At 33.8% G+C, this 142,547-nt stretch overlaps 15 protein-coding genes, 1 long non-coding RNA gene and 3 pseudogenes across 22 annotated transcripts in view; 10 read left to right on the top strand and 9 right to left on the bottom strand.

The window, feature by feature from the left end:
* Positions 1–2,292, top strand: part of LOC120181629 (deoxynucleoside triphosphate triphosphohydrolase SAMHD1 homolog) — a 5,329-nt gene extending 3,037 nt beyond the window's left edge. Inside the window, exons 11-19 of the mRNA XM_039186720.1 lie at positions 83–138; positions 237–310; positions 440–532; positions 626–727; positions 871–951; positions 1,058–1,146; positions 1,273–1,288; positions 1,744–1,854; positions 1,946–2,292. Coding sequence (XP_039042651.1) covers positions 83–138; positions 237–310; positions 440–532; positions 626–727; positions 871–951; positions 1,058–1,146; positions 1,273–1,288; positions 1,744–1,854; positions 1,946–2,074 — 751 coding nt within the window. The 3' untranslated portion in view covers positions 2,075–2,292. The remainder of the gene's footprint in view (positions 1–82; positions 139–236; positions 311–439; positions 533–625; positions 728–870; positions 952–1,057; positions 1,147–1,272; positions 1,289–1,743; positions 1,855–1,945) is intronic.
* A 2,422-nt stretch (positions 2,293–4,714) lies between these two features.
* Positions 4,715–5,814, top strand: LOC120181645 (serine/threonine-protein kinase STY13-like). The gene is made up of 3 exons (XM_039186733.1): positions 4,715–4,970; positions 5,131–5,265; positions 5,555–5,814. The coding sequence occupies exons 1-3, from the start codon at positions 4,731–4,733 to the stop codon at positions 5,759–5,761; spliced, it is 582 nt and encodes a 193-aa protein (XP_039042664.1). The 5' UTR covers positions 4,715–4,730; the 3' UTR covers positions 5,762–5,814.
* Positions 5,815–6,176: 362 nt separating this feature from the next.
* On the bottom strand, positions 6,177–14,243 carry LOC120181586 (imidazole glycerol phosphate synthase hisHF, chloroplastic-like). The gene is made up of 19 exons (XM_039186678.1): positions 13,742–14,243; positions 13,562–13,650; positions 12,912–13,006; positions 12,297–12,400; positions 11,722–11,891; positions 11,482–11,596; positions 10,993–11,048; positions 10,863–10,901; positions 10,603–10,701; positions 10,293–10,355; positions 10,113–10,175; positions 9,936–10,018; positions 9,655–9,763; positions 9,499–9,552; positions 8,913–9,000; positions 8,743–8,780; positions 7,403–7,508; positions 6,494–6,660; positions 6,177–6,390 (listed from the first exon to the last, which is right to left on the bottom strand). Exons 1-19 carry the CDS (start codon positions 13,911–13,913, stop codon positions 6,331–6,333), a joined length of 1,770 nt encoding a protein of 589 aa, XP_039042609.1. The 5' UTR covers positions 13,914–14,243; the 3' UTR covers positions 6,177–6,330.
* Positions 14,244–17,966: 3,723 nt separating this feature from the next.
* LOC120181742 lies at positions 17,967–18,461 on the top strand. Its single transcript, XM_039186820.1, has one exon. It carries the CDS (start codon positions 17,967–17,969, stop codon positions 18,459–18,461), a length of 495 nt encoding a protein of 164 aa, XP_039042751.1.
* A 909-nt stretch (positions 18,462–19,370) lies between these two features.
* Positions 19,371–21,093, bottom strand: LOC120181667 (annotated as a pseudogene).
* Positions 21,094–31,271: 10,178 nt separating this feature from the next.
* LOC120181594 (uncharacterized protein Mb2253c-like) lies at positions 31,272–53,787 on the top strand. Of its 5 annotated transcripts, XR_005521771.1 has the most exons (11): positions 31,272–31,477; positions 31,734–31,892; positions 32,147–32,224; positions 32,515–32,610; positions 32,777–32,869; positions 32,944–33,087; positions 33,174–33,281; positions 33,496–33,547; positions 33,649–33,738; positions 53,547–53,552; positions 53,778–53,787. XR_005521771.1 is itself a non-coding variant. In XM_039186685.1 (9 exons), the coding sequence occupies exons 1-9, from the start codon at positions 31,379–31,381 to the stop codon at positions 33,681–33,683; spliced, it is 864 nt and encodes a 287-aa protein (XP_039042616.1). In that variant the 5' UTR covers positions 31,272–31,378; the 3' UTR covers positions 33,684–33,789. The 5 variants fall into 5 exon arrangements, 3 of the variants coding, with proteins under 3 accessions (XP_039042616.1, XP_039042617.1, XP_039042618.1); XR_005521770.1 differs by lacking the exons at positions 53,547–53,552; positions 53,778–53,787 and adding an exon at positions 33,880–33,925; XM_039186685.1 differs by lacking the exons at positions 53,547–53,552; positions 53,778–53,787 and having other exon boundaries at positions 33,649–33,789.
* LOC120181592 (inactive LRR receptor-like serine/threonine-protein kinase BIR2) lies at positions 46,879–49,052 on the top strand. The gene has a single exon (XM_039186683.1). The coding sequence runs from the start codon at positions 47,120–47,122 to the stop codon at positions 48,911–48,913; it is 1,794 nt and encodes a 597-aa protein (XP_039042614.1). The 5' UTR covers positions 46,879–47,119; the 3' UTR covers positions 48,914–49,052.
* LOC120181593 (probable prolyl 4-hydroxylase 7) lies at positions 49,200–51,785 on the bottom strand. The gene is made up of 7 exons (XM_039186684.1): positions 51,552–51,785; positions 51,399–51,456; positions 51,211–51,315; positions 50,402–50,459; positions 50,128–50,303; positions 49,961–50,021; positions 49,200–49,592 (listed from the first exon to the last, which is right to left on the bottom strand). The coding sequence occupies exons 1-7, from the start codon at positions 51,707–51,709 to the stop codon at positions 49,285–49,287; spliced, it is 924 nt and encodes a 307-aa protein (XP_039042615.1). The 5' UTR covers positions 51,710–51,785; the 3' UTR covers positions 49,200–49,284.
* An 886-nt stretch (positions 53,788–54,673) lies between the features above and the next one.
* Positions 54,674–59,598, bottom strand: LOC120181741 (beta-glucuronosyltransferase GlcAT14A-like). Its single transcript, XM_039186819.1, has 4 exons — positions 59,480–59,598; positions 56,178–56,240; positions 55,947–56,062; positions 54,674–55,327 (listed from the first exon to the last, which is right to left on the bottom strand). Exons 1-4 carry the CDS (start codon positions 59,596–59,598, stop codon positions 54,813–54,815), a joined length of 813 nt encoding a protein of 270 aa, XP_039042750.1. The 3' UTR covers positions 54,674–54,812.
* Positions 59,572–64,376, top strand: LOC120181614 (FACT complex subunit SSRP1-like). The gene is made up of 16 exons (XM_039186705.1): positions 59,572–59,734; positions 60,456–60,641; positions 60,822–60,927; positions 61,543–61,679; positions 61,874–61,957; positions 62,049–62,143; positions 62,222–62,330; positions 62,441–62,527; positions 62,611–62,703; positions 62,806–63,003; positions 63,115–63,260; positions 63,343–63,490; positions 63,602–63,700; positions 63,790–63,981; positions 64,084–64,162; positions 64,230–64,376. The coding sequence occupies exons 1-16, from the start codon at positions 59,681–59,683 to the stop codon at positions 64,346–64,348; spliced, it is 1,932 nt and encodes a 643-aa protein (XP_039042636.1). The 5' UTR covers positions 59,572–59,680; the 3' UTR covers positions 64,349–64,376.
* Positions 64,377–65,729: 1,353 nt separating this feature from the next.
* On the bottom strand, positions 65,730–67,572 carry LOC120181691 (probable pectate lyase 19). The gene is made up of 4 exons (XM_039186774.1): positions 67,205–67,572; positions 66,410–67,106; positions 66,094–66,336; positions 65,730–66,000 (listed from the first exon to the last, which is right to left on the bottom strand). The coding sequence occupies exons 1-4, from the start codon at positions 67,396–67,398 to the stop codon at positions 65,773–65,775; spliced, it is 1,362 nt and encodes a 453-aa protein (XP_039042705.1). The 5' UTR covers positions 67,399–67,572; the 3' UTR covers positions 65,730–65,772.
* A 1,325-nt stretch (positions 67,573–68,897) lies between these two features.
* LOC120181740 lies at positions 68,898–70,201 on the bottom strand (annotated as a pseudogene).
* Positions 70,202–73,582: 3,381 nt separating this feature from the next.
* Positions 73,583–74,669, bottom strand: LOC120181785 (uncharacterized protein At5g19025-like). The gene has a single exon (XM_039186844.1). It carries the CDS (start codon positions 74,520–74,522, stop codon positions 73,806–73,808), a length of 717 nt encoding a protein of 238 aa, XP_039042775.1. The 5' UTR covers positions 74,523–74,669; the 3' UTR covers positions 73,583–73,805.
* A 3,615-nt stretch (positions 74,670–78,284) lies between these two features.
* LOC120181619 lies at positions 78,285–81,253 on the top strand (annotated as a pseudogene).
* Positions 81,254–82,611: 1,358 nt separating this feature from the next.
* Positions 82,612–93,585, bottom strand: LOC120181626. The gene is made up of 3 exons (XR_005521772.1): positions 93,576–93,585; positions 86,938–86,952; positions 82,612–82,740 (listed from the first exon to the last, which is right to left on the bottom strand). It is a non-coding gene; the product is annotated as an uncharacterized LOC120181626 (long non-coding RNA).
* Positions 86,867–87,546, top strand: LOC120181624 (probable calcium-binding protein CML46). The gene has a single exon (XM_039186715.1). It carries the CDS (start codon positions 86,970–86,972, stop codon positions 87,543–87,545), a length of 576 nt encoding a protein of 191 aa, XP_039042646.1. The 5' UTR covers positions 86,867–86,969; the 3' UTR covers position 87,546.
* A 1,009-nt stretch (positions 93,586–94,594) lies between the features above and the next one.
* On the top strand, positions 94,595–106,935 carry LOC120181623 (NAC domain-containing protein 92-like). Of its 3 annotated transcripts, XM_039186713.1 has the most exons (5): positions 94,595–94,966; positions 95,057–95,334; positions 95,428–95,913; positions 98,797–98,800; positions 106,924–106,935. In XM_039186713.1, the coding sequence occupies exons 1-3, from the start codon at positions 94,780–94,782 to the stop codon at positions 95,896–95,898; spliced, it is 936 nt and encodes a 311-aa protein (XP_039042644.1). In that variant the 5' UTR covers positions 94,595–94,779; the 3' UTR covers positions 95,899–95,913; positions 98,797–98,800; positions 106,924–106,935. The 3 variants fall into 3 exon arrangements, with proteins under 3 accessions (XP_039042644.1, XP_039042645.1, XP_039042643.1); XM_039186714.1 differs by lacking the exons at positions 98,797–98,800; positions 106,924–106,935 and adding an exon at positions 99,058–99,127 and having other exon boundaries at positions 95,428–95,906; XM_039186712.1 differs by lacking the exons at positions 98,797–98,800; positions 106,924–106,935 and having other exon boundaries at positions 95,428–95,991.
* Positions 103,767–105,699, top strand: LOC120181622 (pectinesterase 31-like). Its single transcript, XM_039186711.1, has 6 exons — positions 103,767–104,047; positions 104,127–104,231; positions 104,534–104,611; positions 104,804–104,991; positions 105,073–105,246; positions 105,338–105,699. The coding sequence occupies exons 1-6, from the start codon at positions 103,802–103,804 to the stop codon at positions 105,498–105,500; spliced, it is 954 nt and encodes a 317-aa protein (XP_039042642.1). The 5' UTR covers positions 103,767–103,801; the 3' UTR covers positions 105,501–105,699.
* Positions 106,936–107,173: 238 nt separating the features above from the next.
* LOC120181739 lies at positions 107,174–108,265 on the bottom strand. Its single transcript, XM_039186818.1, has one exon. It carries the CDS (start codon positions 108,263–108,265, stop codon positions 107,174–107,176), a length of 1,092 nt encoding a protein of 363 aa, XP_039042749.1.
* Positions 108,266–142,547: the final 34,282 nt, after the last annotated feature.

Raw genomic sequence — 142,547 nt, 5'->3', positions numbered from 1 at the left:
AGATGCATTAAAAAGCAAAAGGATAAATGAAAGTTATAAGATTTCTTCTGCTAGCATTATATGCATACTGCACCACCTGCAGGTTGATGGAGACAATGCGAGTTTTGGGTGATGAGATCTGCTATCGGGCTAAAGACTGTTAGTATCACCTGTGTCATTTATTTGCCAAGTAAAAGTTTACTTTTACTTTTAGTCCTTTTTACTAACTCCTGCTTAATATTGGTAATGAGTGCTAGATCTTAGCATCTACAAGTTATATGCTACTCGTGCTGAACTTCATCGAACTGTGTACACCCACTCTAAAGTGAAGGTATTCACAAAATTAAATTTTTACCATATCATCTTCTCGATGTTTTCTCTCCTCTTTTCTGTTGTGTCATTAGTAATGTAGGCTTACTTATTATCTGATGTAGCAATGTCTCATTTCATTTTACTGCAAGCGGTTGAGCTTATGGTAGTAGATGCTCTTTTGAAAGCAAATAGTTATCTAGAAATCTCATCTTCCATTCAGGATCCTTCTGAGTACTGGAAGGTTGGAGAACATGCTTAGCATACTTCTGTAATCCTAATAATTTATAGTCCAAATGAATAACATGCTTTGCATTCTTTTCTTCTTTGATTTCAGCTGGATGACTCAATAATCAAAACTATTGAGACAGATCCACATGAAGAACTTCGAGAAGCTAGGGATTTGATTCTGCGCATTCGTCGGAGAAATTTGTATCAGGTGGAAAAGCTTTGCTTAATTTACACTGTCTTTGTGTATAATGGCAGCATTGCAAATCACCATGCACTTCTGATTTCTGGGTTCTTTTTCCCCATTGTGTGGAAGACGGAACTTATTATATAATGGTTTATTTTCTGTGGCAGTTCTGTAATGAGTATTCAGTTCCAAAAGACAAATTAGAGCATTTCAAAAATATCACTGCACAGGACATTGTTTGTTCCCAGGTCCTTATCATGATTTTTTTTCCCATTGACATGTGCATGATCTTATGCATCTGTTCTTAAGCCAAGTAGTCTCCAATATTGACACGATGCAATTTAATTTTAACAGAAAAATGGAGTACTGCTAAAAGAAGATGACATTGCTGTTAGCAATGTCAGAATTGATTTGACTCGTGGAAGGCAAAATCCTCTTGAAAGGTATTATGAGGCCTTTATATGCTCAATTTGAAGAGGCAAATATTTTCATTGTTTTTCTGGGTTTCATCTTTGGCTAGTCTTTGATACTTTCTTTTCCTCTTCATTTATTTGCACGTCTACTTGCAGCATCAACTTTTTCAAGGTACTTAAAATCATTTACACTGTTATATATATATAACATATATTTTCCTTTTGTTTGGCTTATATTTCTTAACATTTTGATTGTTGATAGTAGTGAATACCCAGGAGTTATTATGGGTGTTACAGGTGTATACGATGAAACCGTGTTGCCTTTTAACGGCGACGCAAATATAAAAACTGGACCTATATAAGCTACTTAACAGAGGAAATTCCAAACTATATTGCTCCGGTTCTTTATTTTTCTTGAAGTACTCGTATGCAACGCTCGTATGATATGGGTACAAGGATATAATCTTATAACCACTCTCTTAATTTATAGAAATGTTATAAAAGAGTTAAACATACATGGTGTCTGACACTCTCACTCGAGTCGAGTAATATAAATTCCTAAATTATGAAGTCTGGAATTGGATCCTGATATTGTTTAGGCATTTGAGTTGTTTCATGCACACACAGGATTACGACAGTGAGGAGAAGTTCCCCATACCAGACGATCGCATTAGTCACTTGCTGCCTTCATCTTATCAGGATATGATAGTGAGGGTGTATTCGAAGAAACCTGAACTGGTCCGTGAATTCAAATGAAATTATTGTTATACTTCTCTTTTCCATTGGTTTAGTCACAATAGATTGTTCTTTTTTATGTACTCGCAAACAGGTAGCAGCTGTCTCAGAGGCATTTGAAAATTATCAACTAAAAGTCTACGGAGTTAAAGCTCAAGTGCACGATACACCGGAGAAGAAGAAACGGCACATTGGTACCGACACATCGAACAAAACGGCGTAAATGCTACATAGAAAACGTATTAATTCAGGTATCAAAATGTGGAATATTTGTCAAATCCGGTAGCTAAATGATAAAATTTTATACCTATGTTTGAGTGTGTAACATAAGCGTGGTTTACGAGTACTTGAAAAAAAACTAGGGTGTGGACAAGGTGAAGATAGGATAGTACAATTATATATCAGGTTAAATTACATCAGGGATCACTTAATTATGGTTAATTCTTTTATCACTCAATTAGAAATAAGGCATAGTATAATTAATATATTCAACCTTTAATTTTTTTTCACATTTTATCAATTTAGTTTATTTTTTAAAAAATATCCCTCGATCCTAATTACTGCGTCATGGCTGGCCTCTCTCCCACAAGAAAGTAGGGATGGGCATGGGTCGATTTTTTTGTCCACCCGACCCGACCTGAGAACAAGGGAGCCTCCACCCGAGACTCGACCCGACCTGACCAAAAAAAGAGTTCACTCGAACTCGGACCCGATCCGATATATAACTTAGAAACCCGATCTGATTCAACCCGAAATAATAAAAAAATATTATTGCTAAATATATAGAGGGGTATTATTATAATTATTTCTAAATATATAAGATAAAAATATATTTTTATCGGGTAGGATATTTTTCACCCTAAATCCGAATCCGACAGACCCGAAACTTCAATTTTTTTAAAGAAAATCTGATCGGGTCGGGTTCGGGTCTCATGTCCATCCCTACTTGAGAGCGGAAACAAATTATTGTTCTTCGTTCCCTCTTTTAATAGCTCTGATTATATTTTCCGAGAAATTTTTCATAAATCAAAATATCGTCGAACTTCTCTAATTCTGACCTAAAATTCTAACCATCGGATCATCGTGCAACTTTGAGCACGACTCCTCCTTGGTATTGCGAACCTATCACTGCTTCAATCTCTTAAATAGTTGGGTAGATCTGCGTAAAAAATATTTAACGGTCCAATTATATCAATATTTTCACTTAAATTAGTTTTTTTATAGTTGTATCGTTTATACCATTGAAATTTGATTTCCGTTTTAATTATATCACTGGGCCGTTAAATCGTTAATAGTCGGATTAAAACGACTTCGTTATGGTGAGGTATCTATGTCGACAACCGTCAGTCACGTCGATAGGCGTCAATCACGTTATTGTGTCGTTAACGATTCAATGGAATAATTGAAACGACGAAGTTCAATGCTATAATTGACAAAATTAAAAGTTTAGTGATATAAACGATACAACGTCTAAAATTTGGTGACGTAGTTTACCCTTAAATTTATATAATCTAAAATTAAATCAAATTAAAATTATTTTTTGAGACGAACCCTCACCTATTCCAGGATAATTGGTGAAACAATTGGGGGCATCTTGTCTGGTTCTGTGACTACCCTTCCAGGCTCCTCTTTAAAATGTCAAAAACAACCCATTTCTTTTGATGTTCGCATCACTGCTTTGCATTAAGTCAAGAAAGATGGAAAACTTCACGTGCTTCATTCAGTTTGAGATCGCCAGTGTTAAATTCATGGGAAAGATAATGGTTTTGAGGGTCGCTTTCCCCTCTTCCTCTCACGGCACGCAAACCCTAATTGAATTCTAAAGATGATTTTTTTTTAAAAAAACACATAGGTAAGTAAGCTCGAAATTTTTGTCCTTCAGATTGTAATAATAATAATATCAATTAAACTAAAAATTTTGTGTTAATACCAACGAGATTGGTTCAAGTGATAAGCAGTTTGATATTGCTTAAGCAAGTCTCAAGTTCGAGTCCTTCTGTATGCAGAAAATTTCATTTGAGAGACACCCATCAAAGTCAGGTGTGTGATCAAGTTGGTTTGGATTAGTCAAGGCAAAACCTTAAGAATTAGAACGGGCATAAAAAAAAGATAATCGATATAGAGCAAGCACATTTGATTGATTGGTCAAGTTACTCATCTTTATTCATTCGTATTAATATCAAGATATTGCTCTTACTATATTTTAAATTTGCTCTTAACACTACTCTAAAATCTAGCATGCATACATATTGATCTTAATTCATTGTGAAAGGTGGGAAATTATTATTATTATTTTTTTGTAAAAAGGTAAGAGATGAATTTTGATTGGATAAAATTTATATAAATTTTATTGATTGCGATTAAATTATATATTTAAAAAATAAATTCAATTATTTTATATTGTCAAAATATAACTATTTGTACTTACAGTTGATAAAAGTAAAATGATATTGCGTTGACAAATATATCAACACTACTTAAAATAAAAATAAAAATAAAAGTATACCATTTTTGAAAGGGGCAGTTTAGTTTTACTTACAAATACAACCAAACAAAACAATTTAAAGAAAAGGTAAATTTGTCTCATAAGTTTATAGTAATTGAAAAACCAACTACAATTAGAAAGATAGAATCAGCAGCAGAAAGGAGCAGACTCTATATGCCCCTCCCAACAAGGCTTTTTGTTAGCTTTAACAGAAACAAAATAAAGACCCAACCTTTCATTTTCCATATATATATATATATATATATATATAAGATTATCATTGACTTATTGTTTGTAGACTGTTTTGAACAGAGACCCGTAATAAGTAATAGCTCAAACAAGAGAATTTTAGTGAAGAAAAGCTAAGATCATTGAATCATATTCGAACTGTGAAATGCAGATAAGATTGAATTCTCAGATCATTGTTTTTAACATTTTCAGTTTTCTGTACTGTGTTAGGTTGAGTTATCTTCACTCTAAGAAGATTGTCCATAGAGATGTCAAAACCAAAAACATGCTCCTGGACAAGACGCGTACTGTGAAAATTGCTGATTTTGGTGTTGCTCGACTTGAGGCATCGAACCCTAATGACATGACTGGAGAAACTGGAACACTGGGTTACATGGCGCCAGAGGTATATCTACAGCTTATATGCTTTCCTAGAATTTTCAAATGCAGGGTCTTCAATATAAAGTGTGGGGCAAGATGGTTGATCCTTGATCATAAACCCTAAATTTTTCTAAGCATTGTCTATATCTTATGATCTAACCTTGATAAATATGAAACTGAGACAGGTCCTAAATGGCAATCCCTACAATCGGAAGTGCGATGTGTACAGTTTTGGTATATGTTTGTGGGAGATATACTGCTGTGACATGCCATATCCTGATCTTAGCTTCTCAGAAGTCACATCTGCTGTTGTTCGCCAGGTAAATTTATCTATCCCTAGTCATTTTCTGGGCTGCAAAAAACCTATATCAGGTGTTAATATCGGATATGTCAGACACGGAAACTTCAAGAAAATGAATCGGAACAACATAGGCAACAACTATAAACCGATATGATTTTATGCCGATCGTATATTATATTTTACCTAGACTTCTTATTTTCTAGAGTAATCGGATATGGTTATGAAAAAACATAATCATCTAGATATATTAAAGAACTTAGAAAATATTAAACATACTTGAATCTAATATTCAACTTTTTAAACTACAGAATCTGAGGCCAGAGATACCTCGTTGCTGTCCAAGCTCGCTTGCAAACGTAATGAAGAGATGCTGGGATGTTAACCCCGACAGACGGCCGGAGATGGACGAGGTGGTGTCAATGTTAGAGAGTATAGACACATCCAAGGGTGGGGGGATGATCCCACATGATCAACCTCAGGGTTGTTTGTGTTTTCAGAGATATAGGGGACCTTGATATTTTTCCCCTTAACCCCCCATTGAACTTGAATTAAAAGAAAGCTTTCAGGGCATAGTTCCAATTTATTAATATATATGTATAGGAGGAAATTGTGGTGTTTATTATTCAGTAAGAAAACTTTGGTGTAGTTCATCCCGACTTCCAGTAATCCCGACTTCACGGTCTGGTTCAACTAATCATATGAGATAATCAAGTGCCATGTGTTGACACCAGCAGCAAGCAATAAAATCGATATGAAGAATATATACATACATACACATCCTAGATGGATTCAGAGAAAAATCAAATGGTAATACTCTTGAATATCAAATATTCAAATATATTTAAAATTTGATTCGGATAGCAGTATTAGATATCCAAATCTATTATTTGAATTATTTTAATGATTCAGTCAAAAACATTCTAACTCGTATCTGAAAGAAAAAATATTTTGAAATCAATCCCAGAACTGCAATATGCATTAATACATTAAAAACAAATAAGATGTGAAGTTTGCATATCGATACTTACTACTGATTTTAGGAACAAAAATTTCGAGGACCTAATCAACTTTATAACATATTTGATCACATCCTTACTTCAATGCCTTCCTTCAATAAGTGTGCTTTTACAGACTGAACGGGAACCTAAAACACAATGAATCAAAGAATTGTTATCAAAGTTTAAATTTATCTAGTTATCCATCAAGCTGGGTAAAACTGAGATTGTAAAAAATTATTAAATAATTACCTCCTTCCTATGGAAAATACCAGCAGCAAGAGCAGCTGATGCATTTGTTTTCATGAATACCTCCGAGAAGTGTTCAACAGCACCAGCGCCACTACTTGCAATTACAGGGATGCAGACAGCATCGGATATCAGCTTTATTAAATCAATATCAAATCCTTTTCCTTGACCTGTAAAGTCAGCAAATAGGCATTTAAACAAACAAAAGAAGAATAGACAGAAATCACAAGTATATAATATTAAGTCTTCTGTAATTTTGATGACCATGGACACGTTTAATAATAAACCAAAAATGACTATTTATTTATCAGAGAAAAAATGGCATAATCTGGTTATTGTCAATAGCACTTGACCATCTGTTGTAAATGTAAAAAAAATGACTCTTGATGAAATTTTAAAAACAAAAAGAGCAATTATTTCACTGTTGTCAAGGCATGCTCCTAGCGTCTGTGACTGCGCACTACAAAACAAAAGTGCCTCAGACCTTTTGGGCGAGAACCATTTTATTAGGCGCAACCTTATTGCACCTAGAGTCCTAGGCATGTTTTTTTGTAAGGTGGTAGGCATAAAAAAGTCCACCTAATTGAAGTTCTCTCTAATTTCTTTAATTTTTTACTTATTTCCTTAGATATACCTTTAATATCAAGAAGAGAATAGTATCAAACTCAATCAAGCATGCATGATTGAAAAACACTTCAGAGTTTACTATCCATACTATTGACGCACATAAAAACACACAAATATATACATATATATATGAATATTGCGCTTTACTCACTTAGGCTAGCGCCTAAAGCAATGAAAGAGTTCTAGCACCTAGACACACTTAACAACACTGGATTATCTGAAATGTTAATGTCGTGCTATTTACTTGTGAAGGGGAATTATGAGCGATGAGGAAATTGTTTATACCGTCACAATCGATACAGTTCAATAGTATTTCTCCAGCTCCCAGTTCTTCAACAACTTTTGCAAGCTCATAAGCTCCAATTGGTCGACCTTCTCGTCCACCATTAACCTTAGGAACATAAAGCCATCAAGCATATGCATAAACTAAAGACTTCTGACATATAAACGGAAAACCGATGGATATTTAACCATTATGTATTATTCATGGATACATTAAGCAGCTAAACAATCTGTTCAAATGTGACACGACTGAAGTTGCTACAGTTAAAATGCAGAATGATATAGTTTTACCAGTGTATGGTTGAGGCAGGCAGCGACTACTTTGATTCAAGGATACATATCATTTCTTGTTTGGTTTTCTTATTTAGATACCACTAAAGGCAACATTTCAAGCGCAGTGTGAAATGGCATGGAAGATCTGCATGTTGGGCTTTGGAAGATATCATTCTATAATTTGATTTCTATATTAGAGTACTTGAATTGAACTATAGAATAGAAATAGTCTGAGTGCACCATTGATGCTATTGTTCCTTGAAGCATCGCATTATTTAGTTTGCACCTTCAAGCTAATTGCCTTTTCCTGCTGTTGTTTTTCTTAGACATGTTAGAGCAGTTAGATTTTATCTAATTTTCAGGATTTATATGATCGTCACAAACTTTTAATACATATGCTCCCATTGTTTATTATTATTCCTTTCTCTCAACTCTCTTCGTTCTTCATCATGTTACTCCAACGCTACATTTTTCCTGGAGGTGTCTAATATATACTTGAACATGGATATAATGCTGAGAACTTCCAAACGTATGGGAAAACATAGAATAAATAAAGCATACACGTGTTAAGAAACATCCATACTAGACTTGAATCCTTGTGTCTGAGTAACATACTCATGGTTGAGATCCGATGCCCATCGTCATGCATTTTCTTTATTCCTTAGCCGTCCCCATCTAAATCCTACGTTCGGCTTCTTCTCTCATCTCATCTCCCCTTTAAAATTCCATACGCTATTTTTAGATATTCTGGAAGATCAGAAAACTACTTAAGCCAATGATTGCCCATTGATCTGTGAAATTGGGCTGACATGAATGGATGGTGGATGCATTTGGGTCATAGGCATTAAGTCTGCTTTTTGATTGGTTGTTAGTCTTATGACTGATTCATATTTGTTGGTGGGAATTCGTTGTTCGATGAGTTCTTTTTTGGTTTTATAGGTGTTTGCTTGCTTTGAATAAGATCTAATTGTATGATTGGTTTAACGCACACCATTAGTTTAAAAAAAGCTTCGTAGATAAGCGCTTTATCAGAGATAATGCAAAAAGGCAGAGAGCAAAGAGAACCCTACCGTACACTGATACCAAGCATATTCTTCTCCGTTTGGACCTGACACCAAAAAGGACCATCCTAATCAGTCTTGAGGGGGGGGATCTCTTGTTCACACGCAGCAGAATTTTCAATGGACAATGTAAATTTCGGATGAATGGTAAATAAAAAAAAAGTAAAATCTTTATTTACCTGGTTTTGTGACCCGTATAGTCTTGAACTGCACATCATTAGGACCTTTAACATACACTCTACGAGGATCAATGCTTACAACCACTGCCTGTCAAATAAACATTAAATCAACTCATAAAAAGTTCATTCTTCTTACTGCAAATATGATCAAGTGGCCAAAATGATATGTCAAAATTTCGCTTACAAGATGTAATAGCAAAAATTAGCAACAAGACTAACACCAGTTGAATGGGTAAAAAACAATGATCATAATTTTTATTACAACACGTGCTCAAAGTATATCTACACACGGGTATGAGGATTTGACCTCCTAAATGCATGGAAAAAATTGAACATACAGTGTTTGACAAGAGTATGTGTCCAGCATACACACCCGAGTCCAACACAACTATCATCCATCAACAATTTGTCAGTTCCTTTTGTTCTTTAACATTTTTTCCTCTAAAAAAATACTTTATCATTTTATAGTAAATATAAATAAACAAGAGGGAAAAACTTCAAAATCAGCCCATAGAAGATTAATAAAATATACATGGATACATATTTGAGCGGGCATCTACACATCAAAAACAAGAACAGCAATCACCTGATTTCCATAAACGTTAGAAATTTGCTCTAAGCTGCTCTTTCCTGTCTTTACCTGAAAGAAGCGTTTACAGAACTATTAGTAATTATACATATGCACGTGCATAAACATCTTAACTCCAAATATTTCAAATTTTAAAGAGGTCATATTGCACACTTTGGTTTTTATATATTCTTCTGCCGCATAAACTGCATCACTTCCAATGGATATTTTATCAGCCCCAGACCTAAAATACTCTGAAGCAACTTCCAAACTAGAATAGTACCTGAAAAAGAAATATTGAATATACATCTATGATACACTTATTACAAAATTGTGCCAAATACAGAAAGATCACTGAGAACTGCAGAATCAGGGAATGCCTAATAAATCATTTGAATTAAGTCTTAGTAGTAATACATATGAAAACCAGATCATAGCATAAAACAGAGGTACACCTCCCATTTGCATCAGTAAAATCTCGTATACCACCTCCAACTGTTAGTGGGACAAACACATTTTCTGATGTGTGCCTTAACACCTGCAATGCATATAACATAATAAATATACATACAAACGCTAAATAAAATTAAAAATTCCAAGCTGAAATATGTTTATAATCAAATGCCAAAAACCTGCAACATCGGTAAATCGCCTAATGGGAAGTCTCGGAATCCAGTAATGTTCAAAAAGCTGACCTGAAATTTGAAGTACAAAAGAAATCAATAATTCAAGGCATAAAAGAAGCTCTGCAGAGGTTAAATGATTGCTGATATTGCAATATAAACAAAACATTCTCAAAGCTATAAGCATACCTCATCAGCCCTATCTTTGTAATACTGTCCAGCAAGCTCTACGGGCTTACCAAGGTTTCTCACCTATAAAAGTTTTTGAAAAGTTAAAACGGCATCTAAATCCAAGTATTAGAATATAGGAGATCAAGAAGAAAACAAGCCAGCATAATTCTACTCCAATATCCTCTCATCGAAGGTAACATCCACTTTTATCATGTACGGCATCTTGAATTCGTTATTCATTTATAGGCAAACTTTAAATTTGATTTAGGCGTTCACCAATCCAAAACTAAGATCACGGAATTAGAGCAATGAATGACCTCTGACTCACCTCATTCTCTTTTGTATGCTCTCTTACATCATACTGGTCTCCTTTGGTTACAACAAGATCCCCTTTATCATTCGTCCTAACATCAAGACAAGCAATTACCTGAATAAAATAATTTATCACTCAGCTACGAATCATATGAACCACAAAGTCATTAATGTACTCATTTAGGGCTATGTAATTACCATCTAAAACACAAGTAGTGCATAGAAAATAAAATCAAGAATAACATCCAAAATAATTCAAGTTTCATAAACTATTACCCTCTTAGCAAGTTTTGAAGCCTTCCCCTGAGTAGGCTTCTGAGTCAAGCAAATCATTCAGATAATTAATTGGATGAATAAAAACTGATAAAAGTTACCAGATGAACTAAACCAAGGATACAAAGACTACCTTTGCACCCCGTGAGTTTGGATTTAGGAACCTTCTCAATACAGAAAGACCAACATCTGAAACAATTTTATCAATGTAGTCGATGGTCAAAAAAAAGGTAAGCTCTTATGTCTGACATTTGTTCAGAAAAGAAATAATCTTTTGCTAATCTACAAAGATACTTATTTATAAATCAGACAGAACAAATAATGCGTTGAAAAAGAAAATGGATGGACCAACTCTCTAAACTAGGAGAATCAACTTAGCAATTCTGCTTTTGATGATCTTCATGTACTCATGCTGATATCGGAAATCTTATTTTTATCATTATTAATTTTTTTTCTTTCACGATCACAGAAAACTGAGAAGACAAAATTAGAGGGAAACATTTTTAAATTACAGGTATGCATGTGAACAAGCCATTCCCATGCCAATGAGAAGGAACTTGCACAATTTGAAACTGGAAACATGTGAAGACAAAAATAAGTATTAAGAGCTCAAATTTCTTGCCTCCACTCTTCTCTGGATGGAATTGAACTGCATGCACATTTCCTCTTTGGATAGATGCTATAAAATCATCACCGTAATTGCATGTAGATGAAACCCATTCTTTGTTATCATCTGACTACCAAAAATATGACAAAATAGGATACCAAAGAGCACAAATTATGCTTTTTGGAAGCTTTTGCAATAGCGCATTGATGAGCAAATGTTACAAAATAATTACAAGGTAGACAAGGAAGAGCATACTGGCATGGCACGATAAGAGTGAACAAAGTAGACATGGTGGTCTCCGACGTCATCCAAAATTTCAGAGTCTTTAGCAACTTGCAAAGCGTTCCAGCCAATATGTGGTACTCTAAAATCATTCGAAGAGTTGAACCGCCCAACCACACCAGGTATCAAGCCGAGACCATTCACTGAAACAAATCACCATGGAGTAAAGTTGAAAAGTTTAAAACTATAAAAGAAACAAAACCATACTACAAAGAAAATATCCAAAATTTTATTTGTTTGCGAAAAGAAGATTGAAGACTAATTGTATTTCCCTTTTCTGCTGCCAATTCCTTCTTCCTCCTATAATAAACCTATTCTTTAAGTTATCTATGAATATCTATTTATAAAATAAAAATAATAATGATAGTTAAACCACCAAAAGAAAGATGCTCATTAAACCGCATAACCTAACATAACATGCATTCAGGAGAACAGTTAATGCATATTTTCTACGAGTGAAGAAATACTATTAAGCCCTAAGCATTAATATCATATGTTTAGATCTTTCAAAGATTTACAATAAAATAGGAGTTTTTTTTAAAATTAACCTGGTCCATTCTCTTCACTAGACTCAAAAAGTAGTTGAAGTCCCAGACAAATGCCTAGAAATGGGCGACCATTTTTTATGTAGGTACATAGTGCTTCAGCCATCCTGCAGTAAATTAAAAATAAAAACTCAAAACTGATCATTTTAACTAAGAAGTTAAATTTTGATCTAAACGAAAGAGATAATTAGCTATCATTAAAAAGATTGTAGAAGGAAAATTTTCAGACAGTTACAAAGTGGCATATCATTAGAATATTTCTTCAACTTTTATTCGAGGTGATAAATAGATTAAGTGCAGTTTCGCAAGTCATTTGGCGAATCAATATAAAGTCAGATGGTTCGCCAAATAAGTTTCAAAAGCTCAAGGATCATCCAAGCAGATTTGATCTCTGATTCACTATACTTCTCTAATTAAAATAATTTACAAAAAAAATTATCAAGTTACTACAGAACCTTCTGATTTATCATAAAGAAGTAAGGTCCTATATTAGTTCTTCCACCATTTCATATCCAAAATCCATGTATACAAAATAGTTCTAAAAGTATGTTCAAATGACCAAAACGAAACAGCTCGAAATAATTATTTTTATTAAAAAAAGGTCATAAAAACTAATACCCAGTCTTGGTCAATACATCCATGGCTGAAGCAAATGCTCCAACACCAGGAAAGATAAGGCGATCTGCATTCAAAATGTCTTTTGGAGTTCGCACCTACATTTGAATTCCAAAGAAATAACACATTTATTACTTATTAAGCATACTTCATTGAAATGCAATTAAACATAAAATGATACAGATCATAACATTCTTAAAACTATGCCACCAATCCACATACTTCAAGCAAAGGAAAAATGAACACGATAACAGAAACTCCCTATGAATTTTCTTTTAGCGGAAACAATTAAAAATATTTTGCAATTTATAAAAGTATACACGTATTTTACTTGGACATAAGATAAGTGCCCATATGGGCAATCATATCCTATATCCATGTCTGAAAATGTGTGATTACCGGACATGAGTACTTAAAGAAAACTGAGGAAGCGAACAACTATTGAAAAGAAACATGCTTGCGAGTTGAGATAGTTCAACACTATGTCTCTATCTACTATAAAGTTTACATCAGATTCTTATCCTAAACTGAAGTTACACTCTTACAAAATTGGATGTAAACATTTAATCAATCTGAATAAAGTGTTAAAACTTTTCAATGAATAAAATTACCAATCAATTAAAGAAAGTGATAAGTAAGCTAAAATGACTTACATCCTCTATCTCAAAGCCAAGATACCGAATCGCATTCCTTACACTCCGAACATTTCCAGCTCCATAATCTAGCAAAGTTACAACTGAACCTACAAGAAATCCAAAAAATAAAGAACTAAAGAAACTAAATAATTCCAGTTGGAGAATTAGAAATAGGACCAAATTCATTCAAGAGAGTACCAGAACTGGAACCAGATGAAGCGCAGGTTACAAGTTTTCTAGGAGATCTTGATTTTAGAGTACTTTTGTGACAGTTTTGGGGGAGGTTTATGATAGAAGATTGTGATAGAAAAGAGAACGGCAATGATGTTGTTGCGAAGCTCGTAACGGAAGCACATGCCACTGTCTCCATTGCAGAACAGTGCGTTTCACCGTAACAAATTCCTATGAATCGTTAAAGGCCTTAGAGGTGGCGAATTGAAAGAAACTAATTGATCATGTCCAGAACTGTTTCGAGGAAGCCAACGTCAGAGAAGACTCCAATGGAGGCGGCAGCAGAGGTGGCCGAGAGCTTATATACTTCTCTTTTGGAAGCACGATGGTTTACAGTGAGAGTGTTCTTTGAAGACCTCTTATGAAGAAAGAGGGAAGATCGGCCGTCAGCGATGATTCCGCCGCCAAAAAAAGGAGTGGGAAACAGCTTCGAGGGAAAAAAGCAGCAAATGATGAGTTGATGCTACAAGTAGGGTTAAACTTGGGTTTGTATTTTATGAGTAATTTTTTCGGGTAAACTATACTAATGACCACTCAACTATAACCCTTTTTCATTTTAACCATTATTTTTATTTTTTGTCAATCAGACCACTCAACTATTTAAATGCATTCAATCATGCTACTTCCCGTTAATAGTTAATGAAAGTGCTGACGTGACAGTTAGTAAAATTAGTATAATTACATATTTGGTCACTCTTACTTATATATTCCATCTAGTTGGTCCTAATTTTAATAAATTGAAATAAAAATAATCTTCCAATGGGATGATACCATATGTCACCATTCAATTTGATGATTAAATTTATTTATTTATTATAATTTAATATATTTAATTTCTATTAATTAGAGGGTGACACGTGTCATCCTCAAGTGAAAAGAAAATTAAAGAACAAATGAGGGGTAGAAGAAATAAACCTAGACCTCTTGGATGAGAATAAAAAAAATAAACCCGAATGAAAAGGGGTTATAGTTGGGTGGTCGTATAATTTACCCTTTTTTATTATTAAGTTAAGGTTACAAAGTAGAATTTGATTTAAATACTTTTAATTATTTCATCTCTGTTGTAGTTGTGGGTGCTCGAACTCGTGACCTCTAAGAAGTATAAACAATAATAATTTCTTTAACCACTAAATTATGTTGGTTCGTGCTTTTTTAAATTGGATGTTATGATTTGAGATTGTAATTTAACTCAAAACTAGTGAATTTTGATTTGATTTAATTAGATAGAGTCATATCCTTTTTAAAAATAGAAAATTCTATAGGGCTCTACGAGCACCATTAACCATGAGCACCATTGATTTATTTTATAAAATTTAAAATTTTAAATGACTCAACTAATAATTATAAATTAGTTAAAAACTTAAAGGTAAATTATATTAGTGACACCTAACCATTGTCCTTTTTCATTTTGATCACCATTTCTTAAATTTTGTCAATCAAGTCACTCAACTATTTAAATGCATTCAATTAAGTCACTTGCTGTTAGTATTTAATGGACAAGCTAACGTGACAGTTAAAATATTTGATATAATTGCACATTTGATCATCATTACTTATATATCCTATCAATATGATCCTAATTTTAATAAATTAAAATGAACTCATCCTAAATTCAATTGGCTATAAAATTGTTTGTTTGCAATTGTCTTAAAATAAAAAAAAAATACCTCCAACGTTTAATCAATTCTCTGGTAAATTTGTTTGCAATTACTCGTAAATTATCGTTAATGCCCTTATGGTATTTAACTCATTCACAAACATCTACATCAAATTCATCATCTTATCAATGCGGGCCATATAAATGAAATACAACAACATTTTAAGTTAGGAATTTGGATACGAGAATTTAAAATTTAAGAATTATATTTTGAAGATTTAGATATTTAGAAGATTTCGACTTGAAAATAGAGGTTTGGATTCTTTTCTAAAGATTTTGAAATTTTGAGATTTTTTAAAAAATATATATATTTTTAATTTAAATATTAACAACAAATGACTTAATTGAATACATTGAAGTAACTTGATTTAAAAAATTTAAAAAACGGTGGAAAAAAAGAGACAATAGTTAGTAGATCAATGGTATAATTTTCCCATTAATTTTAAATAATTTACCATTAAATTTTTAACTAATTTTTAATTATATGTTGAGTCTTTTAGAATTTTAAATTTTATAAATTAAATTAATGGTGTTCATAGAGGTGCTCATCTCCACTCGTCGAGCGTACAAGAATCATCTTTTAAAAATAATAAATTTAAGTCAAGTCAAGGCAGATTTTATATAGGAGTGAGGTTGGATCGAGTTTCAAATGATGGTGAAAAACCTATGACTCGAATCGACCCAGAGATAATAGTGTAATCTTTCATATAAATTTATGGATAATTAAAATAATATCCATCTCTATTATTTTTTTAATTAGGTCCTTATTTTATATCAAATCGAGTCATATCAGATTTATACTCTAAAAAATTTGAATCAAATTATATTCGGATAGAAAAATATACTTTTCGAGTCAGGTTGAATCGAGTGAATAATATGTCTTTTTCAAATTATTTCTGATAAAGGATACATATTTTCAGATCGTATCGAGCTGACCAAAATCTCTATCCAACCCCGAACCATTACCATCTATGAAAGTTCTAGCAGGCCTAAACCCACCCAGTAACTTTGGAAACGTGGTTTGAGTTGTTTATTTTGTTATAGTTTTAGGGTTTAATTTACATTTTAATCTTTTAATTATATCATTTACTCACTTTGATATTTAAATATTTTTCTAAATAATATTTACAAATTTATTTCATTAATGGATTTACTATTAAGACAATTTGAATGATACATAACTAAAAATGGATATAAGTTAGATTTTTAATTAATCCGATCTAATAAAAAAACTTCTGCTCGAAGCTCAATTCAATCTATATTTAATATTGTTTTATTAAATTTAAATCAGATTTAAGTTTTAAAACACAAATTTAAATTGAATTGATTTTTCAAAAAATATTAAATTATACAATAGTTTGAATAAAAAAATTAATCTCTAATCCAAATGCAACAATATGATTGCTCATTTAGATATTTATGATCTATAATATCAAACAAAATCATAATGGTTTTCGAATGATCCATCTAAGGTTGTAAATGAGATAAGACAAATAACGAGTTACTCAAGTTCAATTCGGTCAAAGCTCGATAAAAACTCGATTCAAATGAACTCGATTCGAGCTCACCTCAAATTTGTAACGAACTGAAACAATCTACTTAATACTTGACTTAAAAAGTTTGTGAGCAACTTGAAAATATAATATATTATGTTTTATTTCTTAAAAAATAAATTATTAATAATATTAACATTTATGTGTTAATTTTAAAAAACTGCAATATAAAATTTTGATGTATTTAAGTTTCAATTTCAAGTTTGAGTTTAAGGCTTCGATCGAGTTAAGTTTAAGATTTTTTTCATTTCGAACATTTTCGAATTTTTACGAACTTCAGTTCATGATTTCGAGTTCAAATCAAGCTTAAAAAATTTAAACTTACGAGTTTCGAGTCGAACTCAACAATACTCAAATTCAATTTACTCTTTAAAGCACTAGATCCATGCAATAACGTCAAGGAAATGATAAGAGACTCAGGGCAGTAGCACCAACTACTTTTGAATAGTATAATCTAAAAATTAAAGAAATAGAAAATGAATTGAAAATCCATATTTTAAAAATTAATAATAATATTGACGTTATATTTTTTTAAATTATTTTTAGTATTAATATAATATTATTTTAAAATAATACATTATTATTATTATTATTTATTCATTGATGAATGATTTTAAACATAATATTATATATATTTTAAAAAATAATAATTAAATTACTAAAACATAAATTAAAGAATAAGTGTTAGACTAAATAATTAATTTATCCAAATTAATTTAAGGCGCGAGTTACAATATTTAATAGCTGTATCTATCGTTTCGCGCGCTGTTTACTGTTCGTTGATAAAGCAGTTGAATATCCTCCTAAATTTTCGTACAAAATGAACATTTTGGTAATGGAGACGTAATTGCAAAATTCCCTCTCATGGAAGGAAGTTCTTAATCGATAAGCTTCTTTGAGAAAGCATAGAAGGTGAGAGAAATTTTCTCTTCTTTCTCCTTAACAAAAACTTCTTAACCGTTTCTTCGTCTCTCCCATGAGAATGGCGCCTCAGAACAAGACGGAGAGGGCTGCGCTCGGCGGCGCAGACGACGACAGAGATATCCACGATGTTAAGTTCGCGAACGGAGACTGCTGTTTTTGTATGCCTTGTCACGGATCTATCTGGCTGCAGCGGTTGGCGATGAACGACAACAACTCCACCTTATCCACGCAGTCGATCGACGAAGAGACGTGTTGGACGCGACGTTGGAGGAGGTTCCGAGAATGGTTGGATACGGTGGCCGTAACGAAATGTAAGACCCTCTTGCGGCGGTTCAAAAAGAACATAGCCCGTAACGGAGGAAAGGAATTCTGTTACGATCCGCTGAGTTACTCCCTCAACTTCGACGAAGGGACGGGACAAAACGGCGCCCTCGACACTGATTATTTTAACCACAACATTTCGTACAGGTATGCTTCGTCCTCGTTACCATCCTCCACCAAAACCTCCTTGGATTTCGATAGAGAGAGCAGCCGTTACTCTATTGATTGTTAACGTGTTCCTCGGATTCATAAATTTAAAAATAAGATTCAAAATTTTAATATTATTTTTTTACCAATAAAAGGTGTACAATTTTTTTAAACAGATTAAATTAAATTTAATGATTTTTCAAAATAACTAGGATATGCTTGACCCCTGAAATTTATTGCATTCGTCCCTGTTGGTTGATAGTAGTTTCCTTACAGGCCTTGCATTACAGTTAAGCTTAGGTTAAATTAAGTATTTAATACATAAATTATCAGTTTTACTATGTTTTAATATTTAAACTTTTAATTTTTTAAAATCATTCAGAAAATTTAGTTTTTGTTTCATTTTAATACTCACCGTTAAAAATTTAACGCGTTTAATACCCAAACGATCAGTTTTAGAATGTTTTAATACTAAATTTTTAATTTTTTTTAAAAAAAAATTAAATTTAAAACAATATACTAAAATGAAACAAAAACTATAATTTTTAACGGTAGGTACACTTTAAGTATGAATTTAATCTTTTTTAAAAGTTTAAGTATTAAAAATGAATAAAAACTGATAATTTAATTACTATAATTTATTCTTAATTTTTTTTTTTTATCCTTAAACTTAAAATGTTCTTTTAGGTGCTTTTTGTTGAGAGTATATCATTACTCATCAACAACCTGATAAAAAAAATTCAAAATCACCACTAACAACCACTAATATTGTAACGCTTTAAAATTTTTAATGTTATTTTTTTTTCAATTGTTCTTCAGGTGTTGATTATTTATTTGATTTAACGAATGATATTTGATTTTATTAATAAAATGAAAAACAAGAAAGAATAGATCAGGAGACTGATTTCCCACACAATATAGGACAATAATGCCAGATCGCTTGCTGAAGTAAACACTAACAGACACTTTGAGTCAAACATGTGAGAGTCCGGTTTTGTAGTAAAAAAATGGCTTGGCCAAGCATCACAGAACAGCAATCAATCAACCACAGCCACAGAGTATAAAAAGCAACTAAATCCCCAACTGGAAAATCTTTCATCTTCAGAGCAGGCTGCACAACTCGGGATAAAATAGGGCAATGAAAATCGTATCTCTATATCTATATGTCGAGCACGAGTGTGAACACTAAAAAGAAAGAATTAGATTGATAGATTATGCAACTTCTCTTTTCAGGATTGCCAACAAGAAATCATTCCAGACGTCGATCGGACCGGGCAAACACCAATGAACACAGTCATTATACCCCTTCATCCATTTGTTTCCCCAGAACTCACCGGGGTGACCATCAGGTCTCATCAGCATTGCCCTCGTCACATCCAATGCTACAAATTTTTCCTTTCTTCTTCCCTTCCACATTTGCTTTCTCAACCTCTTCCATTTGCAAGCTCCTCAGTCCCCAATCATTACTGCTCAAGTTAATCTCTTTTTCCCTTAAAGGCCTTGTCCTATTGCATCTTCCTCCCGAGTCCCATGTCCCGTTCTCGAAATGAGCCGGCGAAAATGTCCGTACTAGTATGACCCTAGCTTTGCAATTCTCACAGCGGTTGATATGGTTTAACGCCGATCGAAAAGCCACCCCAAGGGCGAATCCGACGCCGTAATCGGTCATATTTGGAGTGTCGCAATACACACATCCAATGACTCCGGTGTCGTTGTGTAGGTAAATTGTGCGGAAGAACCAATGTACGTCCGAGATGATGATATAGTCTATAGCAGGAATATCATTGGTCCATTTTTCATCGACTTTATGAGGGTGCAAATCAAATATACCAGATGATGAACCATTGATCACTCGTTCTTCACCGTTTACTAGGAATTTCGTCCATAGAATCATGAGAGTGAACTCATGGCCGGGAAAGTACCATATCCGTTTCCGGTCTTCGGAATCTTCGTAATGATCTATCGGAGTTTCTACCTGAAAAAAAAAGATTTGCAGATCAAACAACTCAAATTTCAAAAGAGCCAGAGCAATTACACTGAAAACTAACCTTTGACAGAAAACAAAGGAGGGATTCCATGTGGTTCCTGGCAAGCGAGTCACCGATGAACGCAAGTTTCTTCCCACGAACAAACTCCAGGAAAATCTGGGGATCAAACCTCAGAAGAACACACTCATGAGGTTTCCATCTCCAATTCATAAATTATGTGTCTTTTCTTCCCTGTTGAAAACAATTCTTCGAAGTAGGGATTGTTGAACAACTCGAGTTCGCATACAAAGAACCTTGCGGGTCGGGCACCCACTCACCCTTAAACAAGTCACAGCTCAAAATCTCACCGTCTTCGTCACCTAAAATATCCCCAGAAAAAAAGTGAAAAATCAAACGAAACTCCCATATGGTTAAACTGAAAAGAAGAAGAGGAAGATGGATTAAATTACCATGAAAAGTAGAATTAGGATGTTTGAGCAAAGAAAGCGTTCGATGAAGGTCGTGTCTGGGGACGAGGTTTAAAGGGTTTGGGTAATAGAGGATGAAGACCGTGAATATGATGGTTATAAGAAGATAGGACAAGAAAAAAGGAGGGAGCTTCCCACGTTTAGGCATGGTTTTCTCTCTGTTTCTGCTGCTGTTGTTTTAGTATACTGTACTTTTGTCTTGGGAAAAAAATAAACAATAACAAGAAGAACAAGAGGAAGAAAAAGAATCCTTGGGGAAAAAAATAAGTACGAAGCTAAGTGCAGTGAAAACACTGGTGATAATTGCAGTTCATTTCACCATCAAAACAGGTGGAGGCTATTCTATATGGGTACAGCCTCTGAACCTGCTGCTCTCATCTCCCATGGCATGTGTTCTTTTTTGTACGAAATGAGGATATTTATCGGCGATAATATTAAAATATACCATAAAAAATTTAAGATATTTATCGGAAGTTTTGGATAACAGTATTTTGAAAATTAAATTGGATCGGCCGGTTCAACCAGAAATTATTATTTAGTTCGGTTTAATCTACATCGTTTGAATCGTTACTAGTGAATCGATCGGAAATGCTAAATCGTTTGAACCGGATCGACTGAAAATCGAAAAAAATCAGAAAAAACCGTCAATTTTTTTTAAAAAAATTAAACCAAACAACATTGTTTGTTAAACGAGCCAAGTCGAACTCGAGTATTACTGAGCTCGACTCGAACTTGAAAACTTTAAAAGTAAGCTCAACTCGACTCAAACTCACGAGCTAAAAATTATCAAGTTCAACTCGAACTCGAAATATAATATTGAAACTTTAACTCGAAAAGGCTTGAACTCAAAAAAAATTTATAAGCTCAATTGAAGCCGAAAATTCGAGCTTGATTGAAACGAAAAAATAGTTTACTCAATACTCACCAGAAGGCTCCATGATTTTGAATGCCAAATTACCTCTATTATTTATAGAAGTTAGTTGAGATGTTCTTTTATGTTTATTAGTAATATGAGATTATTTTGTTCTCATATTTTTACTCTTTAGACTTTTGGGATGCTCTTCTATGTTTCTTAACCATTTGTGATTGTTTTTTTTAAATTAAACCAAATAATATCATTTTGTTATGATTTTTTAACCCTAAATTTATTTTTTAATTAAAGTTATATAATTATATTTATTATTTAATATGTTTTACCTTAAATATTATGTTGTAGTTAATTTGAATCATTTTGTTTTACTTGATTTTAGGATTTTTAACTTATATATCATATGACTTGCTTTGAATATGACTTGTGATATAAAAAATTATTTTTTTATTAAATATTTTTGGTATTTTTATTTAATTTTTAAAATAATTATAATGTTGTCCGATTCTTCTAATCGATCAGACCGATTCAATCGATTAAACCAATAAATTGATAGCATAATCGATTTGTTAACCGATCCGATTTTGAAAACCATGTTGGAGAATGTGATGAGTTTGTGATTCATGTACCGACAAAACAATGGCGAAATGGGAATCAAAGGTGTGTGGTCTACTTCATCTCATATGCTGTCTGATTTGTTGTACGATTACACTGAGCACATAACTGGCTTATGAAACAATTTCATAATAGGTTTCGAGCTGACAGTAATTTTCTTTAATATTTTTTTTTTTTGATATCTTTTGATTAATATATCCCGAAGTAGCATCTTTTTTATTGAGTTGGTAAAGGCGCGTTTTCGGAGACGCGTTTTATCCGTGTTTTCGTTGAGTTGTATGTCACGTGTGGAAGACGCATCCTCGAGGACGCGTCTTTCGCCAGCTCGACTGTCACGTATTTTGTTTAATAATAAATATTTTATTTTTATTATTATTATAAATTAATAATATATTATGTAAAATGTTTCAATTATAATGTAAGAATTATCAAATATATTTTGTTAATGTGTGTTAGAGGTGGAGTGAATTATCTACATTAATATGATATAACAATATATGAAAACCAGTTTTGACTTTATTGTAGTTATAGGAAAAATGTATGAAATTATAATATTACACATATGGTTATATTATTATTTTTGATTTCGATTATCGATCTATTAATTTTATCAGTTAATTATTTAAATGTTATCAATCAAGTCATCTCATATCAATATTTAACGAAAATATTGATGCATAAGTTAATAAATTAGTATAATTACATATTTAATCTTCAAGACTTACATATTTTATAAAATTAGTCTTATTGAAAATTTAATTTAATAAATTTAATCCTCCAATCATAACATGAAATGTGTCATCGTATACATAAATTTTTTAATAACTTTTAATTTGTTTAATTTAATATTTTTCTCTACTTAGAAGGTGGAATTATTATTATATTTTTAAAAAAAATTATAACTAATAATATTAATTATTATATTAGATAAATATATTAAATATATTTATGTATTTAAAAGTTAAAAAAAATTATTTAGGTGTACATACATTGACAAATTATATAAATACAATAACATTAAATTATTAGAAACAAAAACATTCATTTAAATACAATATTAATTACATAAGAGTTAACGGTTATATGATGATAACAGAGCTGGACATTTTTTCTATTGTGCCCGATGTTTCTACAATTCCCACATCGTTTTTGTTCTGTTGACTTCTCCCGAATATCCATATCACAATGTATTCTAGTAGATTTTGGACGACCTGAGTCCCTCAATAGCAATGGATCTGGTACAATTGTAAGCCAAGTTTGAATTTCATTTGGGTCTCTTTCGTTTCCTATGGGCGGAAACTCAAATTCATATACCTTGAATACTTGTGAAAGTTGGTATACGGGATCAACATAATTTTTGTAGTCCAAATGCGAATGTGAGCAAGCAGCAATGACATGAGAGCATGGATATTTGAGTGCTTGAAAGAAACCACAATCGCACCACCTCTCTTGCAGATTAACTCTGAAAGAGTTAGCTTCGATCCCTTGCAGCGGACGTGGCATTTCGGTTACACGAAACAATTCACGGGTGTGAGAAAAATTTGTAACTAACATCCCATTTGATGCAACCATTTTTTTCTGTAAATCAACTACTAGTCTTGGGTGGTAAATATGTCTGTTTTGCTTCCAAGTAAGAGCTTGTCCACCGAGCTTTGCAAAGAGTTGACCCAAACGAAAATAAGTTGTTTTAACCAACGCCGTGACTGGTAAATGACGCGCCCCCTTTAAGGTTGAATTTATTGCTTCAGCCAAGTTTGTTGTCATATGACCATAGCGATACCCCCCGTCATATGCATTTGTCCACATTTCTTTGCTGATGTCCATAATGTACTCGCACCCTTTCTTATTTTTGCCAAACAGCTCTTGTAGTATCGACTCAAACCTTTGAGGTAAGAGTTCGTAACCTAAGCCATTAGGAATATGTAATAGTTAATATGAAGTATAAATAAGTAATAAGAAATTGATAGAAAAATTGGGAAAAAGTAACATACCCATCCGCACGACTAACTGACGTTCATCGTTATTCTTGTATTTTCCGTAATAGTTTGCAGTAATATGACGGACACAATAACGATGTTGAACATGTGGAGGTCTATACATTGTACCCAAAGAGTCCATTGCTGCTTTTATCCCGGCTCCTCGGTCTGAAATAATGCATACTCGTTCCCTGGTGACAACATGTAAACGTAAATTTTTAAGGAAAAAAGCCCAAGACTCAGTGTCTTCTCCTTGAACGAGGGCAAACGCAACAGGAAGAATATTGTGGTTTCCATCTTGGACCACATCCAATAATAAAACTTGCTTGTATTTCCCATACAAGAAAGTACCATCAATTTGGACAACTGGTTTACAGTACTTGACTGCATTAATACACTGAGGGTAAGTCCAAAAGACACGGTAAAATTGGCAGCGATCGCGAACCATTCGATCATTCACGTAATGATGTTGAGTTTCGAACTCAACAATTGTCCCGGGATTAAGTCTTTGCACAACATGAAACCAACTGGGCAGCTCATTGTAAGAGGAATCTCATTCGCCATGAAGTTTGCAAATGGCATTCTGTTTTGCCAACCACACTTTTTTATATGAGACATTGTACCCATATTGTGACTGTATAGCATAAATCAACACTGCAACAGCTATATGAGAGCTTTGCTTCACAATTGGCATGATTGCTTGACAAATAATGTTGGAGTCCAAGTTGGGATGATCCTGGTTTATAACTGTTGCACAACATATATGAGGAACGTTGTATCTGGTTAGTTCCCATAAGTTGTTCTTCCTCTTCCTCTTTGATACACGGACCATCCATTGACATCCGTTGTCACGTTGGACGCAGTAGCAGACATATTTCTCCGTGTTAGATTGATCAACTCGGGACTTAACTGAGTTACGAATATTGTAACTCTTTATTGCCATCATTGCTTCCTCATTCGATGCGAACTCCATTCCAATATGTAAATTACCGTCATTGACTGATGATTGAAGTCCATAGTTACCAACATCAATAAGATCTGGAAATTCAGGCTCATACATTGCATCATAATCAGCCTCATACATACGTGCAGGAAGTTCGGCTGGTGTTGTATTTATCGGAACGTCATCCTCGTCATCATCAGAATGTACGTTAAACTGTGGTGAGTCAGGTTCAACGAATAATCCCGTTTAAACACCATCTGCACCTGGCTCCCGAAGAGGTTCTTCTGGCGGAGATAAGGGTTCCTCCGATAATCCAATGTTGAGGTCAAATAAGTTCCCACTTGCGTGTCCTCCCCTTGAACTTGAGGCCATTGTATCATGTGGGATGTGAATAGACTGTCGTCTCGTTGGCATTTCCATATGTAAGTCGAAAACATTGGCAGATGAATGTGTGCCCCTTGAAGTATAAGAGATGTTGCCATATGGATTATTGGTGAAGCCACGTGGGTTGAGATCATAAGCAGTTGCAGATGAATGCCTTCCTATTGAACTTGATGGCATGGTATCTGGCGTTGGATCCGCCATTAATGATGTGAAATCATTACAGATCAGTTGTGTCGGGCTATCAACTTGATCAGTTTGATATGCAATGCCAAAGTGAGAGGAATATGAGAGACCACGAGTTGCACGAACCTCAATAAAATTGTCATACATTTCAATAAGAGATTGTGAACTCCCCATATGAGCATCAACCATCATAGAAACATCATCATCGTTTGAAAACTGAAATGATGTATACGTGAGCGGAAAAAGTTCAGTAGGAAATCTGTACTGAAGTGAAGATAGTCTTTTCTGGCTTGCTACACGAATCTTTAACGAAATTTTTGTGATTAACTCCTCAATTGTGATGTTTCTCTTCAAGGTTAAGGGGATATAATGATATGACTAAAAAATAACCCCCTCTTCAGCTTCCTTAATTAGTCCATCATACAAAACAACAGCAGAAAGACGACTCATTTTCAGAGAATTTGAGAATTTAGAGTTTGGGAATTTGAGAATTTGAAAGTTTGTGAACTGAAGTTTGTTTTGAAAGTTTATAATATGTTGCATATAATAGTGTCTATAATCGGAGTACTATTCACATGAAGGCGCGTTCCCGGGGGCGCGCCTTCTATTATTTCAGAGAATATGTTATCATTGCCCTATTATGTCACTCATGTCCCTCGGGGACACTAGATATATCAGTACCTATTATTTTACTATTCACATGAAGGCGCGTTCACGGGGGGGCGCCTTCCATTATTTCAGAGAATATGTTATAATTGCCCTATTATGTCACTCATGTCCCTCAGGGACACTAGATATATCAGTACCTATTATTTCACTATTCACATGAAGGCGCGTTCCCGGGGGCGCGCCTTCCATTATTTCAGAGAATATGTTATTATTGCCCTATTATGTCACTCATGTCCCTCAGGGACAATAGATATATCAGTACCTATTATTTCACTATTCACATGAAGGCGCGTTCCCGGGTGGCGCCTTCCATTATTTTGTCAGAGAATATGTTATCATTGCCCTATTATGTCACTCATGTCCCTCGGGGACACTAGATATATCAGTACCAATTATTTCACTATTCACATGAAGGCGCGTTCCCGGGGGCGCGCCTTCCATTATTTTGTCAGAGAATATATTATCATTGCCCTATTATGTCACTCATGTCCCTCGGGGACACTAGATATATCAGTACCTATTTTTCACTATTCGCATGAAGGCGCGTTCCCGGGGGCGCGCCTTCCATTATTTTGTCAGAGAATATGTTATCATTGCCCTATTATGTCACTCATATCCCTCGGGGACACTAGATATATCAGTACATATTATTTCACTATTCACATTAAGGCGCGTTCCCGGGGGCACGCCTTCCATTATTTTGTCATAGAATATGTTATCATTGCCCTATTATGTCACTCATGTCCCTCGGGGACATTATTCATATCAGTACCTATTATTTCTCAGGGGACTTGAAGGCGCGTTCCCGGGGCGCGCCTTCCATTATTTTGTCATAGAATATGTTATCATTGCCCTATTATGTCACTCATGTCCCTCGGGGACATTATTCATATCAGTACCTATTATTTCTCAGGGGACTTGAAGGCGCGCTCCCGGGGCGCGCCTTCCATTATTTTGTCATAGAATATGTTATCATTGCCCTATTATGTCACTCATTTCCCTCGGGACATTATTCATATCAGTACCTATTATTCTCAGGGGACTTGAAGGCGCGTTCCCGGGGGCGCGCCTTCCATTATTTTGTCATAAAATATGTTATCATTGCCCTATTATGTCACTCATGTCCCTCGGGGACACTAGATATATCAGTAAATCAGGTAAATTATAACCAAAATTTAACATCTTTTGAAAGTTCAGCAAGTTAAGAATAACTTAAATTAAAACGTTATGTGAAGTTTGAATAAATTAGATAAAATGTTATGGGTAAATAGAATAAATGTGAAGTGATAAGTTGATTGTGACATTGAAATTGTATGGAATGAGCATTGAAATGTGACATTGAATAAATTGCCAATTCACCCCCTCTTGGCCGATTCCGTCGATCAATTAACTCAACATAAGTTGATTTTAATGTATACGTTTTAATATATATGTTAATGATAAAATCATATGTATGGATAAATTTAATTTCAATTTAAGTATTGTGAACTATAATTGGAATATAACTTTTAATTTCGAATACAATTGGAATATTAAGTTGAAATTTAATGTTAAATTTCAAATACTATAATTTATATTTTAAATTTAAATTTCGAATAATATTATTTTTATTTTTATTTTAAATTTCGAATAATATAATTTGTATTTTAAAAACATTTATCAAACATTTAATGTTAAATGTGAATAAAAATAACATTAAAAAATATGTATGTAACAACCATGAAACATTTAAATAACATAACCAAATTACATAAAATTCTGAAATATAATTATTTAAATAACATTAAATACAACTGGATCACCGATGTCGTCTTCTCGAATGAGTTCCACATGGCGGTGGTTGTCTATTTCGTGGAGGATTTCTTCGTGGAACTTGTTCTTCGGTCTCCTCATCTTCACTATCATCATCAGCAGCATTTTCTTCATTTGGTGTAGATGACGCTGAAGGGGCTGAAGGACCTGTATAAAATAACGATCCTGGAGGAGTGCTAGTAACAATCCCACCGCTCCCCGGGAACTGTGAAAACTGTGGAAACATTGGCATCGATGTCTGTGATCCAGATGGAGATTGAGGTGTCTGTGGAGAAGCACCACCAGCCAAATAAGATGCATATGAACCATATGCTGGATCATTAAACATAGTCGTATATGCACCTCCATATGGTATAAAACCCTGCGGGCTAGGCATGTAACCTGGCGGGCTAGGAATGTAACCCTGCGGGCTCGGAATGTAACCCTGCGGAGATGGCATATAAACTGGTGGGCTTGGCATATGAAGTGGAGGGCTGGGCATGTACCCCTGCGGCATCGACGAATAAGGATGTTGTGATGGGACTGATGCAGAACCGGTAGCGCATTCTCTCCGTCCACGCGTCGGGGGACGATGATATTGAGACGGTTGACGTCTTTCTCGGCGCCTAGGAATGTTAACCCCTCGTGCTTCCGCCGAAAGTAGAAACGACTTCCCATTTTCATTAAACCAGTCCATATAGTTATCTGTAACCATATGACCAGTTTCAGCGTAATATTGTCGAGGGGCCAACAGTGTATACCGGTTCTCCCAAAGCGCAATCCAATCTCTGTGTCTCACCACCCAGTTAACATCTTTCTTTCCTTGTCTATCTATGTTATGCACGTCGTCTAAATTCCTAGGAGCTCCAGGAATATATTGCGTACAACCATACTGACGGAGCACGCGATCAACTGGATGCCACTCAATAATAGCATAACATATAAGAGGTATAACCGATATCCATACCTCTAATGACCCACTAAGGTGGGGTGGGATGCAAGCTTTCACTTCATTGCTCGCATAAGGTATCCACTGAAACTGAAATATAAATATACAATTCAAATAAATAAAATATTCTAATTATATCTAACATTTTAAATAAAAATATTAATAATTAAACAAATTTAAAAACATACCTCAGACCCAGCTTTCGTATCAATAAGTAAACGAATTTCCTCTAACCCAGTAGGTATATTTTTATGGTCCTTTCTTTTCATCGACCACCTATGAAATATAATATAAACTAAATATCACCCTATTTAATTGAAAATATTTAAATCAAAATTTAGTTCGAAAATTACCTCAACAATAAGGGGAATACGTATGGTTCATTCACGATCGGGCATAAGAAAGGCATGCGGAACCACGCCCATGATTGTAGAAGCAGAAGACATCCACCGATAGCAGTTTTCTTATAATTCGTCGCCCGACACATTTCTCTAAAGAGAAATGCCAAAACTGCAGCGCCCCAACTATATCTTCCAGCTTCATCAAAATCGATCAGATGCCGCAACCACATACAATGCACCTGGTTGCGAGATTTGTCGGGCATCAATATTCCTCCAATTATTCGTAGAATATATGACCGAGCACATGCCTTTGCTTGATACTCTGAAGCATTTTCATTTAAAACCTCAAAATTAGCTTTCAACCAAGATAAAGCTATTCTACCTCCATTAAACTCTGGCGGAGCAGCTCCAAGATAATTAATGCACATTGATTGCCAATCACCATCCGCCATACCACACATCATATTTCCGTCGACGGGAAGCCCCAGATGCATAGAGACATCCTCCAATGTAATTGTCGCCTCTCCACATGAAAGGTGAAAAGTGTGTGTCTCGGGCCTCCACCTCTCAATCAGTGCAGAAATTAGGACAGGTTCGAGTTTGCAACCGCCTATAATTGTTGCAATATACCCGAACCCGGCAGAAGCCAAATATGGAAAAATACGTTCCGGTGTTGGTATATGTAGATTTTTAATAAAAGTCTCTAAAATACGATCAATATCCTAAATAATATATATTATAAAAAATAAAAATTAATATAAATTCATAATAACTTTAAAATAAAAATAAATTTAAATATTAACATTAATTATAAAAAATATTACCATATCGCTAAAATGTCTGGAGATATGATCAATATCCAATCGCAACAGCATTTCGTTTTCCATTATAACTGTAGACAAAACAATATAATTAGCAAAAAAAATTAATAATTCTAAATAAATAATAATTATATAAATATTATTTTAATAAAAAAATAATATTTACATAAATATATTAATATAAAAAATAATAGCTATTTAAAAAAATACTAACATAAAAATAAATTTCTTACCACTAATAACAAATTTAAAACTCAAATAGTTTGAGAACTTGAGTTATATAAGAGATGAGAATATGATTTTGGTGTGAATAATGAGGGAGGGTTGAGGGGGTTTATATAGGGGAGGAGGAGGGGTAGTTAGGAAAAACGGATGGGGGCATTTATGGCATTTAATGGAAGGCGCGTCACCGGGGATGCGCTTTCCACACGTGGCAGTCGAGTCAGTGAAAGCGCGTCCCCGGGGATGTGCCTTCCACACGTGGCATCCAACTCAGTGAAAACACGGGTAAAGCGCGTCCCCGGGGACGCGCCTTTGCCAACTCAGTAAAAAAGATGTTACTTCGAAAAATATTGATCAAACGGTATCAGAAAGAGAATATTAAAAAAAATTGGTATCAAATAGCCTGAAATGATCACAAGATAACCAGGGCAGGCTTTAATTAGCTATATCTACCCTACACAAAGGTATTAAACAAAGAGTACAAATTCCTTATTGTATCCTACATGTACCGGTAATCATTAACGCCTTGAAATTGAGTTTCAAGTCCATAACTAATGGGCCATTTGTGATTTGCTCATTTTCCCGCCAAAGCCCAAATCGAAGTTTGTGATTTGCTCATTTTTGCCCTTTACTTTGAAAAGACCCCTGCCAGTTTGCCTGCCACTTACCCTGATACTTTGCAGCAGATCGTCAAACTTGAAAGCTTCTCAAGCACTCTTTGAAAGCTTTTAAAAACTGTTTTTTTTCATCGCCAATATCTGTAAATTCAATATTTTGGGTCATCAATGGAGGAAGAAAACGATGCTTTTTACGTTGTCCAGAAGGGTGACGTTATCGGCATTTACAAAACTTTAAGGGATTTAGTACCAGAATCTGGAATTTCAGTAAATGCTACACTTCCTTTCACTACTTCATATTCAAATACTTCTTTTGAACTTTACTTTTATGTTGTTTTAAGGCGAATTTTCTACTGGGTATTATTATTTTTTATCAAATTGTACATTTTCAAATGTGGGCATTATTTATTTTTCTTTTATAGTTATTGGATGTTTTGCGGGTTTTGCTCGACTTTACCTGTTGAATAAGATACAAAAAATGTGATTTGAGCAGTTTAAAAGGTGTTTTAACTTTTCCTAACAGGCACATGATCCTTCCATGAGGGTTTATAAAGGATATGGTCTCTCAAAGCAGGCTGAGGTGTACCTTGGTTCATGTGGGCTGAAAAATGCTGCCTATTCCATAAGTGCCTCTGATGTTAATGATAATACCTTTGGCAAACTTGTTCCTTGCCCTCCTCAGGTTGATTCACCTACCTCCCCCATTGATTTACCGTATATTTGTGTTGTATTCGTGTTATTTTCGAGTGTTATATTTGTGCTTGAATTGTTATTTGGTTGCATGTCAATTCCCACATAATTCTTGAATGTGATTGAATGATAGTATCTCTACGCTATGGTACTTGTATAAATAATTAAGATTTTATGTTGTTCGTACATGGCACAACTTGTGCCATAATAGAGGAATCCTCATTAGAAAGTGCAAATTTCTTTCAGCAACCAACTTCTTCCAGGGGAAATACAACCAACAGGGATGCTTCACCAAATAGATTGCGGCAACAAGTACTTGGAAAGGTTCTTTTCCGAAACCTAAAAATGTAAAATTGTGACAGTAACTCAATTTGTGCAACATGTTAGGATGCAAAAGTTAGGTACAAATGTGGCTCTATTTTTTAGATTTTGATCTGAAGTTGAATAGTCTAAATTTCAACTGGTTTGCATGAGAGTAGTAATAATTACAGTTAGTATTATTATTAGTTTGAAAGTTGAGTAATTTCTTGTAGTTGCTTAACTGAAAGAAGAGAAAGAGGTTCCCTAACAGTAATTATTTTACCAAGTTGACAGGTTTTTGACTCTTATTGCAGGGTCAGGTTGGACCATCCTCTCTTTCCACTAATCCTGGAATAAATCACATGAACTTCACTAATCAAACTGAAACTCAAATGGCGGCCTCAAATTCTGTGAGTTGTCGTTTTTATTGTAGAACTAAAATGTTTTTATATCATTACATTAATACGGTTATCAGCACCAAGACAGCTGTGAAGTGTGAACACTGTAATTGTATGGATTCTATGGGATTCTGTGCTTTGGTTATTTAACCAAGGATGTGATTTTGTCAATGTTTAGCCATACTGTATTGTTGAGTTTGATGGTGCCTCTAAAGGAAATCCTGGACCAGCTGGTGCAGGAGCAGTTTTACGAGCTGAAGATGGAAGAGTGGTATGGTGTCACTTGAATTATGTGCTATGCTTTTAGGAAGTGGCCTATCAGTGATTAACTTTTTCCTTTAATAGGTGTGTCGATTGTGTGAAGGCGTTGGCATTGCTACAAACAATGTGGCTGAATATCGAGCTGCCATTTTGGGGATGAAATATGCTCTCAGAATGGGGTTCAAACACATTCGTGTAAAAGGAGATTCTAACCTCGTCTGTATGCAGGTAAATAGTTTATTGCTTTCTACTACATTCACTTATTCATTCTGTTTTTATGACTTTTGTTCCTTTGCAATTTCCTCATCCAACAGGTTCAAGGTTCGTGGAAAATTAAAAGTCAGAATTTGATCGAGTTAAATAAAATGGCAAAGGATCTTAAGGTTAAGTTTATGTCATTCCAGATCAATCATATTGGCAGGGTACGGGTTGATAATAAATTCTTAAATTTTCATGAGCTTCTCCATATACTTGTTTTCTACGCTGAGTCATAGTAATGACGTGCCATTTCTAGTTTTAGACTAGTTTTTATATATTGTAACGAAGCAATAAGAACATTATGTGTGATATCTTAATGTCAACTCAAACAATTGATTCTGTGACTATGAGATGCAAATGACATTGTTTGTTTTCAAGGAATTTAACTCCGAAGCTGATGCTCTCGCAAACCAAGCTGTTAATCTCATGAGTAAGCATCTTCAAGCTCATTAAATCTTTACAAAATTCTATTTGTGGCTCTGCGGAATTTGCTAGTGTTTGCATATTAGATTGATTCCGCTGCACTTGCAGATGGTCAAGTTCAAGAGGACTGGATCATGAAGTAAAACCTGAATTTAGGCCAACTCCGAGGAGGATGTGTAAGACTCTAGGCCTTAACTGGTTCACTGGCACATATGACACCATCCTGCCTTGCATGGACATGTTTTTGTCAATTAGCCATTAATGTTGGTTTTTATGCTCCGTAACAAGGTTACTAGATCACGTTCAACCTTTTAAGCTTTGTTGGTTGGCCAGCACTAGACAACTTCTGTCCATGTTTTATCGTGAAATGTGAACTATTCTCAGCTAAAACTTTTTGTTAAATGAGACTTTAACTTTTTGCATGCGAACTATGCATAATTCATATAAAAGATTAATCTCTAACAATAATAAAGATAACATTAATGATAGTTTTTGTTATTTAATTGAAAACAAGTCTATATCGCACTCAAAATATGACTGCTTTTTTTCTAAAATCGTGACAGAACAACTTTTAACTATTTCTAGGTATTGCTTCACCATACATGGAGCCCGAAGCTTCCACTTATAATGGCGTGCTATATATTTATATATATCACTCTTATTCTAGTATTTCAATTTTGCTATTTGTACAAGCACTATTGTTTAATATGTGTGCGATATATTGTGAAACCTGCTTAGGGTTTACTGATGCAAGTTCTTCAACAGGGATACAGAGCTTTTGTACCTTTTCTGTCATCATTGGTCAGGTCTCTTTTAATACTTCCAGGTTTATAATATGCATACATTACGGCAGTTTCCTAGCTGCTATGATCAAGGCCTAGACCATGTCCGAGTTCATGCACAGCAACTGATCCCACATCTACTTTACTTTAATCTTTAATAGGATCAGAGCTCCAATTCTGTTCATTATTAAAGTGAACCCTGCCATCTGATGGAAGAGCAGCATGACCGAATTCACCATCATTGAAAGGGGTACGAGCCCCATGATCTTTTGGGAAAAATCTGATATCAATCTCATGTGTAACGATTTCCTTCACTTGCGTGAAGCTGAACGGAGAAACATCTGCCCATGACTTCTATGCCTTGGCAAAGATGGGACGCAGTGTATCTTCTGTAAATCCATCGACAGAATTTCGGATACTCCAAGCAAGATTCCTCATCCTCCACTTGTACGAGCCCCCTAGGAAATTATAGTTAGAAACCAAACCATCAGGGGCACAACATCTAGGGGCCAGCATTGCTTGTATTGTATCAGAGTTGATCGTGCCAGTTACATCAATATGAAGGAATTCCTGGAATGCTTTAAGAGCAGATTTGAGAGAGTCTTCAAAACGATCGTAGAGCATATTATAGTAACCATGGGTCTTGAGGTATTTCTTGATTTTATTAATCCCATCAATAGTGTCTCCTTTGTCTTGCTCAAGATTCTGCACAGGTTCAAGTCCTTGATGACTTAATTACAGAATGTTGAAGCACAAAGAACAGGAAGAATGCTCCGAAAAGTTGAATAGAAAGTTTATAAATCATTGCGAGCTATTACAAAAGAAGGAAGTTGAATTATCTCTTCAGTGTTTGTTGTGCGTTTTGGTGTGCGTCTTCATGCCTGCTAATACCTAAACGGGACTTGAAATTTTCTTTTACCCGATGGGAATAAGAATTTATTTAGCTGAATCTACTTTGATCAGCTAACTATTTTTTTTCTAACTAACAAAATATATTCAATTAATTAAAATTTCGACTATCATACCATAAAGCAAATATTAATTGTTGTTTTTCATTATTTAAATTGTCTAAAATCATTAATGGTATAAAATGCACTCCATTCCTACTTCATTAATGGTATTACGGTACATTTCAATTAAAACAAGGGTAAAGTATATAAATAGTCTTTGATCTTTTAGGGTGTTTTTATTTTGGTCAATTAATTTTTGAAAATTGTAATACGGTCATTGAACTATTAGTTCGTATTAAGTAAGATCTTTATCGTTACTATCCGATAGTTATTACTGATGTGGTAGTTAATCTTCTATTAACCTTCTTTTTATTGATGTGACAGTTAACCCTTCTTTCTCCTTCAACCCCCAAATTATTCTTTTTCTCTCTTAATCTAAAACATTCTCTCTCTCTCTCTCTCTAAAACCAAGTTAAGCATTGCCCATGAAAATCAAGTTAATCTAATGGTGTGTTTGTTTGTCGTAAATCCAATTACGGAATTGAGTTTTTTCGAAATCACGTGTTTGTTTCATGTAATTCGTTTTTCGGAAAATATTTTTTCGTGTTTATTTCCGGAAAATATTTTCCCTTGTTTGTTTCATGTAATTCGTTTTCCAGAACGTAATTCATTTTCCTAGTAACAAAATTTTCTTTGTGTTTTCTGTAAAATGACTTACAGATTCATTTTCCGTAAGTCATTTTTCGAACTTTTCACTTCAAAGAATAAATACTTAAAATAATTTTATTTTATGAATTTAATATTAATAAAATATTTTAATATCATTTTCATCAAAATATTAATTATTAAAATATTTAAAATATATTTATTAATATTTATAATAATAATATAATATTTTTAATATTATATAAAATAATCAATTATATTATAGTAATATAAGATATATATTTTTATTTTAATAATATATAATAATTTTTTATATATTAATAATGAATAATATTATATATTTAAATAATATTTAATAAAGATATTTAAAATACTAATTAATATTTTGAAAATATAATATAACACTATTACTTTAATAAATAATTAATATAATTATATTTTATTTCACTAAAATATACCAATATTAATATTTTTATTAATAAAATTATAAAAATAATATTCAATAATAAATAAATTATTTTAATATTTTAAAATAATAATATTAAGTTTTATGATAAATAATATTATTTATTATATTTAATATTTGTAATAAATAATTTTTAAAAAACTCTTCAACCAGTGAAAAAAAGATTTAAATAACATCTTTCAAACATCATAAAACGTTTTCCAGATGTTTTTTTAGAAAAATGTAATTTATTTTTCGGGAAATGTTTTCTAAAAATGTAATTCATTTTCCAGAATTCAAATTCCAGTAATTCATTTTCTAGTAATTCAAATTTCAGTAATTTATTTTCCGAAAAACCAGTTACATCCAAATAAACAGACCCTAACTCATTCTTCTTCTTCAACCAGGAGGTCCCAAGGAGAGGTTCTTACGTTTTCCTTCTCATTTGAAACTTGGCAGTTACAAATGTTAATACTTTAGGTGTCCGGTCCGTCGATGGTGTTAGTTTTCCTCGTTAAGTAACACGTGTCCCAATCTGATAATTTTAAAATTTATTTTTAAAAAATAATAAAAATATTTTATATTTATAAAAAACTAACTTTTCTTATATTATATAATATTCCAAAATCCCAAATCCTAACCTTAATACGCTGTCGCCGCCCTCTCCGACCACGACCACCGCCGCCGATGTAGTCCCTACCATCATCCTAGTTATATGCCACCGTACTTATTGTCGATTCATTATCAGAATCGGGTGGGATCACAATTTTCATCCTAGGGTTTGTGAGATTTAAAATGTTGATTTTCCTTAATCAAAGCTGGATTCCATGGTTGAAAGTAAGGTAAGCAGTTTGTGGTATGTTGATGAATATGAACGTTTATTTTCAAAGGCAATGGGTAGGTCTGGAGGCTTAATCTTACTCTAGGATAAGCATAAATTTAAAATGAGAATTTCTAGGTTTGTTCAAGTTTCCTTTACGTGTATGGAATCTGGTTTTGCTGCGTTGGTTTTGTCTGTTTGTGCTGCTGGCTTAGGGAGGTGGGTTGTTTATGGGTCTGTTGGGTGATGTATGTAAGGTGATGATCGATGTTTTGTCGAGTTTATTGCTGTTGGGTCTGCTTGTTTGCTGTTTGATGGGCGATGTTCGTTTGGTTTTGTCGGGTGTTGTATTTTCCCCATCGTTGAGTGTACTCGTTTCCTTCGTTAGGTTAGGGAGGTTTTTAACAATATACAAACTCGGGTTTTTGCTTTATTAATAATATAGTCTTGCTGAGAAAAAAAAACTGCTTTTTTCTATGGTCACGACAGACCAACTTTTAAGTTTTAACTATGTCTTAGGTAATGCTTTACCAGATATGAAACCTGAAGCTTCCACATATATTAGCATATTATATTATATATATATATATATACCACTCTCTTATTCTAGTATTGCAATTGTGCTATTTTTACAAACACTCTTGTTTTGTATGAGTGTGATATATTGTGAAACCAACGTAGTTCTTCAATTAGGGTACAGAGCTTTATACCCTTTTTGTCATCATCGGTCAGGTTCCTTTGATAATTCCAGCGTCAAAATATGCATACATGACGGCAGTGTCATTGCTGCTATGGTTCAGGCCGAGAGTATGTCCGAGTTCATGCACCGCAATGATCCCAGATCTACTTTACTTTTATCTTAGTAGGATCAGAGGTCCAATTCCATCTTGTATTGAAGTGAAGCCTGCCATCTTGTGGATAGAAAGCATGAGCGAATACACCATCCTCAAAAGGTATACTATCCCCGTGATATTTTGGGAAAAATCCGAAATCGATTTCGTGTTTCACGTTTTTGTTCACTTGCTTGAAGCTGAATGGAGAAACATCTGCCCATGATTTCAATGCCTCGGCAAAGATGGGACTCAGCGTATTTTCTGTAAATCCATTGACAGAATTTCGGATACTCCAAGTAAGATTCCTCGGCGTCCACTTGTACGGGGCCCCTGGGAAACTATAGTTAGAAACCAAGCCATCAGGGACACCACATCTAGGAGTCAGCATTGCTTGTATTGTATCAGAGTCGATCTTGCCGGTTATATCTATACCAAGGTATTTCTGGAATGCTTTAAGGGCAGACTCGAAAGGGTCGTCGAACTGATCGTCGAGTGTATGCTCGACGTCATGGTGATAGTAGCCATAGGTCTTGAGGTATTTCTTGATTTGATTGAGCCCATAGATAGTTTCTCCTTTTCGTGCTCCCTCAAGATTCTGACCAGGTTCAAGTTCTAAAGCCTTGATTGCAAAAGGTTGAAGCGCAAAGATCAGAAAGAATGCTCCAAAAAGATGAGTAGAAAGGTTATCAGCCATCGTGAGCTATGATAGAAGCAGTAAGTTGAATTGTTACTTCAGTGTTTGTTGTGCGTTTTGGTGTTCGTCTCAATGCCTATTTATACCTAAACCGGACTTGAAAAAATTTCATGGACCATTTATCAAGGCATGCAAGGTTAAGGGAAGAGAATTAATAGGTCATTAAGGAATGACGTGCTATTTTATGTTAGGGAATAAAATTATAAAATTTAAAACTTTTAGGGACTGGTTGTATTATTAATCCACTCGATCTATTAAGACAATTTATTAAATCATGCAAGGATATTCAGAATAATTCTGTAAGCCATTTGTTAAACTAAGAAACGGTACATGATTTCCTTTAGAAGCCAAATAAAAGTTTAATATTTAATTAATAAATCAAGCATGCTATTTATTTAAAATATATTTAATTTGGAATTTAATTTAACTGTTAGCTTAACCGAATGCTTCTAGATTTTCTTTTACCCTATGAGAATGATTTTAATTAATTGAATTGATTAACTAAATTAATTGAATTTATTTAGCTGAATCTACTTTGATTAGCTAACAATATTTTAACTAACAAAATAAATTCAAGTGTGATCAATTAATTCAATTATCCACTACCTTGCCAGCAAGCAATTATTAATTGTTGTTTTTCATAATTAGTTGCATTTTAGACAAAATTTTGTAAATTCAAAATAGATTTAGATTTGATATTCAAATTAAAATCTCAAAATAAATAATTGAGATTGCATAAATAATTCAAACAAATTAGCTTAAACAATTTAATACACAGAAAATTAAATTCTTGAGTTGAATTGAATTTTATTTACCCTAAGTTATGATCTTTCTAACAATATTAGCTCATCATGGGACAACAAAGCTCTGAGCTTAGAGAGGAACAACAATTCTTCATCCAAACACACGGCTCAATTAGACAACCTTAAACTTCTAACAACACCTTTATAAATATTAACTTTATAGAAAAATAATTAAAAAAATACTCATAATATAATTATTTTTTATTTATTTAAGCCATTGCATAACAACTTTAACAACTTCATAGATATTGTTTTTCATATATGGTTTTTCATATATGGAAACTAAAGCTTCCATATACATTAGCTTACACACATATATTTCCTCCTAAAGACAATTTTATTATTAGTACGTAGTAATTACAAGGTAGTGTCTGTTTTTTTTAAAGATGGTACTTTGTATTGAGAACGATTACAAAGTGAACCACCTCAAGGACCTCATTAAAAAACCTCCCTAATCCTAAATGGAGGAAAAATAATGTGCCTTGAGGTGGTAAGAATCAGCACACACAAAGCTGAAGCATCACACAAACCATACTCCCACCCTATAACAATCCCAAAACCATTTCAAGAAATACAACACAACAAACTATTACAATAAACTTTGAACTAAAAGGGGTCGTTAACTGTAATACCCCAAAATTTGACCAGTGACTAAAATGTAAGTTTTGAAAGTTTAGTGGCTAAAGTATAAACTTTGAAAAGTGTAGGGACTGAAGGTTGTAATTTAAAAGTTATAAATTTTATGCCTGTAAATGAAAAATTTGGATTAAAACAGAGATTTTAGTGGGGATCATATTTTTTGTACGAGAATTTTGATAAAAGATATAAAGCAGTAAATTTCAGTATTGAAATCAGATAATCGGAACAAACCAGAATTTTACGAAAATTTGAAGGATGATATAAAATGGCTGGAAATATTATTTTCATATTTGAGATCAGAGAAATTTGGCTCAGAACAATGCAATTTTTCAGATTTGACCAAACAAATGGAATTTTAGTGACTAAAATGCAATTTTTAAAAATTGCATGGTCAATTTCGAAAGTCAAAGTCAAGTTGTATCATCTTTGACCAAGGAATATTTTAATAGAAGATAATACAATGGCATTTGATAATTTTCAAGATTTATTAAGGGCAATTTTGGTATTTGGTCCAAAAAGGAATAAAAAATTCATTTAATTAGTTTTAAAGGTTAATAATTAGAGATATTTTTGGAGAACCATCGTGAAACTCTTCTCTCTTCTCCAGCTAGCTGCTGAAACCCATAGACAAGGTGAGTCAATTTGTTTTCTTCTATTTTTGATCAAATTTGGTGAGTTTTGGGATTAAATTGTGAAATAGGAAATTGTTCTATCCTATTTTCTCTACAAGATGGTATAATTATTTCTTGGTTTCATGCTTAAATGTGAAAATGGGTATTTATGGTGGATGAAGAGGAAGTGTTATTTTTATGATTAAAGATCAATTCTTGATATTAGAAGTGTTGTAAGAATTGAAGAAGAACCAAGGATGCAAATTAATGAAAACAGTTTAGATTTTGGAATCTGGCAGTAAGTTTGAAAATTCACCAGAAATTTTATAAAAATTATTTGGAGATGATTTTTATATATTATGTTCTTATATCAATCTAGTTTTTTTTAAAACAAACGGAGATCAATTTCAATGTGTATACAGAAAGATATGAATTTTTAACTGAGGAAAGGTCAGAAAAACGGACAGTATATTCTGCACAAAACAGTTTCTGTTGATCAACTTTGAAAATTCACTATAAATTGTACAGAATGAATTAGAAAGAGTTCATTATATGGATAGATTCGTATTCGAGTATAGTTTTCAATGGAAGAAACGGAATTAAATTCCAGTGTGTATATCAACATAGAATACTGATTCTTTAAAGATAGTGCAAGTTGTCTGAATATGGAAATTTTAGAATTTAAGTTGAAATGGATTAGTAGATGAAGAGTAATTTTTAAATGTAAAAGTATCATTTGGGTGAGTTAGAATAATTCTGGAAATTCTGGAAAGTGTGCTGATTTTGGAGTTTAAGTATTAAGTTGGGATTGAATTTCAAGTTTATCAAGTTGTAAGGTTGAAATTGAAAAGCCTAAGAAAGTTTAGGATGAAATTGTAAGCATTTGAGTGTTGAATTATTGATTTGAACTTTTATTTTAGTTGCTGGAAATTTTATATTTGATGGGAAATAATCATAATAGTGAAGAGCTATTATGAAATTAAAGGAAAAGTTAAGTTGAATTCTAGAAAGAATTTAAAATATGTGGTTAGATTTTATAATTCGTAAAAGTTGAAGAATCATGCTGAAAATAATTATTTATGGAATTGAATAAGTGTTTCGATAAGTTTGAAGTTATAATGGAGTTATGAGTATGGTTGTTATCGATTTTACTATATAGATTTTCAAATGTTAAAACGAGCTTATATTAGTACGATACTAATATGTAGTTCGAACAATTTTTGTTTTATAATTTGGTATTGTCAGACTACGTTAAATCTAGCAATCCGAACGATTCGAAAGGAAAGGACAAAGCTCGTGACTAGGATTATTATATACAAGTTCTGTAGTGAGGCAAAGGTGAGTGCAGTTATTTATTTATTTTGATCGAGGACGACTTGCGATAAGTCAACCTCGTTCCAATTTATAGTATGATTTATAAAGATTATTTTCATAATATTTTATATCAGTTTTATGAATGATTTAGGGTATGAACTGCCCAAGCATGATATTTTGATTATGGATTTAATTATGACACATGAGCCCATTGTATGTATAATGAGAATTATGGGTACACTTGGCATGCCATTAGTTGAGTATTATCAGCTTTGGTACATTCGTGTATCAATGTTATCCTATCAGCTTTGGTACATTCGTGTATCAATGTCCAGCACCGTTGGTGCTTATTTAGGTTATGATGGCACTGAAGTGCATCATATCTCAATATCAGTTATGATTTGCACCGTGTTGTGCATAGTGCGCACCTTACTCACGTATCTTATGTTCTTATAAATATGCATTGGGCTATGAAAATGAATATGCAAGTTGTGAATGATTTTCAGTTAACAGAAAGCATGATGTGCTTATTTTATTAGATATGATTTATCAGAATTTTCATGAGTTCATGATTTAAAAAGAAATTTCAGGTCTCAGTGAAGAAATCGACTTGGATAAGTTGGTTTGCCAGTTTAATGTTTTAAGTTGAATTATTTTATTTACGTTTATGATAAATTTCAGATTTTACTCACCCTAGATTATTATTGCCTCACTAAGTTATACTTAGCGCGTGATGATTTTCATGCGTAGGTTCTAATAAGGATAAGTACGATCTGTAAGGAGCTATCGGAGCATCTTTCTGGAAAGACATACATATCATCAGTATCAGTAAGATGTCTATGACGTTTCTTTTGACTTATAGTGGCATGTATAATTATGTCAATAGTTTATAATTATCGTATTTATTTTAAATAATTTGTAATAATAAACTAGAATTATTTTAGTTTATTTTACTTAATTTAGTTTTATCGGTAACTATGTATGACAAGAATTTACTACATTATTATGTTTTTAAAAGATTTTACGAAAAGATATGGTTTAGTAAAATTACTGAATAAATAATGAATTTATTTTCCTGTAATAAAGAAATAAATTATAAGCTGAAATATACTTTAAAATATATTTTTAAAGTTAGAACCAGAGTGTTTTCAAAAGAAACAAATTTTTACGAAAATTTTAGTTCAGTAAATGTTTTCAAGTTGATGTGACATCTTTGACTAGTATATTGAGACATTTACGGGTTAAGGGTGTTACATTAACCGACAACATAACCAAAGTAACGAGCCCAACACATCAAACACAACAACACCCGCAACCAGAGCATGAACAAAGACTAGCTCTGAAACAAGGAGAACCACACTTGCTGAAACTGTTCCAATGCAGAAGGACAAGAAACACGAAATTCTAAAGATCAATGCAACCTTGAGGAAAATGCCCAACAGTATCTAGCAGATTTGTTATGGTACACAACTCCCTACTAACACAAGCTGCCAACAGTTTCGTCCAAGGACTGAGCATAAAACGAGAGTTCAAAAACTAACACGAAACACCCAGCTGACCCAACTTACACGAGCTGCCAATAGATACATCCAAGGACCGAAGTGTTTACAACCGCAAGAGCTATTGGAAAGCAGATACCAGACAAGAAACCAGAAGGTTCACGCTAGACTACCCGCATTGGAAACAAAATAGAAGACATCATTTGCTAACCATAAACAAATAAAAACCTTGAAGCTCGAATAGGAGCTTGCAATCACCCGACGACTTCCAAAAATCTACAAAAAGACCAGCACGTGCTAACCTACATGTCAGAGCACCATCTCCGACAACCTCTTCATTCCCCAAAACAATGCTTAACCCCATTCACCTGATCTTTGAATCACCCCTTTCGAGGCTGAGAGAACAACGCCCACTGCCTCACCCACACAAAACTTTGCCACCGCAATATTTTCTCGCTCCGACCGAACAACAGAGATCACCCTCGCAGAAATACTTTGATCAGCCACACCCCTTCTGACGACAAGACTCAACATTCGCCACCTCCTAGCAACAACACTCAAACAAACGCGACAGAACACCAAAGCACAAAACTGAACCCACCCACCAAAACACAGTCCACCAATAATGGAGATTGGTAGAGTAGCCACAAACACCGAAGCAGAATTCGCAGGAAGACCTTAATCACTCTCACTCAAACTATATTTTCCAAACGAGCAATGGACTGGATCACTATGGCATTATCACAAACAACTTGCATGTTGTTTAAGCCAACACAACCTAACTCCCGAAAACTTACTAGAAACCCACACAGTAAATTTGAAATATGAAACTAATTTTATATTCAACCCAGATCTCAAGCACGAAACATCAATCAATAGAAACAGGAGAAAACACAACTGGTGGTAGGGGTGTATTCGGTTCGGTTTTTTTACCAAAAATAGAACCGAACCGAAATAAACGGTTTTTCAAAATTTAAACCGAAACCGAATAGTTAAAAAACCGAAAAAAGCTGAAATCGGTTTTTTCGATTCGGTTCGATTTTTTTTACGGTTAGGATTTTTCGGTTCGGTTTATCAGTTTTTCAATGAAAAAATCACTTGAAACTTTAATTTTTTTTTTTAAAAAAGTGCCTATTCGGTTCAATATGGAACAAATGGGTTCTATATGGAAAACCCGAACCGAACCGAATCAAAAGAATGGAGACTTTAAACCGAACCGAAAACCGAACCGTATAATGCCAAACCGAACCGAACCAAATCGTTTTACTCTGTTCGTGTCGGTTTTTTCGGTTTCGTTGCTCAGCCCTAGCTGGTGGGGAATGAAACAATCTCACCAAGCTAGACGAAAGCCAACAGAACCAAATCCCCAAAAAAACCAGAGCAGGGCCGATCAATCCCTTATTCAAAGAACAAGAAATGATTCGACGTCACTGAGTTAGGCATTTAGGATCTAGAGAGAAGCGGTCTTAGTAGAGCGTGAAACAGCAAAAACGAAGGTGGTGGAGGCGACCACCTCCTCCGAACTCGAGGCTTACGTTTTTCTTAACCGTACTTATTTGTAACACCTTAAGTTTAAACATATTGCTGGAAAGATGTGATAGTATATGTCAAAGTAAAGTAATTACATTTGTTGAAAGGTAATTGGGTAAACTATGGTATAGAAAAGCACGTAAAGTGATGAGGTAGTATCTGTTTGGAATATTTTAAGTCTTAATCATTTGACCAGGGATAAAACTAAGAATTTCTTATAGCGGGGATAACCTATTTTTTATTTTTCATAAATACATTTTTTTAATTGAGGGAACTAGTAAATTTTTCTCTATTTACTTTTCAAATATATAAATTAATACTTAAAAGAATAATTGATGGGACCAGGTTTCCCTTGACCCCACGAAGTTCTGCCCATACATTTAACAATACAATAATAAATTATCAATTACCTCTATAGACGAGATGTTCGAACTCAAAACTTTTTAAGATATCAATCATCTCCTTAATTGTTAAGATCGTTTAGTTTATGCTAAATCATACTGCCAACATATAAGATCAAAACATTTACTACTACATTGTAATTAATGTTTTAATATTTTAAAATGAATAATACCATTAAAATAATAAATATTTATACCAATATTTATTACTTTTAACAAAATAAAATAAAATATCTTATGGATAGGATTTTGAATTTAAATTTTATACATATTTTATAAAATAAAATATCTTTCGTTAAGCATGTTAGAGTTTCTTGATCAACAAATTCTCAATTAATCCTTTGGTTAAAATATTTCTTTAAAACAATATTTTTTATTACCTTCTCTTTCTTATGTCAGCTTATGCTTTTGTTATAATTTTTATTTTTATATATATATATATATATATATATATATTAAGATTAATGTAAAAATGATTTAATTAATTAATTTAACACAATTAGCGAAGATAAAAACTTTTATATATATATAAACTAATAAGACATTGAACCAAAATTATTTTAAAATTAAGATGAAGTACAATAATAGTCTTTGGTTAAGGGTATTATTTTGTTGAATCACGAAAATTGAAAGTTGTAAAATATCTCTGGTTATAAGACGTTATTTTATTGAATCTCTCGTCTATTAAAAGTTATAAAATGGTCACATGTTATTCATATATTTCAAACTTGTTATTTTTCGTTAAAAAATTGGCGACCGTTTGAGTTGGATATTAACTTATTGAGTGTGATATGATAAAATTTGATCACAGAATCATTTAAGTTGTATTTTATGGTAACTCTCTGCTTATGTTATGTCGTTCAGCCAACAACTAAAACATTATGATGTCGAGCCAATGTTTGAAAACAACAATGACGCCGATAGACATCATTAAAATATAATTTTATTATATCTCACTCAATATGTTAACGTCTAACTAAAAGAATCACTAGTTTATTAACGAAAAATGAGTTTGAAACAATCAAATAAACGGATAATCATTTTATAAATTTTAATAATTGATGGATTCAGTAAAACAACATCCTATAATCGAAAAATAATTTTATAATTTTTAATAGTTAGAAGACTTAATAAAATAACAATCTATACTTAAAAAATTATTTAGTACTTTGCCCTTAAAATAATTTTATCATAAATCAATCTTAAAGTCGAACAAGACGTAACATCAAAGCACGATCATCTTCAAATTAACGGAAAAAAATGTCTTCAACAAAAAGCACTCCCCAATAGCAATACCACTACTGTTAATAAAAAAATATTGGTAGCTCTACAGAAAATAAATACAAATCAATAATGGTGTTCGGTAATTTCTCATATACATCTCCAAGTCAAAGACCCTTCACTGGCTCTTCCTCTTTTAGACCATTCGCCGCCTTCACGCCCGGATTTTGCTTCCTTCCAAGCGATCTCGTTTCTCAACAAATATCAAATTTTTATCACATGAAATTCAGTGTTGTTGTTATGATCTAAGTCACAAACAAAAGTTCTGGGATTTTTTTTGTTCTCTTTTGTTTCTTTGTTGTGAAAAAACCATGAAGGGATCTTTTTCTGGAAAACTAAAGTTCTTCGGCTTTGTTCTCCCATGTATTCTTTTGCCAGCACTTGTTTTCTCAGCCGTTGCGGAAGATGATCTGAAGTGCTTGGAAGGCGTCAAGAATTCTCTAAATGACCCAGATGGGAAGCTAAGTTCATGGAATTTCAACAACAATTCCGTCGGTTTTATATGCAAATTCGTCGGCGTTTCTTGCTGGAATGAACAAGAGAATCGCCTCTTAAGTCTCCAGCTCCGAGACATGAAGCTCTCAGGACAGCTGCCTCAATCTTTAGAGTACTGTCGGAGTTTACAGACCTTGGATCTGTCGGCAAACAGGCTTTCCGGTATGATCCCTCCCCAGATATGCTCTTGGTTACCTTATTTAGTAACCCTCGATTTGTCTAGCAACGATCTGTATGGTTCGATTCCCCCCGAGTTATCAAATTGCGCTTATCTGAATAATTTGATACTGTCGAATAATAGGCTTTCGGGTCAAATCCCGTACCAATTATCTAGTTTAAGCAGGCTGAAGAAGTTTTCTGTAGCGAATAATGATCTATCGGGTGCTATTCCTTCATCGTTTGAGAACAGTGATAAGGCAGATTTTGTTGGGAATAATGATCTTTGTGGGGTTCCTCTTGGAAAGTGTGGGGGTTTGAGTAAGAGGAATTTAGCCATCATAATCGCAGCTGGTGTTTTTGGTGCAGCGGCTTCAATGTTGTTGGCATTTGGGGTTTGGTGGTGGTTCCACTTGAAAAGGGTGAGTAGGAGGAAAAAAGGTTTCTTTGGAAGGGGAGATGATAACAGTTGGGTTGAGAGACTTAGGGCTTATAAATTGGCTCAAGTCTCATTGTTCCAGAAGCCACTTGTGAAGGTTAAATTGGCTGATTTATTGGCTGCAACCAACAATTTCAGTGCGGAGAACATCATAGGTTCGACCAGGACCGGAACTACCTATAAGGCGGTGCTCCCTGATGGATCAGCCCTCGCGATCAAGAGGCTGATGGCTTGCAAGCTCGGCGAGAAGCAGTTTCGATGGGAGATGAATAGATTAGGCCAACTTAGGCATCCGAATTTGACACCCCTTTTGGGGTTTTGTGTGGTTGAGGAAGAGAAGCTGCTGGTTTTTAAGCATATGTCGAATGGGACTCTGTATTCCTTGTTACATGAGAGCGTTGCTGTTGTGGACTGGCCGACTAGGTTTCAGATAGGTTTGGGTGCAGCCAGGGGTCTAGCTTGGCTGCACCATGGGTGTCAACCTCCGATTCTGCAGCAGAACATATGTTCCAATGTGATTCTTATCGATGAGGACTTTGATGCTAGGATAATGGACTTTGGATTGGCAAACCTTATGATTTCTTCCGATATTAATATAAGTGAATCCGGTTATATAGCACCGGAGAGTTCAAGCACCATGTTCGCTTCAATGAAATCTGATGTGTACGGCTTCGGTGTTGTGCTTCTTGAATTGGTAACTAGGCAAAAACCCCTAGAGGTCAATGCAGGTGAAGAAGGACTCAAAGGTGATTTGGTGAATTGGGTAAATCATCTCTCCAACTCCGGTAGAATCAAAGACGCCGTCGACAAAGATCTCTGCGGAAAAGGCCACGATGAAGAAATTCTGCGGTTCCTCAAAATCGCATGCAACTGCATGGCTCCTCAGCCAAAGAACAGATGGTCCATGTTCAAGGTTTATCAGTCATTGCAAACCATGGCCGAGGAAAAAGGTTTTACGGAACAGTTTGATGATTTCCCTCTGATTTTCAATGACCAAGATAATGAATCAACGTAGAGTTGGGTTTTTATATCTGTTATAAATAGTTTGTATGATACCAATAAACATGTTAAACTGTTTGTTCTTGTGCCTTGAAGAGATGTATTTGTTTTGCCCCTTTGCTTTCTTGATGAAACTAATACTGATTGCTTCAACATATGATTGATACTATATTCTTGTTTTCATTCTCTCTATTTGAGGGAACAAAAAATAAGGGATTTGCTTCAAACTCTGCAGCATTTACTCCTCTTTTGTGGAAGGGAAGAACAAAATAGAGATGATACAAAAATAACTGATAACCATCTTCAGTATAATGTATGACATTCCACAGCTAAAAAGATACAAATCCTCTGATATGCGTGTGCATTGGGCGTAACTCAAAGAAATTTCTACGAGGAGCATACCTTACAACTCTTCCGACAGTACCCGTAAGCATCTTCAGAACCCACCATATAAGCAGGGTTCTTTTTACACTCGCCGGTTGAAGCCCAGATAGGGCAGTTCTCGTTTTCGTCAACACAATCCCCATTTTCAGAATCTCTCTTTGATACATCAAAAGACCTGACGTGGATCCACTTTGTTGCAGACCATTTCTCACCCTTTATCACCGGGCAGCTTCCATGCAAACTGTCGGAATCAGGTGTTGCATCAAGATGAAGACTGAAGAACAGCAAAGCATCGCCTTTTCTGGGTTTCACTGCAAGGACGACCAGTACAATAGTGTCAGATAAATGGTTGATGATTATATCGTTGGATTTCTAACGCAACAATTTTATCCCAGAACAATTAAAAAAACCTAGAAGCATGATACAGAAGTTTCGTATGAATCTGGCGAATTCATTCGAATACAGATCGCAAGCCAATCATATGAGTGGGGTAATATTCGGAAATAAAAGGTAAACAACGGAAAACATAATTTCACTGCTATATCAAAGAAGATCAAGATCAAAATAGACTTTAAATCAAATAAAAGAATTTTCTTTTATATTCATATACTTGTTCACTCAAGTGAGATTTTATCAGTTGGAATCAAAACAATTTTTATTAACAGGTTCATAATAATACCTGCATATCCATTTTTGGCACAATCTGACCAGCTTTCATCCTTGAGCTGAGTAAGTTTTCCCTACATAAAAGCAAATTGATGAGTGATGAACAACACAAAATGAACAATGATAGAATAGGAAGACAGCAAAACACAAAAAAGAAATCACAGTCAAATCAATGTTTACCTCAGAATTCGGAAACACAGTTTCTCCACCACTCTCAACATCAGACAAATACATGAGTACGGTGGCAATACGGTGACCACCCAGCTCTTGGTTAGCCTTGTCTTGAAAATAATCGAAATGTGGCTCATACTTCTGACCATGCTCGTAGTGTAGTATTTGCATGGATTCCCCATTCTCTGTTTGGGGTTCCGTATTAAAGTAAGATGAGAAAATATCTTTTCCACAATAAGTAAGAAATTTTAGAGAGTAACAATGAGAAACCGACAAAACATACCTACTGGAAGGAAGGTCCATGCAGCAATCCTAGCTTCAATATCAGCAACTACTTCATCCTTCCGATGAGAAATAGAGGACACCACATAAGTATTTGAACTTCAAGAACAAGCACATACAACACTTTCCAAACGTAAACAATATCTAAACTGAATGAAAGATGTAGCTGATACCAATCATGATTGCATCCATGGAAGTAATCATAAGTAAAATTATTTTTTGACATTTCTTTCTTTTAAATCGAGTGATCAACTATTCCCAAGGCTTAAGCTGACAAGATAGAAGTATAGAACATAACTATTATACCTAAACTTCAAAACTGGACCTCACTGCAAGCAGGATGAATGATTAATGGATTTGCAAGTAAACCAAAGTGAAGATAAAAGGATTGAGGAAAGCATTTGTCGGGATTCAAAATCGGGAGTTCTAATACAATGCTAACGGAAATCAATAATCCCAAATGCATAAGCCAGTAAGAGGGAGTCCAACTCTTTAACATCCAATACATTCAATAAAGAAGGATTCTTTTGGTAAAGAAGTTGCCCTAATATTAAGTGTGAATGAATCACCAAGGGAAAAACACATCCAGTGCATCATCTGTGACAAACTACCATCCAAAAATTGGTTACTTATGAAGAACACAAAAAACATGAAAATTATATATAAAAGAAAAAAAGGGTAATCGATTGTACAACTCTATAGGAATCCGGGCTTAGTTTAGCATTTCTCAGTTATACTTTGTATCAAAACTTTGCTTTTGGAGCTAATGATATTCTTATCAAAAAAGGGGAAAAGGGTAATTTACAATACCTGAGATTTCTGAAGAAACATGCCAGAGCTGGTTCGAACTTCACTTTCAATGCTTTCGCCTGATTCATTATCAGCCACCATTGATTTCTCTAATTTATCCTTAGCCTGAAATTCACTCAAATTTTTTTTACAAGGGTTAAAATCACATATCGATATTCTCAACAAACAAGTAAAAAAATGTTAATTACCAGAGTAACAAGGTGATCACATTCCTCGCTTGATAAAAATCCTTTATAAATAAAAGCCCTGCAAAAAAAACCCCATAAATTCCACAGTTTTGACAAAATCACACTGGGAAAAAAATTATAAAATGCCAAAAAGAAGAGAGAAATTAGATCTACCTAGGGTGCCAAGAGAGTTGAGTAACACGACTGGGATCAAGGGGTACAGAAGAAGTTCCTCTTTTCATTTGAAGAACCGATCCATTGATCTCAGCTGAACCGGAACAGATATGAAGGGAAATAAGAAGAGAGAACCCCAGAAAATTCCAACAATCCATCACCGAAAAACAAAAAGAATCCTTTGTCTAAATAGAATTACGGTGATGAGATCATGGGAGACTTCCAAGACTCGACTTTGGACTTTTATGAACTTGTTGCTTAGTGGAAATGTCAAAATGCGGAAAAGAATCTGGCAGCATCTTTTCCTTTTCTTTTTCTGGCCGAAGAACCATACACGAAAACGATGCGTTTAGCACTTTCCAGCCAATGGCTGTGTTTGCCCCAATCATAACAAAAGGATGAGTTACTCTAGCTAGATGTGTTCCTCAACTATTTTACTATAGGGCGTTGAGGAGTTTATCGGCCTATATTTTACTATAGGAAATCATTTTATCGAACTCTTCGACTATTAGAAATTGTAAAAAAAATTCTTTTGATTGTAAGATGTTTTGATGAGATGAAGGATACATGTACAGTTGCGAGAAGTTCACTTATGACAATCCCATTCTCTCTTTTTTCTACTAAACAGTTGACTCTTCATCCCAACTAAAAGAAGTAAACCATTATCTCCCTTAAAAGTTGAACCAACCCGTTGGTAAAATAAAACATGGCGAAAGGGGAAAATGGTGGTCCAAAGGAGGCTGAGTGCATGGTTATTTCGCTGTTTGTTGACAATTTACCCATGGAATTATACTGGAAAGGTCTCTGGCAAATCTTTGGTAGGCAAGGTAATGTTATTTCAGGATCAGCTTGCTTTAAAGAATCTGGGTTGAGTATTCAGGATCAGCTTGCTTTAAAGAATTTGAAGAAAGAGTTATAGGAGGCGTTAAAGTTTCAGGAAGAGCTGTGGAGGCAAAAATCAAGGATTAAGTGTTATCACTGGGCGACTCGAACACTTCGTTTTTTCAAAAAGCATTACAGTTTCGATCGAGCAAAAACAGATTGATTGGCTTGCGTTGTCAAGATAAATGGATTAACGATCCAAAGAGATTAAAGGGGACTTTGTTCAATCATTTCCAAAACAGTTTGAGTGTAAAGTAAGAGATTGGGAAGCTATTTTTCAGTTGGAATTCAAGGTCTTAAGTCAGCCGGAAGTAGATAAGCTGGAAGCACCGTTTTCTGCAGAAGAAATTAAAGAAGCTGTCTGGTCATGCGATGGTTCAAAAGCTCCGGGGCAGGATGGTTTTAATCTGCTGCTTTTCAAAAAGTGTTGGGGGGGGGGTTGAAAGATGATCTATGGAAGTTGATGGACAGGTTTCATAGAACAGGAAGTTCGTTTTGTAATTGCATGTACTCTTTTTCCTAGGTTAAGAGGATTTTTAACGAAGCATGCATTCAACAAATGTTTTGGCTTTCTAGTAATAAAATTATTTTTACAATAAAAAAATTTAAAAGTTATAAAATACTATTCATATATTTTAATTTAGTCTGTTAAAAAAATTGACTGACTGACTAAGTTGGATATATAAACACTACACTTCAAAATTTCTTTCCTTATAATGGTCCTAACGAAATTAAGATAATGATATATCTCATATTAATTAATTAAAATTATTATTATTTATTTCTAATAGGAAAAGGTTTGCTTCACTATTTACCATCGACGCCAAAGATGATGAAGACATTAATTTAAATGAGGAAGGAGGCTTACTTTGACTCAGAGTGGCAGTCTAGTTGGACAAACTACTACCTGTAGGTTTTAAACTCAGAGGCACGATAAAACTGATATAGTGGTTAAATTTTCTGACGAAAGACTTGCAGATTTTTGTCATAACTTTGGCTAATTAGACCATAGCAAGAAGGATTGCACATTGATACTTATATTCAAACCATGATTGGGTGAAAACCTTGCTCAAAATCAACCATGTTGTCCGGTTTAAAGCACAACGAGAAAAGTTGAGAGTTTATGGGACAAAATATATCTCATGCTTGAGTACAAGATTAATTTTCTAGCACCCCATGATTTGTAATTTGCGTCACGATTCCATCGTTTCCGGCCAAAGCTCTATTCTTATCTTTCCCAGTAAAACTTGTGCATTCATACGATAAGCTTGCAGCAATCGTTCTTCGAATGTAATTCGCAACGTCATGGCTTGATTTCTTACCGCTGCAGGTTAAATCATGTAGCAACTTGTTTAAGAACTTTACTTCATATGCTGGGCTAGGGTTCATGAAGAAGTAAAAAGGGTCCATCCCTTTCCAACCTCTAGCTGTTGTTACGTGGAACATGCTCATCTTATTAGACATCGCTACCGGAACGAGTTCGTCGGTTAACTCCGTGAACAATGCAGAAAACCTTAGTAAAAAGAGTTCCCTACATATCGTTCATTCGGGGCAAATAACTAGATTGCCTTGTAAAAGTTCTTTTGTCATGGAAGCATCCTTGGTGCGATCGCGGCAGATTCGGATATGAAGTAGTAAAGGATCCCGGCTATAGGGGAAGCTAAAAGCAAGAAGAGAAGCCTGAATATGTCACCGACTTCAAAAGCAACTAATGCAAAGTAAGGGAAAGAGCTTCCTCCACTTAGCAGCGTTCCATCCATGTCGGCCACCACCGTGTCCTTTTCACGTCGGATGGATGCACACTGAGATATGCTTGGAAAGGGTAAATTAGTGTTTTCCTCTGGTTTCGCCATTGCTAGGCTTTTTTTTTGCTCAGCAACAAGAGTTTTATTCACATAAAAATAAAGTGAATGCCATAGAAAAACAGTTTTCCTTCTTATTGAAGCTTTTTAGTTTACTTCAATGTTTTCTTCGAGTTATATATAGAAAAATCATACAGTGTATTACAAAAGCTTTGGTGGATACACCGAGATTTCCAAAACATTTCTCTGGAGACGACGATAATATTTTGTAGTAAAGATTTTTTTTATTCCTTTTGCTCTTCCCTGATTTCTTCAAAAAGGCAGGCAGGCTGCTCAAATAAAACATACTATACTTGCCTTTGTACATTAGTTGAATATACTACAAATATGTTCAGTTTCTGATAGTTATATAACACTACAAATATATCCATCTAACTAATCCAAAGATATCTCGCCTACTTCCTTCCACTTACCACAAGGAATACTTTACACTTGATGCACCGTCTTCGTCTTCTGATTTATGTATAACCGAACCCTAATCGGTACGAATGCTCCGCTAACCAAGTTTCCGACAGTATCATTTGCATTGTCGCGGTTGAAAATTGTCGTTGGATAGAAGAGCACTGATCAAGGTTTCCAACCTCGTAGCTCCAGGGCCAGGCTTGATGGCTGTTGTATTACCGACAACTGAACAAGGATCACTCCCGTTTTGCACGCTTGCTACGCACCAACCGCCGGGAGTAAACATGTCTGGACCCCGAGACAATAGCTCGGAGTCAATCTTGTCTAGAACCGGATCATCCCGAGGGAACTTTCTTGCGAAAGGGGCGTTGCTGTTAATCATTCGTTCCATGTCGGCAAGCTTGAGGAGATGAGGATGCTGCTTAGGAGGGTTATCCCATGATGTAAAATGGAGGTCACTGTTTACAGTAGTGTTGCGGAATTCTTGAGCATTGCAAATCACGGTGTGGAAGTAACCTTCCGGAGAAGATAAGAAGTTTGCATAGTACATGAGGACGGTTCGAGGTAGGTTGTCCCATCCCCAAATGCAGTAATCGATAAAAGATCGAGAAAGTGCCATCCAAGCAGAGCCTATTACAGAAAAGAGATACATGTCAGAGATTCCACCTAATGCCGAATACAGCGAACATCTATGGTTATCTAACAGATTAAGTTCATGAGATAACGGGAAGATTGGCAATGATGAACATGCATAAAATCATCTGTCTATCACAGTCAAATTACGATAAAGACATCGGCAATATCAGTAAAATCAATTTTAAAATGACTATGCAAAAGCCCCAAGATGCAGATTTCTCCTAAAAGACCAAGGACTGATAAACCATGGACTTCACAACATAATCGACGTGTTCCATGGCAATTAGCAAACAAAGTAAAGATGCAATTAGAAATAATGTAGTTCCTATGCGTTTCTCACTAGCAATCCTTCATGCAGGAAACAAAGGGTTCTTTGCGTGCATTAGTATGATGCTACAAACTAGGCACTTTCATCGGGCAAAACAGTTGGAACATGTCTATTACAAGTCTACATACCATTGTACCAATCCACTTCCTTCGGAGCAGAAACTCCAAAACTCTAAAAGGATCATTCAAATCTATCAGAGATCACTAAATAACCATTAACTAATCATAGCTAAATATAGTAACTAACACAAAACTTTAAGAAAGTTGAAGGTTTGAGGATGTTTGCCTGTAAAGAGTTTGAATGCAGTAGGCACACTTCTCCTTTGAGTAACCCAAAACACATCAGATTTTTTCACACTATACAACCCTGGATCTATAATAAATGGCTTTGCTCTATGAAACCTGCCATTTACAACAACAAAAAAACCACAATGATCACTCGGTTTACATAAATAAATTATACCCAAAAGTGGAAACTCTGAGAAAATTGAAATCTAAATGCTTTAAAATCACTCACTCTTTCCACCCATTATTGCTTGTATGATCAATGAAATTCAGATCCCTCCGCAAACGGAGAAGGCTCCAGAAGTATAAAGTGTTTTCAGACCAACAACAAACCTTAGTTCATAAAATAATATGGTAGATGTCTTATAGGGGTGTGCAAATTTAGGTACCGGGTTTTCGAGTACCTGATTATTGGGTACCCGCAACATCCAGATCGGTGATTTCTCGGCCCGTTTCCCAACCCGGATGTTGCGGGTACCCATTGGGTACCCGATACTCCTTTTTTTCATTTTCAAATTATTAATTTTAAAAAATATATACACAAATTTAAATGTTCAAAACTTCAAATTATATACTCCAACATCCGAACATAAAATTTAAAAGTTCAAAATACAAAATCTAATAATCCATTATATATATAAACTAACCAGATATTTGAGTAACCGGATACCCAGAAAACTTCAATTTTATGATTCGGGCCCAACCCAAAAAATGTCGAGTCAGATACCCAACCCGACCGAATAAATTTTTTAAAAAATTACCATTTTTTAACTCCGAGTTGACGAATTGGATAGTTTTACATACCCTTAATGTCTTATATGAAAAAATAATTTTTCTTATAACCTTATATGGGGGAGGGAGCCCCATAATCATGTGAGTGGAAGATAGTAATATTTATATTATAATATGTATTTTTTAAAATTAATTTTTTTTGTTATTCTTTTAATTTTGTAGGATTTTATCCTAATCAATCTAAAATAATATACATCGAGAAGCTACATAACCTACCACCCAACTAAAAAAATATTCCTTAAGCTTATCACCTGCTATAAATATCAAAATTATATATAAATTTTATTTTTTTAACATGTAATATAGTAACAAATATATTTGAGTATAAATTGTTTCGATTAATTAAAACTTGAAGAAAAAATATAAATAAAAAGGAAGTATTATGATATTTTTTTTGAATTAATCATTAATATCAGGTTTATATTGAATTTTTTTTTTTTGCTTTCAAACAAGTTAACTTAACAAACCAAACTGGAGGGCTAGTTGTTATCAACGCATGGACCCATAAGTATGACAAGACAAATAATATCATTTGGATAAACTACGTGTTTAGTATTTAAACTATTAATTTTGATTTATTTTAATATTTAAACTTTTATTTTTTTTTAAAAGTATACCTAATGTTTCGTTTTTTTTATTTTAACACTCCTTTAAAAATAAGTTTTTTAAAAAATTAAATATTAAAATATATCAAAATTAATAATTTAAGTACTAAATGAGTTAAATTTTTAATGATGATTACTTATTTAGTGATTTTAGTGGTGAAAGATAAATAATTATCAAGTGATTTTTTCGATTTTGATCCACAATACCACAAATCGAAATGGTCCCTGACCACCAAAGGAATCTCCCCAAAGCTCCTTGCTCCCCCCTTAACCCTTAACCCTTAACCCTTAACCCTTAACCCTTAACCAGCTGTTCCTTTTCCTTTCATCAATTTGTACCTTTTTAGATATCACTTCTGAAGCAAAATATCAGTTTATAAAATAAATAAACTATAAAAATATCTAAGTTCACGTTGAAGTATTTTACGGTAAAATTGATACTCGATTTATTTTTAAGAGGTCAAAAAAAGAATGAAGTAAAAGTCGTTCTATTCAGTTGACATGACCGATGATGGCAAAAATAAATAGGGATGACAATGAGTCGGGTCGGATTTTTAGGTCACTCGGTCTGACTCGAGAAGAAAGGGTCATCCACCAGTGACCCAATTTGACCTGACGAAATTAAGGTTTCACCCGATCCGACCCGAATATATGACTTAGAAATTCAACCTGACTCGAAATAATAAAAAAATATATATTTTTATTCAATAAAAACAGTGACTTAATTGAAAAAAATTATATATAGAGGGATATTATTGTAATTATCTCTAAATATATAGAGTAAAATTATATATATTTTTCGGGTCGGGTCGGGTCAGATTTTTCCACCCTAAACCCGATCCGATCAAAACCCAAAATTCTTTTTAAAAAAATCCAACCCGATCGGGTCGGGTCGGGTTCGGATTAACTTGTCATCTCTAATAATAAATAGTAGCCGATGTATGAAGTCAATTTTATATTTTATTTCAAGTTTCGGATTAAATTGATATTTTATATAACATTTAAGCATTAAATTAGAAATTGATCATTTTAATGTACTACATCATTAAGATAATTGATCAAAATGTAATAAATTGATAACAATAATATTAAAATGTAATATTTTTTCCAAAACCAGATACCAAAATTAGGAAAAACTAAAACAAAAATGACCAAATTTATAATTCGCCATTAAAATTAGAATATCCAAGTTGGACAAAAAGAGTGTAAATTACATTGTTGATCATTAAACTTTTAGAGTACTTTCAAATTAACACCAAACTTTTAAAAATTGCATTAAAATTTTAAACTTTTAATTTGTTTACATTATGGTCATTGTCACTAACTACCATTAGTCAATCCCAACAGTAGAAAGGTCTTGTTTGGTTAGAAGATTAACATATAAGTTATGGTTGACAATGAAGAATTGAAAAGTTCTAACTTATTGTTTCGACTAGAATTTGAGTAGATCGAAATGTTTTTCGATAACTTTTTTATTGGAGTCTATTAACCATCAAATCATGTTAATTTTCTAGCCAGTGACGGAATCATGTATAGTTTAAGGGCCACTGCACCCCCTAAATTTTTTATTATTAAAAATATATAGGGACAAATACATAATTAGACCTTCAAGTTTTGATTTATTTTGATTTTGTCACACTCAATTTTATTGTTAATTATACTTAGCCCTCTTAAACTAGAATCTTGGCTCTGTCTCTGCTTCCAGACAAAGAGAATCTGCCAACTGTTGGGATTGATAATGATAGATGATCACTCCGTTCATCGATAACTCAACATTTACAATGACTGATAATTTAAAATAAACATTAATTTGAAGAAGAAAATCCACGTCAATATTTTTAAACTACAATTATTATAATAAAATTAAATTAAACTTTTTATAATTATAATACATTTTAAAAATTCCTTGATTTAAAAGGAAGTGTCTTACAAATATCTAATTTCATAGGTAATGAATTATATATAAAATTTAAAATGAAGATAAATAAAACTTAGATGGCCCAAAACAGGATAATGTATGGGGTAGAACTCTATAAAAAAGCAACCAGCCCAAGTCAATCACATAAGAAATCCAACGACTACGTGGCATAATATAATTGCTCCAATTATTCGAAAGACTCTTCTAAAATAAACGTACCAGATTCCCCTCCCAGCCTCGCTATTTTCGCGCCACAACGATATAGGTGCGCAGTACGCACCCGTGCCACCGTATAAAAGCAAAACCTCCGCAAGCGGAATCAATGCAGGGTTTTTCATTCCTTGTTAAATCTCTTCACTCCTCACTTTTATCTCGTCGTTTGGAAATATTTCCCTGTCTATCGGAATCGAATTGACTGCCATGACCGACGGACATCTCTTCAACAACATCTCCCTCGGCGGCCGAGGCGGCACGGTCACCCCCCTTCTTCTCTGGAATTTTCCGTTTTATTTCATCGATTATTTTGTAGCTTAATCTGTTGTTTTTACCCTTTTCGATTTTTCTTTATTTTTCGAAATCAAATCTAATCCCTAATTTCCTTATTAGTACTTTTCATCACTTGGCTGCTATGTGTTTATGTTAAAATTTGGAGGAAACTCGATTCGGTTATTGCAATTTTTATTAGATTGTTGCTGGGGTTTCCTTCATTTTTCTTTTTTAAAAAGTTAATTATTAGGTCCGTTTTCGAATATTTTATACTTTAGTTCTGTTTTTGATTTTCAGTAAGCTTTTTACATCCTTATGTTTGATAGAACGAGATGTACCTCGACTTTTTATATGTGTGAGTGATTCGTTTTAAACCCTAATTCATTGGAGTTTTGTAGAATGTTTATGGTGGAATTTTATGATTTTAAGTTAATGCTTAGCAAATGTTGGTATTATAGTTTCCGAATTCTATATTAGTATATTTTATACATGATTTGTCTGAAAACAGCTGAGGAAAGTGTAAATTTCTGAAATCCTGTGGTTCTGATCATTTTGTCTGCCTTACCAGTATGATCTTTAGATATACAGTGTGACAATTTCTGTTTTTCGTAAATATTTACTCCAGTTCTTTTTCCTCTTAACTTTTCATAAACGGGGGAAGAAAGAAAATGGAACCTTACATGCCTGTTATTTATGTGATGAAATGCAGAATCCTGGACAGCTTAAAATTTTTTCAGGAGGTATTTTATGGAAGAAACAAGGAGGTGGTAAAGCAGTAGAAGTTGATAAATCTGATATATTAGGGGTTACATGGATGAAAGTCCCTAGGACAAATCAACTTGGTGTTAGAATCAAAGACGGGTTGTACTACAAGTTCGCAGGATTTCGTGACCAGGTTAATTTTCAGCTCTCTCTCTATAATAAATTATTTTCTCATTCTGTGTGATTAATGGTTGCCGGTAATGTTTATGAACTGTGTTAAATAAGAAACAATATTAGAGTTGTGTTTGTTTTCCTGGATGGAAGTGCTATCAACTCATGATTCTTATTTCGTTATGTTTATTTTTCTGTGTAGGATGTTGTTAGTTTGACCAATTTTTTCCAGAATAATTGTGGAATAACACCAGAAGAAAAGCAGCTTTCTGTCAGTGGGCATAACTGGGGAGACGTTGATTTAAATGGTTGGTGAAACCTCACTTCATTTCCTTCTTAATAATTCTAACTTAAAGTGGTTTCTGTTTGTGGCCACAGAAGCAGATTACGCAAAGTTCTTTCAAACTGTTCTGCCTGTTTTGTTATACATTTGGTGAATCTTGTGCGGTTCCAATTATCTGCTTGTGGATGTTTGAGATTTAGAACATTTTTCTTATTTTGATAACAATTCCCCAACATTAAGGTTTGCTATGCTTCTATGCCTCATGTGTCCATTTCGTAGGATATAAATCAATAATCTAGTGAGGCATGCTTTTGATGTTAAATTTTTGTGATCTCGTTTGCCTTGTTTCACTTGTGTATAGCTTTCTGTCACTGTACTGCCTCGCCATTGGGGGATAGTAATGTGTATTTTTCCCGCATGCTGTAACTTCATATCTTGTGTGCTAGTGAGAGTATGGAATTTATGCTTCAGTTTGAGTTGCCTTTCAATTCAGATCCCGAGTTTAGCATCATTTGTCTTGCTTGGCCCTTGGATGCTTGATCTTTTTCCTTCATGGCTGGGTTTTGGCATTCAGCTGGTATTTGCTATTCCATAAATCTGCCTATTCTTGTATTTTTGAAAGCCTCTATTGTATTTGTAGGGAATATGCTTACCTTTGTGAGTGGTTCGAAACAAGCTTTTGAAGTGTCATTAGCAGATGTATCACAAACTCAGCTTCAAGGAAAAAACGATGTCATCTTGGAGTTCCATGTGGATGATACAACTGGAGCTAATGAGGTTTATTTCTCACTGCCCTTCTGATTGTCTATTAATATTGAAAGAAGTTTCTCTTTTTAAATGCTTGTGACCACCTTATTTGTATGAACTTCACTGATGAAGGAAAAGTTTTACCTGCATGAAATTTGTCCAGGAACAAGACCCATGTTTTATATTTTCCCCCTCTAAAGTTGTTTCTCTTTCTTGAATAACAGAAAGACTCCCTTATGGAGATAAGTTTCCACATACCTAATTCTAACATCCACTTTGTTGGTGATGAAAATCGTCCACCTGCTCAAGTAAGTCCGCTGTCACTTGTCTATCAATAATATGTGAATTTACAGCTAATGATTACATTACTGATGCCATGTACAAATAACTTTCTGCTAGGTTTTCCGTGAAAAGATCATGTCAGTGGCTGATGTTGGTACTGGAGTTGAGGAAGCTGTTGTCACTTTTGAGGGCATTGCAATCCTCACACCAAGGTAGGTCTCCCCCAAACACATTGAAATAGGGATGAAGAATGCCGCACCTAATCACACTCAATGTGTCTTTTTCTATAGGGGTCGGTATAGTGTTGATCTGCATCTGTCATTCTTGCGGCTCCAAGGACAGGCTAATGATTTCAAAATTCAGTATAGCAGTGTTGTGCGCTTGTTTTTGCTTCCAAAGGTTCAATTCTTTCTCTGATATGAATACTATTGTGCATTGATACAAGAGTCGCAACATTTTGTTTATAATCTCTTTTACATATTTTCCCCACTCATTTGTTTGTTTGGCAGTTCAACCAGCCTCATACTTTTGTTGTTGTTACACTGGATCCACCCATCCGTAAAGGGCAAACTTTGTACCCTCATATTGTCTTGCAGGTATTGCTTGTTGTCTATATTTGTGTTCACCGGATATGCAATGAATGTTTTGGACTTATCTCCTATTTGTTCCTTTTTTGCAGTTTGAAACTGATTATGTAGTTGAAAGCACCTTGTCCATAAATGAAGATCTTTTGAATTCAAAATACAAAGACAGGTTGGAACCATCTTACAAGGTAATACCTCCCCTCCCCATTGACAACACAAGCTCTCCCAAAGCACTGGTGCCCTTGATTTACGAGAAAAAATTACACTTAATGTTATGCTTGATAAATCAGGGACTTATTCATGAGGTGTTTACCACAATAATGCGTGGTTTATCTGGGGCCAAAGTTACCAAACCAGGAAAATTCCGTAGCTGTCAAGATGGTTACGCCGTCAAGTCGTCACTGAAAGCTGAAGATGGTGTCTTGTATCCACTTGAAAAGAGCTTTTTTTTTCTACCCAAGCCTCCTACACTTATTCTTCATGAAGAGGTATAAAGTCTAAATTGCCTCTTGATCGATCAGTTGGTGCAAATGCAAATAACAAATATCCATTTTAATTGACATGTTTGGTTGTTTCACCCTTTTTGCCCAAAATGTTAGATTGACTATGTTGAATTTGAGAGGCATGCTGCTGGTGGCTCTAATATGCATTACTTTGATCTTCTCATAAGATTAAAAACTGAGCAAGAACATTTATTCCGGAATATTCAGAGAAATGAATACCATAATTTGTTTGACTTTATCAGGTATGGATAATATGGTCTTCCATTTGGTTAATAATTTTGGTCCCCTTCTGGTATCTATTAACTGCTGATTTTTACCATGCAGTTCAAAGGGCTTGAAGATAATGAATCTTGGAGATGTACGGACTGCGGATGGTGTGGCCGAGATTCTTCAAAATGAGGATGATGATGCAGTTGACCCACATCTTGAACGCATTAAAAATGAAGCTGTTGGGGATGAAAGTGACGAGGAGGTAAGTTGTATATATTTTTCAAATTGTGTGAATTTATTAATTTGTAGTTTGAAGTTGATTTAGTTTCGGCCTATCTCAAACTGATGATGTAAACATGGTGAACGAGTGCAGGACGAGGACTTTGTTGCAGGAAAGTCTGATGAGGGTTCTCCAACTGATGATTCCGGGGAGGACGAATCTGATGCTAGTAAAAGTGGAGATGAGAAAGAGGCAAGTCATTTGGTACCTTAAAATGACAATTTTTTTATTGTAACAAATTATATATGAGTTTATCTTACACTGGAGTTTGGGAAACACAGAAACCTGCCAAGAAGGAACCACCACCCAAGAAGGAAGCTGGTGCAGCGTCTTCTTCTTCTTCGAAAGCAAGTAAGAAGAAAGGTAGAGAGGGACAAGATGATGGAAAGAAGAAGAAGAGGAAAAAGAAGGATCCGAATGCACCGAAGAGGGCGTTGTCGGGTTTCATGTTTTTCTCGCAGGTGGAGAGGGAGGTAGGGTCACATATTCTTCCTTATTTGAATTATGCAAATGAAATGAGGTTATTATTATTATGTTTTAGGAGGGTGAGTTGAATTGTGAATGTTGTTTTTCAGAATGTGAAGAAGAGTAATCCGGGAATGTCATTTACAGAGGTGTCTAAAATAATGGGAGAGAGGTGGAGAAAGCTGTCAAGTAAGTACTATTGCTTTGTCTTTTTTTTCTTTTTGAAGAATGGAAAGTGATGGGTTGTGGGTTGCAGCGGAGGAGAGAGAACCATATGAAGCAAAGGCTCGATTAGATAAGAAGCGATATGATGATGAAGAAGGGGATAATCATCCTCAGCCGATGAACGTTGATTCTGGAAACGAGTCCGACTGACCATCTCCACTTCAACAGTTAGTCGATTGTCACTACGGGCGGCAGGTGGCAGGAGTCTTTCGAATTTAATTCAACAGTTTTGATTTATTTTCATAAAGATTCAATTCGATTAGAAGGTGATCTCAATTTTAATATTTCAATTTGACCAGCATTTTACTAAACAATTCGTTATTATATTTAATTTGATTTCATTGCGTTTATGTTCTTTTGAGAGAGAGAGAAAGGTGGAATCAAATAAAACTTGATGAGAGAAATACCAAATGGAATGGAGCTTATGTCGGTAATGAAAGAATCCACAACCTTAACTATTTTGAAAATTTTGGATATTAATCAATTGTATTATTGATTCGTAATAGTTTAATAATATGGAACGTTAAAAAATTTCATCGCATTATTCTTCAAGACATTTGTGTCACCCCAAACATTTAGAGCGTTGTGTGTTGATCTGTGAAGCCATCATTTGTTAAGTTAAAGAAGCAAGAGGGCAGGGAAGCGGGTGAGCAGGAACAGACAATACGGTATCCTCAAGCGCACGAGAGGATAAGGGCGACCAACGTGACGTGACTTGATGACTCAATCGATGGACACATATAGCTTTTGGAAAATTAGAGATTCAAGTGTTGGATGTGTTTCTTTTTTACCAATATTGGATACTGCTGGTGGTGACTGTGTTTATTTGATTCACTTATATGCTACGAATTAAAGGAAATTGACGTATTACCGTTTCATGAGATGTATAATTAAGTAATGTGAATTCAAGACCGAATTTTGACCGAGTAGAACAAGATGTATAAGCTTCATGGACCTTTTTGGTGAAGACTGTTTCCCTTAGGCTTGACCACGAAGAAATCCATGCTGGTGTTCTATTGCTCACAATGAGCCGTGCGTTTCAGTTTTATTTATTGCAGGATCAATCAGTTGGGAAAACTGGAACTGCAAAATATGGTACAGTCAGCACATATTGAGCTCTTATTTATTAGTCTGTAAGACCAAAATGCATAGGTTGGTTGTAACTTTATTGAAATCGATCAAAGGAAGTAGAAAAGCAGCAAACAAGGCAATGGAAGGTATTAAGTAGAGACAAGAACAGAGCATAAGCAAACAGGACGATGAGCACCATGTCTTGCTTTTTTTTATATATATATTTGTCTGATGACATATATATATATATATTTTACGTTATCATCATCTGCACTTTAAACGGATGAACTGCTCGAAAAGAGATTCATATATACATGATTCTTTAACGCTTTAAAACTTTAATTTATAAAATAAGCTTTAAAAACTTCAAAATACACCCGCCACAAAACCCGGCGGGGCGGTAGTCATAATCTCCTAATCCTCATAATCATCTTCATCTTTGCATATTAAGAAGAAAAAATAAAGGAAAATAAAGAAAACAATGAAGATGAATAGACCCTTTGTTAACACTCGTGCCCCTTTCTGCAATCAAGAGCTCCGGCAAAACGGGTCAGCCTTCCCACAAATGTTGCTGGCTTCGCACTTATCATCTCCATCTTCGTGAAGTCGTAATGCGGCGATTTGAGCTGCCCCGACGTCCGAAAACGGGCTCCGTTCAGCAACAAATCCCCTTCCGATCGCCATATCCATTTGCTCCATTCCTCTTCCGATGCATAATTCCTATTCGTTACCTGCACGTACACAACATTTGAATAAATTAATTATTTAAACTCGAATTATAACATAATTATCGTAACATTGAATAGTGTTGTAATTCGATTCACCTCTTTTGCTTTAGAGTCGTCCGGAGCAACGAACCGATTGCCCTGACTAATAATGGTGGGATGCTTGCTACCGCCGATGGCATACATTTTCCAGTGTGTGTAATCATTATTAACAACATGGAAGAAACCCCATCTACATCTCGGCATTCTTTGAATCAATTCCTTGCCGAAATGGTTAAACGTTACGGTGACTTGCATCAATTTATCTCTTTCGTAACTATCACTTGCACCCAATAAAATCACCTGAACAAAGGATCGAATATAGTTGATTATACAATATATTTATAATGAAAACATGTAGAGGGCTTATGTTTACATCGTTATGGTGGGTGAAATGGCAGTTCGAGATCGTGATGGCGGTGGAGCCTTGAACTGCATCGATGAGTCCATCTTGACATTCCGACATCGAAAGATGATCGAGCCAAATGTTTGTCGATCCGAAAATGTTAATGCCATCTCCGTCGCCCATGGTCCGCAAACCGTAATGATCCACGGAGTCCCTTATCACGGTACTCTGGCTAGGAAGAATGTGATGAACATGGATGTTAGAGATGATGACATCTTGCACGAACTGAAGTGTCATCCCGGCTCCATATCCGATATGGACGTTGGCTCCGCGACCGTCGATCGTCTTCTTGCTCTGGATGATCAGCTCATGCGACAACTTGATGTGCATGTCGTGAGCAAAAATGATCCACAGCGGCTCTTTCTGGATTACTGCCCAACGTAAAGTTCCATGCTTAGGGTTCAACATGTCATCGTCGGAATTATCGGTCACCACGTAGAAATCGCCGTCTTTTCCTCCTTCGGTTTTGTGGCCAAAACCAACCACGCAATCCGCTAGCTTCTTACGGTTGTCGGCCCAGTTAGCCCTACACCGCCAGCATTTGTCAATGGGGTTGGTCACCATGCATGGCCCCGTGTACTTCTTGTGTTTGCCCCTCAAGCTCCTCCTGGTAGTCGTGGTGGCGTTACCACCGTCGCCGTCGCCGCCCAAATCCCATATTCGGTTTCTGGATGTTTTAAGAGCCCTGCACGAAGTTTTCCATCGAACACGATCAATTATAACACATATATACATTTATGTTAGAAGTTCATGAATAAGAATTACAGGTTAACATGTTGATTGAGTTTCCTGGTGACGTTTTCTGGGTTGGGATCATAAGCAGCGAGGGTGTTCTTCCATGCCTCTCGCTCGCGTTGCTTCCAGAATTCATCGTATTCAGCGATAAAACTTCCCCATAGGGTTGGGATAAGAGCGGCAAATGAGAAAAGGAACACCAGCCGGCTCGTACTCGTCGTCATTCCCGTTTCCTTCTAATTCGTTTATTGTGTTTTTGTTTTTGGACTGGGTTAAGGCCCTAGGATTTTTAAGACTGAACAGTAACTACAAGTTCAATCCCAGTTAACACCAATTCAAAAAATGGTGTAAACCCTGAATTATCCAAGGCACTAAAAAGATGCTATGTGCCAACTTTTGAAGGTTGGCCAGCGACTAATTCTTTTATTTAGATATATTTATGTGTTGGATTCAATACCCCTCCTTTGGGGTTTATATAATGCTTCTGCATGTACTGTATGGTTCTATTTTTTTTCTTTTGAGGAAGTATGGTTCGAAAATTGTGCGTGGAGAATGGGGAACCATTTACTACACACTTTGTTTTCTCCACAAATACCTCGGACTTTTTCATTTGATCAGTGGCACCAATACCACCGAAGGTGCCGGAGAACAAAGAAAAGATGGGCTTCCTTGAGCTCCATGAACTAACCCACACAATAGCGGCGGATCTAGAAATTAAAAAATAGGGATTCAAAAATTTAATATTTGATTCTAAAAAAAGTTGGATGTTCAATTTTTTTAATTTTTTCTTATTCCCATTAGTAAATTAAACTAAATTTAACATTTTTCTCAAAATAATGGATGTGCAATAGCTCCCCTATGGAGCCATGTACATCCGCCCACACAATGTCTTGTAAAGACACCATAAAAAAGCCTTTAAACTATAAAATAAGGGTCAAAATTTGTTATACCTTCGGTGACCAGAGCTTTTGGCTCGTCTAAATCCTCTAAACACATGGTTTTGGTCGACCACAACTTATAGATAAGACCTCTAATAGGCTTATGTGATAAAACTTCTAACATGTTTATGTGATGTGTCAGAATAAAATATCCATTATGACTCCATGGTTGACACGCACTAAAGTCCATTATAAATATTCTTCATCAAAACTGAGAAGATGGGTAAACGCTCATTAACACAATTGATCCTTCTTGAATCTCCCTCCACCTCTTATGATAACTTAATCTCTTCTTCATTTAAACATTGATCGGGACTCTCCTCTTATATTAAAAAGGGTGAATCGCTAACGACTGACAAGATAAACTTGTTGTCATCAATAATTTTTTTTTTAATTTTAAAATTTATAAGGACCAAATAAATATAAATGAGTAGACTGAAGTTTAATTTGATTGATTTGAAAACCAAAATTGACTTAATAATTAAACCCTAATTTTTGTTGTTTGGGTTGTTGAACTTATGTTAATTAACTAAAATTTGTTAAGGATATAAAAGAAATTATACCAGAAAATTTAGGGTTATTTCTCAGAGCCTAAATAGTTTTGTACATGAGAACAAGAACTAAATCTATAAACTTGTACAAAGTACAAGGACTAGTCTAAATAATTTCCATTGAACACCACACTCCTCCATGTAAATTTTAACAACATGAGAAAAGTGTTGAAGAAAAGGTACAAGGCTGAACTATATATATATATATATATATATATATATATAACAAAGTCTTTAAACCTCTCCATCTTGCTCATTCATACGACGAAGTTTAAAGGAGAAGGAACGTGGAGAGAGTGCATTCACGGGCTTGTCCTTCGTACGGATCAGATTGTAACACCACGCCCCTGTCACCGGCCAACCACATATATCCATATTCCCTTACAGTAATCACTGGCTACCGCTGGTCCGATTGTCCTCGCCGGGTTCATCGATCCTCCCGATACCGGTCTGGATTCGATTCCCTACACAACTCGTTAGTGTATAGTTTTTATGAAGAGTAATCAACAGGAAGCTTGATACTACCCGGCCAAGATTGAAGTTATGCAGACAGCTGAACCCACTGCTATGCCTGCTAGCTCCCCTATCTACCATTGTGGAAACATATACATATATATTTATATATATAAGACATAATATTAAAAAATGTTCATAGTGTTTGATAAAATATTCACTTTGATCCCTATTTTTTTAAGCACTTTTATCTCCATTTCATTTTAGGATAAAATATCTCTTATTGGATGAAAATAGTTGGTTTACTAATAGTCAACTTTTGTTGTTGATGGCAAAGTTCTATGTGTTCAAAGTGAATGTGACATGTGACACATGTTTAAAGTAATTATATAGTATATGTCATGTATAAGTGATGACGTTGTACATGTCACAGTACTGTGTACATAAGTGGTGATGCCACGTCATCACTTTGGATAAATAGAACTTGTTACGTCATCGACAAACGTTGACCATTAGTCAATTAACAGTTTTCATCCTACTAGAAAAAATTTTGCCCTAAAATTAAATATTGAAAAGTGAAAACCAAAGTGCTTAAAGAAATAGAGATTAAAATAACGATCTTATCATATATTAGGGGTGAATTTTAGTATCATAATTATATATAAACAGAAAACAATTCAATTTTATTCACGGTTTTGAAGAAAATTTGATAATCTTACAGCTTTGGTATCAGTGGCCACAGCTGAAGCGATGAACATCATTGAGAAGGTGACAACTATTTCCATGATCAGAGCTTGCAAATCTGAACCAGATGGTGATGTGGTGCCAACATGTTTTATTGGATGTAATAATACACGAAGTGTGAATGATGCAGAGATTGCTCCCGTTAGTTGAGCTGCACCATAAAACGGGACCTGCAAGGTTTCATTAAGATTCTAATTTTATGCAACTTGAACATAATTTTGACCATAATTATTTCATTAAATTCTAAATTTATGCAACTTGAACATAATATAATTAACTATAATTATTGCTATACTGTCTTCACAATTATTGATCTCATAATACAATATTTGTACCTTCATGCATGTTTCCCACTTTATACACTCAAACAGATGAGTTCAGTTCCTACCACAATTTTTTAAATAAAATAATTAATATAAATTCAAATAATTCCATATTTTCTATCTTGGTATAAAACAATGACGTTGTTAGTTGGGTATTAAATTCCCCATGCCATATATATATATATATATATTACTTTTCATGGATTTTGGCAAGTCGAAGGATCTCTAAAAGTTTAAGGATTAATTTAGAATGAGAGTCATATTTGGGGATGAAATTGAAATGTTTAAAAGTTTAAGAATTAAAATGAGGGTCATAGTTTAGGGACATATGATGCAATTAACTCTATATCTTAGAATAAATTATCCGTTTGATTATTTAGTTATTGTTTCTTTTCACTTTGGCCATTGATATTATGATTTTATTAATTAGGTCACTTAATTATTTAAATACTTCAATCAAATTAGTAGTCATTAATATTTAACGAAAATAGTGACGTAACAATTAATAAAATTAGCATATTGTATATTAATCCTTGATATTTACATATTCTATCGATTTAATCTTGATTTTAATTTAATATAAAAAATAACTCTCCAATCAAAAGATATCTATCACGATACATTTCACTAATGAAGCATATCACCACTTAATTAGAGTATTTTTAAATTAATTTTGATATTCAAATTATATAATTTTTCCTTCTAATTAAATAGATCAAAATTTATTATGGGCGCACCTTAACCACTGGGTAAACTCCATCTTTGTCATTAGTTTACAAAATCATTTATAAAATTTATTTTAGATTATAATATAAAAAAAACAATTAGGTATTGATAAGACAAACGTGAGACTCTAGCTTGGAATGGAAGTACTTCAACCGCAAGGGTAAATCATAAACTTGAAAACTATATATCCTTAGTATCTATTAAAAATTATTTTAAATTTTATATATTTTTATAGATCACATTAATTATAAATTCATTTATTTTTAATAAAAATATTTGTATACATTTTTTTAATATTAAAGAATTTAGATATCATTTATCAACATATTTTAATTTATAATATCATGTCTAATATGATACTTATCTTTTTGGATAGGAGTGAGCATTTGATCTAGTCGAGTCGAGTTAAATTTTTTTGAGTTGACGAGTCGTATTTTACAAATATAATTTAACTTGAATTTTTTTTCGAGTCGAGTCAAGTTTAAGAAAATTGAGTCTAGTTCTTCGAGTTTCTATGCTAATTTTATTATAATTATTTATAGTATTATGGTAAGGGTTGATTCCAATTTTTCGACTTTCTCTAACCATATAAGATTATATATATATTTCATATTCTTTCCACATTATAATGTAATTTAATATATCAAATATAATCTAAAATTGAAAATATATTCACAATATTATATTTTTCTTTACTTTGAGGGTAAAATATTGATGAGAGTATAAAAGAATCAATACATTGATGGGAAGAAAGAATTTGCAAACAATTGTAATCAAAGACTAAGTTGAGTAAAATGCAATGTCAAGGTCTAAATAAAAAAGAGAGTACATTTTTAGTAAAAATAAATAAATATTGAAGTTACATAGGTATTATATTGTAGTAAATGAGCATGTGATTCAAATTTGATAAAAGAATGACTTAAAATAAAAGATGAATTGATGAAATAAGCAAATTACGAAAAATATAGGGACTAAATTGAAAAATAAAAAAATTTGTTATAAAAAATAAGAGTTGAAAGTACATATGTATTCCACTATGGTTTAGGAGCATGTTGTTCAAATTTGGTCAAAAATAGACTCAAATGAGGAGGTATTGAAGGAATAATGAAATCAGTGACTAAATCATAAAACTATCAAAATACATAGTCAAGTTTTTGGTTTTTCGAATAACCCAAAATTTTCAAATTTCATCTCGACTCGAACTCGAAATTTCGAATTGATAATTCGAGTTGAAAACTTTAATAACTCGAAATTGGGAAAAATTGATTTTTCGAGTTGAATCGAGTTTTACTCACCTCTATTCTTGGAAACATGTTTAATATGATACTAAATATTTAAATCTTAAACTAAATAATCCAAAAACAAAAACATCTTTTAAAATCACTTTTCTCTATGGTAATTTAAAAAAAATAATGTTAAACTAATCGTCGTATTAAATCTCGACATAGCTAATGGCAGCCCCTTAGCTCAACTCCGGTCATATAATAAGCCAATTTTCACATTAATTCGGCACATATTGCAATGAGTTGTACGTTGTCTAAATGAGCAGTTATCTACACAACAGAACTGTTTCATAGCTCTTTCCCAGATAAAGAAAAGATTTAGCATAAACCAATACATAAATCAAAATCCATGTATGGTCCGATACAAGAACAAAATTAGACAACAGACGAACAAGAAGTTTCGAATCTTCATGATGCTACTGAGTTTCGGTTTCGGATTCACAGTTCACAGCTTACACCTATAAGAAGAACCAGCTAGACATGCAAACAGAGTGATAAATTCCGACAAATCATGCAAGGGAAGGGAAGGCTACAAGTACGCCTATCTATCACACTCGAGTCGAGTAGAATAAAAGTGATATAACTTACGAGAAGGCACGGAAGATGGATTTGGATGCAAGAATAAGAGAAGAGCATGATATGATGTTGAAATTGCTGCAGTGGAATGAATCTATTCACACAATACAACATTTCTCCAGACTTGCACAACAATTGAAAACTAAGTTTTGGCGGATAATATTAGATGTGATATCACAATAGACAGTAACCTTCTCGAAATATCTGGTTCGGAACCTTACTAGCTTATAGCTCTATCAATCACTAAATCAAGCTCTTGTAATTTGTGAGGTACTATTATGAAGCTCAAAATGCAGGCAAAGTTATGGTTTCTATGAGATGAATGTATCAAATTAACAGAGTTCGGAATATGCGACAAAAACTACATTGCCGATGACAAATAATATCTTCTTCAATGTCAATCAAAACATAGCACGAAGTTTTAGCAAGGATAAACAAAAGATAACATCCAACATCAAGGAAAGAGTTCAGATACATCAAACAGATACCCGAAACTACCAATCATTCAAGGATTGGTGATATAAAGGATTGGTGTTTCTATCATCTGCATCAGCAAAAGATAAAGCATCGTTTGTATCGAAAGAAAATGTTTACTTTAAGCAATTGGCATCTCAAGAAAAATTTAGCAATCTTCTTCAACTCATATTTTATCACCACCACTATTCAGACAGTTCAACATATCGCATAATAGTCTACCGGGTTTCAAGCTTTCAACGATCACAGCATAATCAATTAAAATGAAATTCTAGAAACTATAACTGCATAAAACAAATTGCACCACTATGAACCCTAAACATAAGTTTCAAAGGCTAAATTACCATTAAAATAGTGATTAAATAAATGAAAAGTAAATATTCTTATATTCTCCACTATAATCAACTGTATATAATCCTCTTACAACTTATTGCCATGAGAGCTTATTTAAAGACAACATAGTTTCTGATTAAACGAACCAGAGAAGGCATACCTCACTGCATTATGACTACTTTCTGTATTGCTTTTGATTACTCTATCTATGGTACTCTCATTCCGAAATCCTATTTCTTGATCTTTCTCTTCTTTGACCCAGGAACCTCCAATCTGCCTACAGAACATCCACACCTAGCTCGAAACACGAGCACTGCTCGTCCGTTAATCGGTGCAATCTTCTTCAGTTCGGCTTCCAATTCCTTATGATGGTCCCGGGGCAATTCGAAAAGTACCCTCTTAACACCATCTTTAACCAGAGTGCTCGAGTTCTTGACACATTCGTCGGTTTCCAGCTGAATATCGAATTTGGCTGCCTTGCTAAGCCCTTTACAATTAGGGTTCCTGCATTTCCTAGTTGTACATAAAAGCAAAATCCAAGCAGCTATTGCAGCACAAGAAAAACCAAGTAAAATAGATCCATATACCATTGGATCTCTCATCATTTCCTCTCCAATCACATAAAAGGCAGTTCCAATGAATTCAATCAATTTCAACGATATCCACTTTATACTTGGAAACAACAAGAATCCACAAGCAGCAATCACAGCAATTAAGATGACAACATCGATGGCAGCAGATCTTGATCTTTCACAAGATGGAATTTTTAAACAACTTGGTGAATTGGATACCTTGTGTTTCTTGCAAAAATTGTTCCTCGATGAAGACGACGATGATTTGGAGGTCATCACAATATCATTTGAATTCACGGAATTTTCCATGATTGTAGCTGAAGAAGCCTGGTCAACCGAGTTGCAGACCGAGATTGAGCTATGGAAATAGACCATTTCAAATCAAACCCCGAATTTTAAATCCAAAATCAATCAGAACCCCCAATTCGAAACGCCTATCAATTTTCCTCCAACCGAAGCACCAAATCCAGATCAAAATCAAACCCACCTCGTAGAAAATCGTAAAGAAAACAACTTTATTGTTCCCACATCAATACCATGTGATATAATTAGCATCCAAATGATTAAATTTCTCGGGGGGGTGGGGGGGGGAACACAAAAAAGAGAAGAATCGGGATTGATTTAATTACAGAAAATCCGGCTATTGAGAGAAATAGAAGGGACAAAGGAAGAGTCATTTTACCCTTTTGGCATTATTCTTTCCTTTTATCACTAAATTTTCTTGATCGAGCTTGGTTCGTTTCCGAGTCATGGCTTTTGCTGTAAAAGGGACGCGTTTAAAGATAACACGAAAGGGAAGATGTTTTCTTGGGCGTTTTGAAGAATTGAGTGTTTCCAATCACGTCTTCATAATTGTTCTCGTCTACAAATTCAATTTTTCTGTTTTCTTCTTGTACACGGAACTGGATTTGTGTTTATGAATTTGGGAATGAGATCTAAACATTTAATCATACTATTTTTTAACTGCGATATCAATAATTTTGTTAATTGCTAACCATTGGTAGCTTAGTTGATAGCGTATTAACAGTTTAGCGGTCTAATTGAAAAATATTAGTTTGGTGATCAAAATATAATCAACAATATAATTTAGTGACTATCCATAAAATTTATCCTAACATTTTTCAGGATATACTACATATATGACCATTTAACTATAGAAGATTCTATTTTGACCATTAGTCGTTCAATTTTATTAATAAGACTAATTGACTATTTAAATAACACCAATTAAGGCATCCGTCTTTAATATTTGACGGAGGAACCGATATAATAGTTAATAACATTAATAATATTAATATAAGTACATACTTAATATTTATTACTTTTATATTAAAATGATTTGATTTTAATTTAATAAATCTAATCCTTAAAGATAGTGACACATATGGCATGTTTTAACATCTAATTAAGAAAATAATCGAAGAAAAAAATGATTAAGGGGACTCAAACCCAAGTCTTGAGAAAGGAGTGATGTACCTTTATCATTGGAACCATAATTCCAAAACATTTACCTACATCGCCCGTCAATAATGTTGTTTCGGTCGTTTCTTTTTATCGTCAGACACTCTATTTAATCATAGTGCAATGCACGATGGAAGAAATCATCACTTGAATCGTTGTTGGAATTGTAGCATGTTGTTGAAATTATTTGGTTATTACATCGTCGATTTTCCGTTGCAATCACCGCGTGAAGCAAGGTAATTCGAATGCTGGGGGTTCAAGCAAGCGAACATCGTTGGGGTTTCAACCGATTGGCCGCATTGTTGGCGACCGACAATAATAAAAGGTTGAAATTATAATTTTTTGAGATTTTGGATGTTTTTAATTTCAAAAACATATTGACATTTTTAAAAATACAATTCTAAGTGTTTTTTTTTAGAAAATAAAAATTTATAAGCTTGACAAGTGTCACTTAACTACTAAATTTAACGATCGTTATAGTTCAGATACCTAAAAATATAACATCAGAAATATGAAACACTTATTTTTAACGAATTTTTAATACTAAATATATACTTTGAGTATTATTTTTTCATTAAGACTTTGCAAGAATATTAAAATGTTAATAAAATTAGTTAGTATTTGTTATTATGTAAGCACTTCAGTTGGTTGGTTAACAAATTATTAGTGGACTATATAAGCCTAGCAATATAGAGGATTAAATGAAACCATTGTAATTCATTTTATATCCAATTTAGTAATAAACTCTATTTTCCTTTTATATGTTTTTCACCGAACAACAGTTACTAGCTTTCTTCTTCATTGACTGATGTCGTTTGATAGCCTCCGACCACCGCGCTAGAACTGCAAGATCTCTTACATGGTATCATTCACTAAAAGATCATGTTACCATTTTTTTCCACCGTTGCGCTGTCGATTGACGATTGAGTTCCATTTCTCTCTCGTCGTTGGTAATGCAAAGTTTGTAGATCCTACCAATCTCCAGTTTTGTTCTTGTATCCAAATCAATCCAATGGTCTAAAGTAGGGAAGATCAACAAGATAACAAATAAGCGTTATTTTGATCAGTCGTGGCAATGTCAAATTCAACCCTGTGAAAAAAGATAAACGAAAAAACGATAAAAAAATCGTAAGCTACCAAAATGCAGATAAAAACTTGCCACAAAGTAGAGATAAACGTGTTATAAATACATAGAACATTTCACAAAGACATATTTATTTTTATTAAAAAATTAAAAAAATAAAGAAAAAAACTGATTGAAAATATAGGTGGAGGAAACGTGTAATACAGTTGCTAGTCATTTTTGGTGTCACGTGCATTGCAACGCCTTTTATTTATTTGTTTCCCATCCAACTTCTCCAAATCATAATATCCCACACGAGTATAGAGCATCTAAAAAACCTTTCTTTTGATGGTTTACACGTGTCATCCCCAAACCTAAACTAAACCTCCACTCAACCAGGAGAATTCTCGGCCACGAGAAGATAGACTCTTCTTCCCCGCCCCCTTGTTCCACACGTGTGAGAAAACGATTTCTTATTAATTATTTTACTTTTAATTGATCGAAAACAGCTGGCACTTGGCACGGCCTTTTTTTCTCACTTTACTCCCTTTTTTCCCCCGAGAGGCGGGGTCCACGCGAGAATTTGACGCTGATGTGGCAAAATACGTGGTCTTTACGATCCTGGATGGTTTGTGGGACCCACGGACTCGGTGCTTTTAAAACCGGACGCTGACATGGATTTTCTTTTTCCTATGGGTTAATTTTTTTAATTAAAAATTATTTTATGTTAACCGTGAAGCATTAATAATTATTTAAATATTATTGTTATACGGTATATTATGATTTTTTTGTGAGATTTATAAATATTTTAAAAGAGTACAAAAATAAAAATAAATTAATTTATTTTTTTATACAATGCTGGATTGCTGTAGCACCTTATCCACATTTAACAAGCAACGAGGTTTTTTTTTCCATATATAAAAGAGTTGATTAAGAAAGAATAAGCTTATGAACCATAGAAAAAGATATGGAAGGACTGGGAAGTGGAGCAATGGGCCAACTTAAATCCTCAGCCACAAACTACGCCAAAAAGCTATAAATAAATGATTTTTTTATAGTGGAATTAAACCCAAATTAGCTTTTGCTTCAATATTCTAAAAAAAAGGACAGAGAAAGATCCTTTTAAGGCCACAAAGAAATTGTGGATGAAAATGATCCTTTATGCGGACGTGGCATATCAACTTGTTTAAACAAATCTAAAACGTAGACTCCACGGGACCATCATCTCTTATACACTTTTCTTTTTTCTTTACCATAGAACCAAATATTTCGAGTGCTTGATCCGATATCGTAATTTATCTTTACTATTTTTATTCCCACAAACCAACCCACACACACAAAAAAGTGGGAGGTGAAAACTATTTTGAAGACAGCATTACATGTGTATGTGTATGTGTATGTGTATGTGTATGTGTATGTGTATGTGTATGTGTATGTGTATGTGTATGTGTATGTGTATGTGTATGTGTATGTGTATGTATGTGTATGTGTATGTGTATGTGTATGTGTATGTGTATGTGTATGTGTATGTGTATGTGTATGTGTATGTGTATGTGTATGTGTATGTGTATGTGTATATGTATGTGTATATGTATATGTATATTATTTTATAACCAAAGTTTTTGTTTTTATTTTAATGTCTTGGTGACGATAAAAGTTTTGTATGATAGCAGTCAGATTTTGCTACAAAACTTTCTCTCTCTAGAAAGTTTCAGTTTTTAGTTTTGTGTTGGCTAAGGATTTAGGGAAGAGAAAAAAAGTCACAGGAAAAGAAAAAGAAAAGAAAGAAAAGAAAAAAACAGGGGGAAAACACAGAAAATGTCGGAACCAAAAGATCCGGCGATCAAATTGTTTGGGAAAATGATCGCTTTGCCTGAGAAATCTCCGAAAGTATCAGAGGGTGACTTTTGTGTTACTTGGGGTGATGATATCACCAACGATGATAATGTTGATGAAGATCAAGGTCATTGTTGCTCGACAAATTCTTCACCAGAGGAAAACAAAGAGGAAGAGAGAGAAGAAGGAGCTGAAAAGGTCAGGGATTTTCTTTTTAAATTCTTGTTTTGGGGATTTTGGTGAATACCCTTTGTTCAAAATATGGAAATGAAAAAAAAAAGTTGGTCTTTGATGATTTGTTTTGGCTATAAAAATCGTTGTCTTTTGAATGTTAATTATATTCCATTTGTTAGGGGACTGGTTAAAATTTGGATCTTGGTTTAAGTAAAGCTGAGGTTTTTCGCAGTTAGGATTGGCTTTCTCGATATATTCTCTCAAGCATAATCCAATTATTCGTGACAAAGTATTGGTTAATTGATTTTCGGTTAGTTTAGTTGGCTGTGTTTATATGGCAGCTTGCTCCCTGGCTGCTGGATTATAGTTTTCTTCTTCTTCATATTTTGCTATTTCAGGGTGTCACCACTCTCCATTTTTCCTGGAAAATTTTCTGGCTAGCTTCTTTGAAATTGGTAGTTTAGCTCCATTTCATCTGGTTGAATGCTTCTATAGCTTGTGAATTGTGAGAGATGTTTGTTATATGGATTTCTTTCCACTGATTTCCATGAAGATGATAAGCTATGATTAGGATCATCACAATAAAAGCCAAAACAAAATTCAAAGCCTGTTCCTTGTTATGTTTTGCTTTCGTTTCAGTACTTTCAGCGTTCCTTACCATGCCAAGCACAAATTTATTTTACGCTGTCTTTCTGATCAAGTAAAAGCTCGATCTTCCTCTTACCCTATTGATTTTTCTGTTTTTTTGTATATTATTCGTGCGAGTTATATAGCCGAATTTAATTTATAGCTGTTGGAATGGTGGTTGCTATTGGCGTGAAACTGATTCTCTATGTAGCAAATGGAAAGAAAATGCAGTTAGTTATGTATGATGATCATGCTCTTTCAACTACTTTTGGTTTTTGTTCTGATTTTACTTCCTCCGAATTATTCAGGACGCCGTGGGAGACAAAACAACAGGCATTGAGCATGAAGATGGAGATAGAAAGGAGGACGGATCTCAAGAGGATGAAAGTGCTCCTCCAGTTACTTCTGGAGAGTCTACAAATTTGGAGGCAATCTCCGGAGCAACTGACAACTCTAAAACGGCTTCTGTCGAAAAGGAGAACACGGGTTCAAAAACGTCAAAAACAGAAAAAGATCAAAGTGAAACAAGTAATCCGCAAGAAAAAACATTGAAGAAACCTACTAAAATTCTTCCTTGCCCACGCTGCAACAGCATGGATACCAAGTTTTGTTACTACAACAATTACAATGTCAATCAACCCCGACACTTTTGCAAGAACTGCCAAAGATACTGGACAGCTGGTGGGATTATGAGAAATGTGCCTGTGGGAGCTGGACGTCGCAAGAACAAGAATTCAGTGTCTCACTACCGTCACATAGTTGTCTCTGAAGCTCTTCAGAATGCTCATACCGAGATTCCTAATGGAGTCCACCATCCGGCTCTAAAAGCTAATGGTACAGTTCTGACCTTTGGCTCGGACACACCCCTTTGTGAATCAATGGTTTCTGTTTTGAACCTTGCAGATAAAACAATGCATAACACCACACGGAATGGATTTCATAAGCCTGGGGGGTTGAAAATTCATGTTCCTTTTAGAGGTAGAGAAAACGGGGTTGAGTGTTAAAATGGATCATCTGGCTCGACTTCAAAGGATGAGGCAGGTAAAGCTGGGTCTCAAGATCAAACGATGCAGAATTGTCAGGGTTTTCCACCTCAGATGCCATGCTATCCAGGGGCTATTTGGCCTTACCCATGGAATGGAGCTCAATGGGGCTCTCCTGTACCTCCACCTGCTTTCTGCCCTCCGGGCTGCTTTCCAATGCCTTTCTATCCTGCAGCTGCTTACTGGGGTTGTAACGCACTAGGCACTTGGAACGCTCCTTGGCAGCCTCAGCCTTCCACTCCAAAGCAATCAGCCCCAAGTTCGGGTCCTGATTCTCCTACCTTGGGCAAACATTCACGAGACGAGAACATGAGCAAGCCAAGCAACTCTGGAGAAGAGGAGCCAGTAAAGGAAAATAATGCTGCTGAGAGAAGCCTTTGGATTCCGAAAACATTGAGGATCGATGACCCGGGAGAAGCAGGAAAGAGTTCTCTATGGGCAACACTTGGCATTAAGAATGACAAATCTGATTCAATAGGTGTCGGAGGACTCTTCAAAGCATTTCAATCAAAGGGTGATGAAAGGAACCACATTCCTGAAACCTCTCCGGTCTTGCAGGCAAACCCAGCAGCATTGTTGAGGTCAATAAACTTCCACGAGAGCTCATAATCGTGTAAATTACGACTTTTAATTGCTTACGGTACCTGCTTACAACTTGGTGGTGTTAACTACTATACGAATCGTGTCCTACTTCGTTAGCCACTTGGTCATATTCATTCACCAACCCCCTCCTACATAACCAACTCTCAAAGTAGGACGAGGAGAACAAAGGAAGAGTCATATCGTATGGTTTGAAGGCAGGGTGTTTAGCTCAAGTAGAAACTGATTTTCCTTTTTGGGTTTAATTTTGTTTTTGTAATTCCTCATATTTACATAAATGGTATGAGCAGGTTTTTCAGTTAGATGGTTTGCAGAGTTGTGTACATAGCATATATGAAATGGTGAGAGGTAGGACCAAGTAAGTCTCTGTACCATAAATCCCAAATCCCGCTTGTATTTAAATAAATTTGGGAACTCAAGTTTCTTTCTTAAATCTGTACTTTCTTAAAGATCTAGAAAGCAGATTATTTGATTCTCATGAACTGATATAGAAAGCTGTGTGTGTTCATGTATTTCAAGAATCATATCATTTGTGGAATATAAATATATGCAACTTGGGAGACACAGACGAATTCTAATCAGAAAAGGTCCGAAAGATCTTTCCTTTTCCCTAACCGTAGAATCCAAGCAAGTAGCACCAAAAAGGAAGAAACTTCATCATAAAGTTCTTTCTTTTCTCTTCTTTTGTTTTCCTTGATCATAAAGTGGTACTTCTAGTTCTAGTTCCATTTCACTTCACATGGAAGGCACTTATGGGGTTTTCACGTGTGGAAACTAAACACACGTGCACTGCCATATATAACAATAATTATTTCAGACTAAGGGATTGTTTGTTTACTTCAGAATGATTAAGCGTCGAATGATTCAAATGTTGAATGATTCAGAGGTTCTGTATGAATTAGCTCTGAATGTGACATGTTGTTTGATAGATAATGGCTCTGAATCATTCAGAATGTACTTTGATGCTGAATCATTCAGCACTGTTTTATTGAATCAGTCAACATTAAATCATTCAGAGGTGAGAAACAAACACGCTGAATGTTGAACGGTTCAGTATTCAGCGCTGAACGATTCCATTCAGAGCCAAACAAACAGCCACTAAGCACTATAAATTATCCTGAATTGAATTAAATTGTTAATTATCCACATGATTAACTGATATTATATGGTTTATTATCCTTTAACTATTAATATGAAACTAAATATATATGCCTTGTTAGAAATCATTAATTTCATCGGATCTGAAGAAGCTGAAAAGCCTGAAAACCGAAGCTTAGCATCTTCGTAGAAGGACGCATCTTCGTAGAAGGACTCAACAATATCTTCATAAAATCTGAGAGCTACCCATTTCCCTGGTTTCTGAAACAAACAATGGGTCGTTTTTGGTTCCTCAAACTCTTTCTTCTTTCAATGCTTTTGATTCTCTCCTCCTCTCAAGTTATTACTTTGTTTTATTTGATGTTTTTTCCCACCATTTTTCATTTTTTTCTACTCATATACATCCCTTTTCGGTTGTCAATTCTCAGGATTCGGCAGATTATTGATGGAGAATGTTGAGCTTGAAGAATCCACTGCTCAATCAGAGGTCGATTCTTATCTATTTTCTTGGGTTTTTTTCTAGTATTTGTCTGTAATTCTGGTTTTCATTGTATAAATTTTATGTTTGGCTAACAGGAATTTGCAGATAGATGGAGGGAGATGATTGAACTGAGGGATTATAAAGAACCAGGGCCAAATACTAACCCCAGAACTGGTTACATATTTTGCCCTCCTCCACAACCCTAGTTGACTTTCAGAGATGCTGCTGTTTCCATTGATCTTCCATTTCGTATTTACATAAAAATAGTCAATAAAATGACAGCGCGTCTTTTGTCACAGTAAGTAAATTTTTATTAGGGTAAACTACATAAATGGTTAATTTCGATTGAGTTTTGTAAATTTTTTATTACTGAATAAAAAAAAGTAAGATTTGATCACTTTTCTGTCCTTTTAATTCGAATACGGTCATTAAAAGTTAACAAACATTAAGCCTTTAACGACTTATTGATATAACACTATAAATATATAAAATTAAAATTATATCATTTTCACGTAGATAATATATAGATTAAGTTTTTGTTACTTTCCTTTAAAAAACATAATGTTTTGTTAAGATTAATTCACTTACGTTATCGTTTTATTAAGTTTTTGTCATTTGGATGTTGAATGCTCTTAATTTGATAACGTAGTCCGTTAGTAAAATGGTTTAATTTTTTATTTTAACACACACATTTTAGACAAAATAATGATTATGAGTCTTTTTATAAACCTAAATTAGTTTAGATACAACATTTCAATTTACAACTGAGTTGATCACGTTCGGATGCGACGAAACATTATTGACGATATTTCGTATCACGTGGATTTCGTCGGTCAACAACGCATCAGAGATAAAAACATGGTACTGTGTCGTCAATAACGCCACCATTAAAGAAGCTATAATTTTCAAAACTCGAAGCAGTGGCTTCGCGGTGGTGGTCAATCTTTCTAGAGTTTTAATGGTGAATTCTCTACAATTTTTATGATATTCATTACTTCTTTTTATACCTTTTCTTACAACTGAAAACCTATCTAATTTGACTTCAAATAATTACTACTGATAATTAGAAACAATAAGGCTATTGTAATGGAGTAGAGATGTTTGAAGAATAAGCTAGGAGAATATGAGTAATATTGGGGGTTGGGGAGATTTTTTTTTAAGTGGACAAATTGAAATGTTGTCCCTAAACTAATTTAAATTTACAAAAAAGACTCATGATCGGTATTTTGTTTAATGTTTAGGGGTTAAAATAAATATTAAACCATTTTACTAACAGGTAACGTTGTTAAACTAACAAAACTTAATAAAATGATAACGTAAGTGACCAAAACTTAAGTTTTTTAAAGGAAAGTGACCATAACTTAATCAACATATTATCTAAGTGGAAATGGTGTAATTTTAATTTCATACATTTATCGTGTCACGCTAGTAAATCGTTAAAGATTTAACGATCGTTAAGCTTAAGCTTATTCAAAACAAAACGAAAGTGACCAAATTATATGTTTTTTAATTCAGTGAAAAAAAATTATACAACTCAAACAAAAGTGATTATTTCTGTGATTTATCCTTTTATGTATGCATGTGTTTGGGTCAAGCGAAAAAGAAATATAGCTGCAATTTTCATTTCTGGTTTGTTTGAATTTTCAGCAGTTCAATAAATGTCTTTGTCGAAGAACTATCGACAAGAGAGAGTTTATCTTCGGATTAGGCCGCTTCTATATCGGGTTTATGTTTATCCAAGATCATTTTATTTTAATATTTAAAATATTTTTTATCACGGTATTTTTATTAAATTAAAATAATTATAAAATAATATATGTTTTAAATACTCTTAACCGTTTAATAATGAGCACTCAATCATATTGTTATAGTTATTGATATTCAAATCCGTAATTTCTAAAAATAATTGTAATCTTTTTAATTACCGAAATTTAATGATTAATGGTATAATTTAGTTATTACTACAATATTAACGAGTCAACCGTAACTTGTGTTTGAAGGTTGAAGTCCAAATCTGGCTCAAAGATCAGTGTTCATAAATTTTCAAGGTCAAGCGGCCTTGCTGAGCCTCACCCAAACAAAACCACGTGGTATTTTCGCTACATTTTGTAATTTATTTAAGTAAATATTTTATATTTAATATTAAAAGGTTATAAATTTAATTTTTTAAATTTTTTAATATTAATTTTATACCAATAACCAGTTGATTTATCCGGATGAGACACTAAATCCCTTAAGTAAGGTCATGAGTTTAAACCTAATATTTACAAATTGAGTAAACTAGGTTAGGAGGGTCGCCCAAGCCTTTGTACTGTCCGATCTGAATTAGTTGACCAATAGATCAGGTACAAGTTATTAATTTAAAAAATTATAAAATAAACAAATAATTATTTAATTAATTTTATATATAAATGAAATGAAAATGCTACGTAGTTTGATATTCAGTTTTAATCAAAATTCAAGTTAAAAAATTAATTTGATTGAAATTATAACAATTATATTATTTAATAAACATTGAATCTCTTTTACTAGGATCGTAAGTTTAATTTTCTCTAATAACATTTTGAAGATGACCAATGATTAAAAAAAATATTAGTGACGATTTTATAAAAAAAAATAATTTGATAATTAAAATATAAAATAAGTAATAGATAATAATTGTCACTATTTTTATGACCTAGTATGCTGTCTAAAGTCGTAAAATAAAATAAATCCCAGTCATAGTCAATGGGGTGGTGGAAAACGCGAATGTAACTGGCGCCTATTACACGTCAGTATTCACTTCCAAGAAACCTTCATGCTCAACAAAAGAAAAAAAAGGGTAAACTACATGTTTAGTATATAAATTATAACCTTTATTTTGTTTCAGTACCTAAGCTTTCATTTGTAAAAAATCATAGCTAATGTTTATTTTTTATTTCATTTTAGTAACGTCACTTAAAAATTAATGGAATTATTGTACGTGGCATTTTTGTGGATAAATTACATCATTTATCACTATATATTCTCAATCTTATTTTGACTGTTAAAGTTTAAAAAGATTCAATTAAACTACTTAACTTTTAAATTACTCATATTTTAATCGTTCTAATTGATTTAATTAATATTTTTGTGATGTGTAATTTTTATTATTTTTAATATATAATTTAAATAAAAAATTAAATTTAAAATTATACTTAAACCCAAAAATTATACCACAAATCCTAAATCACAAATCACTCACCCCACGCTCACAACTCACTCTTTTTGACCTCTCGAACTCGTCCCTTCCCTTTTTTATTTTATTCATATATTAATAAAATAATAATTAAAAGGATACCACATCATATAAAATATTAGTAAAATAATTTTTTATTAATAATAAAATAAATTAGAGTGATTAAAATAGAAGTGATTTGAAAGTTAAGTGATTAAATTAAAAAAATTAATGACCAAAATATGAGTGAGAAGATAGTTGAGTGACGAATCATTTATCACTATATATTCTCAATCTTATTTTGACTGTTAAAGTTTAAAAAGATTCAATTAAACTACTTAACTTTTAAATTACTCATATTTTAATCGCTCTAATTGATTTAATTAATATTTTTGTGATGTGTAATTTTTATTATTTTTAATATATAATTTAAATAAAAAATTAAATTTAAAATTATACTTAAACCCAAAAATTATACCACAAATCCTAAATCACAAATCACTCACCCCACGCTCACAACTCACTCTTTTTGACCTCTCGAACTCGTCCCTTCCCTTTTTTATTTTATTCATACATTAATAAAATAATAATTAAAAGGATACCACATCATATAAAATATTAGTAAAATTTTTTTTTATTAATAATAAAATAAATTAGAGTGATTAAAATAGAAGTAATTTGAAAGTTAAGTGATTAAATTAAAAAAATTAATGACCAAAATATGAGTGAGAAGATAGTTGAGTGACGAATGATGTAATTTACCCATAAAAATATCTCGTACAATATTCCGGTTAAGTTTTTAATGTTGGGATACTAAAATGAAATAAAAAAATAAGTGTTATACATGAGTTAGAAACAAATGAAAGTTTAGATGTCAAAAAAGAGCAAAAGTGATAGTTTAAATACTATGCATGTAGTTTACCCAAGAATAAAAAAGACAAAACAAAATAGCTATTTGACAAAGGCCATTTCCTACAAAGTAGTATAGCGGCAAGTTCCAAGCAACAAACCAGACACGTTCCATGTAAACAAGAGAAAGGCAGCCAAGGCCACCATGTTTCCTAGGTGGTCTCTTGGTTGGATCCTAGGCAACTTCCCCTTAGAAAAACTTGACCAAGGCCTCTGCTTCCTTTAAATACCCCAATCCCAAACCTCAACATTCCATCAAAATTTCTTCAACACTTTCTTTCACAATTCAGAAAATCAAATACTTCTACTTTTCCTTTCTTTCGGGTCTTACAAAATGGAGACATCATCAGACTATGCCCTATTTCCATTCATTGATATCAGTATGATCTACTTGTTTCTTAGCTTGACATGTTATAACACCTTTAAAAGTTCCTTCTCAAGTTATTTGTCTTTCCCACAATCCAAACATGGCAGCTCAAAGGCCTCGTCAAATTTGGAGAAACCCCAGAATTTTGATTCTTCAACCGAAGAAGCTTCTTTTGAAAACAAGGAAGATTGTGTTGTAGTTTGCAGAGAAGATGTGGAGAAGGTGATGGGGAACCTGGGGATTTTTTGCAGCAAAGAAAGTGAGGAGCTAAACAGATCATTTGGTTCTGATGAGCTTCCCAGGCTGTTTGAAGAAGAAGAGCCGAGCTTGGAAGAGTTGAAGGGAGCTTTTGATGTGTTTGATGTGAATAGAGATGGGTTTATTGATGCACATGAGTTGCAGAGAGTTGTGTGTGTTTTGGGTTTGAAGGAAGGTTTAAAGATTGAGAATTGCAACAAAATGATCAATAAGTTTGATGTAAATAGAGATGGCAGAATAGATTTTCAGGAATTTGTAAAATTAATGGAGATTACTTTTTTCTGAATCAGTCTAATAACACTCGTACAGAAGACTTTGAATACATATTTATCAATGCATATTCTTAATGCATTAATGCAAAAGCAACCCTGAATTGATCACATAACCATGGCACTGTATACCCTCTAAAGCCTTCCCATTGAGAAAGCATACTCGTTAGGCCTCAAACTATCCACCAAAATTATTATTTTAACAAGTTTAACATTTCCAATGAAAACCCAGTTTGCAAATACCCTGCCACGATGGAACACCATAAAACAAATTTTCTTTGGGGCATTCTCTCAAACACTTTCTGGGCAATTGAAATTTGGTTACATTTTACACAGATTTATCAAGGAGTTTAAAGGCAGTATGCTAGATCCTATGGAGGTTTGATTGATTACTAGTAATGGGAAATCTCGTCCATCCCAAACCTTAAATCCTTCATGATAAAATAAAGATCTTCAAAGTTATTTACTCTACTTACAAAACTCAAAATCTTAACTAATTGGGTAAACTACAAGAATGATAATTTATTTTTTAAACTTCTACAGTTCTACTCACCAAGCTTAGAAAAATTAAGTTTTGATAATGGCTTAATATAAAAATAAGTGACTAAACTATATTCAAATTTTATTTTTGGAGTCAAAAGAATTCTTCATAAAAAATAAGTGCATAATGTTTTCTCTGTTACACTTTTAATTGTTTACCGTTAAATAAAAAAATTCGTTAAGTATAATGTATCACACTCATATTTTAAAAAATATATATTTTTAAATAATATTTTATTTTTTAAAAATATAAACGTTGCACGTGTCACTTAATTATTTTTCTTAATGGTAGGTATCTAAAATTGTAGCGAAGAAAACATTAGGCATCAAAAGTCAATTTTAGATATAGTTTAGGAACTTATTTTTGTATTAAACCTTTAATCATTTATGTTAATATTTTATTAAATTTTGGTCACTGAAACTTTAAATATGTTCATCAAACTAATGTCATTCAACGTTGCAATGATCAAAATTTAATAAAACAATAATGTGGATAATTAAAACTTAAGTTTTTAAAATTTTATTTGACAAATTCTAAATATAATCCTAATCCTACCTAGAAGGGAAGGAAAAAGAGTGTTCCTAGTGAGTCTAAAACACATGATTTAAGATAATTAAAATTACAAAAAAAAATAAAGATAAACAGTTTAATAAGCAAAAATATATAAATATAATAGACTATTCCTATAATTTACACTAACCTAACAAATATCAAACTAGGGTTGTAAACGAGCTGAGTTGAGCTCGAGTATTGTTGAGCTCGACTCGACTCAAAAACTTTGAAATGGAGCTCGACTAGATTCAAAAATTCGAGAGTCTAAAATTTTCAAACTCAACTCGAAATAATGAACTGAAGCTAATAAAAGCTCGAAAAGGCTCAAAAGAAAAAAAAATTAAACTTAACTCGATTAAAGCCTCAAACTCAAATGTAAACTTGAACCTTAAGTATATGAAAACCTTATATTGTATTTTTAAAAAATAAAAACATAAATGTTAGTATTATTAATAATTTATTTTTAAAAAATTAAAATCTTAATATATTATATCTTTGAGCTGCTCACGAGCTTTTCGAGTTGAGTATCAAGTATCTCGTTTCGGCTCGGTAAGAACTCGATTTGATCCCGAGCTTGAGTCAAGATCATTCGAATTGAGTATTTATCGAACTTTGACCGAATCGATCTTGAATAACTCGCGATATGTCTCGTCTCATTTACAGCCCTATATCAAACTCTTATTACCCAAAGTAGGGAAATTCTACGGTACAACAGTTTAATATAAGGATAAGAAAATGCATTACCTAAAATGTTATAAACAAACATAACATTTTAGGTTGAGCGCAACCTAAAATATTGATTTCTTCTTCTTTTAAGTATAAACCTTATTCGTAATATTTTAGGTTATAACTAAAAATGTTATTTTTTTTATAATATTTTCGGTTGAACCAAAAATGTTAAAAAATTAACATTTTAGGTTTTCCTTAATCTTATATTAAGCTATCAACCCCAAGTAACAAGTATATCGATAATGAATTTAATTAGGAGACAGCAAAAATTGAGCACTCTTATATGACATTCGATAACAAGAAGCCAGAAAAACCAGTGAGACTGTTGATGAAAAAGACAGATCTTAAAGCCTAAAATTTTCTTGGTTTGATCAATCCCTATACAAAGTCACATCTATACCGTAACAACTCCCAGTTACTCACCTTCCCTCTTATACCCTAATGGACAACCAAAACCCCCCTCACTCACTTCCAAACCTGCTATATAGTCACATCTATACCCTAATTACCCCCAATTACTCACATATAACGGTTGTGGATCATTAGAAATGAGTTTCAGCTATAAAGTTAAGATTGAAGCATGTTAGTAGATTTTTATGGGAAATTAGGGAGTTTGGGTGGTAAATTCGTGCCTAAATAGGGTATTTTTTAGGGTTGGTATCGATACTTGAAACAATATCGATATTATTCATAAGGAAAGCATGAAATTGAAAGTTTTTGAAGAACAATATGGATACCATTATAGGAGTATCGATATCGAGGGTTCGGTATCAAGACAGAAGGGCTTGGTATCAAGACCGGGATTCTAATAGGCTATTTTGGTATCGGTACTTTAGCGAGTATCAATACTCAAGGTCCTAGTATCTATACTCTCATATGAGTGTCGATAATTCCTTTTTCTTTCAAGGCATTTCAACTAGTATATTGATACCTTATGTTGGGTATTGATACTGAGGAGAGGGTATCGATACTGTAAGGTTATTATCGATACCAAGGTTAAGAGTTGAGGCTTTAAAGTCAAGGGGAGTTATAAAAGTAAGTGAAGTTTCCCAAAAGCTTTAATTACTCTCAAATAATATACAAGTGAGAACAATAATAATGTTTAATTCAAACATAAAAACGAGATAAATGAAATAAGACTAGCTTTGGTTGTATACTCGGGAAACGATCAGGACACCCGAGTTCTTTTAGAAAAGTTAGCAGTGTTGAAAGTATAGATTCGGTTTGTATATATCTTTAAGGAGTGCGCAAGACACTTTAAGCTGACTAACTAAGGCCAAGGCCTGACACTCACAAGGGGTAGGTTAGTCGAGGGTATGGTGTCCGATATAGAGAATTCCAGGGGCATCATCCTCGGTAGACTAGAAGGGTGTGTGAGCTCCGAGATATGGAACCCTTACCGCACCATGATGTCTACCATAGAGTAAAGAGTAAGTATAAATGTATATTCACTAAAGTAAAACAATAGACTTGATAGCTTGAGTCTTTCAGTGATACACTTTTAGTATGATCTAGTTGTTAGTGTGGCACAGAGCTAGTTAGTTCAGCGTTTGAAATTTGTTTCCTTATACATATCAGGTGGAGCAACCAAGGAGCTTTAGAGTGGCCTAGGTCCAGATCAGAGTACGTCTCAACGTTTTGAAGGCCATGTATATTTATGAACCCTATTGTAAAGTTGAGTCGTAAATGTATTTTTAAGTCGATCTATATTATTATTTATGAATGTAAATATTTATTTTGTGAGCTCCCTAGTGTACAATTTAATTATATTTTTTGTAAAATAAATGAGAAAAAGTTTGGTTAGCCACTTCGGTGGTTTAGTGTAGCATCCTAATCGATCAATTGTGTGTCGTATTAGTCTAGGGTGTTACATAAAATATATAATGAAACATAAAAAAATAACATGATGTTTCACTCTCTCTTTTTTCAACAAAAGAGAAGACAACTTATTGTCTAAATATAAATGTTTTGTTTAAATGTGGTTGAATCAAATACCAAGGATATTGTTCATAATTGTTTGTGTTTTTTGTTTTTGTAAGGAGTGTGGTTGGAATATAATGGAGGTGGTGGGGTATTTGGGGAAAAATTAAAAATTAGAAAGCTTTTGGGGTAAATTAGTTATAAATACATTGTTCAAGGACCTCTTTGATATTTTAGCAGTAGTTTAGGGGTAAAATGAAACATTAACCTTTGTGTTAAAGTTATCACATCATCAATTTAATAGGGATGACGGTAGAATAACAATTTTGTTACAAACCGATAATACTTGTGACTGGTTTGTTACTTTTGAAACTTCAATAGGAAAAACAAAAATTTACTCAAAAATTAGTGACTATTGATGTATTTTACCCTCTAATATATACACCAATTATGTGCTGTTTACTTAATAGGTGTCAAAACACAGCAGTCTTGACGATGTTTAGATCTATCCAACTGTACTTTTCACGCTTATCTTTTATCGGATCTTCTGTGGCGGATACCAGTCAAACCTTGACTTCAAATAAAATATTACCCGTTAGATCCAGAAAGTTCCCAAGATGGATGAAACTCCTCGAATTAGCTAACTCCTCCACGCGCACAGTGATCCACTTTCAAATGATTTAAAAACTTTTTCCGGCAAGGAAATAAGTTCGTCTTTATCAGCAAAATGGATTATTTTTCGTTATTATAACATAAAACTATGTTTTAACTTCCTAGAATGTCCTTCTCAGTTTCATGTTTATGAAAATCACACAAGGGTATTACAGTCTTTTCGGTGTTGATAACAATCACCAAAGGACGGCCCTCGCTTTAGAGCAGTTAGGCAAGGAATCAACTTAATCCTTATTTTAATGATAAAAAAACCCTTTAAAACACAATATAAACCGATAACCAATTGGTCTAGTAAGATGAGACATAAGCAAGGTCAGAGGTTTAAATTCTGGCGTTTACGCATGGAATAAACTAAGTCGGAAGGGTCGTCTTCGCCTCTGCATAGGGGCGAATGTACATGGCTCCCTAGGGAGCCATTACACACTCATTATTTTGAGAAAAATGTTAAATGTAGTTTAATTTGTTAATAGGAATAGAAAAAAATAAGAAAATTTGCAAACCCAAATTTTTTTAGAATAGGGTATTAAAATTTTGGACCCTCATTTTTTAATTTCTAAATCCACCACTGCCTCTGCATTATCTAATCTAAATTAATCGGTTAATACATCAAATACCAATGATTAATTAAAAAACACACACAGAGTATAAAAATAATTTTAAAATAATTTTCTATAATCGAGAAAAAGATGAATATTTAATATATTCTTGTGTTAAGTCGAATATCTTATTTTAACGAAAAACTTTTCATATGCATATAAATTATTATTTAACAAATTTATATAAACATATAATATTTTGAACACGATTCAGGTGACAAATTAGAGTAATACGAATATGCAGATTCTGAGTATGAATTTAAAGATGTGTTTAAATTAAATGTGAGCAATTAGAGTTTATGTTTTAGACGAATCTCTAAGTTTCTGACAAAATCAACATTTTCAACTGTTTGATAATCTTATTAACTAAAATTCAATTTGTTTGGTTCATGCCACCCTAATAATTGACTACAGACCAATTTTTTTAATCATTTATATATATATATATATTAATATTTTTTAATAGAAATATTATTAATAGTTGAGTTCATGATATTATTGTATAAATAGATCCTATAAAACTTAGACATGTGTCATATTGATTGAAAGTAAATATTTAAATATATAATCTTAAATCTTAAATCTTAAATAGAACATATGGCATCGATATAGATCGTTTATATAATATTTATATCGTGTGATTATGTATATATTCGAATCGGATGGGATGTTTTTTCGATTTCGATTTTAGTTTTTTAATTTCTTGTTCCGTTAGATGCATTTGTCAGCTTGATACGAACACAACTTGGACAGGTAATGTTAGAATGGAGGTTGTTATTTTTTCTGTTTTTGTCGAACGGGAAGCGACGTCGTTTCACATGGAAACTACTACTAATCAAAATTTGTTTTGATTTGTTTAATTGACGAGTGATGGTGCAACTCTCGAACATTGCATTCGTGTTTTAGGGGATATTTAAGGTTTTGCTTACCCTCTCTATTTACGATGATCATGTGACAAACAAATTAAATCAATGAAAAACTTTATAAAAATTTCGAAAATTACATTCGTATTTTAATTTTATAGTTTGATACGTACTCTTTAAAATTTACTATCATATATATATATATATATATATATATTGATTAAGTTAAGGTGATTATAAAATAATATATGTTTTTAATTTTTTTTTAATCATTTGACAATGAACGTTCAATCATCCTGCTGTAGCCACTGATTTTTGAACCCATGACCTCTAGAAAAAAAATAACAATTTCTTTAATCATTGAAGTAAATTGATTCATGCTTATGTCTATTTTTTTTATTAAAAGGAAATGAAATTTATGAGATGAATTAAGGAAAACATAGGACATATATTATGGTTTTTTTTGTTTTAATGACGTTCAGTTAATTTTAAGTACAACTTCAACTAAATATTAATGATAATTTAAGCTAATCATCAATAATAATTGTAAAGTTTTTAACATCTGCTCCTAAAAATGCGTGATTATTTCAAATATTCAATGTTTGTGCTATATAAAAAAATGGATATCTCTTGTTCTCATATGTAATGGGGTAAGGGGGAGGTATGATAGTAGGCTGCCTCCAACACCAGGTTGAGAGCAGCTTCCGTAGAAGACCTCCGAATTATGAAATATCATCCGTAGGACTCGATCTCACGATTTCAAGGTTAAGAATCTTGTGTTATATATGATCCTCAAATAATTACAATGGAATAATCAATTATAAAAAATATCATGAATCATTATATGAATATGATAGGTACTCACACCAATATCAGTGATCATTATAATAACAACTTTATATATAATACAATTAACTGTTGCGTCAATAATTATAATAATTAGTATTATTTTTCATCAATCAAACAATTAAATAATTTTTTTTTAATTTAAAGTAACAATGAAAATAAATTCAGAAATCATTTTTTTAAAGTTTGAATAGTTGAGTTACCATCAACAGTTGAAAAAAAGAACCGGGTATGGAATTGGAAGTTGAAACTATCCACAAGTGCCTTACAATCCACGCTTCTTTCCGCCCTTAAAAACCAGTATTTAGGGCCTTCCTCGTTGCTCGCACAGCTTCCTTTTCTTCTCAACACCATTGCCACCTTCTACTTCAAGCTTTTCAGTTCAAATCTTCTCCTCTTTCTTCCTCACTGTTTGGCCTTCTTTCACTGTTTTCTGATTAAAACTGGGTTTCCTTGATTCTCTTCATACAGTATAGTATAGTATAGGCCGTCAAATCAGGGAACTAAACGAAGGGTTATCAGGGATTGAAAATGGAAAACATATCCAGCTTAAGGAACGAAGATGAACAACTGGAGTTGCCACCGGGATTTCGATTCCACCCCACCGATGAAGAGTTGATAACTCACTACCTTTCCAAGAAAGTTGTCAACGCCTTATACTCTTGCATCGCCATTGGTGAGGTCGATTTGAACAAGTGCGAGCCTTGGGATTTGCCTCGTAAGTTTCTTAATGCTCTCTGCATCTTTCTTAAGCTTTGATTTTGATCCTCTTTTTTTAATGTTTGATACGTGTTTGTTGGAATGACAGGGAGAGCTAAAATGGGCGAGAAAGAGTGGTATTTTTTCTGCGTTCGGGACCGGAAATACCCGACTGGTCTGAGAACGAACAGGGCAACCGATGCCGGTTATTGGAAAGCCACAGGCAAAGACAGAGAGATTTTCAAAGGGAAATCACTTCTTGGGATGAAGAAAACTCTGGTTTTTTACAGAGGGAGAGCACCCAAAGGTGAAAAAACCAATTGGGTCATGCATGAATTCCGTTTAGAAGGCCAATATTCCATTTACAATCTCCCCAAAACAGCTCAGGTTACACAAACAAATCACGTCTCTGTTTTTTCCTCTGTTACTTAACGATTCCGAGGATCTTCAGTGGTTTCTTGATTCTTGTTTTGTTTGCAGAACGAGTGGGTTATTTGTAGAGTATTCCAAAAGAGTCCCAATGGTAAGAAAATACATATTTCAGGCTTGCCTCCATTGATGGGTTCGTCACCGAGAACCGTCGCAGCCGGCGAGGCGTCAAACGTGACATGCTTCTCCGATCCGATGGACGACGATGAATCACCGGAAGAAACGATCGACACTTCCTTTCTACCTTGTTCTTCATCAGCAAATTCTCTCCAAAACTCTTCATACACCAACACCCACCAAATCAACCCGAACATCGGAAACTTGCAGTACCCGGATTATTTCTGGGTTCAAGACCAGTCTCTATTGAAGATGTTAATCCAAAGTCACGGAGGGGGCACGAAGCAGAATCTGAAACCAGAGTTTTCCCAGGATTCAGCGGCATCGAATTCGTACCCGGAAATGATTCAAGATCCTTCATGTTCTGCAGGACCGGTAGACCTCGGTTGCTTCTGGAATTATTGAATTTGAAGATTGAAAACAAATCGAAGAGCTGTAAATAGATTGAAAGAACTTCAAGATCCAACAATATCACTGTCGTATAGATTTATGTGTGAATAGATTGATTACTTCAACATTTAGTTAAAAACTTTGTTCAAGGTTTTCACAATTATGTCACATGGGTTGATAACTTCATATATTTTATTCGAATTTAGAATCAGTGTTCAACATAGATATATATTAAACGAATATATAATTATTTTAAAAAATAAAGAAATTAAAACAATATACATAAGTTTGATTTGCTTAATTTGGACATGTATCATGTGTTAATGTTTAGCCTTTTCTGATATATTAGTTAGCAAATAGCAAGTGTCTCAGTGTTTCATGTTAGGCCACCAACCAAGAGTTCATCAATGATTAAGACTAAATGACAATCTGCTCTAAATTCTATAACTCGTCCAATATTTGTTCACATTAAATTGTTTATAAGAACTCACATGCTCCTTGTCCTTTCTATTCAGTTACGTGTTCCGTTCTTGTTTTGTAAAGACAACAGGCTGCCCATAATTGAGTTTAGTTTCTAGGTTAATTTATCAAAATTCAATCTTTATATTTTAAAACATTTAAAAAAGACTACCTCTTTAAGTATGATTTATTATGATTTAGTACTCATACTTTGATTATGTGTTAACATTATGCAGTAGATGCCGTAAGGCAGTCCCACTCGTGTTAGGTATTCAATGTACTTAAAATTAGAGAAATTTTAATCAGAGAGTTATCCTTAAGTAAGTTAATACTGATTATCGAACATCAATACCTATATAAAATAGGTATACATTGCACTGTATATAAACTTATTAAGCAATCTAAATAGTAAAAAAATGGGTTTAAGGGTCACATTTGTCTCCGTATTAGATCTAATTTATTATTTTTACCCCCATCGTATTCTCGCATTAATCTAACCATCAAAGTTGTTTAATTGCATCATTCTATACTCTTTTTCTAACTTAAAACCCTAAACTATAAATCATAAGTTAATATTTAGGGCTTAAGGCTTATGGTTTAGAGGTAATGGGGTTATTATTTAGGGTTTAGGGTTTTAAGTTAGGGATAGAGTATAGAATAATGCAATTAAGCAACTTCGAGGGCTAAATTGATGTGAAAATACGACGGGACGAAAGTGATAAATTGGTCACCTACAAGGGCAAAAATTACCCTTTTGCCAAAAGAATGCTATCTTTTTAGAAGTTTCGGATCTGAATAGTTATCTTTAAGGTGTGCGTGCATTATCAATGACTAAGAAAGATTAAACATATATTACCTTATAATCATATGATTTTACCCAAAAATCATCCAAAGAATCAATAATTACCTTTCAGGCACCCATCTACTAAATTTTACCAATCTATCACCCATTTGCTGACATGGACGGAAGGCGCAGATCATCATGCAAGCCTTCCATGGGTTTTTGTCCGAGCTAGCACTACGCGGAAAAAGTGTGGTTCACCATCTGCGCCTTTGTGGGAAACCTGACATGCGACAGGAGGCACAGATGGTTCACCTTGAATTATTGGGTACTCCATTATTACCCGAGGTTCAGCGACTCACCCATCCCCTTCCCCTATAAATACCCCGAATGCAAACATCAAACCACACCAAAATTACTATCATGTTTTTCCTTCTATCAAGCTAAGTATATTTTGCTGTCACGAGGGGAAAAAGTGTCATTTCAGATCGCGGAGCTGAGATCAAAGAAACAATGGAGTCTTTGGGTCAAATGTGGTAACCACCCTATGTCCAACATCGGTATTGTATCCGACATATTATCGCGAACTATCATGGAAAGTTCAAGAAGAATGATGAACGTCGATTACTTGTGCACATGGGTATGTCACAATTCCTAATTTCATTTCTCCATCATTTTAATTTTTTATGGGAACTTAATAGTAAGTAATACATTTGACGCTCGAGTTACAAACTAGTTCCTCTAACGTTTGAGTCCATGCTTCAAGATTTGCGAGGAAAAAACAAGTAAGGGTACAATTACATTAGCCTCATCAACAAAGAAATATAGACAAATGCATATGATGGTGGATATTAATATGGACACATGACGACCAACTTGGCTGAGGCTATCAATTCAGCCTTAAAGGGGATGCGTCATTTATTAGTAACAACTTTGGCTAAAACGACGTATTTTCGTTTTCATTTGTGTTATTTCATTTTTGTTTACTTTCAAGTAATGTCATTTGAGCATCACTAAGTAATGGGCTACTAAATTGAAAATTAAGTAAAAACATTACATACTAAATAATAAAAATAATTAAATAGAAACATTAAATATAAATGATACAATTCAAACAATTAAAAAATAAAAACATTAACAAATAAAATAAATAAAAAGTTCATAATTAAATAAAAACAACTAACAACCAATTGGTCTAGTGGGATGGATCACTAGGTCCCTTAAGTAAGCTCAGGGGTTCAAATCCTGGCGTTTGTGAAGGGAGCAAACTGGGTTGGGAGGGTCGCCATCGCCTTTCTAGTATCCGATCTGGATTAGTCGATCAATAGATCGGATACCCGTGATTAATTCAAAAAAAACATTACATTTGTTGACAAATAAAGGAAATTAAATAAAACATTACAAACTAAACAAGTCTATCGATATTTGCGTCTTGAATGTGTTCCACAGGGTGGTGGTTGTCTATTTCGATGAGGGTTTCTTCGTATAAGTTGTTCTTCCTCATCTCTCTCATCATCATCATCAGCAGTAGCAACTACATTTTGCTGATGAGGGACGAATGACAATGTAGCACCTCCATAGAATAAGGACCATTGAGGGGCTTCCTCGCCCATGTATGGCGTTGGAAAAAAAGTTCCCCATATAGGGCTCTAACCAAATTATTTCTTGAAATGGGGTGTTTGTTACAGTTACCTCATTGGTCGCCAGGTGCTCCATAGGTCGCCAAGTGCTCCTTGCGACAAAGCCTCCTCTGTTGCAGCAACTCTTCTCTCTTCTTTCGCTGTTACAACTTCATAGGTCGCCAAGTGCTCCATAGGTCGCTGTGTGCTCCTGAAGACCTATGGAGGTCGCTGTATGCTCCTGAAGACCTATAGTGGTCATTGTAGCAATCACCCTTCTTCAAGATTGAAAACAAATCGAAGAGCTGTAAATAGATTGAAAGAACTTCAAGATCCAACAATATTACTGTCATATAGATTTATGTGTGAATAGATTGATTACTTCAACATTTAGTTAAAAATTTCGTTCAAGGTTTTCACTATTATCTCACATGGGTTGACTACTTCATATATTTTATTCGAATTTAGAATCAGTGTTGAACATAGATATATATTAAACGAATATATAATTATTTTAAAAAATAAAAAATTAAAACAATATACATAAGTTTGATTTGCTTAATTTGGACATGTATCATGTGTTAATGTTTAGCCTTTTCTGATAGATTAGTTAGCAAATAGCAAGTGTCTGTGTTTCATGTTAGGCCACCAACCAAGAGTTCATCAATGATTAAGAATAAATGATAATCTGCTCTAAATTCTACAACTCGTCCAATATTTGTTCACATTAAATTGTTTATATATAAAAACAAAAGTTACAAGGAAAAAACAAATAATCGCCCAACATAACTGGGGTATAAGAACTCACATGCTCCTTGTCCTTTCTATTCAGTTATGTTTTCCGTGCTTGTTTTGTAAAGACAATAGGCTGCCCATGATTGAGTTTAGTTTCTAGGTTACCTTATCAAAATTCAATCTTTATATTTTAAAACATTTAAAAAAGATTACCTCTTTATGTATGATTTATTATGATTTTGTACTCATACTTTGATTATGTGTTAACATTATGCAGTAGATGCCGTAAGGCAGTCCCACTCGTGTTAGGTATATAAAATAGGTATATGTTGCACTGTATATAAACTTATTAAGCGATCTTAATGGTAAAAAAATGAGTTTAAGGGTCATCTTTATCCCCGTGGTAGACCCAATTTATTATTTTTGTCCATATTGTATTCTCACATTAATATGACCCTCAAAGTTTTTTAATTGCATCATTTTATACATTGTCCCTAACTTAAAACCCTAAACTATAAATCATAAATTAATATTTAGGGTTTAAGGTTTATGATTCAGAGGTAGTAGGGTCGTTGTTAAGGGTTTAGGGTTTTATGTTAGGGGTAGAGTATAAAATGATGCAATTGAACAACTTTGAGAACTAAATTGATGTAAAAATACGATAGGGACGAATTCAACACAAATATAGCTCATAGGTCTTCAGTACAAGCAATCAGAATCGACTTCATTATAACCAATTCCCCTTGATGTGTTACTGTCAAAACTTTTTCCCTCTTGAAAATGATTCAAATAGTGTCATATATATTTTGCAAGGCATCCCACGGTAAGTGATGGCTATTATGAAAATAAACATTCAAAACTAATAACGTACACATAGTTTCTCATTTATATTTGGAAATTAAATTTGTAATATATTGGCAAGAAACGTTATTTTTGTTTTAGTTGATATTAGGTCCGGAAATTAATCATATATGCTCTTCTTTGTATATAAACACATCTATTTACAAATTAATATATGAACATTTCATATACATATGGTATACAATTTATTTTACACAATCTATTTATTTAAATGTCATTCGTTCTATCCAAGGTTTATGGAGTTATATTTCAGGGTTTATTTTGCAGAATACATGTAAAATATGTACATTATCTATTTGAATCATGGCGTTTGCGAATGACATAAACTGAGTTGGGAGGGTCGTACTTGTCTCTGCCGTACTTGATTTGGATTAGTTGGTCAATAGATCGGATGCCAATGATTAATTAAAAAAAATACTAAAACATTGCATTTAAACTAAGGTTTAAGTCTGTCTTTTAGTGAAGAAGCAAACAAAAACAATTAAGTGTATCATTTATGTTTGGGACCCTTAACTCCATTTTGTTTTGTCTTGGAAAGAACAGTCCATTAATGTGTTTTGGGGGTCACCTGCTCTATTTTTAACCCTCCCACAAAAATCAAATCTATAATATAGGGTTAGATACGTCTAAGGATTGAGTTACCCATTAATCCAACCGTGGTATTTCAAATTTTAAAAGAGTTTGGTTGGTCAAGTTCAAATTAGTATTTTAATAGTTCAAATGTATTTTTAAAAATAATATGATAAAATATAGGATGAAGTACACAAATAGTCCATCGATTATAGGATATTGTTTTATTAAGTCCATCGACTATTAAAAGTTACAGAATGATCATCCAACTATTCATTATGTTTCAAACTAATCCCTTTTCGTTAAAAAATGATATTTTTTCTAAGTTGAAGGTTAACATGATGACTGATGTATGATAGCCGTTTGGAATTCTAGGATCCCAAATTTATCATATCATAATAAGCAGATTAGCATCCAACTCAGAATATCATATTTTTTAACGAGAAATGATGAGTTATGAGCATAACAAGTAGTTGAGTAACTTTTTTTTTTGTAACTTTTAATAGTCAAGTGACTTAACAAAGTAATATTTTGTAGTCAGATGATCATTTTGTAAATTTTAATAATAGAAAAACTTAAAAAGCATTACCTTATAACTAGGGGACCATTTGTGTATCTTACCCTAAAATATACAATTGTCCCGAGGATAATTGGAAATTTATTTTTTTAAATAAAGCGGTGCATATTATGGGTAAGGTAGTTGGGCATATGGTTTATTTGGCATCTTTATTATTTTCATGCCAAAAGTACTGTTTTTGTATAAGATATTTCATGCAAAATGCATTGAACCTTGTTTGTTTCCAACTAATCCCCATTGTCTATGTACAAGGTTAGGCGATTGTCGTCTTTATTAAAGCTGTTGTGTTCCCACCACCTTTGATACGATGAAAATGAATTACAATTATTGAAATCCATAACTTTACAGTGCATCAATTATTTTGGATACTTCTCGATTATAAAGTTTCGTCTTGATTAATCTGAACTGACTCTCATTGAACACCTATCTTTAGTGGGTGAGTCTCCCAACCGGAACTTTTATATCAAATTTGACGTTGAATTGGTAAGATTATAATATGACATTTTAATTTATATGTAGTTATACGACTATCTTTAGTGGGTGACTCCCATTGTACACCTATCTTTCTCTCATCCATTTTTAGTCACTAGTCGCTAATAGGGTGAGCATTTGATCGAGTTAAGTCGTCAATTTTTTTGAATTATTCTAGTTAATTAGATATATTTTATGACTCAAACTTTAACTTGAATTTTTTTCGAATCAACCTTATAAAATTCGAGTCGAGTCGAATTGTTCGAGTTTGTGTACAATTTAATTGTAAATATTTATAATATATTGGTACGAACCGGTTCTAATTTTTTTGACTTTCTCTAACCATAATTCTTTTTACATTATAATGTTATTTAATATATCAAATACAATTTACAATATTGTATTTTAAAGAAGGTATTGTAAGGGTAAAATATTGACGAGAGTATAAAAGAGTCAATAAACTGGCGAGAAGAAACAATTTGCAAACAATTGCAGTCAAAATATCAAATTGAGTAAATACAAAGTTAAGGAACTAAATTAAAAAAAAGTACATTTTTAGTAAAAAGAAATAGGAATTGAAGTTATATAAGTATTCTGTAGTGGTATAAGAGCATCTGATTTAAATTTGATCAAAAACGGACTTAAAATAAAGATGGATTAATTAAATAAGAAAATCATGAAAAGTAAACCAAATTGAAAAATAGAAATTGAAAAATAGAAAATTTATTTTCAAAAAGAGTAGTTTAAAGTAAATATATATTTTACGATGGTTTAGGAGTATATTATTTAAATTTAATAAAGAATAAACTTAAAGCGAAAAAAGAATCGAAGGAATAAAGAAATTAGGACTAAATAACAATATATCAAGATATGCCAAATAAGATGTTTGTGATGAGCACGTAACTTAAAACTAGACCCAAAGGCTACATAATTTGGCTAAACAAAATCACCTTCAATTGATGATAGGTCTATGATGTCCTGATAGCAACATAATTTTTTTAAAATTAGTGACTAAAATAGAATAAATTAAAAATAAAAGTAACATCTAAGTATAGTTTACCAAATTTGTATTATACTGATTTTATTAACTTCACTATATTTAAATTTTGAAAAAGATCAATTTAATAATTTTTAAACCGAGTGATTATGTTATAATTTTTTTATAGTTAAAAGACTCAACGAAAAATATATCTTATAGTAGGAGGATTGTTTATGTACTTTATCCTAAACTTTGATAAGTTTATTATAAAATATTAAAAGTAATAAAAATTAAAAATTAAAAATATAATAATATAAAATAAATAAAAAATAAAAATATTAATCAATTAATTGCCTTTTTAATGTACACAACAAATTATATCATGTTAGTCTAGCTTAATTATGTACACTTATAGCGTTATGTCAATTGTCGACACTATTTTTCGTCAGGGTGAGAAAAAACTGATATCGTCTTAAAAGTTTTTCGTTGAAAAGAATTTTGATGATGATTATTAGCGAATTAACACGATTTTTCATACCAATTTGACAAATTTAAAAAAATTAATAATAAGGATGTAATATGAAAAAAAGAACAAAGGTTAAATTGGGGAAAAAACAAACGTGGAGGACAAATTGTACAAATAAGCCTTCAATAAAATAGCACTAACTTCTCTAACAATACTAAACAATATCCCATACCATATCTGCTGCCATTTTTCCCGCTTCAGTCTCTATTCCAATCCATCAATTCTTCACCATTTTTAGCCCTTGCACACATTATAAAACACAACCTCCGCTTCGTATTTTGACAGAAGCGCACAAACATTTCATATATTCAAAGGCAGGTTTCTTTTTGTTATTTGATCAATGGCGGAGCCAAGGGTAATCACGGTGTCACAATGCGGCAGCGCCGACTACAAAACGGTACAGGAAGCCGTAGACGCGGTGGAACCCAAAAGCAAGACTCGAACAATCATTAGAGTGGCACCTGGTATTTACAAGCAACCCGTTTTCATCCCCAAGGACAGGCAGATGATCACCATGATCGGTTGTCGAGCTGAGCACACCGTTCTTACATGGAACAACACCGCTACTAAAACCGATCATCACCTGGTGAATAATATAACGCCTCCTTTTGTTCTTCCTTATCCGATGATTGTTCATTGGGTAACTTTTATTTTCTTTTTCGAAGGATGAGAGTGTGATTGGGAAAGGAACGTTTGCGTCTGGGAGTGTGATTGTGGAAGGAAGCGATTTTATTGCTGAAAATATGTCTTTTGAAAATAATGCTCCAGAGGTAAAATCTTAAATTTCTCGTTTTTTTATGCTATATTTTCGAAGCATATGTGAATAAGGAGGCATCGTTGGCCGGACAGCGGCTGGTGATCAACCGGAGAAGGAGAGGAGGAGATGAGCGGCGGTTTAGGGTTATTAAAATGAAAACGTGGCTAGGGCTTTTAGATACAAAATGAATATCAGAATGTTTGCTTATTAACAATGGATTAGCGAAATCTAAACGTTCGACACTCGTATCCTGCATGTGAATATGGGAGCAATGGGACATAGTTCATATTCCATTAATCTTTTTCTATCTTCCAGGGTTCACACCAAGCTGTGGCAATGAGGGTATCAGGAGATCGGTGTGCATTCTATAGTTGCCGATTTCTGGGGTGGCAGGTACTTGGCCTCTCATTTTATATTTCTCTAAAAACACTTAAAAGAATATATATATATATATACATCCATATCTGACCCTCTCATTCGAGTCCAAATAACATAGTATTGCAGTAGTTCATGACTAATATAGATGTATAACTATGTTGATTAAGTTGTAATTTTAGCTAAAATGTTGTTGAACGAAAATTGCAGGATACACTTTACCTGCACAAGGGAAGACAGTACTTGAGAGATTGCTATATCGAAGGAAACGTGGATTACATTTTCGGAAATAGTACAACTCTCTTTGAACACTGCCATCTCCACTGCAAGTCACCTGGTTTCGTCACCGCCCACAAACGTGGCACTGCCGAGGAAACCACCGGTTATGTGTTCCTGAGGTCGATAGTCCTTAAAAAAATCCTATTACAAAGGGTTACTTCCATTGTTTTGCTTATGAACAAGTTGTGACATGGATGCAGGTGTGTGTTAACTGGCAACGGAGAGACGGGGTATGCATACCTAGGGCGGCCATGGGGACCCTTTGGAAGGGTGCTCTTTGCCTACACTTTCATTGATAACTGCATCAAGAAGGAAGGTTGGAATAACTGGGAAGATCCTGAAAAGGAGAAGAGCGCTTGCTTTTACGAGTTCAGGTACATTTCCTTGGATCAATAAATTTTGACTGTGCATAGCAGATTGTGAAAGATGAACCCCTAATCTAAACGGTTCATATTGAAACTGCAGATGTTTCGGACCAGGATCTCATAGGAACGAACGGGTGGCTTGGTCCAAAGAACTGAACGACCAAGAAGCAGAAGAATTCCTCGTACATAAATTCATCGACACTGACCCAAACAAGTCTTGGCTTTGTCAGAAAATGGGCCACAGAGTCCCAGTTAATGCCTAGAACTCACTGCCGCAAGCTTGCCTGAGTTGATAATAAATGCTTTGGTGAAGTTTTGCCCTTTATATATTGGAATAAAACCTTCCTCTGCGGCCGTTTTAAGCTTAGTCTTAAGGCGCTAGGAATATTACTCAATGCTTTGTTTAGCATCGAAGATCTCTGTTTAGACCAACTTTATCCTAATAAAGTTCAAGTTTTTCCATCTCTGTTATCCGAATTTCACATTTTTCACTAACAACTTCAACTTCCTTATCTTGAAACGCATACAATCAAGCTTCTAACTTTAATGAAAGCTCAAGGGATTATAGAGTTTAAAAATGAGAATCTATCGTTCTATAACTTGTACTTTCGAGGTTCTCTAAACAAATTACACTCATTTCCGATTAATTATCAAAAGGCTTATACAACATACAATTACCTAAAATATATCATTTTTTCATCTAAGTACTTATGTTATTTTTTTTATCAAGATAAGTACATAAAGTTATATTTTCGATCAAAATGGACACCTTATTCTTTTGGTCAAAATAGGTATCTAAATTATTAAATTTTTTACCTAAGCATCTAAGTATTTTTTAATTAATGTCACATGTCAACTTTCTTAGAACTTAGATGAAAAATATTGAATACTTTAAATATCTATTTTGACCAAAGAAATATTTTAAGTACCTATTTTGACCAGAAAGATAACTTTAGGTACTTATTGCGATAAAAAAACTTTAAATACTTAAATGAAAAAGACAATATACTTTAGATACTTATTTGTGATATAAACCTCATCAAAATAATATCTTTTATTAAAACTTGATTAATTGGATATATCTTTGCCCTATATGATATTTATTTAATAAATTATTGAAATTTTATTGAATATTGTGAAAGATACGACTTACGAAATGTACTTTTCATAGGTTTAAAATAAAATACAATCTAACTTGATTGCCAAGAACCAAAATGGAAAAAAGAGTGATGACGAAAAAATTAAGGTATAATACAAAAATCGGTGCTTGAATTTTGCTTCCAAAAATATTTTAGTGCTTAAAGAATTTTTCATTAAAAATAAGTGACTAAAATTTATTTCGTTACTATTTCAAGTGTCAAACTCTAACTGCCGTTAAAAATAAAGTATCAAATTAAAACACGACTTGTGTCGGTTTTTTTAATTTTCTAATAATTTCTTTGAATTCAAACAAAAATAACACATAATTAGAAAAATAAAATTTAATTTTTTTTAATTCTCATTTTCGAGTAAAAGAAAAACTTACCGTCCATCGTTTTCTCCTCACTATCTTCCCATCATCGTCCTCTCTTCTCTCTTTCAGTATTTTTTCATTTCTTCCTCTATTTGAATTTATTTTTTTAGATAATTCAAATTTGTATTGCTCAAAAGAATCACAGTTCTGCTAAAGTACAATCATCAACATAGTTCAACATTCAACTATACAAAAGAAAATGATCGGTTAGACAATACCCCAAGAATTATAAAGAGTGAGGTTTATGCTATCAATTCTGTTGATTTGTTTCCCTTTTCTCTATTTGAATTTAGGGTTTAGGGTTAAGTGAATGAACTAAATTGAAGCCCTAAATTACTCAAAATTTCAATTTACTCTTTACCTTTGAGAGATGTTGAGTGAATCCTCAAAACTATCTCACAGTTCGAGGATCTTGTATTGTTATTACAAAATGAAAGCTGCCATTTGCAGTTCAAGTGCGCCTCTGTCCTTTATCAAACTCAAAAGACTAGTATAATGTTCTTTAGTAAGAGTAAAAGAACTATTCTTTGCATCCATGCAAGAACCCCATGAGTCTTGATTATCTAAAGTAGAAATACAAATCTGACTTCCTATACCAGTCTGTCCTTTGTTAAAAATCTTAGAGCCAGGAGGAAACACATGTTTTCTATAACACTTTTCAACAGAATGACCATAAAGCCCACAGAAAGTGCAGGTAGGTTTCTTAGTAGCACTAAAACCCCTCCTTGAACTATTCCCACTGTCGAAGTCATCACGTTTATTCACAAGATTTCTATTATTATGAACATATTTCCCAGCAAAAAGAACATTAGATTCACTCACAGACCCAGTAGCAGTAATCGACCTTTCATGTTGAACAACCATAGCAAAGATAGCATTAATTGTGGACAAAGGTTTCATCATGAGAATTTGAGACTTTTGAACAGAAAATTTGTCATTCAATCCCTTTAAAAACCTAAGAACAAAATCTTGTTTTCTATAATCTTTCGCAGAATACTCACAAGAATTTAATGGTCGTAGATTGCATATTTCATCCCACACTATCTTCAATTGTGTATAATACGCAGTCACCGAAAGCGTACCTAGTTGCAGGGAAAATAAATCCTGCTGAAGCTCAGAAATCGGCATCAAGTCGCCCTGAGAAAAGCGATCAAAAAGGTCCGCCCAAGGATCATACGCGTTATCAATCCACATCACGCTTTGCCCAATCTCCGAGCTCAAGGTTCGCTGCAACCAAGAAAGCACAAAATTGTTACATTTCAACCATGCATAGTACTTGGGATCATCCTCCTTGGGCGCTCGGATAGACCCATCCGCAAATCGCAGCTTGTTCTTAAAAATTAGGGACATTTTCATCGACCTCGCCCAACTGTGATACTTGCTACCGGTTAATAAAGCAGAAGTAAGGACTAAAGAGGAGTTTTCATTTGGGTGAATGTAATATTCACTACTAGTATCGTCATTCTTGAAGAGATGAGCCACATCTCCTGGATTCGAAGAGTCATCTAATACCATATTGAAGTCAAAAAGACGAGTGCAAAAAAGAAGAGAAGACTGAATTATGAATCATGTGTCTTTTTACAACTGATTATATACAAACTATTTTACTTAATGGTTAATACTCAACTAATTAACTGACCCCACCTACATATTAATATTCTGTTAAACACTGCCATCTCCATTCTCCACTGCAAGTCACCTGGTTTCGTAACCGCCCACAAACGTGGCACTGCCGAAGAAACCACCGGTTACGTGTTTCTAAGGTTCATAATCCTTAAACACCCCATTGCTGTCATCCTTGTAGACATCATTTTTTCATTTAAATTTATTATTATTATTAAATTTATTATTAAATTTATTATTATTATTAAATATTATTATTAGTATATTATTATTAAATAATTATTACAAGCCCAAAGGACCCGGAGGCCCATTTTACAAACCCTAAAACCCAACTAGGGTTTCTCATCTCATGCCCCAGCCGCCATTGCTCACAGCCGTTGGATCTGACCAAGATCCAACGGTCCTGATGCTTCCAGACAAAAAAACCCTAGGGTATGATACCCTAGGGCAATCACGCGGCGCCGCCTCAGCTATCTCCAAGCTTCCAACCGCCGCTTCACTGCCAGGTGGTCCAATGCCCCACTGCCGACGCCTCCACCGCCATTGTCGACACACCAGTACCACGACGACACCAACAGAAGACTCCAGAAGCTCTGCTGCCACAATAACAGCCGTCCACGTCGAGCCCTATGGTGAGTCACCACCATAGCTATGGTGACTCACCGGGCCTTTCATCCTTTGGACCGGTCTGAAGCCATCACCGGTGGTGGCTATAAAAGCCACCGTTCCCTGCAAGAAACAGGGAAGAGGAGGAGAAGAACACAAACAGACAGCCACAGACGGCAGAGAACGACAAGAAAAAAAAAAAAAAAAAAAAAAAAGACAGAGACAGAGACAGAGACAGAACCGGAGAGAAAGAAAAAAAAAAGACAAAGAAAAGAAAAACAAACAAACTATACCAACGATCTCAGCAGCAAAGAACCAGAAGAAAAAAAAAAGAAAGAAAAGGAAGAAGAGGCTTATCAAGGAAACCTTGACCGTCGCCGGAAACACTGAACATCGCCGGAGAACCAAAAATACCGAAGGTACTTTTGTAGATTTGCTCCGATTGGGAGCCTTTTAGGAAGAAATAACACCGGAACCGTCCTTAGGACGGTCCGATCTATATATTAGTGTAAAGAAAAATTTTTCCGGCCACCGGATGCGGTGGCCGGCGGTGATGGTCACGGCGGCAGACGGTTGCCGTCCGGTGACCGGCTTCCCTCCGGTGAGGGAAGCTAGAGAGAAGGCAGAGAGTTTTAAAACTCTCTCTGCTAGAGAGAGAAAAAAAAAGAAATGAAATGGCTGGCCCTTCGGGCCAGCCGGTTTGGACCATTTATAGTCCTTCCCGAACGACGTCGTTTCGGGAAGGACTATACGCGTAATTATGAAATAGTTAAACCCCGTCCGCAGTCCTCCGGATTTGTAAAATTTACATTTTAGTCACTAAATTAAATTTATAATATTCTTAATTTAGTCTTCGAATTTTAATTTAATTTATTTTAGTCCTTCATATTAAAATAATATATTTAGGATAAATTACAGATTTGATCCATTAATTTCTATAAATAATTCTTAAATCCCTAGTTTATATTTTTAATTTATTTTATTATAAAATTCAAATTTTAGATAATTTTATTTTAGTCACTAAATCATTAAATCAGAAAATAACATATTTGATCCCTATAATTTTGATTAATTACGAATTAGACTTTTAATTTTATTTTTACTGTAATTTAGTCATTTATTTTATATGTTTTCTTTTATTTTATTGTTTTTAAATATATTGTTTTAATAGTATTTTTATTTTTATGAATAAATATTTTTATATATTCATAAATATATATATATAATGGTAATTTTTAAATATTTATCTTAATAAATCGAAGAAAAGGACAGTCTTAATACAACTGGATGTCCTATTCTGATATTTTAAAATTAAAAATTAAATAATATTATTTATCAATATCAAAGAAAAAGAGCTGTCTTAAGGCACCTAGAAGTTCTTTTTAGATATTTTTAAATAAATAAATATTTTATATATATATAATTTTGAAAATAATAGAATTAAATATATTTTTGAATTTTTAAATTTTAATAATAGAGACAATTTATAATTGCAAAGTACCAATTTTGGGCGTTGTAGGGGTGCTAATCCTTCCCTAAACGTAACCGACCACGAATCCCTTTTTATTACTAAAAAGAACGAATTTTTGGTTATAAACGCAGATCAGTTTAATTTTTTTTAATTGATGTTTTCTTAAAACTCTTTTAAAAGATATTTTTTAGGTATTCGACCTACCTGACCCAAAAGGCCGATGGCGACTCTTAAATTATTTTCAAAATTATTCATTCACATCAATTTTCTCGCCCAATTTAATATTTCGTGCCCGGACGAAAACCGGTTACGACAGCTTGGCGACTCTGCTGGGGAATGTCAAACTTTAAAATCAATTATAAATTGTCTCTATTAATTAGAAATTAAAAATTCATTTATTTAATTTTTAATTCTTTTCTTTCAAATTTTTATTATTTATTATTTTTATATTAATATTGTTTTATTTATCTGTTAGAGGTTTGAACATTTCTCCTCACACACAACACTTGCATAACATAAAGCTCTATAATTGAGTTTGTCCCTTTTAAGTGGGAGTGAAAGCGACGTCTTCGTGAGAATTTATTCTCCGTGTTAGACCTAGCAAGTAACTTTCGGGGTTCATATGCTCTATGTCTTCGTGAGAATTTATTCTCCGTGTCAGGCATAGAGAAATGTGTCCTCTCGAATTGAACTCGATCCGCTAAAGTCTGTAGTGGACTAGGATTGAGGGTTTGACAGCCCAAGGGGGCATCAACAAGAACAATTCGAGTACCTTTACTCCTAGAACTGAAACTCTGCATATAATAAACCCTAGAAATTCACCTAATCTAAGACAGTACTGAACCTCTGTTCATAGGTGTACACAAAGGAGAAATAAGCTCTAGCTTTTAATTTATTTAATTTATTATTATTTTTTCTCCCTGAATAAATGCATGCGAACTAGAAATCATGCGGTTAGGTTAATTTTTCCAAACAAAGCATGGAACTAGAAAGCATGAGGTTAAGATTTATTATATACCATGATAAATAAATTTTTTCTTTCAATTAGTTGGTATTAACCATTTTATTTTTTTCTTATTTTCCCATATATGTTATTTTTGCTCTAATTTGTTTAAATTATTTTCTTTTGTTTGCATTGCATGATCATAGCATAACCAAAAGGTGTTTACTTGAAAGACTGTTCATCATATTGGAAAGAAATCGTAAATGGACAAAAAGTTTTATGATCAAACAAAATATGATGCGGCCAAAGAAAGACATCCTGAGGAAACTCCGAGAATAGAAGCAAGCTATGCACCCAAAGATCGTATGACCATTGAAGAGCAAAAGGAGATACGAGAAATAAGAGATCAGATGACCAAGATGATGGATAGAATATCTGTTTTGGCCAAAGGAAAAGAGATTCCAGCACAGAAAGAGAGAGCTCAATGAACCTAACTCTGCAGTTTCAGATACGCAAGGGATTTCGATTCCTAACCAATTAGATAAATTACAGACAGTCATCATTCGTATTCACAAATCGTATGGAGATACCAAAGAAAGGGTGACGACTGTACAAGCTCCCAGAGAAGAGAAGAAATCATGTAATCAGAAATCATCAAAGTTTGGTCTACTCCCGACGTCTAAAACTCAGGTTCAATCCAAAACAAAAGGTGTTTCTCATGTTGATGCTGTACCTATATCATATAAAGATTTGTATGAAAAGTTACTTGAAGCACGAGAAATAGCTCCATATTACATAAAACCGTTCCAACCTCCGTATCCAAATTGGTATGACATCAACGTTCATTGTGAATATCATGCCGGAGCTCAAGGACATACTATCGAAAATTGTCTTGCCTTCAAACGCCGAGTCCAAAGTCTTTTGGATCATGGAACCTTACAATTTATGGTAAATGATCGACCTAGTTTGGTAACCAAGGGTCCTGATAGATTAATACCAAAAGTCTTCAAAGGTAAGAATATCAGTAGGGGCACCCATAGAGAAGAAGATTTGCTGAGGTTTGAAGCTCAAATACGTCATTTGAAGAGTAAAAACGATAAATTGAGCACCAAAATGGAAACCATACATGAAGACTTCCAGAAGGTCAGTCAAGCCTTTCAAAATGCTGGTATAGGAAACACCCCAGAAGAGTGGATAGCAGGGGTCACCAAACTGAAAAAGAGTTGCAACATACATGAAGATCTTGTCCAAAAACTTTTTGAACACAAATGTTCTCTCACAAAGGGAAAATGAGCAAATCCGAGAATTGACATAGGAGATGAAAGAACACCAGAATGTCATGGAAGAAACTGCAGTCCATACAAGCAATATGGCCCATAAGCTGATAAACTAACTTGGTTTTATAGAAGAAAATGGGAAAGTTATTCCCTATATGTAAAGTTTTGTTAGGACTGAAAGTTGTCCCCTACATGTAAAAGTTTTGTTTGATGTACTGAAGCTTTTGTGTTCAATGAAATCTGTTCTAAGATGATCACTCTTAGGTAACACCTTTTCATACATACATTTACATTTTGTATCTGTGCATTTTCATTTTGTATTTTTACTTTTTATATCTTTGAATTGCACATTTTGCATTCTTATTTTTCCATTTATGCATTTTTCACATTTTTATTTAAGTACTGTCATGTACTTTAATTATAAAAACATATAAATAATTCATAAAAGGTTTCTGTAACAGTAAAAACCAAGATCATTCATTTATTTTACTGTACCATCATCATGAAAACAATGGAGCAATCTTATGAAGGACTACAAGACCATTGGCCAGAACCATTGACAAGGTTACCTCGGGATACAAGGAAAGAAGTTTCAGATTCAGTACCAGATGAATCAGATCAAATTATCCAGGGAATGGAATCTGATAAAGAAGATACAACTGCTATAGAGAAATCGTGCTATCAGATTGAAGAGTCGAGAAAGATAACATACCCTGGGGCATCCCACTCAAACCCAAAGAATAGCCTCATTAATTATTCACAATATGAGGAGAAAGTCAAGAGGACAGAGAAAGCAATCAGAAACATGAAAGATGTTAGTGCCTACCACAAAGAATTAGAAGCAAGAGAGCTTAGCTTAGTTCCAGATTTGATTATTCCCCATGAATTCAAAATGCCTGATTTTGAGAAATATGATGGCACCAGTTGTCCCTTAATCCATTTGAGAATGTTTTGCAGAAAAATGGGAGGATATTTAAATTCTGATGACCTGTTAATTCACTCTTTCCATGATAGTCTTGTTGGCCCAACAGTAGTCTGGTACAATCAGTTGACCCAAGAACAGATCAAGAGATGGGTAGATCTAGCTGATGCATTTTTGAGACAATATCGGTATATTAAAGGCTTAGTTCCAACACGTATGGATCTTCGAAGAGTAAAGAAGAAAACCAATGAAAGATTTCAAGAATATGCCCTAAGATGGAGAGGAGTGGCAGCACAAGTTCAACCTCTCATGTTAGAAGAAGAAATATCACGTATGTTTCGTGATTCCCTTCCAGCGCCTTTCTTCGAGTTGATGCAGGCAAATCCGACAAAGGAATTCGAGAATCTTGTGACAACTGGAGATTTAATTGAGAATGTAATCAATGAAGAAAACTCAAAAGTCATATCCAAGAGCCCGATGGATCAAAAAGCAAAAGCTGATCATGTGAATGAATGTTGCATCTAGAGTCCTCGTAATTACAAAAGAAAAAGAGCAAGTAACTGTTCGGATCGACCAAAGAAAGTCATGCGATCAAGAAAAAAATTGGAAGTGTTCCAAACTTCCATTTCAGACTTGTATCCTCATTTGGTTAAAGGTCAATACATCACACCAAGACCAACTAAAATGACATCAAACTCTTCTGCTCATAGTTATGATCAAAATAGTGTTTGTAATTTCCACTTGGGGGTAAAAGGGCATTCTACAAGCAATTGTAGGCCACTGTTGAAAGAAATAGAGATGCTTGTTGACAAAAGAGCCCTAACACAAGAAATGATCAAAAAAATGGGGGGCAAATAAGGATAATGACCCTGGTCCAAATATACATCCAACATTAGAGGAGGCATGATGTATAAACAAGTGGAAGTGTTATCTACCACTGTAGTACTTTATATTTTCAGCATCTTGTTTGAACTTGTTTTTTTTGTTCCTTTCCTTTTGGCAATAAATAAATAGGTGTTTCTTTTATGGTTATGAGCAAGGAGTCAAATTTTAATCTTGTGATTATTGAGTATCAAGTAGATTAAATGTTCTTTTAATTTTTCAAGAGTTATAGATCTATTGGCAAGTGGTAAAATTATATCTTCAATATCCCATCCAATGCCAATTACTCAAATCAAATCCTGACACTACATTTATCTGAGACTCTGAAGAAATGTCTCTACCTGTTTTTGAGACACAAACACTAGATGTTTACCTTCTCGGGTAGAGTCGATTGATTGATGATACTACCTTCCACCATATACATGACTTCAAAAGTCACACATTTGTCTTTTCGAACATAAAACCATCATAAACCAAAAGACCTCAAAAGAACCAAAATTTCAATTATCCGTGAATCTGACTGTAAGAAGAGACGAGATGAGGTATCATGGACCAACTCATTGAAGATGATTTCGGATGATTAGGGCATACTCAAGAAGAAGGGGAAAATGATTGATTGAAATAAATATATCATGCATTAATTACATTTTTCATGTAAGTAAAATTAATCTTGAATATTCATCCCCCTGGAGATACCTCTTTTTACAAAGGTTTCTGTGTATGAGATGATGAATGGCATTGTTTCATTTATCCTTTAATATATATATATATATCCTTTGTTGTCCCCATTTGAGCCTGAATAATTTTTCTTCTAATTCAACCCTAACCAAGGATCACCATCTACATTGGAGGGCAGGGTAAAGGATATTGGCTCACAAGAATAAAGATTGTCAATACAGTTTTATTACGAAGACAAGTTTCCATGAAGTCATGAAAGTTTTGAACTACAAAGTATGTCAAATACAGAGTGCTTGAAGATCAATCCAATCAAGAATAATGGAAAACCTCCAAAATGCAAAAGGAAAAGGAGGTGCTCAAAGCAATTGAAGTATTATACTCATCCAACAAAGAAAGAAGACAAAAAAAGAAGAAGAAAAAGGAAAATTGAATCAAGATGGGTGACTTATTGAGCCTCAAGTTACAAGGTTGATCAAGTACGAACAAGAAGAGCAAGAAATGCTGAAGATATGAGAAATTGGAAATGAATCCAAAATTTGGCAGTCTAGAGGGATCCAAATGATGGAAAAATCCCCAACAAAGTAAATCCAAGTTAAGCAAGGCAAGATTGATGGCATTAGAATGAATTGATCCTTGGTTTGATTACCCTTAAACACTTATTTTGGGCCTTTTTATCCCTTTCTTTCGTAACCATAAGCCATGGCCTACGTTACGTACCTGAAAAGTCCATTTTAATCATACATGGATTTCTAATTAAAAGAGAATATCATCAGAATTCATTCTGCTTCTCAAGATTGATTTTTATTTGCAAAAATTAGTTTTTAAAATCTTTAATGCATGATATGAAAAATGATAAAGGTGGGTTCAAGATATAAATTTTTAAATAACATCTTGAAACCAAAGGAGGATTCGAGTTGAAAACCTGAAAAGGCGGCTCGAATATTGAATGGTGCAACAACGACATAAGAGACGATCTTAAGCTCTTAATGAAGCACCACACATCTCAAAAACGTTCCTGAGATTCTGGAAACAAGAAGCATCTCTACAAGATGAGCATAACAACCATTTCTTCAAGTTAGTGGAAGCCCGAAACGACATACTGAACCAACTTGAAAGAACCTACTTTACCAAAATCAACCTACATCTCAAATCAGTCAATAATTTTGACACTTGCCATAGAACTATGATTTTTGAATGATTTAAAAGTGTAGTTGATTTATTTGATATTCATTAAACTCATTGTTTATGATTCGATTATATTGTGAACCTGAAAGGGGTAATACTTTGCAAAATTCTTTCATTCTTCAATAAAGAAAGGAGAAAAAACATTTTCAAACAGTACAAGACAGTAGAAGGCAACCTCTGCATCACTGATCTCAGAGAAAAGAGACAGGACATTGATACCACCAAGGAACATGTCTCTAGCAGATTCTCCTCCTTGTGTATGGTTTTTAGGGAAACCTAGAAACACTTCCACTTCATCATATTTAAGCGGAACAACTTTATGCCTTCCAACTCATATTGGATTCCATTTTCGGCACTCATCAAGAACATACTTTTGGACACTCGAAGATGACTCATCGTCATAAACTTCAAAAGTCTTACGGATCCTTTCTGTCAATTTGGATTCATGTACATGTTTGTAAACAGTTCAACTTTATCCCAGGAAGGTCACCAGTTTGTTGTCAATGGAAAAGCATCATGTACAGCACATGGAGGAAGCAGAATAAGAGAAAATCTGTTCTTAATTGGCAGAATTATGAATATAGCCCTTTTCAGTGTAGTAGCATGGAAATGCTTCGAATCTACAAATTCTGGCTCTACATCGAATAAGCACTGGGATATCCTAGTCCAAACATTAACTGGAACAAATATAATGTGCTCAATAGCATCTTCTGGAAGTGTTCTTTGAGTTATCTGATCTGGTTGGACAGAACTAATCATTGAATTTGGAAGAATAATGTGCTCAATAGCATCTTCTGGAAGTGTTCTTTGAGTTATCTGATCTGGTTGGACAGAACTAATCATTGAATTTGGAAGAATAATGTGCTCAATAGCATCTTCTGGAAGTGTTCTTTGAGTTATCTGATCTGGTTGAACAAGACTAATCATTGAATTTGGAAGAATAATGTGTTCAATAGCATCTTTTGGAAATGTTCTTTGAGTTATCTAATCTGGTTTGGTATGAACCCCAAAAACCAATCATTGGATTTTAAAGATGAATTTGCTCATAGTAGAAATAAGGAGGCTCAATAGCATCTTCTGGAAGTGTTCTTTGAGTTATCTGATTTGGTTGGACAAAACAATCATTGAATTTGGAAGATGAATTTGCTCATAGTAAAAATAAGGATACTCAAGAGCATTTTCTGGAAGTGTTCTTTGAGTTACCTGATCTAATTTGGTAGGAACCCCAGAACCGATCATTGGAATTGAAAGATGAACTGCATGATCATCTTCATTAAGAAGCTTCTTTTCAAGCTTCCTCTGCTTCTTCTTTTTCCACAAATCATAGCCCAAGTTTCGCCTTTGTTTGTAATTGGGATCATTGCATAATGGCTTCCTATCTTCTACCATAAGAAGTGCGTCAGTAACCTTAGCCATTTGATCAGCACATATAAAATCTGTCAATTCTGTAATTGATGAATCTGAACCACATCTCTCCATGGTTATTGAAGCTTCAGCCTCTGAGAATCCCATTTTTGTCAAGTATAACAGTTTACTCTCCTCATCAGAATCAGAATTCATGATTTCCTCGATATCAGAAGAACTATCAATATATGTGAAATCATCCTGAAAGATCGCTTCATAATCAGATGAGTTGTTATCAGAATCAACGTTGCATGGGTGCAGATTTTTGATGAGCTTGTACCATTGTATATGTAGTCTTGTCATTGCATCAGATTATTGTTTGCATAAATTGGTTTCTCTCCCACAGAAAAGTATATTTCAGATATGGCCTTCACTGAAAGATGATAAGCCACTGTGTCAGCTTGGAACGGATTACCAAACTATTTTTACTGCACTGTCTGACTAAATCCCTCCAGATACAGAAAATGGTCACCTCATTCAGAAGACACATATCTTAGACGTTTCTGTTAGAATGATTGAATACTTCTTAAGTTTGTGATAACATGAAGAGAATTTCAGTTACTTGATAACACTACTGTTTAGTGACACCAGAATGAGAGTATTCAAGATAAATAGATTTGGGGCACGAATAAAGCTACAAGTACCTACAACAATTCATTGTCAAAATTGGACCTCGTGGGGATCATGACATTCCAGTCAAACAGAGATTGAGAGTGAATAAGATAAATCTAGAGGGACATCTTGAGGGCCCATTTCAACCAGAAATAGAATATTGGGGCATTTTGAAGGCTCACAGCAATATGAATATTTGGGCATTCTTGGAGGCTCATCTCAACAAGAAGTAATGTTGAGCACACTTTTAACATCTGTATCAGCAAATATTGGGGCATTTTAAAGCTCATTTCAGACAGATCCATGTGGGGTATTTTGAAGACTCAGATTAACAAGAAGAAAATATTGGGGCATGCTGAAAATCCTTTTCAATCAGAATCAGGACTGTTGATGCATTTTGGACACTTGTATTAGCCAATGTTGGGGCATGTTGAAGGCCCATATCATCCTGTGTCGAGATCATTGATTTGAACAAATATTTCTAATGAGACAAAGATATGAAGAATGAAAATGATGAAACAGTGACAGTTGAGCTGACTACACATAATTGCTTCGTTCATCAGGCAGTTGCATTAGGGTCCTGTTGTTGAACAAATATTTATTCAGCAAGTATGGTTTCAAATACCAATCTTCTTAAAACCATGTGTCACATGATAGCGCGATCTTTGTTAAGCTACATCATAGTTGCATGAATAAAAATGATCCCCAGGAGGCTACTTAATCCAGGGTTCAGTTCCTCAAGATCTCAGCTTTGAATTTTGCATTCTCTGTATCAGTGATAATTGAAAATATTTCTTTGAGGTTCCTGACAGTTAGTTTCAACCATACTGTTGGGATTATGAAGCTGTTTTTCACATCAGTTTTTTTACTTACTTGATGACATTGGAAAGGGAGACTCGACTCACTTACATTATTGTTATTCACGCTATTATTGGGGTTATCATTGCCAGCCAGGTTGAACTGAATTTTTATCTATTTTGGGTTTTATCATGTACGTTTCATCCCCAGCAGCAAGAAATCCACGGATATCTTTCTATACATGGATCCTATAGCTGAAGTGTTTCTACTTTCTACAATGCTCATTACAGAAGAAAACGTGATCAGTATTACACTTGCCCTTGCCCGAGATGATATCAAGATCAATTAGTGTCTCCTATTCAATTCGACACCAGCATATCTTGTGAATTTGACCAACTTTTTTGGTCATACCAACATTACACTTGAATCCCCACTGAGTTTTTGTTCTCAAATGGTCTTGTGACATCATTCAAAAGCTTTGAACACTAGGCAAAGAGATTCAATGATTGAGAACATCTGAGCAGAAGCTACAAAAAAGGATGAATGTGTTGTCAAATATTTTACGAACATCTGAGCAGAAGCCACAGGAAAGGATGAATGCACTGTTAAATGTTTTACGAACCTGCTATTCTGATGCTGAACCAATGTTACGATCATATGGTTTCCATTTATTGATCCAAGATGAAGTTTGTCTTCTTCAACCCCAAGATTAAAAGTGAGATATAATGAAGATTTCTTTCCAAGGAAAGTTGAAATTTTAACAATAAGAAACTAGTGGGGTCAACTATGTAACACCCCCAACCCGTATCCGACCCGGATACGAGTCCGAAGTGTCACATTGACTTTTCAAACCTTGACTCTTAAGAAAAATCCCGGGAAATTTAAAACTTTATTTAAAACAAAATACAGACTTTATCAGAGTGCTCGTACTTAATAACTTATTACATGCCAACACTTTATACATAACCAAAAACATACTTTATCCAATATTTCTGATCTGATCTTTTGGTAAGGAAAACTGACCTGTCTTGCTCCGCATCCCTCCTTACTTTTCTCGAAACCTACGTGTGAAACAATCACACGCTAAGTCGAAGACTTAGTGAGGCATAACCACTTATAATGCACTTTAAAACATATATTGATACATGCATGTTCTGTTCTATCATGTTATAGAAATTCCAGGCATTTTTCATATCGTATAGAATCATATCAGATTAATCGCAGTAAATACATACATACACATAATTCATCATTCACATGTTATCACATAATCACATACTTTTTCAATCAAACACTATACACACAACATCATATCCTTTCTATAGCATTTATCATACCACTAACTTATATTTGTTCATATCTCTGGATTAGCCCATGTACATATGTGAGAACTATCGATATGTGAGTCTATAGAGGTTGTGCACTATGCTGTCACCACAGCTCGTATAAATGCACCGAAGTGCCCGTAGAATTGCATCGAAGTGCCCGTAGAATTGCACCGAAGTGCCCGTAGAATTATGTCCATAAGGACCACGTAGAATTCCTTAAGACTCATATACATATACTATGGATCAAGTATGTGTCTTTCAAGACTTCACACAGGTTCCAAAGGATATACATATGTCCTAAAGAACCGAATAAACCCTCGACTCTTGGCATGCCAACTATACCCCTAGCTCTCATGACACATAACATGGGCGTTATCATTTATTTCATTTCAAACATACACATACACTTGTAATTCACTTTCACATATCACGTATCACATATCTTCTTTTCATATGATCACATAGTCACGTAGTTCATTTACCCGTAGATCATTTCCATATAGTTCACATGTCACATATGTCATGTTTTCATATAATTTCTATCATTTCTCACCCAATCACCTTTATTCATATAAACATACTTATCATATCTTGTTCACATAAGATCATATACTTCATATAATATATCGAAACACCTAGAACACTTTCCCGTAGCTTATAGTCATAAGTTTTGTCTCGTAGCATATACTTGTTTTCACATATATATATTTCCTATCAATTCTTATACCATAACATAATTCCTTTAACATACATAACATATCATGTAACATTATAATAGAAATACTTATAAGTCATATCACTTAGAGCACATATCTATACTTATAGTCACATTACTTATATCTTAATCTTATGCCTTCTCTTAGACCTATATATATTCACATGTTCAGGTAATCCACCATTTCATCACATAATTATGTATTCCTATAACTCATTTCATTTCATTTCATATCTATATATGTGTATATATATATCCTCAAGATTTATCCTAATATAAATCATATAGCACTCTTATAATTCATATTCATATTCATATTCATCTATGTCAGACTTATAAACACATCTCACTTTTATTATTTCTTTATGTATAATCTAATATGTTTACTTAATTCAATTTCATATAACTCGTATAATATTCTCATATAACTTCACAAATTTCTATCATTCAACCTATGTGTTATAGCTTTACTTAAACATATGAATCTTTCCCCTCTAGCTTATCTTATATGTTCATCTTATCATTTATGTTCAAATCTCCTAGTTAGTGTACTATTCTCACTTCATCCTATAGATCAATATTATCCCGCTTATTTCACTTATCATATAATCATATAATTATATTTTACCATGATCACATAGTTTACATCTCATCTAATTCATAACCTTTCTTATGTAATTACTTATACTTTATCATCTAACACATAAAAGAACCAATCGATCCATATAATCAAGCATACATACATGCATATTCACCTCATGTCTTTAATCATGCATTCATGTGTAACACTTCAGGAAAATAGACTCATCGCAAGTCTTATTCCCATCGCACATCATATACTATCGAATATGCACTCACCTGGCCTCACTAGTCAATTCCCATCTCTTATCGTTCCCTTGATTGATCTTACTTGCCAAACGTTCCGGAATTGCTTTATGCGTAGAATCTACATAAACGTACATTTCGAGATCATCATTAGATACCTACACCTTGCAATTGGATACTAGCAACTTAAACTAACTAATTAAACCCATATTCCCAATTTTCCTTTAGGGGGAATCGGTTCCCCCCCATGGGGGAATCGGTTCCCCTATGACATACTGGAAATTCATATTTGCTTGAAGGGGTATCGGTTCCCCTTGAATGGGTACCGATTCCCCCTTGCCCAGAAATCATATTTCAGCCCGAAAATCCTTCATTTTCAGCTCAACCCATCATACTTCACTCCCTTTAATATTCCTAACTTTCATACACATATTTAAACTCATTTCTACTCCATAATCCCTTCTTTAAACTCAAAATTCTATCTTCCATATAAGATTCAAAAATCATACCAAAATTCCAATATGTTCTAATTCCAATTCTAACACTTCCTACCTCTTAATTTAATCCTTGACAAGTCAAATTCAACTTCACAATCTATTAACTCCTTCCATATCAAAAATTCACTTAAAAACTTATTTTTCTTAATTTCTCATAACTTGTTAATCTTTGAGGTTTAAGCCCCCTAAAGCTTTCCTTAATCTTTCTTAATATCCCAAGAGTCAAAACAAGCTTTAAAACGAAAGAATTAACCAACTAAAATTAAACTTACCTTTATGAAGTAACCCACGGGAAGAAGAAGGAAGAAGAATGTAGATACTTCCTTACCCATCAGCTTATCTCTTTAAATAAGAGATAATTATCTTTTACATAAAAAGACCATAATACCCTTTCAATTCTTCCATAATTACCAAATAACCTTCAATATATATATATTCAAATAATCATTAATTCTTTCATTCTTCTACTTTAGTCACCAAATTCTGAAACTTTACAATTTGGTCACTAACCCGATATTGAGGATGTTACAAATCTCCCCTCCTTTTTAAAAAAATTCGTCCTCGAATTTTTCACTGAACAACTTAGTAAGAACATATCTTCCAATGTTTTTATGTTGCTTCCTTTACTTAATCTTTCTTTCTCTTAGTTCTTCAACTACCTTTTTCCTTTATACATACTTATCATGTTACTTATCATATAACCAATAGCATCAGTTCTTATCACTCAAAATCCTTAATCAATCAAATTCTTTATCAATCTTTAATTACCTTATAACCATACCAAACTTGTATTTCGTCATCATTTGACCAAAACACAACTTTAAATCTTCTTCAACGTGATTAAATCTATACTTCAAGGAGTCAAACAATATTTTCACATCACCTTGCACACTTGTCTTATTTCTATAATAAAATTGTCCTCTGTACTTCCATAGTCATCGTATCTAATCCTTTAAATCAATCTCTTTCATTTCTTTATTCCTTATTCCTTATACATAAATCCTATATTTCCTTTCATGTTCCCATACTCTTGTCTTATCACTTATACTCATCTTTATGTACCAATCTTCATTGCATCCTCATTACTTTAATAACCCATTTCTTATACATAACTTTATTCTTTATCATTCTTATACTTGTATTTTTCTTCCTGAAGATTCCATGCAAATACTTATCTCAGTTTCTACATCATAGCTATCTGCTCAGAATATACAATCATATTCAAATTCACATCATAATCAACTAACTCAACTTTACCTTTTCCTTCAATCTTATTATTCTATCACTTTTACTCTGACAGCTAGTCAATAATATATGTTCAATCTAGGGTACAAACCCTAATCCACCAAACACATACATCCTGTCAAATCGAAATTATCTTAAAAATTCACTTACTCAGCTTATCAATTTCACCTCTATTCTCTTATATCCCGAAATTTCTTTTATTCATACTCAACATTCTGACTTCCTGTGTCCTATAATCTGATCATCGATATACATATTCTCAAACTCTTCTTATCAATCCTCAGCTTTATTTAAATATACCAATTCTTTTTCCTTTTTCCTTTACTATACCACCTTACTAGGATCCAAATATACAACTGTATCCAGATCCATTGCAGATCTGGTTATTATATCCTGAAAATATCTTATAATCTTATAATTCCAGTACATTTTTATCACGTACTTTAGTTAGCCAATGCTAACTTTTCCCATCTTAACTGCAAACCCTTATCATAAACATACTCTTGTTTATGCGCAATATTATCACTTCGTTCCAAACTCATAAGCTCTGACATATACATCTTATACGCTTGTCAATGATGTACTTATCCTTAAGTTATTCTATACGTACTCATCACGTCATTAGATCTTTTTAACATTCTTATGGTGTTAAATGTAACACCCGTTCACCATATTCCATCTTAATCACATAATAACTCTATATCATTTTTCCGATTTCAAACGATGAAAACTTTCTATCATCATTCAGATATGATTTCAGCTTTCTGAAATCAACTTTTGATCTTACTAGGCTTTTCCTGAGGTGTCCGCTCTTCATCCTGCCTGGCCAGGGCAAGTGAATAGCTATCACCATCAGGAATATCACCTTTCACTTACTTCGAAATTATCACGATCGGATTTCTACTGTATTAAACCATTCTTATTTTATTAGCAAGACAACGTATTCCTTACACTATCAGATCAGAAATTTTTCAATCTATGTTGGCATGTACACCTTTTATGACCTTTTGGACTTCGGTTTATGCCGAGAATCGGCTAAACCATAGCTCTGATACCATTAAATGTAACACCCCCAACCCGTATCCGACCCGGATACGAGTCCGAAGTGTCACATTGACTTTTCAAACCTTGACTCTTAAGAAAAATCCCGGGAAATTTAAAACTTTATTTAAAACAAAATACAGACTTTATCAGAGTGCTCGTACTTAATAACTTATTACATGCCAACACTTTATACATAACCAAAAACATACTTTATCCAATATTTCTGATCTGATCTTTTGGTAAGGAAAACTGACCTGTCTTGCTCCGCATCCCTCCTTACTTTTCTCGAAACCTACGTGTGAAACAATCACACGCTAAGTCGAAGACTTAGTGAGGCATAACCACTTATAATGCACTTTAAAACATATATTGATACATGCATGTTCTGTTCTATCATGTTATAGAAATTCCAGGCATTTTTCATATCGTATAGAATCATATCAGATTAATCGCAGTAAATACATACATACACATAATTCATCATTCACATGTTATCACATAATCACATACTTTTTCAATCAAACACTATACACACAACATCATATCCTTTCTATAGCATTTATCATACCACTAACTTATATTTGTTCATATCTCTGGATTAGCCCATGTACATATGTGAGAACTATCGATATGTGAGTCTATAGAGGTTGTGCACTATGCTGTCACCACAGCTCGTATAAATGCACCGAAGTGCCCGTAGAATTGCACCGAAGTGCCCGTAGAATTGCACCGAAGTGCCCGTAGAATTATGTCCATAAGGACCACGTAGAATTCCTTAAGACTCATATACATATACTATGGATCAAGTATGTGTCTTTCAAGACTTCACACAGGTTCCAAAGGATATACATATGTCCTAAAGAACCGAATAAACCCTCGACTCTTGGCATGCCAACTATACCCCTAGCTCTCATGACACATAACATGGGCGTTATCATTTATTTCATTTCAAACATACACATACACTTGTAATTCACTTTCACATATCACGTATCACATATCTTCTTTTCATATGATCACATAGTCACGTAGTTCATTTACCCGTAGATCATTTCCATATAGTTCACATGTCACATATGTCATGTTTTCATATAATTTCTATCATTTCTCACCCAATCACCTTTATTCATATAAACATACTTATCATATCTTGTTCACATAAGATCATATACTTCATATAATATATCGAAACACCTAGAACACTTTCCCGTAGCTTATAGTCATAAGTTTTGTCTCGTAGCATATACTTGTTTTCACATATATATATTTCCTATCAATTCTTATACCATAACATAATTCCTTTAACATACATAACATATCATGTAACATTATAATAGAAATACTTATAAGTCATATCACTTAGAGCACATATCTATACTTATAGTCACATTACTTATATCTTAATCTTATGCCTTCTCTTAGACCTATATATATTCACATGTTCAGGTAATCCACCATTTCATCACATAATTATGTATTCCTATAACTCATTTCATTTCATTTCATATCTATATATGTGTATATATATATATCCTCAAGATTTATCCTAATATAAATCATATAGCACTCTTATAATTCATATTCATATTCATATTCATCTATGTCAGACTTATAAACACATCTCACTTTTATTATTTCTTTATGTATAATCTAATATGTTTACTTAATTCAATTTCATATAACTCGTATAATATTCTCATATAACTTCACAAATTTCTATCATTCAACCTATGTGTTATAGCTTTACTTAAACATATGAATCTTTCCCCTCTAGCTTATCTTATATGTTCATCTTATCATTTATGTTCAAATCTCCTAGTTAGTGTACTATTCTCACTTCATCCTATAGATCAATATTATCCCGCTTATTTCACTTATCATATAATCATATAATTATATTTTACCATGATCACATAGTTTACATCTCATCTAATTCATAACCTTTCTTATGTAATTACTTATACTTTATCATCTAACACATAAAAGAACCAATCGATCCATATAATCAAGCATACATACATGCATATTCACCTCATGTCTTTAATCATGCATTCATGTGTAACACTTCAGGAAAATAGACTCATCGCAAGTCTTATTCCCATCGCACATCATATACTATCGAATATGCACTCACCTGGCCTCACTAGTCAATTCCCATCTCTTATCGTTCCCTTGATTGATCTTACTTGCCAAACGTTCCGGAATTGCTTTATGCGTAGAATCTACATAAACGTACATTTCGAGATCATCATTAGATACCTACACCTTGCAATTGGATACTAGCAACTTAAACTAACTAATTAAACCCATATTCCCAATTTTCCTTTAGGGGGAATCGGTTCCCCCCCATGGGGGAATCGGTTCCCCTATGACATACTGGAAATTCATATTTGCTTGAAGGGGTATCGGTTCCCCTTGAATGGGTACCGATTCCCCCTTGCCCAGAAATCATATTTCAGCCCGAAAATCCTTCATTTTCAGCTCAACCCATCATACTTCACTCCCTTTAATATTCCTAACTTTCATACACATATTTAAACTCATTTCTACTCCATAATCCCTTCTTTAAACTCAAAATTCTATCTTCCATATAAGATTCAAAAATCATACCAAAATTCCAATATGTTCTAATTCCAATTCTAACACTTCCTACCTCTTAATTTAATCCTTGACAAGTCAAATTCAACTTCACAATCTATTAACTCCTTCCATATCAAAAATTCACTTAAAAACTTATTTTTCTTAATTTCTCATAACTTGTTAATCTTTGAGGTTTAAGCCCCCTAAAGCTTTCCTTAATCTTTCTTAATATCCCAAGAGTCAAAACAAGCTTTAAAACGAAAGAATTAACCAACTAAAATTAAACTTACCTTTATGAAGTAACCCACGGGAAGAAGAAGGAAGAAGAATGTAGATACTTCCTTACCCATCAGCTTATCTCTTTAAATAAGAGATAATTATCTTTTACATAAAAAGACCATAATACCCTTTCAATTCTTCCATAATTACCAAATAACCTTCAATATATATATATATTCAAATAATCATTAATTCTTTCATTCTTCTACTTTAGTCACCAAATTCTGAAACTTTACAATTTGGTCACTAACCCGATATTGAGGATGTTACAAACTAAGGTTGAATTACAGGTTGTTGTTAAGCATCTCAACATGATATTGGTCTAAGTTGCCTTATTCGAGATTTGATTATATGTGAAGACATGAAAGGAATTGGAATAAATCTTCCTTGTGATATGTTTCAAGAGTCAAATCAGAACAGACTCTATTCTCCTAATTAATCCCTGCTGAGTCAGATGATAGATTCTCTTTTCAAAGATGAAAGCTTTATGGAATTTCTACACAAGTCCAAACAAAGAAAATTGGTTTTATCCAAGACAAAATGGGACATCAAGGTCATAGTTCTGACTACAGCAAGAGTTCCACAAATGAAACATTTCTTCTGAGACCTTCATGAAGCAAAGAAAACATTAACGATACAAGTTGATCAGATGATTCTGCAGAAATGCAAGCTTAATAGCATAAGTTGCGATACTAATATCCAGAGATAACCCTGGCAATAAATGATGAACTGAAGGAAGATCGAGTTCACCACTTTGAAATCAAATGAAGATTGCATCAACATTCATGCATTCATAAGAACATCATTTGCACAATAGACAATGCATTACATTGATACATCTGAGTACATTCAAACATGAAGTTTTACAGATCTTCGGAAAAACAAGAAGATTCATGGTAAGAAATACCTTACAAGAAGAAGGTATTCAAAACCGCAAATACAAGAATCACGTAAACATCTGAAGAATAGATGGACGTAATCCACAAAAATTAGCATTATTTCGGAGATTGGGGCATGTTACCCAATCAACATGTTATCTTGAAAAGTAATGAGAAAACGATTTCCATAGTTTCTCATTCAATCTTTTCTGAAAATGAAATTGTTGAATAGTAAGAAAACAATTTCCATAGTTTCTTACTTAGTAAACTATTTCCCACATCTGTAAGTCCTTCAGTGCATGATGTTTCCAAAAAGCCTTCGGGAGCTTTTTGATGTTTTCAAAGCCTTCGGGTCATCTGTAAGTCCTTCAGTGCATGATGTTTCCAAAAAGCCTTCGAGAGCTTTTTGATGTTTTCAAAGCCTTCGGGTCATCTGTAAGTCCTTCAGTGCATGATGTTTCCAAAAAGCCTTCGGGAGCTTTTTGATGTTTTCAAAGCCTTCGGGTCATCTGTAAGTCCTTCAGTGCATGATGTTTCCAAAAAGCCTTCGAGAGCTTTTTGATGTTTTCAAAGCCTTCGGGTCATCTGTAAGTCCTTCAGTGCATGATGTTTCCAAAAAGCCTTCGAGAGCTTTTTGATGTTTTCAAAGCCTTCGGGTCATCTGTAAGTCCTTCAGTGCATGATGTTTCCAAAAAGCCTTCGGGAGCTTTTTGATGTTTTCAAAGCCTTCGGGTCATCTGTAAGTCCTCCAGTGCATGATGTTTCCAAAAAGCCTTCGGGAGCTTTTTGATGTTTTCAAAGCCTTCGAGTCATCTGTAAGTCCTTCAGTGCATGATGTTTCCAAAAAGCCTTCGGGAGCTTTTTGATGTTTTCAAAGCCTTCGGGTCATCTGTAAGTCCTTCAGTGCATGATGTTTCCAAAAAGCCTTCGAGAGCTTTTTGATGTTTTCAAAGCCTTCGGGTCATCTGTAAGTCCTTCAGTGCATGATGTTTCCAAAAAGCCTTCGGGAGCTTTTTGATGTTTTCAAATCCTTCGGGTCATCTGTAAGTCCTTCAGTGCATGATGTTTCCAAAAAGCCTTCGGGAGCTTTTTGATGTTTTCAAAGCCTTCGGGTCATCTGTAAGTCCTTCAGTGCATGATGTTTCCAAAAAGCCTTCGGGAGCTTTTTGATGTTTTCAAAGCCTTCGGGTCATCTGTAAGTCCTTCAGTGCATGATGTTTCCAAAAAGCCTTCGAGAGCTTTTTGATGTTTTCAAAGCCTTCGGGTCATCTGTAAGTCCTTCAGTGCATGATGTTTCCAAAAAGCCTTCGGGAGCTTTTTGATGTTTTCAAAGCCTTCGGGTCATCTGTAAGTCCTCCAGTGCATGATGTTTCCAAAAAGCCTTCGGGAGCTTTTTGATGTTTTCAAAGCCTTCGAGTCATCTGTAAGTCCTTCAGTGCATGATGTTTCCAAAAAGCCTTCGGGAGCTTTTTGATGTTTTCAAAGCCTTCGGGTCATCTGTAAGTCCTTCAGTGCATGATGTTTCCAAAAAGCCTTCGGGAGCTTTTTGATGTTTTCAAATCCTTCGGGTCATCTGTAAGTCCTTCAGTGCATGATGTTTCCAAAAAGCCTTCAGGAGCTTTTTGATGTTTTCAAAGCCTTCGGGTCATCTGTAAGCCTTTCAGTGCATGATGTTTTCAAACATTTCCATCATACTCAAAAGAAGCCAAATGAAAAAATATTGTCTTTTTCATCTTTACTCTATTCTTGTTAACACAAGGATGAGCAAAGAGGGGCAGCTGTAGACATCATTTTTTCATTTAAATTTATTATTATTATTAAATTTATTATTATTATTATTATTAAATATTATTATTAGTATATTATTATTAAATAATTATTACAAGCCCAAAGGACCCGGAGGCCCATTTTACAAACCCTAAAACCCAACTAGGGTTTCTCATCTCATGCCCCAGCCGCCATTGCTCACAGCCGTTGGATCTGACCAAGATCCAACGGTCCTGATGCTTCCAGACAAAAAAACCCTAGGGTATGATACCCTAGGGCAATCACGCGGCGCCGCCTCAGCTATCTCCAAGCTTCCAACCGCCGCTTCACTGCCAGGTGGTCCAATGCCCCACTGCCGACGCCTCCACCGCCATTGTCGACACACCAGTACCACGACGACACCAACAGAAGACTACAGAAGCTCTGCTGCCACAATAACAGCCGTCCACGTCGAGCCCTATGGTGAGTCACCACCATAGCTATGGTGACTCACCGGGCCTTTCATCCTTTGGACCGGTCTGAAGCCATCACCGGTGGTGGCTATAAAAGCCACCGTTCCCTGCAAGAAACAGGGAAGAGGAGGAGAAGAACACAAACAGACAGCCACAGACGGCAGAGAACGACAAGAAAAAAAAAACAGAAAAAAAAAAAAGACAGAGACAGAGACAGAGACAGAACCGGAGAGAAAGAAAAAAAAAAGATAAAGAAAAGAAAAACAAACAAACTATACCAACGATCTCAGCAGCAAAGAACCAGAAGAAAAAAAAAAGAAAGAAAAAGGAAGAAGAGGCTTACCAAGGAAACCTTGACCGTCGCCGGAAACACTGAACATCGCCGGAGAACCAAAAATACCGAAGGTACTTTTGTAGATTTGCTCCGATTGGGAGCCTTTTAGGAAGAAATAACACCGGAACCGTCCTTAGGACGGTCCGATCTATATATTAGTGTAAAGAAAAAATTTTCCGGCCACCGGATGCGGTGGCCGGCGGTGATGGTCACGGCGGCAGACGGTTGCCGTCCGGTGACCGGCTTCCCTCCGGTGAGGGAAGCTAGAGAGAAGGCAGAGAGTTTTAAAACTCTCTCTGCTAGAGAGAGAGAAAAAAAAAAAGAAATGAAATGGCTGGCCCTTCGGGCCAGCCGGTTTGGACCATTTATAGTCCTTCCCGAACGACGTCGTTTCGGGAAGGACTATACGCGTAATTATGAAATAGTTAAACCCCGTCCGCAGTCCTCCGGATTTGTAAAATTTACATTTTAGTCACTAAATTAAATTTATAATATTCTTAATTTAGTCTTCGAATTTTAATTTAATTTATTTTAGTCCTTCATATTAAAATAATATATTTAGGATAAATTACAGATTTGATCCATTAATTTCTATAAATAATTCTTAAATCCCTAGTTTATATTTTTAATTTATTTTATTATAAAATTCGAATTTTAGATAATTTTATTTTAGTCACTAAATCATTAAATCAGAAAATAACATATTTGATCCCTATAATTTTGATTAATTACGAATTAGACTTTTAATTTTATTTTTACTGTAATTTAGTCATTTATTTTATATGTTTTCTTTTATTTTATTGTTTTTAAATATATTGTTTTAATAGTATTTTTATTTTTATGAATAAATATTTTTATATATTCATAAATATATATATAATGGTAATTTTTAAATATTTATCTTAATAAATCGAAGAAAAGGACAGTCTTAATACAACTGGATGTCCTATTCTGATATTTTAAAATTAAAAATTAAATAATATTATTTATCAATATCAAAGAAAAAGAGCTGTCTTAAGGCACCTAGAAGTTCTTTTTAGATATTTTTAAATAAATAAATATTATATATATATAATTTTGAAAATAATAGAATTAAATATATTTTTGAATTTTTAAATTTTAATAATAGAGACAATTTATAATTGCAAAGTACCAATTTTGGGCGTTGTAGGGGTGCTAATCCTTCCCTAAACGTAACCGACCACGAATCCCTTTTTATTACTAAAAAGAACGAATTTTTGGTTATAAACGCAGATCAGTTTAATTTTTTTTAATTGATGTTTTCTTAAAACTCTTTTAAAAGATATTTTTTAGGTATTCGACCTACCTGACCCAAAAGGCCGATGGCGACTCTTAAATTATTTTCAAAATTATTCATTCACATCAATTTTCTCGCCCAATTTAATATTTCGTGCCCGGACGAAAACCGGTTACGACAATCCTATTACAAAGGGTTTATTCCATCATTTTGCCTATTAACAAATTCAAATTGTGACGACACTGATGCAGGTGTGTGTTAACCGGCAACGGAGTGCCGGGATACGCGTACCATTGGGAGTCCATGGGGGCCCTTTGGAAGGTTGTAACTGCAGATGTTTCGGACCAGGATCTCATAGGAACGAAAGGGTGGCATGGTCCAAAGAACTGAACGACCAAGAAGCAGAAGAATTCCTCGTGCATAATTCATCGACACTGATCCAGAAAAATCATGGCTTTGTCAGAAAATGGGCCACAGAGTCCCAGTTAATGCCTAGAACTAACCGACGACGCTTGCATGGAATTTTGCCCTTTATATATATATATATATTTTAGAATAAAACTTTCCTTTGCTGCCATTTGAAGCTTAGTCTTAAGGCGCTAGGAACATTACTCAATGCTGTGTTTAGCATTGAAGATCTCTGTTTTGGCCACTTTTATCGTTATCATTTTTCCGAATAAGGTTTAAATCTTTCTTTTATCTTTTACCTTTTTCTTAAAACTCTCAATTTATATTTTTTTATTACTGGATAAATACACGATACTATATGTTCAAAGATAAATTTCAACCATTTGATATTTGAACGCTCACACTCTGATATTTCAGGTGCTCAAATCCGGAACATAAAAAAATAACAATAATTTTTTTATTACCGAAATTACTTGGATCGTGTCTCAATTTTTATTTTGAGGAATGAGAAAAGAAGCCATTTTTTAATGTAATGAAGTGTCTAGTCTAAGATCCAAACCTCCACGTGATCATATTTAGTGAACATATTTAATAATAACCGATGCTTTGAAAATTGTGTGATTTTAATAAATAAGATGGAAAGTGATACTAATCAGATTAAAATTATACATCATTACTTCTGTAGACACTCGTTTTTGTTCGGGTCTTTTCTATTTAATATTATTATTATTATTATTATTATTATATTTATTAACTATTATTATTAATACAAATACATTTTTTTGCAGGCCAAATTAAGGCCTGATTACAAGTGATCTTGCTGACCCATTACAACAACCCGAAGCCCAATTGGCCCAAAGACCAGAAGCCCACTGTTAACCCGGACCCAACCTAGTAGATTAGGGTTTTAAACCTTAAAATAGACTAGGGTTTAAACCCTAATCCCCTAACAGCAGCCGCCTCGTGGCCTTTCAACTCTCCAGCCGCTGAGCTCCAACGTTCCAACTTCCCAGCTGAGCTTCCCCTCGCCGCTGCCGCCATCGAAGTTGATGAGAGCCCATCCATCGAACAATGACCATAAACAATGACAGAGAGAAAAACAGTCAGTCGAAAATCAAATCAAAAAACCCATTTAATAATTATATAAATCCCGAAAATATGGGATTTAATCTAGCTATATTCAGAGAAATCATATCCTATGTAGAGGTAATCATCTCATCTACATGCAAAGGATAAAAGAAAATCAGAGAAGAGGTCACAGGGCATTGGGTGGGAACGAAAACAAAAGAAAAATGAGAGGAAAACCAGAGAGAGTGAACTGAGAGAAAAAGCCTATCCTACCCAGAGAAAAATAAAAATATTTGAACCCTAAATCGAAAGAGAAATGAGAGAAAAATAGAAGAAATAAACATAAGAAAACGGGAGAGTTTACCTTTTGGAGCCCTCGCCTGAGCTTCGAAATGTTGGGGGCTACGGATGAAGGGTTGGTTCATGGCCACCGATGTGTGGTGGTTAGGGTCATGGTTTGACCCCAATCGGTGGCAGTATAGAGGGCTGCCATATCCTCTTGTGAAAAGAAAAAAGAGGGAAAAAGAGAGCAAAAGGGAAGAGCGACTGAAAAGGGGTGTGGGAAATGATTTCAGGGTTTTAAAATAACCCTTAAAAGGGTTATATCTCAAGCACGAAACGACGCCGTTTAGTTGGGGTCAGGGCTGCGTGTTTTCGTATTATGGGTAAATATCATTTTTAATCCTTCATATTTTGTAATCTCACCTGTTTCATTTTAATTGTTATGGGTTAATTACTTTTGAGGTCCTTTATAGTTTGTAACATTTTATTGTAGCAATTAATGAAACTTTTGTAATATTCTATTTTAAGCACATATATTTCTATATTTATTTTTTAGTCATGTTACTATGTGTTATATTATCATTTTTTAATGTTTAACTTTGGCCACAATGTTTGTAATAGTTTCATTTTAGTCCTAATTTCTTATGTTGTGATATTTTGTGGGTGTTTGAATTTAGCCATCATATTTGCAAATGTTCTATTTTGGTCATTGTCTGACATTTTGTTTAATTACTTTTTTGATCCTCTGTATTTCTGTGAAATTGTAATTTAGTCCTAAGTATTATTTATGGGTTATTCACATTTTTGTTGTTCGTATTAGTTGTTGTTTGCAATTTGGGCCCTGTTAATTTTATAATTGCTATTTAGCCCAATTTAGTTTCTGTTTTTTTTCTTCTATTTTAGTTATTTAAGTTTATGCTTTATCTATTTTGGTCCCTAAAGTTTTTGTTTTATTTATTTTAGTCCCTAAAGTTTATGTTTTTTGCTATTTAAACACTTAAATTTCTATTTTAGCCTTTTTAGCATTTTAAGTTTGGTTATATATCATTTTGGTCCTTGAAATTATCCTATGTGCTTATTTGATTTGTAATTTTAACTTAGTTTTATTTTAGTCCTTTATGTGTGAATATTTTATATAATGTAGTTATTTGTGAACATATATATTATTATTGGCTCTAGTTATTGTACATGTTTTATTTCATTTTTTAATTGTGTTTATTTCCATGGTTTTTTTTATTTGTTAATAATATTCGAATACTTTTAAGAACACGTATGCGTAGAATGAGCGTGGAAAGTATCACTTGGTCGAAGTGAGCGATCCAATACGATATTTTAACGACATAGTAACTTGATAAATTGAGTATATTTTGTTAATTTATGCAAATGATGCAATGCGTGTTATTTTAAATAGTAATTTATTTTATTTTATGTGAATGTAAATTTCAAATTTTTAATTTGTATTCAATTCACGTTTTTAGTTAATCAATTTATTTATATGTAAATATCGTTTTATAGTTATATTCGATTCATATTGTTTTTCATAATCAAAGATAGAATATTTTTAATAATGAAAAATAGTTGAAGTAGCTTTCCCGACGGAGGATTGCTAATTTCAAGATTTTTTATCGAGCTAAAGGATTTTTTTATATAGTTAATTCGAAGCAAATCAATCACATTTCAATAAACGAATCATATTTTAACTTTATATTCGATCTATCATTTTCACCATTACGACAACGTGTAAGCCACACAGTACCAGTTTTGGGCATTGTGGGGGTGCTAATCCTTCTTCATACGTAACCGACTTCCGAATCCATTTAATCAAATTTTTTGTTACGCAGACCAAATTTTGTCTTATAAAATAATTTTTCTTAAAATTTTTTTAAAAGACGTTTTAGGTATTCGACCTACCTAACCCAAAGGTCGATGGCGACTCCTATTCGATTTAATTCCAATTAATCCAAAATCCTCAATTTTTCCAAATAAAAATCATAATCGTTTTTTAAAATAATATTTAATTGTTTTACCTAAAAATGGTTATGACAGCTTGGCGACTCTGCTGGGGACTTTTTTGTAGAGAGTCAAGCTATAGGTCGCTTACACATTGTATTTGTGGTCGAAATTATGAGTTCGTAGTTAACTTATGATCTGTTTATTGAAGTTTTTAATTGCTTCATTTTTTATTGTCATACTAACATTTTAATTTTTACTTTCAGCTCTATCCAAGTATTTGTTGAGAGTTTTTATTTGTTCATATTTTGCGTCAAAGGTAGGTACGCTCCTTCTCACACACATCACGTGCATCTGCATAACATGAGCTCTAAACACGAGCTTTGATCCAAATTAGTTAGGGTGATTGCTTTACTCTCGTAAGAATTTATTCTTCATATGAGTTTTAGAAATTAACCCATGAGATACATACTTTATACATTCGTAGGGATTTATTCCTCGTATGGGTATAAGGCAGTGAATCCCCTCGAATTGAACTCGTTCCGTTCGAAACCTGTAATGGGGAGGATCGAGGGTCTGGCAGCCCAAGGGGCACCAACATCAAGGACAATTCGAGTTCCCTTTTCTTGTTAGAGCTGAAACCATGCATATAGTGAACCGTAGAACAGTCACCCTAGGTATAGTCATACCGAACCTCTATCCGTCAGTAGGTACCCAAAATAGGTGTACACAAAGGAGGATCATTTCTAAACCCTTATCTTTTACTTTAAGTTCGTAGAATTTGTTTTCTTTTCGAATAAAAGCATGCGAACTATATACCATGCGGTTAGGACCAATTTCTTGAAAATAGATCATTGTGGGTAGAAAGCATGTCTGGGTAGGATTGCTATCTATTGAAAGCATGTTCGGGTAGATATCATGACGGGGTAGGTGTTATATTCATCTTTGAATAACATTTTTATCTGTATTAATTATTTTACATGTACTAACTTGTTTTTCTCTTTCGTTTGTGTACACTAACTTATTTATTTTGTTTGTGTCATTTTGTCATTTGCATTGCATTGCATCATTATAATGCAAAAATGTTAATCCGTAAGGGGATATTAGAAAATTTTCACAAGAAGAGGTGAAAATTTTCAATCAAGCAGTCATGTTTACAGGCATGCACCGAAGATCCAAGATGAAGTAGATTCTCTTTTATGATCATTCCAACTCTAATCATTGAAGAGTGGCCTACTGACTTCAGCACCGCCAGGCATTATCAGAGTTAGGTTACAAAACTTTTGAGGGGTATCCTTTTCAAGGACAAAGATCCGAGACGTAGCAATGATCTATTTCAGACTCGACATCTAAGAGAAAACATGTCTGTAAAGTGGATTGTCTTGTAATGTGAAGGTTTTTATCTCTGGTGAAAATTATTCTATGATATTCATCGTTGGGATCAATATTTTTGCATCTGCATATTTGCATTTTGCATCTACATTTTATTTTTATGCATTTTCATATGCATTAATCAGCGGAGGATTCGATGAAGTGGTCCTAACCACATTGATAATAGAAGTAAAAAGCTGAAATCAGTACGATGGGAGCTTGTTCAGCTAGTTGCAGTGTTGAACCTTCTAGGATGATCCGAGAAAAGAGTTCCCGTTCCATGAGGTCCATGATGTTGATGTCACATTGAAAGCTCCAGATATTCCGCTGAAAACTGTAAGGCACTGAAGCGCAAGATCCAGAATCAATGAATTCAGGGGCATGAACAATCAAAGAAGGATGGGGGCATTGCAGCTACCATTTGCATCCATAGAGATTTTTTTTAAACTCGTTTTTGTTCTTTCTTTAATATTTGATTAAATATTTTTAATCTTTGATGATTGAATTTATGTTACCTTCTAAGGTTAAATAATGGAATGAGTTTTAATCTTGAGTTCTTTGAATATCAATTGAATTAGGATTCTTTTAATTCTTCAAGAATTATAGATGTTGACATATGACAAGATTAGACCTTTCTTATCCTGTCTAAAAATCCCCAAAATAAAATCCCTCGATTTTTACCCAAAATAATTCATGGTCACTACAAAAGACCAAATTTTGATATTCCCTCTCTTTGAGACCTTGAAACATTGCATTTATCCTTTCGATACGCAAAAAAATTCATACCCATAACTTTCTTTGAGCCAATAAAGTCACCATCATCTTCTTAGACGTAAACTCGACGTATTTTTCTACCAATAAAACCTAAAGGCATTGAGTACACTGTTCACTTGAACATGAAATTTCCTACAAGAAGAAACAATGTGGGGCATCTCGAAGCGATCTTATGAGGACGAGTCTGAGCAATTGAGACATGCTGAGAGCAAGAAGCAGAATAAGAAATTTATTTCAAAATAATTCTATCATGCATTAATTACATTGTTTTCATGTAACTAAAAATTAATCCTGAAAACCTATCCCCCTAGGGATACCTCTTTTGCAAGAACTTCTGTGTATGAGATGATGAATGGCATTATTTCTTTATCCCTTAACAATATGAGAAAATATATCCCTTGTGTCCCCTTTGAGCTTAAATTATGTTTTCTTCTGATTCAACCCTAACCAATGATCACCCTCCACACTAGGAGGCAAGTTAGAGGAAATCTGCTCGCATGAGTGAAGACATCGATTCAGATGAGATACCGAAAGATGAACCAAATGCCAAGTGCGAAGATCAAATAAAAATAAAGAGAAAAGAATCAAAGAAAAACAAAGAGCAAAGAGAGAAAAATCAAAGAAAAAGAACAAAAGAAAAAACAAAGAACAAAAATTGAACGAGGAGCACAGACAAAGAGTCTCTCGACTCAAATGACGCATTGAGCTTCAAACCATGAGATTGATCAAGAACAATCACTCCAGAATCACTTTACTCAAAGATCATGGAACATCAAGAGAAAATAAAGAACTCATACGAGCAGATTCAAATTGAGCAAGACAAGATTGAAGGCATCAGATGAATTGATCCTTGGTTCAAATACCCTTAAACACTTATTTAGGCCTATTTATCCCTTTCTTTCATAACCGTGAACCATGGCCAACATTACGTGCCTAAAAAATTCCCTTCTAATCATACATGGATTTCTAAACAGAAGAGACTATCTTCAGATTTCATTCTGCCCATCAGGATTAATTTTTTATTTGCAAAAAAAAGGTTTCCTAAAATCTTTAGTGCATGATAGATGAAAAAAAACAAAGGGGGGTTCAAGACGTAAATTCTGAATAATGTCTTGAAACCAAAGGAGGATTCGAGTTGAAAACCTAAAAAGGCGGCTCGAATACGAAGATGGTGCAACTATTGCATATAAGGCGACGCATAAATCTCTTGATAAGGCATCACACAACCCGAATGAGATCATGAGAGTTGGGAGTCAGAGAACACTTCCAAAAGATGAGTACACGTTACCCCATCAGATCAGTGAACATTCAAATTAGTGAGAATACCATATCTTTTACCAATAATAACCTGAGATATTTTTATCATTTTCTTACCTAACCATTTCTCAAAGATAGCATTGATCTTGACACTTGCCAAATAACTATAATTTATTAAAGGATTAACAGTGTAATTAATTCTTTGATATACAATGAACTCTTGTTTTATGACTTGCCAATTGTGAAACCTTGAAAGTGACAATATTTTCAAAACTTTTGATTAAACATTTTTCAAAACTCTTTTAATTGATATTTTCATACTTTTAAAAATACAAGAAGAAGAAAAACATTTTTCAAACAAGATAATCTCTCTGGAGGCATAGCTTGACGAAGATCTCTCTGAGGCTCAAGATCGAAGTTGGGGCAAGAAAAGACAATTTTTTTGGGCAAAATTTAATAGGGCAAGGAAAATAAATTATCTCGGGTTGAGGTTTGAAGGAGTGCACCCTAGTGGAAATGCAGATAAACTAAATCAAAGATAGAGTGAAGACTGCTCTCGCAACCATTCTCCTTACAGATTGAGAAAAATATACATCAACAAATACATACATACAGACATACACATACATATATGATACATAAATTTTGCATCAACCATTTATCATCATGTATATTAAAGACAATTTTCTCCTTTCTTGAGGACAAATTCAATAAAACTTCAAATAAAGTTCATCTTGACATCCATCATAATATCAAAGATTAGTCGTCCATAAATACATCATTTTGATCTCTCAGGAAATCAAAGCTCGGAAATGACCAAATGTCTCTAACTTGAAGAAGCAATGATTTGGCTTCCTGAAGTTAACAATCAAGACATTTCCTCAACATGCAGGAACAAGCATACTTTTTATCACCTTTGAGGGTGTTTTTCTTGAAACAAAATTTTGTCTCGCTTAAGACATTTTTCCATAAATTTTGAGAATTTTAAAAACAAATTTTGTCTCGCTTGAGACAATTTCTTTCAAAACATATTTCGTCTCACTTGAGACATTTTTCCTTTGAGATACAAAATTTGAATTTGTTTTACATTAAACAAAGTTGATCTCATTTGGGATCGCTTTCTCTTAAAACAAACTTCGTCTTGCTTGAGACATTTTTTCCTTTGATATACAAATTTCGAATTTGATTCACTTGAAACAAAATTAATCTCACTTGAGATTGTTATTTTTTTCAAAACAAATTTCGTCTCGTTTGAGACATTTTTCCTTTGAGATACAAATTTCGAATTTGTTTTCACATTAAACAAAGTTGATCTCACTTGAGATCGTTTTCTCAAAAAAAACAATTTTTGTCTCGTTTGAGACAATTTCTCTAAAAATAAATGTTGTCTCACTTAAGACAATTTTCCAAATTATGAATTTGTTTCACTGGAAACAAACATCATCTTTGAGTCGTTTCTTTTGAAACAAAGGATCTTTGAGTCTATTTCTTTTGAAACAAAACTTTGTCTCTCTTGAGACAGATTTTATTGAAAAATCTTTGAGACTGTTTCACCTAAAACAAAATGAAAAAAAATCTTTGAGTATGTTTCTTTGATAACAAAATTTTGTCTCTTTTGAGAAAGTTTCTTTTGAAAGAATCTTTGAGTATGTTTCTTTGGAAACAAAATTTTGTCTCTTTTGAGACAATTCCTTTTGAAGAAAAATCTTTAAATATGTTTTTTATGAAAACAAAGGTTTGTCTCTTTTAATACAATTTCTCTTAAAACAAACATCTTTGAGATTGTTTCCCTTGAAACAAAACCTATCTTTGAGTTTGTTTCTCTTGAAACAAAAGTCTGTGAGTTGTTTATTTTGAAATAAAAATCTGTGAGTTGTTTCTTTTGAAATAAAAATCTTTGAGTTGTTTCTTTTGAAAAAATTCTTTGAGTCTGTTTCTTTTGAACCAAAGTTTTGTTTCTCTTAAGACAATTTCGTGAAAAAATCTTTGAGTCATTTCTTTTGAAACCAAAATCTTTGAGTTTGTTTCTTTTGAAACAAAGTTTTGTCTCTCTTGAGACAGTTTTTCTTGAGAAAAATCTTTGAGTCTGTTCTTTTTGAAAAAACTTTGAGCTTGTATATCTTAACAAAATCATCTGTGATTCTATTTCTTTAAAAATAAATTTTTTCTCTTGAGACAATTTTTAATGAAAAAACCAACCTTTGAGATTGTTTCTTTTGAGAAAAATCCTTGAGTCTGTTTCTTTGGAAACAAAATTTACAATCTTTGAGTCTGTTTCTTTTGAAACATCATCTTTGAGTCGGTTTCTTTTGAAATCATTATCCCTAAAGATGGCCAGAACTCTTCATCACGTATGAGCCGTGTCATCTCCTGACCAGATCTCTTCATCACGTAGGAGTCGTGTCACCCCTAGATAACCAAACGTCCTCATCACGTAGGAATCGTGTTATCGCCCTTCCTAAAGATGGCTAGAACTCTTCATCACGTATGGGCCGTGTCATCCCCCGACCAGATCTCCTCATCACGTAGGAGTCGTGTCACCCCTAGATAACCAGCCGCCCTCATCGCGTAGGAACCGAGTTATCACCCTTCCTAAAGATGGCCAAGAACTTTTCATCACGTATGAGCAGTGTCATCCCTCGACCAGATTTCCTCATCATGTAGGAACTGTGTCACCCTTAGATGACCCGAACTCTTCATCACGTATGAGTAGTGTCGTCCCCAAAAACCAACATTATCCAATTTCTATGCAAAAAGGGGAGAACCAGACAAAAACGTGTTGTTTTGTCGTCTTTGCCCTATTCTTGTTAACACAAGAATGTGCAAAGAGGGGAAACTGTAGACACCCGTTTTTGTCTGGCTCTTTTCTATTTAATTTTATTATTATTATTATTATTATTATTATTATTATTATTATATTTATTAACTATTATTATTAATACAAATACATTTTTTGCAAGCCAAATTAAAGCCTGATTACAAGTGACCCAGCTGACCCATTATAATAACCCGAAGCCCAATTGGCCCAAAGACCAGAAGCCCACTGCTAACCTGGACCCAACCTAGCAGATTAGGGTTTCAAAC

This window comes from Hibiscus syriacus, unplaced genomic scaffold, assembly GCF_006381635.1.
Source record: "Hibiscus syriacus cultivar Baekdansim isolate YM2019G1 unplaced genomic scaffold, ASM638163v2 tig00112530_pilon, whole genome shotgun sequence".
Taxonomy (NCBI): Eukaryota; Viridiplantae; Streptophyta; class Magnoliopsida; order Malvales; family Malvaceae; genus Hibiscus; species Hibiscus syriacus.
This window is presented reverse-complemented; position numbering and strand designations above follow the sequence as displayed.

What these genes read in the sequence shown, in the direction of transcription:
- LOC120181645 (XM_039186733.1), top strand. Translation starts at nt 4,731, where the DNA reads ATGCAGATAAGATTGAATTCTCAGATCATTGTTTTTAACATTTTCAGT. An exon ending in TGGGTTACATGGCGCCAGAG is followed by an intron (nt 4,971 to 5,130) that starts GTATATCTACAG and finishes AAACTGAGACAG; the next exon opens with GTCCTAAATGGCAATCCCTA. An exon ending in CATCTGCTGTTGTTCGCCAG is followed by an intron (nt 5,266 to 5,554) that starts GTAAATTTATCT and finishes TTTAAACTACAG; the next exon opens with AATCTGAGGCCAGAGATACC.
- LOC120181586 (XM_039186678.1), bottom strand. Translation starts at nt 13,913, where the DNA reads ATGGAGACAGTGGCATGTGCTTCCGTTACGAGCTTCGCAACAACATCA. An exon ending in CAAACTCACGGGGTGCAAAG is followed by an intron (nt 10,902 to 10,992) that starts GTAGTCTTTGTA and finishes TGCTTGACTCAG; the next exon opens with AAGCCTACTCAGGGGAAGGC. An exon ending in AAGAATATATAAAAACCAAA is followed by an intron (nt 9,553 to 9,654) that starts GTGTGCAATATG and finishes CGCTTCTTTCAG; the next exon opens with GTAAAGACAGGAAAGAGCAG.
- LOC120181742 (XM_039186820.1), top strand. Translation starts at nt 17,967, where the DNA reads ATGGCGCCTCAGAACAAGACGGAGAGGGCTGCGCTCGGCGGCGCAGAC.
- LOC120181594 (XM_039186685.1), top strand. Translation starts at nt 31,379, where the DNA reads ATGGAGGAAGAAAACGATGCTTTTTACGTTGTCCAGAAGGGTGACGTT. An exon ending in TTGTTCCTTGCCCTCCTCAG is followed by an intron (nt 31,893 to 32,146) that starts GTTGATTCACCT and finishes AATTTCTTTCAG; the next exon opens with CAACCAACTTCTTCCAGGGG. An exon ending in AAATGGCGGCCTCAAATTCT is followed by an intron (nt 32,611 to 32,776) that starts GTGAGTTGTCGT and finishes GTCAATGTTTAG; the next exon opens with CCATACTGTATTGTTGAGTT.
- LOC120181592 (XM_039186683.1), top strand. Translation starts at nt 47,120, where the DNA reads ATGAAGGGATCTTTTTCTGGAAAACTAAAGTTCTTCGGCTTTGTTCTC.
- LOC120181593 (XM_039186684.1), bottom strand. Translation starts at nt 51,709, where the DNA reads ATGGATTGTTGGAATTTTCTGGGGTTCTCTCTTCTTATTTCCCTTCAT. An exon ending in CAACTCTCTTGGCACCCTAG is followed by an intron (nt 51,457 to 51,551) that starts GTAGATCTAATT and finishes TTTTTTTTGCAG; the next exon opens with GGCTTTTATTTATAAAGGAT. An exon ending in GTGATCACCTTGTTACTCTG is followed by an intron (nt 51,316 to 51,398) that starts GTAATTAACATT and finishes AGTGAATTTCAG; the next exon opens with GCTAAGGATAAATTAGAGAA.
- LOC120181741 (XM_039186819.1), bottom strand. Translation starts at nt 59,598, where the DNA reads ATGAAAAACCCTGCATTGATTCCGCTTGCGGAGGTTTTGCTTTTATAC. An exon ending in GAGGCTGGGAGGGGAATCTG is followed by an intron (nt 56,241 to 59,479) that starts GTACGTTTATTT and finishes ATACTTCTGGAG; the next exon opens with CCTTCTCCGTTTGCGGAGGG. An exon ending in AGCAATAATGGGTGGAAAGA is followed by an intron (nt 56,063 to 56,177) that starts GTGAGTGATTTT and finishes TGTAAATGGCAG; the next exon opens with GTTTCATAGAGCAAAGCCAT.
- LOC120181614 (XM_039186705.1), top strand. Translation starts at nt 59,681, where the DNA reads ATGACCGACGGACATCTCTTCAACAACATCTCCCTCGGCGGCCGAGGC. An exon ending in AAAATCGTCCACCTGCTCAA is followed by an intron (nt 61,958 to 62,048) that starts GTAAGTCCGCTG and finishes ACTTTCTGCTAG; the next exon opens with GTTTTCCGTGAAAAGATCAT. An exon ending in GAGGTGGAGAAAGCTGTCAA is followed by an intron (nt 64,163 to 64,229) that starts GTAAGTACTATT and finishes TGTGGGTTGCAG; the next exon opens with CGGAGGAGAGAGAACCATAT.
- LOC120181691 (XM_039186774.1), bottom strand. Translation starts at nt 67,398, where the DNA reads ATGACGACGAGTACGAGCCGGCTGGTGTTCCTTTTCTCATTTGCCGCT. An exon ending in ATTTCACCCACCATAACGAT is followed by an intron (nt 66,337 to 66,409) that starts GTAAACATAAGC and finishes TCCTTTGTTCAG; the next exon opens with GTGATTTTATTGGGTGCAAG. An exon ending in ACGACTCTAAAGCAAAAGAG is followed by an intron (nt 66,001 to 66,093) that starts GTGAATCGAATT and finishes GTGTACGTGCAG; the next exon opens with GTAACGAATAGGAATTATGC.
- LOC120181785 (XM_039186844.1), bottom strand. Translation starts at nt 74,522, where the DNA reads ATGGTCTATTTCCATAGCTCAATCTCGGTCTGCAACTCGGTTGACCAG.
- LOC120181624 (XM_039186715.1), top strand. Translation starts at nt 86,970, where the DNA reads ATGGAGACATCATCAGACTATGCCCTATTTCCATTCATTGATATCAGT.
- LOC120181623 (XM_039186713.1), top strand. Translation starts at nt 94,780, where the DNA reads ATGGAAAACATATCCAGCTTAAGGAACGAAGATGAACAACTGGAGTTG. An exon ending in CGAGCCTTGGGATTTGCCTC is followed by an intron (nt 94,967 to 95,056) that starts GTAAGTTTCTTA and finishes TTGGAATGACAG; the next exon opens with GGAGAGCTAAAATGGGCGAG. An exon ending in ATCTCCCCAAAACAGCTCAG is followed by an intron (nt 95,335 to 95,427) that starts GTTACACAAACA and finishes TTTTGTTTGCAG; the next exon opens with AACGAGTGGGTTATTTGTAG.
- LOC120181622 (XM_039186711.1), top strand. Translation starts at nt 103,802, where the DNA reads ATGGCGGAGCCAAGGGTAATCACGGTGTCACAATGCGGCAGCGCCGAC. An exon ending in TTGAAAATAATGCTCCAGAG is followed by an intron (nt 104,232 to 104,533) that starts GTAAAATCTTAA and finishes TCTATCTTCCAG; the next exon opens with GGTTCACACCAAGCTGTGGC. An exon ending in GCCGATTTCTGGGGTGGCAG is followed by an intron (nt 104,612 to 104,803) that starts GTACTTGGCCTC and finishes CGAAAATTGCAG; the next exon opens with GATACACTTTACCTGCACAA.
- LOC120181739 (XM_039186818.1), bottom strand. Translation starts at nt 108,265, where the DNA reads ATGGTATTAGATGACTCTTCGAATCCAGGAGATGTGGCTCATCTCTTC.